General features: G+C 42.5%; 1 protein-coding gene and 1 long non-coding RNA gene across 2 annotated transcripts; one reads left to right on the forward strand and one right to left on the reverse strand.

Moving 5' to 3' along the window:
* Window positions 1-15,942: 15,942 nt before the first annotated feature.
* On the reverse strand, window positions 15,943-22,547 carry LOC144259522 (uncharacterized). The gene is made up of 4 exons (XR_013344850.1): window positions 22,487-22,547; window positions 21,377-21,613; window positions 20,112-20,237; window positions 15,943-16,984 (listed from the first exon to the last, which is right to left on the reverse strand). It is a non-coding gene; the product is annotated as an uncharacterized LOC144259522 (long non-coding RNA).
* Window positions 22,548-22,623: 76 nt separating this feature from the next.
* YAF2 (YY1 associated factor 2) lies at window positions 22,624-75,609 on the forward strand. Its single transcript, XM_077834027.1, has 4 exons — window positions 22,624-22,801; window positions 23,051-23,176; window positions 64,574-64,726; window positions 68,217-75,609. The coding sequence occupies exons 1-4, from the start codon at window positions 22,776-22,778 to the stop codon at window positions 68,452-68,454; spliced, it is 543 nt and encodes a 180-aa protein (XP_077690153.1). The 5' UTR covers window positions 22,624-22,775; the 3' UTR covers window positions 68,455-75,609.
* Window positions 75,610-116,422: the final 40,813 nt, after the last annotated feature.

Consider the following 116,422-nt stretch of genomic DNA (forward strand, 5'->3'; position numbering starts at 1 on the left):
GCAACTTGACAGCAGCAAGGAGCAGTTCAACAACAGGCTGAGCAAGTGCAGAATGACTGTGGAGTGTGCATTTGGCCATTTAAGCCCACTGGCAATGCCTGTATGGGAAGCTGGACATGGCTGATGACAATATTCCTATGCTTATAGCCGTGTGCTGTACGCTTCATAATATTTGTGAAGGGAAGGGTGAAAGCATCACCCAGGGCTGGACCAGAGAGGCTCAACGCCTGGAGGCTGAGTTTGAACAGCTGGAGACCAGGGCTATTAGAGGGGCACAGCGGGAGGCCATAAGGATTAGGGATGCCTTGAGGCAGCAATCTGAAGCTGAAAGCCAGTAATATTTGTTGCTATGTTCAGGATTGCAGTACTTGTAATGCTAGGAGGTGATTGGAGCACATGATCCAAGGAGGGGCCTTAACACAGGGGTTCTCAAACTGGGGATCAGGACCCTTCAGGAGGTCGCAAGGTTATTACATGGGGGATCACGAGCTGTCAGCCTCCACCCCAAACCCTGCTTTGCCTTCAGCATTTATAATAGTGACCCTGGGAAATGTGCAGGTCATAGCGGATGGCTTTGCTGCAATGGGATTCCCTGACTGTGGTGGGGCCATAGACGGAACCCATATCCCTGTCTTGGCACCGGAGCACCAAGCCGGCGAGTACGTAAACCGCAAGGGGTACTTTTCAATAGGGCTGCAAGCACTGGTGGATCACAAGGGACGTTTCACAACATCAGCGTGGGATGGCTGGGAAAGGTACATGACGCTCGCATCTTCAGGAACTCTGGTCTGTTTCAAAAGCTGCAGGAAGGGACTTTATTCCCAGACCAGAAAATAACTGTTGGGGATGTTGAAATACCTATAGTTATCCTTGGGGACCCAGCCTACCCCTTAATGCCATGGCTCATGAAGCCATACACAGGCAGCCTGGACAGTAGTCAGGAGCTGTTCAACTACAGGCTGAGCAAGTGCAGAATGGTGGTAGAATGTGCATTTGGACATTTAAAAGCACGCTGGCGCAGTTTACTGACTCGGTTAGACCTCAGCAAAACCAATATTCCCACTGTTATTACTGCTTGCTGTGCGCTCCACAATATCTGTGAGAGTAAGGGGGAGACGTCTATGGCAGGGTGGGAGGTTGAGGCAAATCGCCTGGCTGCTGGTTACGCACAGCCAGACACCATGGCGGTTAGAAGAGCACAGGAGGGTGCGGTGCGCATCAAAGAAGCTTTGAAAACCAGCTTCATGACTGGACAGGCTATGGTGTGAAAGTTCTGTTTGTTTCTCCTTGATGAAACCCCCCGCCCCTTGGTTCACTCTACTTCCCTGTAAGCTAACCACCCTCTCCTCCTCCCTTCGATCACCATTTGCAGAGGCAATAAAGTCATTGTTGCTTCACATTCATGCATTCTTTATTCATTCATCACACAAATAGGGGGATAACTACCAAGATAGCCCAGGAGGGGTGGTGGAGGAGAGAAGCACCAGGAGGGGTGCTGGAGGAGGGAAGGACAAGGCCACACAGCACTTTAAAAGTTTAAAACTTTAAAACTTACTGAATGCCAGCCTTCTGTTGCTTGGGCAATCCTCTGGGGTGGAGTGGCCGGGTGACCGGAAGCCCGCCCACCGCATTCTTGGGCGTCTGGGTGAGGAGGCTATGGAACTTGGGGAGGAGGGCGGTTGGTTACACAGGAGCTGTAGCGGTGGTCTGTGCTCCTGCTGCCTTTCCTGCAGCTCAACCATACGCTGGAGCGCATTAGTTTGATCCTCCAGCAGCCTCAGCATTGAATCCTGCCTCCTCTCATCACGCTGCCGCCACCTTTCAGATTCAGCCCTCTCTTCAGCCCGCCACTTACTCTCTTCAGCCCGTCACCTCTCCTCCCGGTCATTTTATGCTTTCCTGAACTCTGACATTGTCTGCCTCCATGCATTCGTCTGTGCTCTGTCAGTGTGGGAGGAGAGCATGAGCTCAGAGAACATTTCATTACGAGTGTGTTTTTTTCGCCTTCTAATGTTCACTAGCCTCTTCTTCTAGTTCACTAGAAGGAGAAGATCCTGTGATCCTTGAAACACATGCAGCTTGTGGAGAAAAAAAAAGAGACAGTGGTATTTAAAAAGACACATTTTCTAGAACAATGGCTACAATCTTTCACGGTAAACCTTGCTGTTATCATTACATACACAGCACATGTACTTTCGTTCCAAGGTCGCATTTTGCCTCCCCCAACCACGTGGCTAGCCCCTCACCTCTTCCCGTGGCTAACAGCGGGGAACATTTCTGTTCAGCCATAGGCAAACAGCCCAGCAGGAAAGGGCACCTCTGAATGTTCCCTTAAGAAAAGCACCCTATTTCAACCAGGTGACCATGAATGATATCACTCTCCTGAGGATAACAAAGAGAGATAAAGAACGGATGTTGTTTGAATGCCAGCAAACATACACTGAAATGCTTTGTTCTACAATGATTTCCGAGTACATGCTACTGGCCTGGTGTGGTAAAGTGTCCTACCATGGTGGACGGAATAAGGCTGCCCTCCCCAGAAACCTTTTGCAAAGGCTTTGGGACTACATCCAGGAGAGCCGCAAATGCCAGGGCAAATTAATCATTAAACGTGCTTGCTTTTAAACCATGTATAGTATTTTAAAAGGTACACTCACCAGAGGTCTCTTCTCCACCTGGCGGGTCCAGGAAGCAGCCTTGGGTGGGTTTGGGGGGTACTGGCTCCAGGTCCAGGGTGAGAAACAGTTCCTGGCTGTCGGGAAAACCGGTTTCTCTGCTTCCTTGCTGTGATCTATCTACAACTTCACCATCATCATCTTCCTCGTCCCCAAAACCTGCTTCTGTGTTGCCTCCATCTCCATTGAAGGAGTCAAACAACACGGCTGGGGTAGTGGTGGCTGAACCCCCTAAAATGCCATGCAGCTCATCATAGAAGCGGCATGTTTGGGGCTCTGACCCGGAGCGGCCGTTTGCCTCTCTGGTTTTCTGGTAGGCTTGCCTCAGCTCCTTAAGTTTCATGCGGCATTGCTTCAGGTCCCTGTTATGGCCTCTGTCCTTCATGCCCTGGGAGATTTTGACAAATGTTTTGGCATTTCGAAAACTGGAACGGAGTTCTGATAGCATGGATTCCTCTCCCCATACAGCGATCAGATCCTGAACCTCCCGTTCGACCCATGCTGGAGCTCTTTTGCGATTCTGGGACTCCATCATGGTCACCTCCGCTGATGAGCTCTGGCCAGCGTGGCAAGCTGTAGGTGACCATGCAAACAGGAAATTGAAATTCAAAAGTTTGCTGGCCTTTTCCTGTCTACCTGGGCAGTGCATCTGAGTTGAGAGTGCTGTCCAGAGCGGTCACAATAGAGCACTCTGGGGTAGCTCCCGGAGGCCAATACCGTTTAATTGCGTCCACAGTACCCCAAATTTGACCTGGCAAGGCTGATTTAAGCGCTAATCCCCTTGTCGGGGGTGGAGTAAGGAAATCAATTTTAAGAGCCCTTTAAGTCAAAAAGGAGGGCTTCATCGTGTGGACGGGTGCAGGTTTACATCAATTTAAAGCTGCTAAATTCGACCTCAACTCCTAATGTAGACCAGGGCTTAGATCTCATGTGGGGACAGTGTTGCAGCAAAAGACAACATAAAAACTGCACTGGCAGTGAGGTTCCCTGCTATTGGCTGAAAGCACTAAACGTTGGGTGAGGTGGTGGAACATCAGAATGTGATAGTGCAGAGAGCTGTGGGAGAGCGGCAGTAGCAGGACAGCAGCCAGTTGCAGAGGCAGGAGCAGCAGAGGCATTTCTCAGGGCACCCCCCCTCCCCCCAAGGGAGAGGGGGTGCGGCAGAGGGAGAAAGGAGTGGCATTGTAAGGGATATTTGTTTGTCAGATTTTCACACTGCAACGTGAGGCAGTGAGGCAAAGGATACTGCCCAACAAAACTGTGGGGTGGGTGTTTGCCTATGGTCACATGCTTTTGAATTGTGGTTGTGGCGTTCTCCCAAATTAATGGTGCATCCCCTTTTCCCGCTTAATAAAAGGTTTTGTTGTAGTTTCAGTGCTTGTGAGTGGGGCAGCATTGCCTCTTAGGGGCGCCCAGAGGTAGTCTTTAGTTTTCCCAGATTACTGGAGGAGGGGCTCAAGCCGGTTTTCTTTTGTATAATACTGGCATTTCCTCCTGGCAATTTTGAGTGTTTGATTCTACAAGCTAAAATACCTTTTTTTTTCAATTTAGTTTCTTTGTATCTAAGTTTCTAGTTTATTTTAAAGTAGTAAGGTAAAAGCTAAATGTAATTGAGGAACACAGGTGAGAGAAGGGAGATGGCAATTTTTTACAGCTTGTTTCTGCGAAAGCTGAACAGAACTTCAAGTAAGGAAGAAAAGGCAATTTCCTAGCCTGAGGGCATTCCCCCTGATGCATACCAAAGGCCTGCTGCAAGCAATGGAGGTGTGAGAGCTTCTCAAAGAAAAGATCCTTTATAATAGAAAATATTAGGTAACCTAAATACAGGGTTTGCTCTCAGCTCCCTTTATAGTAATAAAATAGTGAAGCTATCCATCAGAGGAATGAGTAATACTTCATGTAAATAAATTACATTTTGGAGACATGCTTTATTCTGATAAATCAATACAGTATTGTCAAATGGTCTTCCTTTTCATACCCCATCACCTTTGTTATCTCTCCCATTTTTCAGTTTTATTTAATGTAGGCTCCTATCTTGCAAGGAGCTTCAAGGAAGGAGACCTCTGTACCCATACAGAGCTCCTTGCAACATTAGGGCCTTAGAATATAATCTTCCTGTGGCAGGGATCATGTCATATGTCCATACAACACCATTTACATGTGTGGTGTGGAAAAAATAATAATCTACAAAAATCATGTTTACCTGTATACAGAGGCAGATTATGGTTTTTGTACCCATACAGAGCTCCTTGCAACATTAGGGCCTTAGAATATAATCTTCCTGTGGCAGGGATCATGTCATATGTCCATACAACACCATTTACATGTGTGGTGTGGAAAAAATAATAATCTACAAAAATCATGTTTACCTGTATACAGAGGCAGATTATGGTTTTTGTGGGGCCCTGGACCAGAGTAGGGATCCTTCCCCACCCCTTCTGCCTCCAGTCCCCCTCCTCCAACCCCCCCCCCTTTGGCATTCCTGCTGGGGAAATGGGGTCGGGGTCCGGGGGCTTGCCCCACTCTTCCCACCTGGTACTCCTGTTGGGGAGCGGGGCAAGCCCCCGCATTCTGATCCCGCTCCCCAGCAGGTGCACCAAGCATGCAGGCAGAGCGGGGCAAGCCCAAACCCCACTTCCTGGCAGAAGCACTGGGCGGGCAGAGCGGGTCGGGGCAGCCATTTTGTCAGGGCCCTCCAGTTGGCTGGGGCCCTTGGGCATGGGCCCAGTGGCTAATCCACCACTGCCATATTACCTGTGTGAAGATTTTTAATAATTCTTGATCATAGGTTAGACTCATGACTTTTTTGACAATCCAGCAGAAATTACTTTTAAAATGATATATACACCTCAACTTTCAACTTCTGGTAGCCTAGCAGGGCTTCACATCCAACTTCCTTCTGGATGGTCAAGTTATATTTTTATATAATAGATTTGTTATGTACATAATGGAGCTATCAGCTCTTTCTTAGTCTCTTTGAGCTCTTCTGAAAAAAACCCATCCCAAAGAATTTGCCTGAGTGAAAGTACCTGGAAACAAAACACAAGAAATAAAATTTCTTGAATGAAGTTAGAGAATCCACATAGGACACTGTACAATTTATCACTTCCCCCACAAACATAACAAAAAAGACTGATTATTACTGCTGTCATAGAATGTCTATGATGGAAAATACTTTATACTACTAAACCTCCTACTTCATCAGTTATGTACTGCAGAAAAGCAGACTGAAGTACTGTTGTTTTTCTCGTTAGCTTTACATAAAATCAGTGTGAAAGAATAGTGGTATTTTTAAGAAGCTGTCAGTGGTTTATCTTCACAGCTGGCACCTATTAATACTGTGGCTATTTTTTGCAACCCCAAATAGGCTCTACAGTTAACACTAACCCATTAGAAAAGACCACAAAATGCTAAAATTGCATCAGAATGCTTTCTAAGGTAATAAATAATTCTTAATGTTGTATTTCCATCCATTAACACAGGTTTCTAACCAGGAAAGTTTTAAATGTATTTATTTTTAATGCAACTTAATCCATACCTGGTTTAATATTACAGACAAAAATAACAATTTTTCTATTATTCATACACCCGCGAGTTTTTGTGGGAACTAATCAATTTGATATTTGAATTGCTTTCTAGAGATCTTCCGGTATTAGCACAGCATCCTTCCCAGTCTCTTCAGCCTCTACCAATTGACAAAATTACTCTAGATTCAACAGTGCAGCAATAAATTACAAATTGTCCTCTAACTTTTTTTTTACTTTTTTTTTTTTTTTTATTTTTGCACTCCCACAGAAGGTTTCTTCTTTGCAGTAGCTCTCAGAAAAGCTGGGATTCCATCTGTCCCCTTTATTACCCAAGCAAGGAAAGGGGGCGGGGGAACCAACAAACCAAATTTAACAAAAAAATTTAAGTGCTAAAGTCTGCATTCACTTTAACCTCTGCAAATACAGAGTAGCTCCATTGACCTCAATACAGTTACTCTGGATTTATAGTGATGAAACTGCCAGCAGAATTTGGCCAAAAATTGTACTCAAAATAGAAGTTAGACTACAGTATTGTGAACACAATCTGGAAGCAGGTTGAAATGCAGAAGGAATTAGGTCTGGGGGCATATTCACTTCTAGTGTAAGCTGCTGAAGCTCCTGTGGATTGAAGGTTATGAAAGCCGCTCTAATTTACTCCATATGCTAAGGGTCACAAGGGTCTAAGACAGTGGTTCTCAAAGCCGGTCCGCTGCTTGTTCAGGGAAAGCCCCAGCGGGCCGGGCCGGTTTTTTTACCTGCCGTGTCCGCAGGTTCTGCCGATCACACCTCCCACTGGCCACGGTTCGCCACTCCAGGCCAATGGGGGCTGCAGAAAGCGGCGCAGGCTGAGGGATGTGCTGGCCGCCCTTCCCGCAGCCCCCATTGGCCTGGAACGGCGAACTGCGGCCAGTGAGAGCCGCAATTGGCCGAACCTGAGGATGCGGCAGGTAAATAAACCAGCCCGGCCCACCAGGGGCTTTCCCTGAACAAGCAGCAGACTGGCTTTGAGAACCACTGGTCCAAGGCATCTGGGAATTACTGGTGTACATGAAAACCTAGCCACGCTTATTTCCTCCTGGCAGCACTCCGTGTTCCAGCCTTTGGGGGTGAGGGTTACCAGAGAATTTCCTCATGTTGGGGTGATCTTCCCGTGTCTGGCTACTCCAGATTTAGGATTACTTCCCCCGCATAGTGACACTAGCACAGCTGGGAGGCATTGCCTTCAAATAGTTTTACAATCTGATCTCTTTTACAACTGTTTTTTTTCTATCTCCGTAAGAGGACTTATAGGATGTACTCACCATGGCACTAAGATTTCTGTTGCAATTTTCTCCGAGAAACATAAAGGCCCATGGTCATCTTATCAGATCATTTGCACCCATTTTGCAATAGGGTAACTAAACTGCCTTCATTGAAATTAATTGATTTATATCATTGTGAGATCAGAATCAAGCACAGCATTTCAGAGAGGAGAGGCCGGAGTTCATACACAAAAATTTGGGAGCACTCACATTTTCCTGCACAAATTGGTTAATTTAATTTGCAACACTTACCGGTATTTCAAAAAAAAATAAAAATGTATAGGGACAAATACAGCTATGTGTGCATTGTTGCCTTGCCTACATTGTTTCATTGCTACTTAAATGTATTTGCTGAGTGCCACTATGTCCTTTGGCACTTTGTAGATCTCCCAAGACAGACTACGCTAAGCTACTTTATATACAGCCGCTCTTGACTTTTGGAAGGTTCCTGACATCAGAACATGACCTCCTTTCCTTGCCAATTAAAAATAAAATCAAACAGCAAACAATAAGGGAGAATTGCAACCAGCCTACCTATGGAACTGATAGTCTCCTTCTTTTAACTCCCTGGCTTTCCCATTGTACTGGTACTGTTGAAGCATGTTCACGTTATCATAAGGTGTCCTTGCTGTTCCTTTGCTCTTTATATAAGAAACATTAGATTTGTAGCCCTGCCAATCTCTGATAACAGTGGAAAAGAAATTTCAAGGTTACTTCTGAATTTGGGGTTTTTGTGTGGTTGGGCCATTTATCAGCATATCCAAGACACTGATTGGACTGACCAGAAATAGTTCTTCCAAGATCCTCCTTGAGGCTTTTTAATTGAAATGGCTGTGTGCTGTGAGAGATCGTCTTGACCATGCTTAGTACTCCAATCTGTTCTAAAACTGGGAATATAGATAATGCTCTCATTTCATGTGCTTATTGTACCATATTTACAGATTGGGTGTATCGTAAGTAACAAGTGCTTATAGTACTCAGCTGTATGTGGTGTGTGTATCACTATAGATGTATGCAGTGTAGTGGTAGCCGAGTCAGTCACAGGTGTCAGTCACAGACTGATCTGAATTTTACACTTAAAGCAAGGATTCAACCTCTTTGTTATGGATGAAGGATACAGCACATACTCTGAGTACAGAATTTATTTGTGACAATTTACAATTAAATCTTTTAGTAAGTTTATGAGCTAAATTTAAATTTTAAATGGGTCCAACTAGAAATTTATCACTTCTCAGACCTTTTTTGTTCTGAATGATCTCAATAATGGAAAAACACTGACCTTTCAAACTTTCCATAGAGTTAAAACTCTTGAAATCTTGTGTGTAGACTACATATGAAGAAATTAGGTAGTAATTGAGTTAGGTTATTCATGATTATTTTGTAAAATTGTTATGATTTATAGGTAATAAACAGAGCCAGGTCAGTAGTTCAGGTAATTCTTAAGTGCCATTGTGACACAAGATGTAACTTAACTAACCATCATGCTTCCTCTCCAGTTAATTTGCATGCTTTAGTTTTATTGGAAAAAATGAGTCAGTGGCATGAGGGGACTGTACATATGTTAATAATTCTCATTGACAGATTACTTGGCCCATAGTTATCACTGGATTGGTCCCATATGTGTCTGCTCTCAAAAAATTCCAGGGCTGCATGCGACTAAATTAAGGGCCAGATTCATGAGTTCTCTATAGCTGCTTTGTGCTTCTCCAGTGATGCAAAGTGGCTATAAACCTGATCTCACTAGCCAGTGTGCTCTGGCTGCTTTCCACTGTTCTGGAGTGGCACAAAGCAGCCAGAGCGTACTGGTGAATCTATCCTGAAAAGTTAAAATGTAAAAAAATACCATCTAAGGATGATACTACATATCTTCAACTCATGAGCAATATCATGATGGCATTCTCTTTGGGTTTCTTGTGCAATATTCACATATAACATTTTAAATACTTTTTTAAAATAAAAGAAATTCTCAGACAAAAATCTGTGTTAAATTGGAATTAAGATTGAGAGCATGTTTCAGTAATTAAATTAAGCATGAATGATGAATTATCCCCCAAATCAGCATTACAAACCCCAAACATTCAGAGTTCAAGTTAAAATTAAATTAAACCTAAACATGCTAAAGTACGGAAATGTACAATTGAGGCACTCAATCTTAATTGTGCTCAGTAACAACACCATGAAATAACTATACAATTATGTTTAATGCATCTAAGAGTTTGTGGTTCCAGATTACATTAAACTGTTTTTTATGCATAGTTTTCTCTTTTTTTCATTTTCCTCATGGCATTATTATAGGGTTAAGGTTGTCTTTGTGCCTTCACTGTGCATTTCCAAACTTTAACATGTTTGTATTTTTTTAAGTTTAACTTTCACTCTGAATGTCTTGGGTTTATAATGCTTGTTTTGTGGATAATTACATCATTCTAATGTTTTTTACCCTTAAATTACAGAAACCTACTATCAACCTTAACACACATTTTTTTGGGGTCTGGGAATATATGTATTTTACATATATGGGGATGATATAAAAGTGCAAAGTTATTTGAAAATCAGGACAGTTATGTATGTGCCTATATATAGATTTAGACACCTCACTTTTGGCACCAAAGCTTGATAACCTTCACCTCAGACATAGATCCCCAGTCTCAAAGTCCCAGCATCTTTTGAAAGGACGACTTGCATCCAATCTAAGTTAGCACTGCTAGCTGTCTTAAAAACCACATATCACTTTTTTCACATAGTGGATCAAATCTGCCAATGATTAACTGAATGTCCAATGTTAGATGGACAATAGAGTATTCAAGAGACCAAAAAGGGAACAAATATTCAAACATTTAAGTCTGATGTATTTTAACCCTGGCATTTGGAGTCTCAGTTTAGAACTGTATTAATTTATAAGGAGCATTGTCTGGTTTGTTTCTGAAGTCTTCTATACTTTTATCAATGGACAACAAAATATTTTCACCTCTCCTACAGTGATATAAATCTGTTGCAAGGCTAGTCTTAGAGAGAAAACTTCTATTCTGTTTGAGGAGCATTAGCCTTTTTCCTTCGTGTTGATGAAAGCTGGCAATTTACTGCCAATTACAGGCTGTTTAGTTTACAGAACCATATATTCAGATCTGGAATTAGCCGTGCATATGAAGGTAATCTGATGATTGAAGACTGCTATTTGTCCATGGCTTGTCCCAGTCCAGTCAAATAAAAATTCCCATTGATTGGTCCCTTACCAGCATGGTAAATTGTACTTCAAATTATGTCTTGTTACTCTTTGAAGCTTTTTCATCCTTTGATCGCTACAGCATCTAAAATTAACACTGGAAGAATGATAGTTACTGTGGTATACAAAGGATTCTATAGCTTCAAAGATTATAGACTAAGTAGACTTGCTTTTGAAGATTAGTCTATCAATAATCCGAGTAGTAATGAAAATAATACCTTACAACCCTGTACTGGGCTTTCAGGACTAGTCTTTCAGTTGTTTTCATCATATCTGCAAAACAGGCTTCAAACCGCAAGAATTCCAAATGCTGTTTGAATCATTTATTATGGCTGCAATTTTAGATATGGCCTCTCTGCTTGGATTTCTGGAATTGCATATTTACCCTGCCTTGTAAGAAAATGATACGATATCCCTTTTTATACACTTCTGCATTCAAATCTGTTAGAATAATATTTTATCTTGGCAAATGTTCAGCCAGTACATAAACTTAAACAACAGAAAGTATTATGATTTTGAACCCCTTCAATCAAATCTCATCTTTGAAACCCTAGTGTGTATCTGACCATGAATTTATGACTTTCCCATAACACCATTTGAAATTAAGGGATTGTTCGCTTTCAGACACAGGCATACCATCAAATTATCAACTGTGTTCTATCTTAAAAATACTATTTGAATAAATCCCAGTTTGGCAGACCAGAGAGATAATGATTCATGCTTTAATTCTATCTGTTTGGTGCTGTTGCAAAGCTGTTCTGGCTAGTATCGCAGGCAAATTCTTAAGACTTAAATCCAGACAGAAAATAGCTGTTAGAATATGCACCCATTTTAAACTTCTAAACTCTATATCCTCTGTTATATTTGACCTCCTGAGGTTAGCAAATGAATACAAAGTCAATCAATCATTTTCTGCCACTGAAAGCTGCATTTTTAATACATCCACTACATAATTTGTGATCTTCTACTCCCAGTCTCATAGGGCCAGATTCTCAGATGGTTTTAATCTGTGCAGGACAACTGACTTTAGTGGCGGTATGCTGGTTTCACACCAGTTGAGACTCTTGCTCATTTACTGTACATTGATGTCACAGGCTTGACTAAAGGGCTGCTGCCTATTGATCTGAGATATAGCTTTTGTCAACAAATAAATCCATTTATATGATTTTTTTCTTTAAATGTATTACACTAGAGAAATAATCACTGCATTTATTTGGAATCTTTTTACTAGGGTATTATAATAATAGCAGCATATATTTAAAAAGCGAGGAACTGTGCACCCCAAACTGGAGCCCATATAGGGTATCATTAAACAACTACAACCCATACTAGATGTGGAACAGATCCTGAAAGATATCTTTCCTAAACCCCCTCTTTTGGACTTCAAACAACCCCCAAACTCTCCAAGCTCATCATCAGAAACAAGGTCCACACAGACCAGGACCCACCAACTCAAAGCAGCACCACACCCTGCCAGAACAACAGATGAAAACTTGCAGACATATATCTGCTGTTACAATATCAGTACCTCCACTACTCACCTTTCAAGATTCATGAGTCCTACACTTGCCTATCACAATATATATGATGTACCTCATCTGGTGCATTAAATGCCCCAATAACAACTATGTGGGTGAAATGAGACAATCACTACTCTCTCTAACGAACTCACACAGAAAAATGACAAAAGACAAAACCACGCTATCACCTGTGGGTGCATGCTTTTCACAAAATGGTCGCTCCATATATGGCCAAAAGGAAACCTGCACAACACTTTTTCAAAAGATGAGTCTGGAAGCTTAAATTCATAACTTTATTAAACACTAAAAAGCATGGACTGAATAAAGACATTGAATCTATATCTCATTACTACAATCTATAACCCACTAATCCTCCTTCGTCCTATGATTGCAGAGGTGTCAACTGCCCACTTCACCTTGAATGCTCTCTTACAACATGTTATAAACAATCTGTTCCACCTTTTATTTAGCTGTGACACTCTAACACAGTTGTGGGCAACCTGCGGCACGCAGGCGCGGCCCATGAGGGTAATCTGCCCGCGGCAGTTTGTTTACATTGACTGTACACAGGCACAGCTACCCGCAGCTCCCATTGGCCACGGTTCACCATTCCTGGCCAATGGGAGCTGCGGGAAGCAGCGGCCAGCACATCACTGTGGCCCGTGCCGCTTCTTGCAGCTCCCAGAGGCCGGGAACAGCGAACCGTGGCCACTGGGAGCTGCGGGCGGGCGGCCGTGCCTGTGGATGGTCAATGTAAACAAACTATCTCACGGCCGCCAGTGAATTGCCCTGACGGACCACGTGTGGTCGTGGGCCGCAGGTTGCTCACCACTGCTCTAATACCTTTCCACAGACTACAACGTGTACAGTGCTCACTTTATCTTTATTTTTTATTACAAGTATTTGCAATGTAAAAAACAAAATAATTAGTATTTTTCAATTCACCTCATACAAGTACTGTAATACAATCTCTTTATTGTGAAAGTTAAACTTACAACTGTAGAATTATGTACAAAAAATAACTGCATTCAAAAATAAAACAATGTAAAACTTTGGAGTCTACAAGCCCACTCAGTCCTACTTCTTGTTCAGCCAATCACTTGAAAACAACTTTGTTTACATTAGCAGGAGATAATGCTGCCCGCTTCTTGTTTCCAGTGTGACCTGAAAGTGAGACCAGGCATTCTCATGGCACTGTTGTAGCCGGCGTTGCAAGATATTTTTGTGCCAGATGCACTAACGATTCATATGTCCCTTCATGCTCCAACCACCATTCCAAAGGACATATGGCCACGCTGTTGATGGGTTCTGCTCGATAACAATCCAAAGCAGTGCAGACCGATGCATGTTCATTTTCATTATCTGAGACAGATGCCACCAGCAGAAGGTTGGTTTCCTTTTTTGGTGGTTCAGATTCTGTAGTTTCTGCATCAGAGTGTTGCTCTTTTGAGACTTCTAAAAGCATGGTCCACACCTCATCCTGATCAGATTTTGGAAGGCACTTCAGATTCTTAAACCTTGGTTCAAGTCCTGTAGATATCTTTAGAAATCTCACATTGGTACCTTCTTTGCATTTTGTCAAATCTGCAGCGAAAGTGTTCTTAATTGAATAACCTGCTGGGTCATCATCTGAGACTGCTATAACATGAAATATATGCTAGAATGCGGTAAAACAGAGCAGGAGACATACTATTCTCCCCCAAGGAGTTCAGTCACAAATGTAATTAACACATTTTTTTTTTTAACAAGTGTCATCAGCATGGAAACATGTCGTCTAGAATGGTGGCCAAGCATGAAGGGGCATGCAAATGTTTAGTGTATCTGGCACGTAAATACATTGCAACGCTGGCTACAAAAGTGCAATGCGAATGCCTGTTTTTATTTTCAGGTGACATTGTAAATAAGAAGTGGGCAGCATTATCTCCTGTAAATGTAAACAAACTTGTTTGTCTTAGTAATTGGCTGAACAAGTAGGACTGAATGGACTTGTAGGATTTAAAGTTTTACATTGTTTTGTTTTTGAGTGCAGTTAAGTAAAAAAAAAATCTACATTTGTAAAGTGCACTTTCACAATAAAGAGATTGCACTACAGTACTTGTATAAGGTGAATTGAAAAATACTATTTCTTTCGTTTATCATTTTTCCAGTGCAAATATTTGTAATAAAAAATAATATAAAGTGGGCACTGTACATGTTGTATTGTGTTGTAATTGAAATCAATATATTTGAAAATGTAGAAAAAAATCCAAAAATATTTAATAAATTTCAATTGGTATTTTATTGTTTAACAGTGCTATTAAAACTATGATTAATCACGATTAATTTTTTTAATCATGATTCATGTTTTGAGTTAATTGCGTGTGTTAACTGCGATTGACAGCCCTACTTTTAATATTCTAAACCGTTCTCTTCTGCACCAATCCAGTCAAAGAGGAGTACCACACTCTTAAAAGATGCCTTTAAGATGAGTGGATCCTTGGAAATGTGATAAATGTGTTAGGAATTGAGAATTTATTATCATAAGTAAATGTAATAAGAAATCTTGGTAATTTGCATTATTCCTGGATACAACCGCTGAGCCTCAGCTCTAGTCTATGATGATTGCTAGCAAGACTGTATTGTGTGTGTGGTACACACAATTGGTTGTGTCTACATTTGAGTGGTGAACTGTTGATTGTATATTAATGTGGTTCTGGGTGAATTAATAAATTGTTGGATGGTTAAGAATAAGCAGGAGTTCTGACTTGAAAAATACTATTCAAGTTAAAAGTTGACCAGAAAAGAAACCAGAGTCAAAACTAGTAAGCTAACACCTCTTGGGCTCAATAAAATGGGGTTATCCTACCGGATTCTATTATATATTGACAAACCTAGGTTATCAGATTTCAGCACCCTGACAAATTCATAAATTGACCCCTTTCATGCTTATATCCCCCTCCCCTACAACATTAGAGCATTCTGATGGTTGTTCTAATTTACACCAATCTGTAGAAGCTGCAAAAGGTTAAAACTCTAATTCAAGATCGGTGTTGTGTACGTGTGTCTTCATCACTCCTCCTTTTCAGTAACCACATCCCCTTTTCCTGCTCACCAGCAACAAGAAAGAGGTGTTACATATGAGCCCCTGTCAGCTGTATGCCATTGCAGGGTTAAACTTGCATCCTCCAGGGGCCTTTTGCGCAGGTTTTGTAGCCAAAAAAACACGAGCAAGATAGTGCAAAGCCACTACACCATACTGAAGGAGCCAGCTCGCAGTGTTCAACTTGAGAGTTCCAAGAGTGAAAATCTGTAGAGGTCAGTATTATTATTATTTACTATTTTCTGGACACTTCTTGCAATGTGAAAATGGTCTTAAAAATGCATTCTACTGGGTCATCTAGACTTTACTAACTGCTTCTCTTTGAACCATCATCTAACAGAGTGACTCAAACCTGATCTAATATGACTGACAGGCCCGTTGAGAGGTTTCTCCTTCTCACATCTCCAGACCACCTGTCAATGCCATGGGCTCATTGTATACAGTGTACTGTACCTACAGGCAGAGCCTGAGGGTGCACTCCACATTAATTAAAAATCCCCCTTGCTCTCTTTCTTTCATTTTGAAAAAAAAACCATAATAAACAGGTTCTATAAAACAGTCAATTTAAATATTACACTTATCAACAATAAAAGTACAACCAGTGGGAAAGGATATAAGGAAGATAAAAGGTGAGTTTATTACAGATTTTTATAGAAAACACAGCAGTAGTGGTGAGGCATCTAGTAAAGCAGAATCATCCTCTCATTTATTAAAGAGCTTCCAATTGTCTATCTTGACCATCATCATAGATCTCTCCATTGTGTGTGTTATTTATTGGCTATATTAGCGTGTGGTTGTTTTTGCTTGATATTATATTTTATTTTGATTTAATTTAAAAAAGGAAAAGGGAAAGCATAACAATATCCATGGTTATTGACACCTGCTATGTGGGGGATCGGGAAACTTTCAAAGTCCCGACTCAGATCGGGTGACTGGGGCCAAGAAATAAAGAGTGATCTATTAACATCATTCCTGGGTGCCTCACCTTAATTAAACTTTTCCTTCTCTCTCCTCTGGGATGATATGGGGACAGGAGCTCTGTAAAGAGATTCTCATGGAGACTTCCTCCTCCAGAGCACCCTGCCATGGGTTTTATACTGGGAGGGGAAGATCTGATCCTATATACCAGGGGTGGCCAAACTGAGCCTGAGAAGGAGCCAGAATTTATCAATGTACATTGCCAAAGAGCCACAGTTATATGGCAGCAGCCCCCCATCAGCTCTCCCCCTCTCCCGCCCAGGCTCCCAGTGCCTCCCGCCCACTGGTGCCTTCCCCTCCCTCCCCATCAGCTGTTTCATGGCGTGCAGGAGGCTTTGGGAGGACGGGGGAGGAGCGAGGGCACGGTAGGCTCAGGGGAGGGGCAGGAAGGGGTGGAGTGGGGGCAGGGCCTGTGGCAGAGCCAGGGGTTGAGCAGTGAGCACCCCCCGGCACATTGGAAAGTTGGTGCCCGTAGCTCCAACCCCGGAGTCGGTGCCTATCCCAAGAGACATATATTAACTTCTGAAGAGCTGCATGTGGCTCCGGAGCCACAGGTTGGCCACCTGTGCTATATACAATAAATAATTGGTGTGAGATCTTGTGGTACTGTACACATTGGTGCTTGTTTCTTGTAGTCCTCAGAGTGTACTCTTCTAAAGAAGTTATCACTTTCATAAGTCTTTCCTGTAAAAAGGTTGCTTAATTAGTTAATTAATTACATTACATTAATTAAAAAGAACAGTGCAGTTCAAAGATCCTTCTCCCCTCCTGATACATAAGTCCTCCATACTCCCCTGTTTTTCTTGACATTTCCAAGGTAATACACACAGGCCAAATTCTGATCTCATGTACACTGGTGTAAATCTGTAGTAATTTCAATGAAGTCCATTTACACTGACCAAAGAATTTGGTCTACTGCCTATTAAGCCCTGTGCAGGGGCTCAGGGCTGCGGTGAATTTGCAAAGGAAACATGCTGAAGGCGCAACTTGACCAAGAGCGGACCTATAATAAAGAGGCCTATATCTGCGAATTCCAACTGAGGGCCCAAGTGTTGCTTTTGTTACCTACCTCCAAATCCAAGTTGTTGGCCATTGGCAAGGTCCCTTTGAAGTAGTGATTTGGGACAGAACTGTAGATTATGAAGCTCACCAACCGGGAAAGAGAGAGAATACTCAGATGTATCACACTAACCTGCTGAAAGTGTTGAAAGAGCAAGAGAGAGTCCTCATCTCTCTGTTCCCTCCTGACCCTGAGCTTGGCTCCCAGGCTATAACAGTTCCCAATCCAGATACAGTGCTGATCAGAGAAGGGTTATGACTTAAATGGGAGCAGCAGATACACAAGTTTCCTTTCTGTGTTTTTGGCAAACCCAGGTCAGACTCACTTGGTGTTGCACAATATAGAAACTGAACCCAGACAAAAAGTGGGGGAAACCGTGCAACCACTACCCAGGAAAATGTGGGAGACAGTGCAGCAAGAACAGCAGAACTTCTTGACGCTAGCGGTCATCGAAAAGTCACACAAGTGGTGAAGTCTGATCCTACTTGTGCCCAAGCCAGATGGTTCAACACAATTCTGCACTGACTTTCAAAAAGTGAATGCAGTATCCAAGTTGGATACCTATCCCATGCCTCAGATCTGGAGAAGTTGGGGATACCAGGTATATATTTCCACCCTTGATTTGACCAAGTGATACTAGCAGATCCCCCACCCCTGAATCCCAGGAGAAGGCTGCCCCTTCTATATACCCCTGGGCTTATTCCAGTTTAAAACCATGCCCTTTGGTCTGCATGGGGCTGCTGCTACATTCCAGCGGTTATTTGAAAAAGTGTTATGACTACCCAGACAGTATGCAGTCACTTATATTGATGATATTGTCATTTGTAGTGAAACCTGGGACTACCACATGAAACACCTCACACCAGTCCTACAGGTGTTCCAGGAAGCTGGACTGAAAGTGAACCCCGCTAAATGTCAATTGACCAACAAGTGAACTACCTGGGATATACTGTGGGTGGGGAATAGTTATGCCTTTTGGTGGGAAAGATTAAGGCCTTGTCAGAATGCACTATCCCCTCTACAAAGAAACAGGTGTGCCGCTTCCTGGGGCTAGCACAATATTATAGGTGGTTCATCCCCGACTTTGCCATGATCACCAACTCTTTAACATAACTGGTGAAAGATGCCACACCAAGGAAGACCCATTGAACTGAAGCCTTTGGCAAAACCTTCCAGATATTAAAAGAATGACTGATCCAGGAACCCATTTTGTTTCACCCTGACATCTTGAAGCCTTTTATTTTGTAAATGAACATAAGAATGGCCATACTGGGTCAGACCAGTGGTCCATCTAACCCAGTATCCTGTCTTCCGACAGTGGCCAATGCCAGATGCTTCTGAGGGAATGAAGAGAACAGGCAGTCATCGAGTGATCCATCCCCTATCGTCCACTCCCAGCTTCTGGCAAATGGAGCTAGGGATACTCAGCATGGGGTTGCCTCCCTGACCATCTTGGCTAATAGCCATTGATGGACCTATCCTTCATAAACTTATCTAGTTCTTTTTTGAGCCCTGTTATAGTTTTGGCCTTCATAACATCCCCAGGCAATGAGTTCCACAGGTTTACTGTGCACTGTGTGAAGACTTCCTTTTGTTTGTTTTAAATCTGCCGCCTATTAATTTCATTGGGTGACCCCTGGTTCTTGTGCTATGTAAAGGAGTAAATAACACTTCCTTATTCACTTTCTCCACAACAAAGTCATCTCTTTTCCGAGATGAAAAGTCCCAGTCTTTAATCTCTTGTATGGAAGCTGTCCCATACTCTTTTGTTGCCCTTCTCTGTACCTTTTCCAATTCTATTATATCTTTTTTGAGATGGGTGACCAGAATTGCACACAGTATTCCATGGATTTATACAGAGGCATTATGATATTTTCTGTTTTATTATCTATCCCTTTCCTATTGGTTCCAAACATTCTGGGGTTTTTTTTTGGTGACTGCTGCTGCAAACTGAGCAGATATTTTCAGAAAACTATCCACGATAACTCCAAGATCTCTTTCTTGAGAGGTAACAGTTAATTTACACCCCATCATTTTGTAAGTACAGTTGGGATTGTTTTCCAATGTGCATTACTTTGCATTTACAAACATTGAATTTCATCTGTCATTTTATGGCCCATTCACCCAGTTTTGCAAGATCCCTTTGTAACTCTTTGCAGTCTGCTTTGTACTTAACTATGTCAAATAATTTTGTATCATCTGCAAATTTTGCCACCTCACTGTTTACTGCTTTTTCCAAATCATTTATGAATACGTTGAATAGCACTGGTCCCAGTACAGAACTCTGGGGGACACCACTATTTACCTCTTTCCACTGTGAAAACTGATAATTTATTCCTACCCTTTGTTTTCTGTCTTTTAACCAGTTACGGATCCATGAGAAGACCTTCCCTCTTATCCCATGATTGCTTACTTGTCAAAGGCTTTCTGAAGGTCTAAGTACACTATATCCCCTGGATTACCCTTGTCTACATGTTTGCTGACCCCCTCAAAGAATTTGACTAGATTGGTGAGGCATGATTTCCCTTTACAAAAGCCATGCTGACTCTTCCCCAACAAATTGTTTTTATCAACGAGTCTGATAATTCTGTTCTGTACTATAGTTTCAACCAATTTGTCTGGTACTGAAGTTAGGCTTACTGGCCTGTAATTGCCAGGTTCACCTCTGGAGCCTTTTTTTAAAAAATGGTGTCACATTAGCTATCCTCCAGTCATCTGGTACAGAAGCTGATTTAAATGATAGTTACATACCACACTTTATGGATGCATCTGATGTCAGCCTTGGGGCTGTACTGTCACAGGAAGTGGTAGTAGTGGAACCTCTTGTCTTCAACATCAGCAGGAAGTTGTTCCCCCAGGAAGTTGCTTCCTTGGAGACTGAGAAGGAGGCCCTAATCGTAAAATGGTCTATAGATGCCCTATGCTATTACCTATGGGGCCACCCATTCCAGCTGGTGACTGTCCCTTATGATGGCTACAGTTCCTGAAGGACCATAATGCCAGAGTGATGTGGTAGTATTTGTCTCTGCAACCATACCACTAAACAGTGTTTCATCAAGCTGGCACAGAGTATAAAAATGCAGACTTCTTTTCACAAGACTGGTGGAGGCAGGAAGACTCAATACAAGTTCACGCAGTGACTCTGGAGCTGAGGGAGGAGGGTGTGGGATGGGGTTTACAGACTCCCCATTAAACCAGAGCAAGGCATAAGGCAGTACTTAGTGGGTTAGGAAGACCCCCACCCCGTAGCAGCTGTAGGGCATGCTCCAGGTGGAGGGACAGTTAAAAGGGCACTGGTAGCCCAGAGGAAGGGGGAAAAGGAGTTATAGGCTGTACCAGGAAGTGAGATTTAAAGCCTGGAGCTGTGGAAGAGTGACTACAGCACTGATAAGGCCAGTCTGCAAGCAGTGATTCATATTCCTCTCTTCTTGGAGTTGGAAAACCATAAGAGGCCCCAAAGAATGGGATATTGTTCCCCTGGCAGACTAAGCTGATACTACTATGACTGTGACCATGCCCCAAATGAAAGAGCCACGGTCCAGTAGCAATTGACCCAGGGAAAAGTGTAACTTGGGGTGGACCAACGAGTGGTCTGGACCCTGCAATACCACTTTAGAGCCCTTGATTTGGACCCGGTGGAGTGGGTGGCCTGGGTCCCTCTGTATTGCTCCTACTCCCCTTTGCTGTGCCAGAACCCCAGGGGGAGTAGAAAGGACAGAAGGGTCTGAGGCGCATTGAATATGATTTGGCAGTGCCTCCTCCAGAATGAACAAGACTAATGAGAACTGTGGAGCTGCTGCCTGACCACTAGGCCAGCTGGGTATCAGATTGACCGGCTACAGGGATTTTTGGTGTTAAGGATGTCATTTGAAAAAAATCCTGTGAGTGGACAAAGAGCCCCCAGGTGGCTGCATTTTGCAGGGAAGAAGGGAATAAAGTTCACCTAGGAGTCTAGAGATATTCCCTCGCAGTACATTTCTGTAATGTCCTATTACTGTCCCAAACTCAGGACTTACCTGAAGCTTGCTCACTCTGAGCAAGTTTCTCCTTCTTCCTGCCTCCTAGGTTGAGCAATGCTGCTGAGTGCTACTGCATGGAGCATGAATCCATCTTTCAAAAGTCACTCTGTCCTGTGTCACAGACCAACAATATTTTAGATGTGGTTACATCAAAGGTAGGCGCATGTCATTGGTGGTTTCCTGTGCCTCTATCAGTGTACCTTCAAGGTATGCAAGAAATAGTATTTCTTCTCTCTGTAATGTTATTCAAATAGGATGAAATTCACTTAACCGTTTAAAATAGGACAATCTTTTAGTATAATACAGCTCACTATTAGTAGATTCTTCTCGATTTTCTGCCTACATTTTCCTTCTCTTTATTACACCCCACCCATGAAGAGCATGCCCAAGGCCTTGAACTGGCAGTGAAAGTGGACCGAGAGCCAGTGCTGATGTGGCCTAACCCGTGGAGAAAGTGGGCTGTCTCATTCTGTACTACCTGCAACCTTAGTATTGTTCATATTTATATTCAGGGAATTATAGTTATCCAGTCTGGAGCTGATAAATGAGGCCAGGTCTCTGGCTCACAGGAAGAGGTGTTGTTTGAAGAGATGAAAGGGAGAGGTTTTCTGGATCGGTCCTGGCTTTATGAGGACTGGGTGCAATCTTGCATTGTGTGTAATTTGCATATCATCCTAGGTGAGATGACATTGATTTACATGTAATAGGAAAATGGTTCTGTCATGTATTTCAGCCCATGCAGACTGCATCTGTAATACATCAAAACACGCAGGGCCTATATGAAATACATATGTCATCGCTGGAGAGGGGCTCTGTCTCTCAGCCCGCCTGGCAGCTTGCTTGCCATGTGCTGTTAGGCAAGCTGTTACAGGCGCAGGAGACAACACAATGGCCCGGGGGACCCCAACACCGTCACTCCCTGCGGGGCGGGGACCCCCAACCCGCTGGCCCAGCACCCGCACGAGTTCCCATCTCCCTACCGCCTGCCTCCCGGGCGCTGGCCGTGAAAGGGCGACCCCGACAGCCAGCGCCGTGTCGGGTGAGGGACCCGGGCTGCCCTAGTCGCCTCAGCTCTCCGGCCGCTTCCCCTGGCTGCCGCCCGCTCACCGCAGCCGCGTCCCCGCGCCCGGCCGGGCGGCCGGCGCCGCCAGCAGATGCGAACCTGCCGCCTCGCGCGGCCTGGGGCGCGGAGGGCTGCGGGCGGCCGCTGGTTGGCGGCGGGGGGACACGTGAGGGAGGAGGGGGCGGCGGGCGGCAGCGGGAGCCGGAGTTTCCCCGACAGCTGGAGGTTGCGGCGGCGGCTCCTCCTCCCCGCTCGAGCCAGGGCCTCCCCCCCGCGCTCCTCCTTATTTACAAACACACAAAGGGCCGGGCCGGGGTCGCGTCTGCAGCCGGCATGGGAGACAAGAAGAGCCCGACCAGGTAAGGGCGGCGCGGGGGCCTGGCGCCGGCAGCGCCCGCGCCCTGGATTAGCGGCGCCTCCTGGCCGGGCCCGACCCTGCGCCGGGAGCAGCAGCAGCGGAGGCAGCGGCGGCGAGCCGGCTCCGCCGTGCAGCGGCCATGGCGGCCGCGGGAGCCGGGCTGCAGCGGGGGCGGTCGGGCCGGGCTGAGAGCCGGGCCTGACCCACCGCCCTGCCTGTTTTGTCCCTCCCCTCGTTGTGTGTGTTGCAGGCCGAAGCGGCAGCCGAAACCCTCCTCGGACGAGGGCTACTGGGACTGCAGCGTGTGCACCTTCCGGAACAGCGCCGAGGCCTTCAAGTGCATGATGTGCGATGTGAGGAAGGGCACCTCCACCCGGTGAGTGTCCGGCCACCCCGGCCCGGCCGCCGGCGAGCAGCTCGCAGCAGCCCCGGCGTGCCAGGGAGCCGCCTGCTGCAGTAGGAACTAGGTCAGATTGATTGGGGACCCTATCGCCCGTGGTCTGCAGGGACAGGGACCAGAAATGCAGCAGCGTTTGATCCCAGACTCGTTTAACGCTTTGGCTCTGCCCGCTAAGAGGCATTTTCCTTTATAAAATTAACAGAATACCTGTCCAGATGCTAGTTGATTCAGCTCTGAAATCATCTGGAAGGGAAGAGGAGGGGAGCTCCCTTCATTGCAAGGAGCTCCCTGGGCTTGACTAGCATCTTGTGCTTTGATTAATGTGTGGTATCCAAGCAGGTTTCCTTTTGTATGTTGTACTAAAATAGCGTATGCAATGTTACATTTTTTTAAGATGATGCCTATGGGGTTTATTCACCTAATTATGAAAATAATTCTGTGCAGCATAAAGTGAGGTAGTTTTATACATTAAAACTTGAAAATAATTATCCGTACAAAGTACAATGTGTTAAACTTTTTTTTTTTATTGAAAGAAAGACAGGTCTGGGTCACCTTTATGCTATTTTGCCTAAAGTATTTGCCTGTATTACCAGTATTTTTTCTTTATGCCGTAGCCTAATTCTGTTTCCTCAAAAAACCTAAACAAAAATCCCTACATTTTTGTTTGTTTTATCTCTAGCATTAAAGAACTGTCCAGTTTATTTTCAACCCCACCTTAGAGATTCCATCTCTACAGAGGCAATTCCCTGCTACTACTTTTATAAAAGAAATTTAAATTGGCTGAGTTTTGTTATACAGAAAAGTCAGTCTGAAAATCAGTGACTTCCCAGAACAACCTTTTCCTTTAGAACTCCTTCAGAAAGCATGCTGGGAATTATTTGAATCCAGCATGTCTGTATAGTTCTAATATTATAGGTTAGAACAGAGATAGTCAATTATTTTTAGTCAAGGTCCACTTTTCTTAGGGTACAGGCAAGGTCCAGACTCCAGAGGAAATAATAATAACAAAAACCCCCTATAATGATAGTAAGTAAATAAAAAGATTCTGGTGTCTGTTCAAAAGCGTCTGGCGGTCCAGATTTGGCCCCCAGTCTGCCTATTGATTACTCCTGGTTTAGAACATGCAGTAGAGGATGGATAATTCTATAAAACCAACAAGCGTGCAGTTGTACAGTCCTTTGCACATTAGCATAAGAAAATACTTATTTAATGAGCTTTTATTATTATTACTATTATACCTTATCAGTTAATCCTGTTAGCAAAAGAAGTTTAAGTGGCCACAGAAGTCGCAGTCTTATCAGGAGTTAAAGAATTTCATTCAGACATCAACAATAACAATACTGTATATGACTTTTGCAATGAATTTATGGTAAGTCAATGTTAGAATACAAAACTGTGTAGAATTGAGTAAAATAACTTCGGGAATAGAGATGTCTGTTTCGGTTTTTTTCTGGGGGGGGCGGGGGGGGGCAGTTGGACAACCTTGTTGCAGATTTGTAAAAAACCATAATGAATTGTAAAGTATCTTTTCAAAGCTAACTTTAAATTAAAATGAGACTGGTTTTCTGCTTAAGTCACTGTCAGTTTTCAGAGAATTTAATCAACTATACATCTTTAATAGAATTAAAGAATTAGAATGGTGGGTGAGGTAATATCTTTTACTGGACCAACTTCTTTTGGTGAAAGAGACAAGCTTCCCAAACCTGAACAAGAGCTCAGGGTAAGCGCGACAGCCTCTCCTTTTCACCAACAGAAGTTGGTCCTATAAATACTACCTCACCCACCATGTGTCTCTACTATCCTGGGACCAACATGGGTACAACAGCACTGCAGACATACGTCTTAATAGTCAGACAGCATCCATAAAAAGTTACAATGCCCGAAGAGTGCAAGCAAAATTTCCCAAACCAGTTTAATACAAGTGAAGATGACAGCTTCTTCTAAACTTCATTAAGGACTCAAAGCCAATTAAAATAGTATTTTATTACACTAAAAAAATCATTTGGGAGAAAAATATTAGAATGTACAGGTGGCATTGGCTAGAGAGGCAGCTATGGGAAACCAATGCTATCATTGCTTTATTCTACAGTATTTTAAAAAGAAACAAAAACCTAATTTTGTTTTTCCTTGTTCAGTGAAGTTCTGATATGCAGGTTTTCAGTAGATCCATGGATTTTTGTTTCCCCACTTAAAACCTAAACCAAATGTGTAACCGACTAGATGTATGGATTTCTTGCCATAAGACTTAGTCACATTTTCAAAAGCAGCCTTCTAAGTTGTGTTTACAGTACCATGTGTGCAAGGTCCTGAATTTATACATGCCAGTCACATATACAGATAGTTGATTCACATGTTTAATTACATTTGTGTGTACAAATTAAGCCCTAATCCTGCATTTGGATTTGTGCTGGTGGACCCCTGTGCCCATGAAGAACTTCATTGGACTCATTAGGGTCCATTCATAGATCCAGTTATAGGCTAGAGTGAGGACCTTTTGAAAGTGTGTTCCAAGTAGTTCATACAAAAAAAAGTTTTTAATTAGAGGGAAGACTAGTCTTTCCTAAAATAACACTTTTGTTAGAGAGATAGTGGATGAATTCTGTAGTCTTTTGCTTCAGAGTATAATATTTTTATAAGTAAAATTGATGCCTATTCAGAACTATAATGAGGCTATTAGTTCACATCTCAAAAACACTATCCATTTTTTTACTGTGTGGTATGACTGCCTTTTAGGCCATTGTAGACCATTGTTGAGGTGCCTGGGCGATTCAGAACAGAGAAATTTCCTACTTGGTACCTGACCTTTTTAGATTTTTGCATTTTGTGAATGCTAAATTTCGCTAAATTTCACTAGATTAACTCAGAATTGCAGGGAAAAAATGCAGACAACTACAGACCATGAATGTTGTGTTTTGTTTTTTTTTGAAAGCCACTGGAGAACAGGTGAAAATGAGATATTTGAATTTTCATAGTTTCAATATTAATATAATAATAAATATTTTCAGTCTTTTCATGTTTTCACTGTAGAATAATGGAGTTTTTTTACATTTCCACAAAGTTTGACTTTTTTATTTTAATAGATAGGCATTGATTATGATTTTATAAAAAGATAAGTAAAAACAATATAAATGTGGGGGTTTTTTTGCATTATATTTTCCTATATTTTTGAACTATAATAAAAATGAATAATTACAGCAGATTGTATCATGGAGTGAAATTAACTTTGTGGCAGTATCATCTTACATGGTTAAACTGGGCGGTGCTTGGATGGGAGACCTCCCAGAGAAATTCTGGATGCTTGCAGGAAGTGATGTGATTCATTAGGTAGCACTCTTTTCCTTTTGTTAACACTAAACCAGTGCCCTAGCATGGTGCCAGGCTTCAATATACTGCTATTTGGATAAGACATAAAAGAAAGGTCTTGACGGTAAGTTAAAAATTCCATTACTTTGGATAGTAAGGCCGGATTCCATTTTGGGTAACTTCACTCATGACCTAAATTCTTCCTGTAGATATAGTATTTTTATTTACTTTCTAACCTACATTGTTTGTAGTTGCTGGGTGCGAAGTTATTGTGTTCCACTGCGTAGGGAACTGCATTTCAATGCAGAATGAAGTGATTTCTCTATGTCCTTAGTAAAACATTTTGGGAACTTTCTGGATGAAAGATGCTGTATACATGTGTATAAGACCAGATTCATCATGCCTTATGCAGCCGAATCTCTCACTGAAATTCAACAGAGCCCTAAGATATTGCTTTAGAGAAGGAACTGGTAGTGACCTCTATATTTAGGTTGCCTAATACTTTCCATTATAAAAGAGTCTTCTGATCTCTTTTGAGAAACTTTGAAACCTCTGTTGCTTGTACCGAGCCTTTGAAATTTAGCAGGGGGAGAGCCCTACAGTTAGATTAAGTGCCTTTTTTATTTGTCCCATGAAATTTTGCTCACATTTTGCTGAGATGTAAAGAGCTGAAAATCATTACTTTCTGTCACTTGCCATTGCTCAGGAAAGTTGTGGCACCGTGCCAAAATAACAGAACATGAAAATATTCTAAAATACCAGGCCCACATCACTCCCCAAGCACCGGTGGACACTGCAGTGGGATCCCTGGGAGTAGATGCCTGTTCCCCCTCCCTCCTATACCTACCTAATGGTACCACGTGGGGCAGATGTCCTCCCAACTTTGGATGGGGGTAGGAGAGAGGGAAAAAGAACTGAGCTGGCTTACCAGGACCACCCCCTGTGAACCCAGCACATGGTCCCTGTGGCTCATCTTCCTCCACACACATGCACTGTAATAAGTCTTCTGCTGACAGCTAAAGTAGTTAGGCCTGTAGTTCAAGTGGTGGACGTCTATGCTGCAATGCTAAATATTCAGGATTCAAACCCTGCTGAAGATGCTTGATGAAGGGCTTGTTAGAGTTGTACCTAATAGAATTTTTGTTTTCCTTTTGAAAATAACCCCCCTAAGAAATTGTATCAACCAACCAAAGTATGTTAAAGTAATGTTGTTTGGGTTGCAAAGTTAAGTGCTCAAAAGTTAAAAAATGTGAGATTAGTTCTGCTTTTAACTGATCACATGCTACACCCCCCACTGCTGCCCACCTTCCCTTTCGATCCCTGTTTCATTCATTGCACAGGATAAACGCACAAGGGGGCAGAGTTAAGGTTGCATGGGCAACTATAAATCTGGCTTTTCCTAACTTTCAGGTGCTTAACTCTGTAAAGTAAACAACATTCTTTTAACATAGTTTTTAAAATGTAATTAAAGAGGCTTTTCATTTAATAGGTGGCTTTCTGTAGATTTAACAGAATTAAGTGGTATATCAAACTAACTAAATAGGTAGAAATCTAAGCCACACTTTTATTAATGTAATTTCAAATAGTATTCCTTAGGAGTATAAGAACACCAGAATTGCTATATAACAGTGTTTTTTCAAGTTATGGTCTGTGGGCCCCTGGGGATCCGCAGACTATGCCTAAGCTTTTCAAAGGGGTCTGCACCTCCATACGAAATTTTTTAGGGGTCCGCAAATGAAAAAAGGTTGAAAACCACTGATATATAAAGTTAAATAGTTATGGTTTCTTGAAAAATATTTCTGAAGTTATGCTTTAGGGCTTATTACTCCCAAATTGATCTTTAAATTAACTTGTATTGCTTGCTTTGAATTTAGTAAGAATTTCATCTGGCTTCTAAACTGCAAATTGGTGCAAAGCTATACAAACCCAAAGAAAAATTGATTTGGGTTTTTGTGTGGATTCTGACATTTTATAAAATGTAGCACTCTTTAATAAACATGTTGGTCAACCAGCTTTGCACTACAGTAGGACCTCAGAGTTATGAACTGACTAGTCAACTGCTCACCTCAGTTGGAACAGGAAGTACGCAATCAGTCAGCAGAGACCAAAAAAAAAGAAGCAAATACTGTACAGTACTGTGTTAAACATAAACTACTAAAAATAAAAGGAAAGTTTTTTTAAAAAAAAAAACTTGACAAGACAAGGAAACTGTTTCTGTGCGTGTTTCATTTAAATTAAGATGGTTAAAAGCAGCATTTTTCTTCTGCAGTAAAGTTTCAAAGCTGTATTAAGTCAATGTTAAGTTGTAAACTTTTGAAAGAACAACCATAATGTTTTGTTTAGAGTTACGAACATTTCAGAGTTATGAACAACCACTATTGCTGAGGTGTTCATAGCTGAGGTTCTCCTGTACAACGATAATGCAAAAGAGATGTAGACTGGTATTTGAGGATCATCCCAGTTTCAGGGGAGCTTCTAGAGGCATAGAGCTGCAGCCCCATCACATTCCACTGCTGAAATGGGGATATGATGGAAAAAAGGGAGCATGGCTGGAGTATCCTTATGCTCTGCTGATCTCAGTTATAGGATTGCCCCTTCCACCCAGCATGATTTTGAGGAAAGCAAAAGACATCACTGAGTTATACCAGCAGACTGACAATGGTGCACAACTCGGCTAGGAAACGAGGTGCTCCAAGGCCACCTTTGAACCCCCACCCCTCCAGACATTTGTTGTGCATTTCTTGGCTGTAGCAGAGGATCTGTGATTCTAAGATCTGGGTCACTACATTTCTGCATGTATTTTAAAAAGACTGGGCTGTTTCTGGTAAACTTGTAAATGTGAGATAAAGATTTCCATTTGGATCTCTCTTGTGGCTTTATATGCACTGAGAAATTATAAATCAAATGCTTTTTTTTTTTAGTTATCAAGGTCATTTTTCTTCATAAAACATGTGAAATATGTTTGGTCATGTGCCATCTGGGTATTTACAGTTACAAATTAGTTACATTTAACCAAATCTGGTATGTTTATTTCCTTTGAAATGCAGTACCTCTCAGTGCTGATGGCCAGAACATATCTAGCATATCTGAGTTTTAACATGTCTGCGTTACAGCAGCTTATTAAGGACTCTTCTTGTGTCTTCCAGTATTGATTTATATTGCTTTGGGGGGTGGGGTGGGAGGGAGGAGAATTGGTTGCTATGCTGATTTTACAAAATATGTGACTAAATCAAGCTTGGTGTATTGACGAGCCAAAAGGGCTTGTATTTGCATGCACATATGGCAGTTTTTGAAAAAGAAATATTTGCAAGTGTTGAGACTGAAGACAAATTTATAAACGTATTACAAAGACATTGTAATGTATATGACTGCTTATGTCATTGGTCTTCAATATGAAATTATTATGAGGAAGAGCTGAGTATATCATAAGTAAATAGCTTCCTCTCATTCTATATGTAACCATTAGGAGTCAGATTTAGGAGTCAGAAATACTGAACTGGACTCTTTTACGGTTTACATGACCTTTGTTAAATCTGCATCACAGTGCTGATTTTTTTTTAAATTTTTTATCAAAAATGTAATTGAACTTTGAGTTTCAGAAAGCTTTATTTTTGCACAAGTAGTCAAATGAAATGGAGTTCTTGTGTCATGATGGGGTGCCATCTTTATTTTGAACACTGTTAGGAACAGTTTGTGTGGGAAGAAAAGAGGTCCTAATTAGCTGTTCAACAGAAGAACAGACTTGAACTAGTGGGTTTGAAAAATATTTATAGCCTGTTTTTTCAGAATTAGCTCTGTGAGTGTTAAACGTATTTGATATCTTAAACCTAAATAGATAAATTTCAACCCATGTTCTTTTGCAAAACATTGTTTTTCAAAAGTGATGAACTTGATATTTTGACTGTTTTGTGTAACCATCTCCTGATTTCTCCTGTGTGTGTGTGTGTGTGTGTAAAAAAACAAACAAAAACACATTTCATTTGAATTTAAATTCAAAAGTTGTTCCAATACTACATGAGCTATGTCATACAAATATGTCTGGTTGATGCAAACTGGGTTAGAGGTTTCATCTGAGGTCAAGTCACAGAAGATGTTGGTTTTATTGACAACCAGCTTTGTGTTGAGGAGCGTGAAGTGAAGCTTAGGTAACTTTTAGGGCTGTCGATTGGTCACAGTTAACTCATGCGATTAACAAAAGAAAAATTAATCGTGATTAAAAAATGAATGATTAATTGCACGGTTAAACAATAGAATACCAATTGAAATTTATTACATATTTTTGGATGTTTTTCTACATTTTCAAATATATTGATTTCTATTACAACACAGAATACGAAGTGTATCATGCACACTTTATATTATTTATTAATGTTTGCACTGTAAAATGATAAAATAAATAGTATTTTTCAATTCACCGCATACAAGTACTGTAGTGCACTCTTTATTGTGAAAGTGTAACTTACAAATGTAGATTTTTTTTTTTGTTACATAACTGCACTCAAAAACAAAACAATCTAAAAGTTTAGAGCTTATAGGTCCACTCAGTCCTACTTCTTGTTCAGCCAATTGCTAAGACAAACACGTTTGTTTAAGTTTACGAGAGATACTGCTGCCTGCTTCTTATTTACAATGTCACCTGAAAGTGAGAATAAGCGTTTGCATGGCACTTTTGTAGCCAGCATTGCAAGGTATTTACGTGCCATATATGCCACCATTCCAGCAGACATGCTTCCATGCTGATAACTCTCGTTAAAAAAATAATACGTTAATTACATTTTTGATTGAACTGCTTGGGGGAGAATTGTATGTCTCCTGCTCTGTTTTACCTGCATTCTGCCATATATTTCATGTTATAGCAGTCTTGGATGATGACCCAGCACATGTTGTTCATTCTGAGAACACTTTCACAGCAGATTTGACAAAATGCAAAGAAGGTATCAATGTGAGATTCTAAAAATAGCTACGGCACTCAACCCAAGGTTTAAGAATCTGAAGTTCCTTCCAAAATCTGATCGGGACAGGGAGTGGAGCATGCTTTCAGAAGTCTTAAAAGAGCAACACTCAGATGAGGAAGCTACCGAACTTGAACCACCAAAAAAAAAAAAGAAAATCAGCCCACTGGCGGCATCTGACTCAGATGACGAAAATGAACATATGTCAGTACGCTCTGCTTTGGATTATTATCGAGCAAACCCCATCATCAGTATGGACACGTGTCCTCTGGACTGATGGTTGGAGCATGAAGGGGCATATGAATCTTTAGCGCATCTGGCGTATAAATATCTTGTGATGCAGGCTACAAGAGTGCCATGCAAACTCCTGTTCTCACTTTCAGGTGGCATTGTAAACAAGAAGCGGGCAACTTTATCTCCTGCAAATTGTAACCAAACGTATTTGTCTGAGCGATTGGCTCAGGTAGGACTGAGTGGACTTGTACACGCTAAACTTTTACATTGTTTTGTTTTTGAGTGCAGTTATGTAACAAAAAAAAATTTACATTTTGTAGGCTCCTAAGTTTTATACTGTTTTATTTTTGAATGCAGTGGTTTTTGTACATAACTCTACATTTGTAAGTTCAACTTTCATGATAAAGAGATTACACTACAGTACTTAGATGAATTGAAAAATACTATTTATTTTGTTTTTACTGTGAAAATATTTGTAATAAAAAATAAATATAAAGTGAGCACTGTACAGTTTGTATTCTGTGTTGTAATTGAAATCAATTTATTTGAAAATGTAGAAAAACATCCAAAAATATTTAAATAAATGGTATCCTATTGTTTGTTTGCGCGATTAATCGTGATTAATTTTTTTAATCTCTTGACAACCCTAGTAACTTTCTCTGACACCTTGAATTTTTGCGAGAACATGAACTATGATGATAAAGAAATAGGAATCCGATTACTTCACACTCTATCAAGGGAAAGGCCTTTTCTCCCCCTCCCTATTATCACTGGAACTGATGAAGTCAGAGCTACTGGAAAACCTCTATTTATTGCTGTTCTTGGCCTTCTAGATCCAAATACTTCAAATGTTTGTTCAACCCTCCTTTTACTCAGTTGGTAGATGTTTCCGAAAGGGCCCATCTGATGCAAATGTATGCTGGATAACATAGGCATAGTTGAAGGGGTTTGGAGAGGTGAAAGAAAAAGATCTGAGGATCTACTGGATAGGAGGGATTCATAGACTCCAGGGCAAGAAGAGACCATTATGATCATCTAGTGACAGTCTGATCTCCTGTATAAGACAAAACCAGAGAACTTCCCCCAAATAATCCTTTCTGAACTAGAGCATATCTTTAAAAATAAAAAATTAAAAGAAATTCCAATCTTGATTTAAAAATTGACAGTCCATCACGTCTCTTAGTATATTGTTCCAGTGATGAGTTACTCTTTCAGTTAAACATATACGCCTTGTTTCCAGGCTGAATTTATCTAGCCTCATCTTGCAGCCATTGGACATTTGTTTGCAAGATTAAAGAGCCCGTTATCAAATATTTGTTTCCCATGTAAGTACTTATAGATTATAATCAAGTCGCCCCTTAACCTTCTCTTTAATATAAATATATTGAGCTCCTTGAGTCATTACTATAAGACGTGCTGTCTAATTTTTTTAATCATTCTCGTGGCTCTTCTCTGAACACTCTTCGGTTTATCAGCATCCTTCTTGAATTGCGGACACCAGAACTGGCCACGCTATTCCAGCGCTGAGCTCACCAATGCAAAATACAGAGGTGAAATAACCTGTCCATCTCAAGATTCCCCTCTTTTTGCATCCAAGGATCACATTAGCCCTTTTAGCCCCAGCATTGCACTGGGAAATCATATTCAGCTGATTATTCACCATGACCCCCAAATCTTTTTCAGAGTCACTGCTTTCCAGGATAGAATCCCCTGTTTTATAAGTGTGGCTTATGTTCTTTGGTCCTAAATGTATATATTTACATTTAGCTGTATTAAAATGCATGTTGTTTACTTGCAACCAGCTTACCAAGCAATCCACATCACTCTCTATTACTGGCCTGATATTATTTCTCTCCATTATTTACCACCCCCTAATCTTTTGTCATATGCAGACTTTGTCGGTGACTATTTTATGTTTTCTTCCAGGTCAGGGTTGTGCTAAATCCTGTTGATCTATCTTAGCTATTTGTAAGGCATCTGTCACTTTTTTTATTGAAGTGCATTTAAAAAACAAAACAAAAAAAACTTGGGAGTTTACTCCTGGGATGCTTCTAGGAGGACTGCTATAGGTCCTAATGAGCATTCTAATGATTCTGGCTCTTCTGTTATCCTTCACTCTTTCACCTAAATGGTGTGTTTTAATTTTTTTTTTTTAATGTGTGCAAGTGGGATTAATAAACTTGGTGTTAGTGCCACCAATCTCTTCTTCAGGTATCTTGCTGTTGCATGGTCTGAGAGATATAGAGATTTGAATGAATACCTGAGTCAAGATTAATTTAAATAAGACAGAGATGATATTGGTGGGAAGAAAGCTTCTCTACCATCATCTAAGGGGAATGACCAGCTTGCATTATTTGTTTTCTTGAAAGGTTTGGGGAAGGGCCGCCATCAACTAGAATACTCCTCCATCTTTCCAGCTTTCATTTGAAAACAATGACTTGTCCTTAAACTTGGCTATTCCATAGTGCTTGGTTCTGCCATAATTAGAACACAAAAGTTGATTTTTTTCCCCCAGTGGAAAAAGAGCATCTAAATCTATCGTTCATTTAAAAAGTAGAACTACCAACTCTAAAAAATAGATAAAAGGTCAACTTGACTGCCCCCTTATGCTTTCTGAGCAGAAGAACTTGTATCTGCTTGCATGAGGAGAGGGACAGAGAAGTTGAGGAGTGCTGCTTCTGTGGCATCATCTTCTCTTAAACTCCCCGCTGTGAGCTGAAGAAAAAGCAGTATTGTCCACATTTTCTCCTCCTTCCTCTCCAGAAAAGTGATGGATATTTATACCTAATATTAACCCTCTTTGAGCAACAGTAACTGTGCCTCTGAAGATAAACCCTACATGCGTGCGTGTGTGTGTGTGTTGGGAGAGGTCATGTTCCCATAAATCCCACAGATCTGGGGGTCTATATCAGCTGCCTGCTCTGCAGACTCCCAAAGGCTTTCTCCTAAGAGGTTGTTCTGAAGGAAACTGAGATTTCTGACCCTTCTAGCGCCCTTCCATTTCGCCTGTTGTTTTCTAATAAATAGTAGCTGGCTGAGATCCGTACTCCTTTTAGTTATTTTTTTTTTTTTAACAAGTGTATTCCAGTATTTATTATGTGAACCTAAATTTCTTTCTAGTTAGAAAATATATTTGAAATATAAACATCACTTTGCTGCATACCAGTGGACCATACAAAAAATACTTTTTTTGGTGGGGGGGGGGGGGAAATCAGTTGTAATACCAGTATATGAGAAGTTAAAATACTTTCTGTCACACAGCTAAAGAACATTAGGTTGCTGCTTTTTTTTTTTTTTTTTTAAATAGATCCATGAATGTAAATTTGGGTTTTCTAAAGCTGCTGAAATGGATATTTCTTTCTCAGGATGGACTGTTGTGCAGTGTACTAGTCCCCTGCAGGATGCTTGCTGGCCTCATCTGTTAAATGCCATCTGGAAAATAGGGCAGTATGTGTTTTAAGGGAATGATTAAATAGGGACACTGCCTCAAGAGGTAGTTTTCTGCACATTTATACAGTGACTGATTAAACCATATGGGACCTGTACGTCTATTCTAATTGAATCAGCTTTTGTAGAAAGACACAATTGCTAGAAATGTAGTAAATGGATGAATTCCAAGTAAATACTTAACACAACAAAATAGCTAGGAATCGTAAGGTACTGGAATTCAGTCACTGTTGGAAATCTGGGGTGGTTTGGAGGTTAGGGTTTTTTTTTTTTAAGTAGCAAATACAGAGATACAGTACAATTTGTATGTATTCAGCGTATGGGTTTGGTCTACTAAGAGTTCCATAGCACCATTCAGGCCACTAGTTCCATTGTTTGTATTGTTAGGACTGTTGTATAATTTGCATAAGTAATGCAACTTGCCCTAACCAATATGGCATATAATGGCAGTGATGGTAATGAGAATAAAAAGGGAAGAAAATTGTTTGGATTAGTTAAGTAAATTAATAAATGTTGAAGATAGTCTTATCATGCACTGTCCTAATGTAGAACTATGGAAGACTAGTTACTCAGAAGATGGCTGTGTGTTGTCATTAGTAGCAATGCTTATGTAACATTGAAAGGTAAACATAGTTTCGTATATTCGGGGTTCTCAAACATTTGTATTTTGTGGGCTACATCTTTTGTAGAGAGATTGGTCACAGGCCATCACCCCTCCCCTCACAATCTGCAGACCACCTCTTCTCTCATTGGTGATTCAATTACATCCCTGTGGCAATGACAACAATTGCTTATATAGAAAGCAATATTAAGAAGGTATTTAATGTAATTCTAGCTTCTTTCAGTATGACTTAGTGGATAGAAATAAGGGGAGCCATCACCATGTGAGGTCCACTGCAAATGTTCTGTGGACCACAGTTCAAAAGACAATTTTTAAAAGGTTTTGAATACTTCTTAATTTGTATATTACATTGCCAACATTCTGCACTGTGACACTGCTTCAGTCTAGAAGAAATGATAATTTTAAGTAGAAGCTGCAAATTTACTTTCCATAGAGTTGAAGTTGAGGGCAAAACTTCCACTGACTTCAGTGGAGCCAGGATTCACCCAAGGTCTCTAGTGAAGTTGAAAAAAGTAGCTAGTTTTGTAATAATTTTTATTTAATATTGCAGTAGCACCCAGTGAGGATCAGTGTGCTGTTGTGCTAGGTGCTGTACAAAAACCTGCAGAGATACAGCCTCTGCCCCCAAAGAACTTGCAAAATAGGTAGGTAGGTCTGATATAGTCTGTCTTAGTGGGAAAAGAGAATTTTAATTTTTAGTTTTGAGAAACTAAGAGAATATTATTAGAGTATTTGGAAAAATTGAGTGCCTAGTAAAATTGACTGAAAGGGACGCCTTCAACTTAAAAATAATGTTGTCTGGAAATTTTGTATTTACTACGTTTAAGACCATTATAGCTGAAAAGTTGATCTATGAGATTGTGTGTGTGTGCTGACATTTTTTTAAATTTCAGTATGGTTTTGGGCTTGACAGCTCTTTTGAGCTGATCGTAGAATATCAGGGTTGGAAGGGACCTCAGGAGGTCATCCAGTCCAACCCCCTGCTCAAAGCAGAACCAATCCCCAGCTAAATCATCCCAGCCAGGGCTCTGTCAAGCCTGACTTTAAAAACCTCTAAGGAAGGAGATTCCACCACCTCCCTAGGTAACCCATTCCAATGCTTCACCACCCTCCTAGTGAAAAAGTTTTTCCTAATATCCAACCTAAACCTCCCCCACTGCAACTTGAGACCATTACTCCTTGTTCTGTCATCTGCTACCCCCGAGCACAGTCTAGATCCATCCTCTTTGGAACCCCCTTTCAGGTAGTTGAAAGCAGCTATCAAATCCCCCCTCATTCTTGTCTTCCGCAGATTAAATAAGCCCAGTTCCCTCAGTCTCTCCTCGTAAGTCATGTGTTCCAGTCCGCTAATATTTTTTGTTGCCCTCCGCTGATCTCTTTCCACATCCTCCTTGTAGTGTGTGGCCCACAATTGGACATAGTACTCCAATTGAGGCCTCACCAATGCCGAATAGAGGGGAATGATCACATTCCTCGATCTGCTGGCAATGCTCCTACCTGTACAGCCCCAAATGCCATTAGCCTTCTTGGCAACAAGGGTACACTGTTGACTCATATCCAGCTTCTCGTCCACTGTAACCCCTAGGTCCTTTTCTGCAGAACTGCTGCCTAGCCACTCGGTCCCTAGTCTGTAGCGGTGCATGGGATTCTTCCGTCCTAAGTGCAGGACTCTGCACTTGTCCTTGCTGAACCTTGTAGCAAAGCGATAACTTACTGGTGCGGCGCCTCCTGCTGGTCATCTGAGAATTAGCTCTTTTCCAATGTACGGAGCACCCTCTGCAGGCCAGTGTCTCACCTGCCGCTGGCCCCGTGTCCCTCCCAGACCCCGGTGCCTCTTTACCTTGGGGTTCTGCCCCCAGCAGTACCCCCTTACTCTGGGTTCCTCTTCCAGGGAAACCCCCAACCCTCTAAACCCACCTTGCCTCAGTGGCTACTGCAAGTCATCATCTAGCCCCCTTTCACTGGGGCAGACTGCAGTCTATAATGGCCACTCATCATTGGCAAGGGGTTAGGACCTGCTGCCTTTGCCTATCCTTGGGCTGTACCTCTGCAGCCGCAGTACCTTTTGGCCTTAAACAAGGCCTGCAGCCTGGGGGTTTACAAGGCTGAGTTCCCTACCTCTCTTTGCCCTTCCCCAGCACCGCTTTGCTTCAGGTACCTTCCTCTCAGGCAGCTAGCCCTTCCCACTCCAGGGCCAGAGTGAGACTCCTTCAGCTTCTGTCCCATAACCCTCTTATAAGGGTCATCTGGGCTACTTCCCCCAGCTGTTCTAACTCCTCTTATTTCAGGAATAGTGTAACAACCCCGCTACTAACTTCATCATATTTCTTTTGGCCCAATCTTCTAATTTATCTAGGTCCCTCTGTATCCTATCCCTACCCTCCAGCATATCTACCACTCCTCCCAGTTGAGTCTCATCTGCAAACTTGCCGAGGGTGCAATCCACGCTGTCCTCCAGATCATTAATGAAGATATTGAACAAAAGTGGCCCTAGGACTGACCCTTGGGGCACTCTGCTTGATACCGGCTGCCAACTAGACATGGAGCCATTGATCACTACCCATTGAGCCTGATGATCTAGCCAGCTTTCTATCCATTCATCCAGCTCATACTTATTTAACTTGCTGGCAAGAATACGGTGGGAGACCATATCAAAAGCTTTGCTAAAGTCAAGGAATAACACATCCACTGCTTTCCCCTCATCCACAGAGCCAGTTATCTCATCATAGAAGGCAATTAGGTTAGTCAGGCATGACTTACCAGTGCAGTGAATCCATGCTGACTGTTCCTGATCTCTTTCCTCTCCTCTAAGTGCTTCAGAATTGATTCAACTGTATGCTGTCTAGATCACTACATGAGCAAAAGTATTCATTGTTTTACTTTCTAATGTCTTAATCTAAACTTTTTTTTTGCTGAAATCTATTGATTTCTGCCCATATGAAGACTTGCATTTAGTGGCAATTTCTTGGATCTGTGGAAATTCCACATCTGTGCATTTGTAGACTCTGGTCATAAGATAAGGATGATAAATTCACTATTTTCTTATATAAAATGCTAATAGGATTACAGCATAGGTACAAATATGCATCCTGATCCCACAAGATTTTCATTGTAATGGAATTCCCTGGCCCGCAAGGGGTTCTTCTTGAAGTCCGCAGGACTCCTCCATATGGGACCCAGTACAAATAGAGGTCATCCCATACAAGGCTGCTTGTAGGACTAGGGCCACAGTGACACATGCACTTTCTACTAGGACGAAAGATCAGAATATAATAAAAATTAAGAAGTTGTGAAAGCTATTAGTATTTGGTTATGATAAAATACATCAGAAGCTGTTAGTTCTTGTAAGAACAAGACAGTTTTGACTTTATATGCATTTAATTTTTTAATTATCAGTATTTGCTTTTGTACTTTTAAAGGAACAAAAGATAGATGGGAAAGGGACATAGATACAGAAGACGCTTAACCTCTCTGTGCCTTTAAAAAAAAAAAAAAAAATCTTTTCTGTAACAGGATTTTAAAACATACCTGTTTCTACAGTGGTGTTGTATGGATCGATCAATGTTTGTAAAGAAGTTTGTCATCCTTAGGTGAAAAGTACAACGTAAGTGTAAAGTATACTGAAGGTAAAAAGATCTTTTCTTGGTTGTAGCTCCTCTGTTATATAACTTTTTAATGGTATTGCAGTTCACACTGTATGTTTATTTCAGTATATTGTGACTATTGCATCCAAATTGTCACTTGTCATGAAAAATGTGTCTTCTAATGCTGCTCATAGTTGTAACCTATTCTGTAATTTCAGTGCTGAGCAGCTTTGTGTAGTTGGTTTTGGATTTTTTCGTTTTGGTTTAGTTTTAACTGCAATTAAAATTTTGCATAACTACCTTCCTTTTGCAAACTATATTAAATCAGAATGAATATTTACTGTCTGACACCACACCTATAATAAAAACCTAAACGTTGTAAATGATTATTAAGAACATCCATACATATATCGGTTATGTGGAGGTGTGCTTCTTAATACTATGTATTCTGATATTCTGTGTGTAACCTCTTCCCAGAAAGGTATAAGTACATGCTTCCTGTATCATTTTATAAAAAATATACCTGTTTGTGTTTTGTAGTTCTAGCATTTGCTGGAAATAAACAAAGTAGATATCATTCTAGCTGGTAGGTAGGTAGGTAGGTAGGGAGTGTGTGTGTGTGTGTGTGTGTGTGTGTGTGTGTGTGTGTATTTTTATTTATAATATATATATATGAAAAATTCAAATTAAATCTAACCAATAGTTTTTCATTAATCCAAACAAATATATTGAATTAAGATACTTGAGTACCTAAGCAGTTAGTTCTTTTTTGTGGGATTTGGGACAGAGATGATAATGTAGATAGAAAGTTGTAAAGATACACTGTGACAATTTGTGGTTCAATCCAGACCAGTAGATGGTGGTATCACCACCTGCCCTGCGACTGTGGGTGCCTTAAATGCTATTCTGACACCAACACACAGCTGACAAACATGCAGGTCACACCCAGGCTTCCACCACCCATTTAGTTTTTGCAGAGTGATCCCAGCACATTCCCAATCCTGAATTTCCCCCAAATTAATCTGCCAACATGACAATCTGCTTAGGCTCCCTGAATTGTGAGTTACTGTGTTACCCCTCTCAGCCTCAGCAAGTGGGACTTTTGCTCCTCCTCAGCTGTGTGACAACACCCTGACACACCAGCTTCTCTACCCTGCCAGCAGACTCTTCAGGACTCTGCCCATCTGAACCTTGCTCCCACTACTGAGTTCCCCAGAGACCTCTCTTTGCAGTGTCCAGCTCTCTTCTGGAATACTCTCAGAAGTTAAGTTGGTTGCTCCTTTAAAAAGACAATACACTGCAGCTCATTAAATTTAACTGGGATTTGACAGACACTCTTATTTCAATCTCAGCACTGGATTGGTTTATAGTAAACAAGTTTATTAAATAAAAAATCATAGGTTTAAGTCATGCCAAATATAAGGAGTAAAGATAGAAATGGTTACAAACAAACAAAAGTAAATCTACACTTCGAAGACTAAATTTGGGTCTACACTAAGAACTTATGACTGTAACTGAGGGGAGTGGAAAATCCACACCTCTGAGTGACGCAGTTATACCAACCAAACTCCCAGTGTAGACAGTGCAGTGTCGATGGGAGGGCTTCCGCATTAACATAGCTACCAACTCTCAAGGAGGTGGTGTGCCTGTGCCAATGGGAGAAGTTCTCCTGTCAGTGTAGGTAACATCTTCACTAAACCACCCAGTGCAGCTGCACCCCTGTAGCACTATAAGCATAGACAAGCCCTAAAACTTAACATCAGCAAGTTACAATCTTTGCCTAAGCAGGTAATTCACCTATATTCCGTTCCCAGAGACTTAAACCCCCTTGGTTGATGGACCTAGCATTCTATGATTTCAATAGCTCTGGCCCCTTGAATCCCCCAAGTGATGGTCAACTATGGGGTTCTCTCCCCTTCTTTTTGTAGCCCAGTAAACCTCTGAAATGTATTCTTTGAAAATTAAGCCCAGACAAAGTTTCTCTCTCCTGCTGGGGTGTAGATGCCATGCTGTCTTCTCCCCTGCTTGATAGCTTTGTTTACCTTATATGTAAATTTACATTCAGTGTCTCTGCTTGATGCCCAGGCTCAAGACAAGCACATTCAGACAAGCACATTCATTCGTTTGTCTAGTGCAGACTGGGTTTATGCATTGTTTGCCAAACAAGTTTAAGAACAAAATTCTATCACATATTTATAACTGTTTGTACACACCCTGTACATACACCACTGGATGATTTTCGGGACCAGTGTGGCACCAGTTTGTATATGATACCTTACATGACATCTTTTAGATACAGATTATGACAATAGTATGTTAGGTGCAGTGAATGTTTCAGGCCTGATAGCTGCAGACAGAGAGTTGTAAACCCACCACTGGGACCCTGTGTCACATGGTTTTTTTTCCTTAGGATTTCAGTGATGACTGTGCACTGGAAAAATGGAGATGGAGGGTTTGTTTTTTATCTGAAGACCTGTGATTCTATAAGTGGTTTCTTGAGATGATGTTTGGGATTCAACTGGTGTGGTGTGGCTGGTGGTCTTCAAACAAAATCCATAAATTTATATAGGATTCCTTTCACTATTAGAACTGAAGATAGGTGGAACTGGAATTATTCCCTGTCAAACCTCTGCAGGACTCTAGTGCACTTAATGTTTCTCTAGCTGCGCTATGACTTCTGTCATGTTAAGAAAACATTTTTTTTTAAATGCTGTAAATGCGGAAATATTAGCAGAAAGAGAAATTATTGCTTATATGTTTTTAGAACCATTCTTGTGATCTGGTAAAATTCTCTCGTTTTACTTTGTATGCAGCACTGTCGTAGCTGTGTTTTTACTTTGGGGTTTACTAGGGCTGTCAAGCAATTAAAAATTAATTATGTGATTAACTGTGCAATTAATCACATAATTTTTTAAATGATAATAGAATACCATTTATTGTTTTGGAATGTTTTCTACATTTTCACATTGATTTCAATTACAACACAGAACACAAAGTGTAGAGTGCTCACTTTATATTTTTTATGACTCTTTATTTTGTTTTTAATAGCGCAAATATTTGTAGTGTTCAATTCACCTCATACAAGTATTGTAATACAATCTCTTTATCATGAAAGTTAAACTTACAAATGTAGAATTGTGTTTAAAAAAAAAACTGCATTCAAAAACAAAACAATGTAAAACTTTAGAGCTTACAAGTCCACTCAGTCCTACATCTTGTTCAGTCAATCATTCAGACAAACAATTTGGTTTACGTTTGCAAGAGATAATGCTGCCCGCTCCTTGTTTACAACGTCACCTGAAAGTGAGAAGAGTTGTTCACATGGCACTGCTGTAACTGGCGTCACAAGATATTTACGTGCCAGATGGGTTAAAGATTCATATGTCCCTTCATGCTTCAACCACCATTCCAAAGGGCATGCGTCGATGCTAATGAGGGGTTCTGCTCGATAATGATCCAAAGCAGTGCAGACAGACGCATGTTCACTTTCATCATCTGAGTCAGATGCCACCAGCAGAAGGTTGATTTTTTTTTTTTTTTTTTGGTGGATCAGGTTCTGTAGTTTTCATATCGGAGAGTTGCTCTTAAGAAAGCATGCTGCACAACTCATCCCTCTCAGATTTTGGAAGGCACTTCGGATTCTTAAACCTTAGGTAGAATGCTGTAGCCATCTTTAGAAATCTCACATTGGTGGTACCTTCTTTGCATTTTGTCAAATCTGCAGTGAAAGTGTTCTTAAAACAAACATCATCATCATCGGTCATCATGGGTCATCATCCGAGGCTGCTATAACATGAAATATATGGCACAATGCGGATAAAACAGAGCAGGAGACCTACTATTCTCCCCCAAGGAGTTTAGTCCCAAATGTAATTAATGCATTTATTTTTTTAACGAGCATCATCAGCATGGAAGCATGTCCTCTGGAATGGTGGCTGAAGCATGAAGGGGCATGCAAGTGTTTAGCATATTTGGCACGTAATTACCTTGCAACGTCGGCTACAAGTGCCATGCGAATGTCTGTTCTTATTTACAATGTCACCTGAAAGTGAGAAGCCGACAGCATTATCTCCTGTAAATGTAAAAAAACTTATTTGTCTTGGTGATTGGCTGAATAAGAAGTAGGACTGAGTGGACTTGTAGGCTCTAAAGTTTTACATTGTTTTGTTTTTGAGTGCAGTTATGTAATCAAAAAAAAATCTACGTTTGTAGGTTGTACTTTCATGATAAAGAGATTGCATTACAGTATTGTATGAGGTGAATTAAAAATACCATTTCTTTTATAATTTTTACAGTACAAATATTTGTAATAAAATTATAAAGTGAGCACTGTACACTTTGTATTGTGTGTTGTAATTGAAATCAATATATTTGAAAAGAAAAATATCCAAAATATTGAATAAATTTCAATTGGTATTCTATTGTTTAACAGTGCGATTGAAATTGTGATTAATCGCGATTAATTTTTTAGTTAATCGTGCGAGTTAACTGCGATTAATCGACAGCCCTAATGTTTACCCAGACTGTCAGCCACTAGTTGTGTTGTATAATATTCACAATAGTGTATTGCTGTTGAGTTGGCTTATTAACATTTATTCTGCAATTTATCCCATGTTATGGTTCATTTAATTTAAAAGCTGGATTTCTTCATATAAATATTCATGGGAAAAAAGTACTGCTTGTCTGTATTTTGTTTGTTGGCAGGTGCGGTGGTGAGTGCTTAATGTGGGGTCTGTGTTTGTTGCGAGAAGCATGATGCTTCTGATATATTACATCTTTTTTCTTGAAAAGGTGATGTATGAACTAGCTGTGTTTTTGCCACATCCTGCAGTAAGTGCATTTCAAAAACTGTATGGTTAAAACTGGAATGTTCTAAAATATCTGTACAATGTCAATTTTGATGTGTTTTTGAGATGTAATTGTAGTTTAGGATTTTAGCCTTTGTATATTTTAAACGAGTCAAGATCTGTGGCTTTCTACTCGTGTTTAAATGTACCTTTAAAACAAAACAATTTCAGATAATTCAGTGTTAATATTTATGAATTATGTAACTAAGCATGCGGTACTAAGATCTAATACCATGGAGTAGTTCTGGTGAAGAGACAATCCATGAGAGCAATGATAAAGTATTTTGTCATCAGGATCCATTACTAGAGCTTATTTCCCAAATGACAATTGGAAATGTCACTTTTGCTGGCAGCTCAGTCTCCACCCCCATAACTTTTATACAAAGCCTATCTTTTAGCCTCTAGAGATGGCTTATCTCCCACAAATTCCCTCTTCGTTCTCTCCCATATTTTGAGTTGAAGTGTGTTTTTTGTAAACTGTTGTGCTTGTTAAGGTAAACAAGTAGAGGACGTCAGTCTGGCATCTTTCATGTGGACTGGGCTTGTTGTTAAAGGTTAAGAGAAATTAGGGTTGGAAAAATTCATAAAATAGAGATCTTGATAAGATATTTTTAAATCTTATCTCAGTGAGGTTACATGAAAGAATGGGGAAGGGCAATATCAGCAGATGGAATTCCATCATTCCCGTTGAAAGAAATGTAGAATGTTTTGACTTAAAGAGCTTAGTCGGGAACACACACATCTCCTACAACACAGAGGACACAATGCAGATAGGGATCGGAGAGCGTCCAGATCCATTGAGCTCTATGTGAACCTAACAAGAGCTAGAGATAAATTAGTTTACACTTTATATTGTGAAAAGTTGAAATAGCTGCCAAATATTATCCCACTCTTCAGCTGCTGAAAAAAAGTACGTACACTGTTTCTTAGGCCCTGTGGAAGTGGGGATTTTTACTGTACATAATGTACAACGTGCTATATGAACATTAAAAAGGCACAGTGACTGCTGCAAAGAGCTTGCATTCCAAAAAAGGATAAAAAGACAGAGGGGTTGGGGGAAGGGAGGTCAAGAGACAAAGCAATAATTAATAATGTCCTGATAACTATGTTTTAGTAATATGTTTGGATTTTATTTTTGTAAGATACATACTATTTCCAAATACTCTACAATGCTGCCACAATCAGCTGGTTAGATTCTTATAGGCCAGGTCTACACTACAGACCTATATTGGTGAAAAATCCACACCCCTGAGCAACATAGTTATAGTGATCTAAGCCCCTATATAGAGAGCACTACATTGGTGAGAGAGCTTCTCCTGTTGACATAGCTACTGCCTATTGGGGAGGTGGATTAACTATGTCGACAGGAGAAGCTCTCCTGTCAGCTTAGTACGTCTTCACTAAAGTGCCACAGCGGCTGGTGCAACTGTGCCCCTGTAGTGCTGTGCATGAAGACAAGCCCATAGACACTGTAGCAAAAGTGAGCCTTCAGGAGGGGCCTGAATTAGGGGACTTTAGTTGCCTTTTGAATTAGCTTGGGAGGGAGGATATTCCTTGTACAGGGGATGGTGTAAAAGAAAGCAGAGAGAATTCTGAGAGAAGCAAACAAGTGAGATATCAAAACAAACTTTGGTCATGGAACAGGAGGTGGGTGACACACTGAGCCTCTTTCCTTATCCACTGTCTCTCTCATTGGAGTTGGAATGTCTTGGTGTAGTTGTTAGGGTGCTAGCTTGGGATTGAGAGACTCAAGTTTTCTGCTTTACTGCAGACTTCCTGTGATACGTCACTTAGTTTTTCTGTGTCTCAGTTATAAGTAGTAGTAATAAGTACTTTTCTATGTCACCAGCATACTGAAGATTATTGCTAAAGATTGTGTGGTCCTCAGATGCAACAGTAAGGATGGCCATGTAAGTAGATAGAAACTGAGGACAAAAAAATTTAACTTGTGTTGAAAAGAGGAAGCCAGTGAAGGGATTCAAAGTTGTGTGTAAGAGACATGGCTAAATCGATGGACAAGAAATGATCTCAGCAGCTTTATTTTGTGTGGATTTAACGATAATAGTCCTAATAATAATACTTTGGATCCTTACAAGACCGCATCCTGGCTTCTGGATTTTAAGTAGAATTAGGACTGAGGTAATGAAGAAAGTTCTGGATGAATGTAGAAGAGGAGAGGAAGGATGCCTGTCATCACTAGGGGGATTACTCTTCATGACTCTTCAGGCCATTGAATGATTATAATTTAGGCATGGGCTGCAAGAGTGAAGGTGATTGAGTTCACCATTTTGATCTCTGGATAATGTTGATTAGCTGGGACTCCCTTGACTAGATTTGACATGAGGGCTTCTGCTAAATATGGAGATAACTGGACTAAGTACAGCAGGTATGCTCATTTACATATAGTCAGCAGTCTAGGGTTTGTTGCAAAAGTTTCATTAAAATTCTTCTACAAAATGTTGCCATGATACATGAGGACAAGGACTGAAAATGAACTTCGACAGGAAAATCTACATGTGATTGAAGTGATATGACTGCTCCTTCTCCCCCCATCCTCCCTAAACAAATTTTAGTCTCTTCTGAGACTGAAATGCCATAATTTGGCAGGGTTTTGTGTTTGTATTATCCATTCCATTGAAAATAAACTTTCCAGTGTTTGACTAAAGATGATTTATGTGAGTGGATGAATTAGTGCTTGTAAGCTTGGAGATGAAAAGTTCTATTCATTATTATTTATTAGGCTTGGAAAAATTCAATTTTTATTTGTAATTTTGACATCAATTTATTTTTATGCTTTTTTTAATTTTAATTTTTAAATTTTCACAATTGTGGGAAATTATGGGGGGGATTCAGACAATTGGAAGGTCAGACAGCAATTAATGACAGATGTTGAGATTCAAAAAGCTAAATTGTCAACATCATATCAACATATACAAAGTAAATATTGTGAAATCAAACTCTAAGTTCTCAAGCAGCATTTTTCTTACTTTGCCTATCTATAAATTTCAGCTATTATTGACGGAAATTTTTTTTGTGTGTATGGTGAAATCAACATTTACTAATAAAAATCTAATCTTTCCAAGCCTAATTATTAATCATTGGTAAAATCCTGCAGAATGAAATAAATCTACTTTAGAGTACTTTTGGATCAGATGTACATTTATGTGAATATCTTATCTTTAATAATAATAATAAATGGTCACTCAGAGGCTAGCTCCCTGAACACTTGAAAGAGAGATGTGTGTCCGTGAACCAAAAGTAATCTGTCAGTGTTGTAGTTGCCACTGCATAGTTACCTCCTCTATGAATTGCTTTTCACAGGCAGTTACGTGCTAGGCCCTGGCTTCCCAAACTTTATAGTAGGGAGAGCTGCACTAGCAATTTGTCATGAGTCCAGTGGACACGCTGAATTTGAATACCTGAACATTTATGTAATTTTATTGAAAACTAACACCATAGTGCACATATACTTTATCAATAGGTGAATAGAAATTGCTTGTTACAGTGCACAGAAAAAATGAGCCACGTAAAGCAGCTAGGGAAATATAATCGTTAAATTGGGTAAGAGCGGATTAATACAAGAATCGAAAGGTGGGTAAAGAACTGGTTAAATTGGAGACTACAACAGGTCATGCTAAAAGGTGAACTGTCAGGCTGGAGGGAAGTTACTAGTGGAGTTCCTCAAGGATTGGTCTTGGGACCAATCTTATTTAATGTTGTCATTAATGACTTTGACAAAAAAATTGGAAGTACGGTAATAGAATTTTTGGATGACCCAAAATGGGGAGGTATTGCCAATATGTAGAGGACTGGACTATCATACAAGAAGATTTGGACCACGAAAACTGGAGTAATAGAAATCGGATGAAATGTTAATAGTGCAAAGTTCAAGGTCACGTACTTAGGGACTAATAACAAAATTTTTTTGATATAAGATGAGGATGTATCAGTTGGAAGCAAGAGAGGTGGAGAAAGTCTTGGGTGTATTGGTCAATCACAGAATGGCTGAGAGCCCGAGTGTGGTGCAGCTATGAAAAAGAATAATGCAATCCTAGGATGCACAGAGGAGGTGTTTTCAGTAGAGATAAGGAAGTATTATTATCATTATACAGGGAACTGGTGAGAGATCCTGTGGAATAGCATGTGCAATTCCAGTATCCCATCTTCAAATTGGAACAGATACAGAGAAAGACTACTAGAACTAGATCAGAGGAATGGAGAACCTACCTTACCAGAGGAAATTTAAGGAGTGTGGCTTGTTTATCCTAACAATGAAGGCTGAGGGAAGAGATGATTGCTCCCTATAAATACATCAGAGGGAAAAACATCAGGGAAGGGAGAGGAGTTATTTTAAGTTAAGGGCCAATTATGGCACAAGAATAATGGATATAAACTGGTCATCAATAAGTTTAGGCTTGAAATTAGATGAAGATTTCTAGCCATCTGAGGAGTGACATTCTGGAACAACCTTCCAAGGGGAATAGTAGGGGACAAAAAGATTAACTTGTTTTAAGACTGAGCATGATAAGTTTGCCTACAATGTCATGTGGCTCATCCACGACAGCTATAAGCAAATATTTCCAGCTACCAGAGATGGCATGCTAGATGGGGAGTTCTCTGAGTTTACTCCAGAGAAGTCTTTCCAAGGTGTGTAGCTGATGGGTCTCGCTCACATGTTCATAGTCTAACTGATCATTATATTTGGGATCATGAAGGAATTTTCCCCCAGGTCAGATTGACAGAGACTCTGGGGGGTTTCTCCTGCCTCTGCAGCATTGAGACATGGATCACTTGCTGGTTTGAACTAGAATAAATTATGTATTCGCTGTAATTTTAAGTCTTTAAATGAAGATTTGAGGACTTCTGAAACTCAGCCAGAGGTTATAGGCCCACTACAGGAGTGGATGGGTGAGGTTCTGTGACCTGCAATGTGCTTTTCACCCCTGTGTCTTTCCTGTCTAGTAAGAAAATGGCATGTCTGATGAGACATCTAGGAGTAATTTCTGGCAAGTGCTGGGTCACAGAAGCTAAATTCAGATTAGAAAGAAAAGTCTTAGATACAGCTACCATAAAGATCTTTGATTTTAAATAATTCCAGTTTCACATACAGGGCAAACTAGCTTATTTATTTTGATTGCTGTACTGCCTATGAGCCCCAATTGGCCATCAAGGCCCCACTGTGCTAAGCACGATACCAAAAACAATTATTTTAAGTCCCTGTACTACAAAGTTTACAATCTAGGTATTAGTCAAGACATAACAGGTGGCTGAGGTTTGATTATTTTGATCACCTGCAAGAATACTCCTAAATTACGTCACAAAAAACAGAACTAGTTTATGGCTACAATATATATTCTTATAGACAAATTAAAATAGATGAAGTTAGAAAATACTACTGAATTTTAGTATTTGCTCTACTGGTCTTTTTAAACAATTGTGTATTTTATTAACATTGGGGAGGAGAGAGAGCTCAGTGGTTTGATCATTGGCCTACTAAACCCAGGGTTGTGAGTTCAATCCTTGAGGGGGCCATTTAGGGATCTGGGGGAAAAAAATTGGGGATTGGTCCTGCTTTGAGCAGGGGGTTGGACTAGATCTCCTGAGGTCTCTTCCAACTCTGATATTCTATGAGGTATGTTACTTTTATGCCTACATGCAGGTGTAACTGGACTAATTCCCATTTATAGAAAAAGGATACAAGAAGTAACTTTTTCTGGCATTTGTAGAAGTATTTCTGCTTGTAGTACTGGTTTGATCATAGATATGGTCAACCCTAAACAGGGTAAGCTTCAATTTTTTATCCAGAATTCCTGTCCTTTCCCTCAATAGCATTTTTTGAGCTCTGAAAAGAGATCTGATCTGGTTCTAAGATCAGAGATCAGTATTGAAAAGTAAAAATTACCAAGCAATGATTAATGAAGAAAGCCAAAGTATAGATTTATTTAGAAAATGCTCATGCAGAGAAACATTGAAGAAACGTGAAATTAGTGATGAGTGGTACAACAACCAGACACATGCTTTTACACTAGGTCAGTGGTTTTCCTCATATTTACCATTGTGGGCTGCATATGCAGCTCTCTGTGTTATGGTGGGCCGCGTCCACACTATATATATACTACCTGCATGGCCCTGAGAATGTCACATTAGCCGCAGCTGTGTACTGATGGGGCCGCAAGCTGCCTGCAGGCCATGTGTTGAGAATCACTGCATTAGAATAGATAAAGCTACAAGCTCATTGAGACAGAGACCATAGCTGAGACATGGCCCTCTGGGCACTGCTGCAATACCAATAATAATTTATAATTAGTTTGGCAAAGTATTTTTCCAAGAGGACTTATACAATAATTCGCCTCACATCAACATCCTATTCCTTCTCCATCTTTTATTATTCCCTCTCCACTCACTGCCCCCTTTCTTCTAATCTGCCATTATACTTCCACCTAAGTAATTCCCCCCACCCTTTATCCATTAAGAGTTTAATGATCTAGCTGTCACATTGCTTTAAGGATTTAAAGGGCCCGGGACTCCGGCCGCCACTGGTCCTTTTGACTGCCAAAGTCGTGTGTCCCCCCCCCCCCCCGTCAGTAGAGATGTACCTCTTGGCCTAAGTCATCTGCTACAACATTGCTTTCACCCCATCGCTAACAATTTTCCAGGACATTGACCTCCACCTGTCACAGAGAGAGGAAACCTGCATCACCTGCCCTCTCTTGGAGACCTGACCCTCAAGAAGAATCTTTTGAGGAGCGGGAAGCTAGAGCCGATGAAGAGGTCTTGGTTATGGCCAACATTTCATCTTCATCTCCAGATGAAGCTGTCATGCCTCCCTCCTCCTCCATCCTTGATGGATGATTTTAAAAAGTTTGAGGATCTAATCAAGAGAATTGTTGACTCCTTGCAGATCCCTCTCTGGGAGGTTAAAGAACCTCACCATAAGCAGCTTGATATCTTTCATTCACCCTCATCTGCACGCACATTTTTGTCTGTCAGTGAAGCCCTTCTGGACCCAGTGAAGATTGTTTGACTCCAGCTTCTATTCTGCCTACATGCAAGAGAGCAGATAAGAAATATTATGTTCCAGCAAAAGATGCAGAATTTTTTTTTGCATCCTTCACCTAACTCGTTGGTAGTCGATACAGTTAATCTGGAACGTAGAAGGAAACACCCATGCTAAAACCATGCCCCCTGAAAAAGACCATAAGCATCTATACCTACTGGGAAGGAAGTCTGGCTCATGTGCCTCCTTACAATTTAGAATTGCCAATTACCAGGCACTAATGGCAAATTACAATCATATAAACTGTACCAAACTGAACTCTTTTGTTGACCACCTACCGGCAGAGCACAGGAAGGCATTCCAGGCAATTATTGCAGAGGGCCAACTACTCACCAGAACATCTCTACAAGCCTCCCTCGACACTGCTGATGCTGCCACCTATTCGATCGCTACAGCAGTAGTTATGAGAAGGGCTTCCTGGCTCCAGCTCTCTGGATTTCCAAAATATGGTGGAGGACCTTCATTTTGATGGGTCTGAATTATTTGTGGACACCACAGATGAATCTTTGCGAATGTTAAAGGGCTCAAGTGCTACCTTACATTCTCATAGCATTTGTACACCTACCTACAAGAGAGAGCTCAGCAAGTCCCAGACTGCTCGGAGATCACATCCTGCTCAATTCCTAACCTCCCAGAGGCCATACGAACCACATCAAAAGACAGATTTCAGAGATGGAAACCGTCCACTTCTCAGCCTTCCACCTTGCAGTCTTATACCAGCCTGTCAAGATTGCTGCTTGGAGGTAGAAGGCCTGAATTACTATCCTCATCCTTATCAGCTGCAGCAATTCACCTGCCTTCCTCCCTTCGGTGACTGCCTTGACCCCTTCAGGCGGGCTTTAGAGTCAATCGCTACAGAAAAGTGGGTTTTGAGATCATCTCCACAGAGTATGCCATCCATATTACCATGCTTTCACCAACAAACCCCCTTTCCCTGCCCGTTTTCAGGGACCCCTCTCACGGGAACTTGTTTTTTCAAGAAATAGACTCTCTTATGGTTGGGAACTATACAACCAGTCCCCATGCAGCCCAGAGGGAAGGGGTTTTATTCCCGGTATTACCTGGTACCAAAAAAGAGCAAGCTTTGGAATTGGTGCAGATGCAAATCGGTCGTCATCACAGCAGGTATTCAGAACGTGACCGGGGATGTACTCAGCAGATGTTCTTCCAAGACCATGAATGAGACATAGACCTCAGCCTATTACACCACATATTCTGTCAATGGGGCACCCTTAGATAGACCTGTTTGCCACACAGTTAAACAAGAAACGTGCCCAGTTTTGCTTAAGAGGAGGACTGGGTCATTGATCCCTGGGGGATGCATTTCAGTTTCATTGGGCTAGGATCTCTTGTGTGCATTCCCATCTATTCCTTTAATAGCCAAAGTTATGCACAAAATAAAAAAAGAGAAAGCCAGAGTTATGCTAATAGTTCTGACCTGGCCCAGACAAGCATGGTTTACTTAGTACAGTTGGCTGAATGCTCACTAATCATTCTCCACATTGCTCCTCATCTCTCCCAGGAAGGCAAGAAGATCCTTCACTCCAATCTCACAGTGCTTTGTCAATCATTCACAGGATTAGAGACCACCTCAGAGGAAGTAAAAATAGTACTATTGCAGAGCAGGAAACAGTCTACACGCTACATGTACTCTCAAAAATGGACAACATTTGTCTGTCGATATGACCTCAGACATATTCCACTGATGACCTCATTGCTGCCAGATAGTCCCAAACTTTTTGGTGTGTATATATATGAGCTCTAATAGAGTCCACCTGGCAGCCATCACAGCTTTCCACTCCCCAATACAGGGTTATTCTGGTTTTGCCCACCCATTGACAGCGAGGTTCCTCAGGGGACTCAGAAATCTTTATCCACTAGTCAAGTGCCTTACTCCTGTTTGGGACCTCAATCTGGTCCTTAAATGTCTCACAAGGCCACTGTTTGAACCAGTGGCTACCTGCTTACTGCTCCATTTATCAGTGAAGACCACATTCCTCAGAGCCATCACATGATGGGTTGGGGAAATAGGGGCCTTTATAGCATATCCCCCTGTCACAGTATTTTTTTTTAAGGACAAGATCGCTCTGCGACCCCATCAAAATTTTTACCCAGAGTGTCTTCAAGTTCCATATTAACCGAACAGTTCACCTGCCAGTCTTCCACCCTAAACCTCTATAGCATTCCTCAAAAATGTGTCCATTATTGAAATATGTAAGGCTGCCATTTGGGCGTCTTTACATACATTCACCGAACACTGTGCAATAACTCACTACTCTGCTTCTGATACTGTGGTCGGCTCAGCTGTGCTTTCTTCGGTATTGGACTCTATTCCGAAGGCCCCCTTCCTTGTCTTCGAGGGAACTGCTTGATAGTTACCCAGAGTGGAGCATCCACAGGGACACTACTCAAAGAAAAACTGGTTACTCACCCTGTGCAGTAATTCTGGTTCTTTGAGATCTGTGTCCCTTTGATTGCTCCACTACCCACCCTTCTTCCCCTCTGCTTTAGAGTTCTCTATTATGGAGCTTCGCAGAAGAGAAGGAACTGAGGGCGGTTCACCCATGTAGTACTATATAACAGTGGCGCAGAACATGAGGCTGACTAGCATGCATGTGGAGGCTGAACAGACACTGCTATGAATAATCTCCAATGAAGGGCGTAGGGGACGCTAGGACACCTAGAGAGGAGCACCTTTAGGGATGCACATCTTGAAGAACCACAGTTACTGCACAGGGTGAGTAACTTCTCACATTCACCACAGACTTTGATGTCAGTATTTCTTAATGATTGCCTCATGATCATCTGTTTCACTGTATCCCTCTCCTGGAGGGATCTCCTTAATGTATTCACAATGATCAGCCTTCTCTCCATCAGAAGGTGATTCCTACCTAAAGGAGTTTATACACCCATTCCACCTTGTTTCCTCCTATTTTGACACCTGCTACCTCAACTGGAGTGTAGTGGCAGCCAGTTCTGAGGCAGGATCACTGTACAGTATTCCTGTATGCTTTTCTTAACCCCTGTCTATAATGTAGCAGGGTGATGGGGGTTAAGATAGGGGAAGCTGCATTATTGTGGGTGACTTCAGTCTGAATGACACATGCTCGAGATCTCATGCAGCAAGTATTAATATTTCTTTGCAAGTTTTAAATATTACAGCTGACAAGTCCCTAACTCAAAAAGTGTTGCATTCAATATGGAGGAATTCTGTATAAGATCTCATTTTGACAGATTAAGAGGAATTGATTTCAGAAGTAAAAATTAGTGGTTATTTAGGTGCAAGTTATCATGACTTGAATACATTTATGTGAAAACAAATCAGTAATATGTACTTGGTGCTTTAAAAGGGACTGATTTACAAAGTTGAAAATATTTGAGCCGAATCAGCTGGGAGAAAGAACTTAAATAGAAAAATGTGAATGATAATTGGGAATTGTTTAAGAACATTTTAGTATATACCCCAAAATCCACAATCCCAGAGAGAAAAGACTACACCGGTTTAAAAACAAATTTTAAAAAAGCCTGGCTTAAAGGGGAAGTGAAAGCTCTCTTTCTGTGTGTGTGTGTGTGTGTGTGTATATATATATATATATATAAAATAGAAGAATGAAGAAGTTGATAGTATTGAATGTAAATTAGAAGTTAGGAAGTGTAGAAAATTGATAAGGGAAGCAAAAGGACACATGGAGAAATCTGTCAGCAGCATTAAAGACAATAAAAAAGGTGTTTAAGTATATCAGTACAAAACAATTTTAATAATGGTATTCGTCGATTACTAGAGGGACATGGCAGAATTAATAATGATGTAAAAAAGGCAAAAGTTTTAAATAAATATTTTGTTCTGTATTTGACAAGAAGCCAGCATTTGTATCATCTGATGATACTGAAATACTTTTCATGCTCACATACAGTTAACTGAGGGTATGTCTATACAGCAGGTGGGAGGAGTGATTCTCAGTATCAGTAGACTTATCGGTGCTAGCTTTGCTTGTGTTAGCACATTAAAAATAGTAGTGTGGCTATAGAGGCATGGGCAGTAGCTCAGGCGAGCTGCCTGAGTACAATCCTGCTGGACCTCCTGGGTACATACTTGGGTGGGTAGCCTGAGACACCATTTGTCATGCTTCTGTGATCACACTACTGTTCATTGTGTTAGCTTGAGGAGAATTAGTGCATATATGTCTACACCTGCTGGGATTCTCATGTTTTTTTAAATCAGTAGGTTTAGATAACTTGCATCCAATAGGTTGCCGAAGAGGTCTCCAAATGGGTAATGTTGATTTTTCAATCAGTCTTGGGACTTTGGGGACTGTAGAGGACTTGAAGAATGCTAACGTGCCAGTATTTAAAAAGGGTAAAAGCAATGACCCAGCCTGACATTGATCCTGGGCAAAATCGTGGAGTGGCTGAAGGTTCTTATTCTAGCAGACAAAGGTTTTACAAGATCCAATGGCTGTAAGCTGAAGCTAGACAAATTCAGATTAAAAGTAAGGGGCACTTTTTTTTTTTTTTAAACAGTGAGGATAATTAATCATTGGAACAGTTTACCAAGGTTTGTGGTGTTTCCATCATTGGACATTTTTTAAATCAAGATGGGTGGGTTTTTTTCTAAAAGCGTACTCTAGTACAAGCACAGTTATTGGACCTGAAGCAAGGGTATACAAGGAAGTCCTATGGCTTGTGTTCAGCAGGAGGTGAGACTAGACAATCACAATGGTCCCTTGTGACCTTGAAAAATCTATGTATCTATTTCCATATAAATATTTCAGCTACTGTCTGCTATTGTAGTTCAGCAGTTCTGGCCTCAAGATGCTCTGACAGCCATGCACTACCTGTCAGGACCAAGTGCAAATGTACGCCACTTGGCCACAGTGAAAATAGTTCTGTGTTTTGCCTTCTTACATAAACTGTATAGTTCTCACTAATTAATATGTGTTGGTTTTCTACCTCCATTTGTTGTTCTGGTGTTTTTACTCCATGTCTGGGTGTTGGGTGAACCTAGGTTTCAACTTCTGTCCATTGTATCAGTCTCATTGTGTCTCCAGCACTCTGGCCTCTCAGGTTGACAGTGGGACACTATATGTAACCTTAACAATAATGGTAGTTACTGAAAATACTATAACTTGCTGAAGGCAGTCACTTTGGCATTCTGCTTGCTATTTCAATTACTGTTATACCAAAGCAACAAATGCTGAAGAAGTGAACCTGCAGGCTAAAATAAATAAGGCTATATCTCCACTATAGTTTATAAAAAAGAAAAGGGGTACTAGTGGCACCTTAGAGACTAACCAATTTATTTGAGCATAAGCTTTCGTGAGCTACAGCTCACTTCATCGGATGCATTCAGTGGAAAATACAGCGAGGAGATTTATATACATACAGAACATGAAAAAACACCCATTTCTATTTGCAAATACAGACTAACACGGCTGCTACTCTGAAAACTATAGTTTATGTTGGCATAACTTATGTCACTCAGGGTTGTGAATAAGCCACCCTCCGAAGTGACATAAGTTACACTGACATAAGCATCGGTGTGGACAGCGTGATGTTGGCGAGAGAGCTTGCTCCCATCAGTATAGACTCAGGAGTGGCCAAACCTACTGACCCCCCTGAGCTGCCTTCAGTAATCTTCAGAAGTTCAAGAGCCACAAGACCCGCACAAGCTGCCCCGTGGAGCGGAGCCTGCTGGGATATGGGGCTTCTTCCCCAACATCTCCTTGCAGGGCTAAAGCCCCTAGACTACCCTCACTGCAACGCAGAAGTCCCTAGTCCTACTACCCCACCGCACGGCAGAAGCCCCTAGTCCTATCACCCTGCCGCAGGGCAGAAGCTCCGAGCTCCCCTCCACCCAGTCTGGTAGGTGCAGAATGGGAGGGGGTGTGCATGGTGGGCTCCACAAGCCGCACTTTAACTGTAAAAAGAGCTGCATGCAGCTCACGAGCCATAGTTTGGTCACATCTGCTATAGAGCATCTTCACCAGATGCACTGCAGCAAAGCAGCTGTATGTGTAGACAAGCCCTAAGTATGCATTAGAGATTGCAGCATTTCAAGCTTGATTTAATAACTGCTTTGTATTTTCTGAATATTATCAGGGCTGGCCTTACCATGAGGTGAACTGAGGCAGCCGCCTCACATGCCAGACTGCTGGGGGGCGCCACTAGGACCCAGAGTGTAGAAAATGCTTCTCAGGGAGCTTCCTGTTTCTTGCTGCTTCCCTGAATCTACTTGAGGAGAACAGGTAGTCAACTGAAGGAGTAAGAGCCAGATAGGCCCTTAAGATGCTGATATCTTCCCTCACTCAGGCCCTGCTACCAGCCTGCTTATTTGTCCGCTTCAATTGAGTGTTGAGAGCCACTATAGCTGGCACAGAACAACAGTCATGAGTGAAAGAAGAAAACACCCCTCTGGGGGGGCAGCATTCAGAAAAAGAACGCAAGCAAAGGAAGCTTTTCTATCTAAGCATGAAGGAGCTCTCCTGAGATACATAAACACAAATGTTCACAGTGAGCCTTCCGGCCCCAGTGAGGATGTGAGTGGTGAGGAGATGCCTGATCTTCCAGTTAATCAGAGTGCAGGTGACCTGGCAGCTACTGCAGCATCCATATCTCCATCTCAAATGGATGTAACCGTGCACATTCTTGAAGAAAAGTGTAGATCAGAAAAGAAAGTGGTGGAGGCGCAAGAAACAGCTGCTGCTGAGTTTAGTTCCTTAAGTCTAGATGATCCAGGACTGTGGACCCACTTAAGCAGAAGCCTGAGGGATTTCATTGTACTGCATGGGCCACAGCGAATGAAAAATTTCATGTTCCCCAAAGACAATGAAAATAGAAGTTTCCATCCAACACATTACTGGCGTGAAATCCCCAACGGTGACAAAGTGGAGAGGCCATGGCTTATGTACTCAAAAACCCAGAATGCTGCATACTGTTATTGTTGCAAACTCTTCCAGTTTAATGGTCCAGCCACATTGAGTCCTACAGGAACAAAGGACTGGAAAAATCTGGCTAGAAATCTGGCATGCCACGAGAAGGCAGCAAATCACCAGAGAGCATTCAAGGAAAGAGCTTGAGATGAGACTAAGGTTAAAGGCCAGCAGAGATGATCAGCATCAAGAGAAGATTGCATCAGTGTCTCTTTACTGGCAAAATGTTCTGAAAATGCTCATTGCCATTGTGAGAATGCTTGCTACCCAAAACCTGCAGTGCCACGCAGTGCTAGATCAGCTGTATGTGCCAAACAATGGAAACTTCCTTTAAATTGTGGAGCTGATGGCTGAGTTTGATGCTGTACTCCAGGAGCATCTACGAAGAGTCACCACCCAAGAAATGTACACATACCACTACCTTGGAAAAACCATTCAAAATGAGATCATACAGTTACTGGCAACAAAAGTCAAACAGAAGATTGTAGCAGATCTGAAGTCAGCAAGATATTACTCTGTTATTCTGGACTGCACACCTGACATCAACCATACGGAACAAATGTCTTCAATGGTGCATTTTGTAACAACAGAACCAAGTGAAAATGTCCCTGCAATGGTGATTGTCGGAGAGCATTTTCTAGAATTTGACATTGATGATACTACAGGAGCTGGTATGACAAATGTGCTTCTTAAAAGCTGGAAGATACGGGAATTGCGATGGCTGACATGAGAGGTCAGGGCTACAATAATGGTGCCAACATGAGATGTAAGAACAGAGGAGTGCAGACACGGATCCGACCCTCGAGCTTTTTTGTCCCATGCAGTTCTCATTCATTAAACTTGGTGGTCAGTGATGCAGCATCAGCTTCTAGTGAGGCTGCTGAATTTTTTAATGTAATTCAAAGCATCTATGTATTTTTCTCTGCATCAACTCATCGATGGCAAATTTTGAAGCAACATCTAGGAACGTCCTCTCTGACACTGAAACCACTGAGTGCCACATGATGGGAAAGTCGAATGGAGGCGATAAAGCCTAGCTGTGACAGGTTTCAATTGGTCCTCCGAGCCCCTAGGGGGTGATGAAGAGCTACAGTCCCACTGGCAGGCCTTAGTCACCCCTTTCGGGAGCTGGGGAATTAGCGGGAAAGGTGTGCTGGCCGGAGTCTGCAGCGTGCCCCGTGGGCAGGGGAGTGCCGGCACGAGTCTGCAGCGCGCCCCTCTGGCAGGGGAGCGCTGGTATGGGTTTGTAGCACACAGTTCTGCTACCAAGGCAGGTTGGCCAGGGTAGGGGAACACAGGCGAACCCAACTCCACTGCGTTCCAGCCCAGGGCCCTGACAGTGGTGGGAGGCGACGGTCCCGCCGCTCAGTCAGCGGGGCCATCCGCGCCCGCTCACCAAATACACCCATCCCACGGTGCAGTTCTGCCCCTGGGCTACTTCCTACCCGGTCTCTCAAGCGGGTCTCTCTGGTCCCTCCAGTTCGTCTGGGTATTCCGTTGCTAATAGCTCTAGCTCCCCCTCTGTGTCGGGCTCACGATGGCCCGGGCTACAGCCGGGCCCCTCCAGATCCTCCGGGTACTCAGTGGCTGGCAGTCCTGGTTGCCACAGGCCTTCCTCCCGGTCAGGTTCCTCCTGGTCCAGGGCCTCCCCTGGGTCGGCAGCAGGATCACGAGGGAGCAGCCTGTGTCTGTCTCCCTCCCTGGTGCTCTTCACTGGGCAAAGGGCCCCGCCCTTTGTACTTCCTGTCCCACCAATCCCCTTCCGGGGATTGGCGTAAGCTTGGTCTGGCCCCGCCCACTCAGGCTGAGAGGGTGGTTCTTTACCCTCTGGTTCGGAGGGAAGCCACCCTGGCTCCCTACACTATCAAACACCAAATTGGGAAGATAGATGATGCCAGCGTTGCCAATATGGAGGACAGGAACTGTTCATGGGAGAACAGTGGCAGAGGGAAATGGAATCACCAGAAACATACATAACTTCAAATTTCTGTGTGGCTTAATGTTGCGGCATGACATACTGTTTGGAATAAATGTTGTAAGCAAGAGACTCCAAGGTGTTGACCTTGATATATCTGGAGCAATGGAACAACTGGACAAAGCAAAGTCATACCTACAGTCTTACCAGTCAGATGAAGGATTTCAAAACGTTCTGAAGAGTGCACAGAAGTTGGCAGAGGAACTTCACACTGAAGCTATTTTCCCACCCATTCAAGAATACAAGAGTCACCGAAGAAGACATTTTGATTACGAGGCATGGGATAATCCCATAAAAGACCCCAAACAGCAATTCAAAGTTGAATTCTTTAACCAGGTGCTAGATTGTGCAATACAGTCAGTTGAAGAATGTTTCATGCGGCTCAAGGAACACAGCAGTGTATTTGGGATGTTGTATGATATTCCAAAACTCCTCACTACACCTGAAGACCTGCACTAGCAATGCAGGGCACTAGTGACAGTGTTGACACATGATGACATGCGCGATATTGATGCGAGTGATTTAGGTGATGAACTAAAAGCCCTTTCAAGATACATTTCAGCAGGATCAACTCCAAAGGCTGTTCTGGAATATATGTGCACAAATAAGATGACCACCCTCTTTCCAAATGCTTTTGTTGCTCTGCGCATAGTTCTAACACTTCCTGTAACAGTTGCCAGGGGAGAATGCAGCTTTTCCAAGCTGAAGTTAATAAAAACACATCTACGCTCCACAATGACACGAGAGACTGGTCGGCCTTGCAACTATCTCCATAGAGCATGAGCTGGCATGAGCATGAGTCCAGACTGTGGACCTTCAGGAAGCAGTTCAAATCTTTGCAACCAAGAAGGCACGGAAAGCACCACTTTGGTTATTCAAACCGATAAAAATGCCAGTGTTTACTATGCAGACAAGAAAAGTTACATTTGCTGTTCAGGTTTCAGAGTAGCAGCTGTGTTAGTCTGTATCCGCAAAAAGAAAAGGAGTACTTGTGGCACCTTAGAGACTAACAAAATTATTTGAGCATAAGCTTTCGTGAGCTACAGCTCACTTCATCGGATGCATGCAGTGGAAAATACAGTAGGGCGATTTTATATACACAGAGAACATGAAACAATGGGTGTTACTATACACACTGTAACAAGAGTGATCAGGTAAGGTGAGCTATTACCGGTGTTGTACCAATAAAATAAAAACCAGCATGATCTTATTAAAGGGGAAAAGGCAAAATGCCACATTTATTGTGAATACAGAAAGAATCCTAGTAAGCGGTTATAGCTATAACATTCCATTCAATTTCATATTTATTCACACACACGCGCACACACACACAGAGTTTCTGCAAGGTTGTTATCATAGTTACCAGCCTTAGAGTTGCTCATGCCAAGCCACTGGCCAGATGGCCTGGACACAAGGAGGGAGCAGGGCCTTGTCAGATGCTCATCTGATGCTCCTGGAAGTTGGTTTGCAGAATCAGACCCAAAGTTCTCACTTTCTAGAGTCCATTTTTTAATAGGAATTTCTTCCTGTGCCAATCTATGGGAATTGCTTCATCATACTGTTGCTGAATCAATCTGCAAATGGCACATTCCTGACGGCTCCGTGCTGCCAGATGTTGTTTTGATCTTCGGTTCTCCCATCCTTGAGGCTGTTGGGTGGATTCCAGTCTGCTCTCCGGGGGTCCTCTGGTTATTTCCACTTGACGCCTTCTTCAGCCAATGGTCACTGGATTCTTAAGCTGGCACCTCCCTGATCAGTCAGTTATTATCCACACCAAGCATCCATCCACATACATCCTCTATCTCTATTTTTAATCACAATTGTTAACAAAGCTTGATGAATACAACAGAAGGGCGGGGAGTCTCTGGGTGCTGTTTCTGTTGTTAGAGAGTATTGCTTTGAGTCTCTCTCTGTGTGAGTAGTTGTTGTTGTTACAAAGAATTGCTTTGAGAACAGACTCTGTCTTAGAATGTACTAACACAATTAGCAGCTTGCAAGTTTCACACAGAGAGGGAGAGAAACAGTACCAAAAACCAAGAGACCTCTTAATTAGTAATACCCTGGAATTTAAACTATGGGGAATCAAACTCATTTGTGATTTTAATACAGAACTTCTTTAATATGACCCAACACCAGCCGGAGAGAAAAAAAAACCTTTTGTAGTGATAATCAAGGTGGGCCATTTTCAGCAATTGACAAGAACGTCTGAGGAACAGTGGGGGGGGGGAATAAACATGGGGAAATAGTTTTCCGTTGTGTAATGACACATCCAGTCCCAGTCTTTATTCAATCCTAATTTAATTGTGTCCAGTTTGCGAATTAATTCCAATTCAGCAGTCTCTCTTTGGAGTCTGTTTTTGAAGTTGTTTTTTTTTTTTTTTTTTGAAGAATTGCGACTTTTAGGTCTGTAATCGAGTAACCAGAGAGATTGAAGTGTTCTGGTTTTTGAATGTTATAATTCTTGACATCTGATTTGTGTCCATTTATTGTTTTACATAGAGGCTGTCCGATTTGGCCAATGTACATGGCAGAGGGGCATTGCTGGCACATGATGGCATAGATCACCTTGATAGATGTGCAGGTGAACGAGCCTCTGATAGTGGGGCTGATGTGATTAGGCCCTATGATGGTGTCCCCTGAATAGGTATGTGGACACAGTTGGCAACGGGCTTTGTTGCAAGGATAGGTTCGTGGGTTAGTGTTTTTGTTGTGTGGTGTGTGGTTGCTGGTGAGTATTTGTTTCAGATTGGAGGGCTGTCTGTAAGGAAGGACTGGCCTGTCTCCCAAGATCCGTGAGAGCGATGGGTCGTCCTTCAGGATAGGTTGTTCAGGCGTTTGAAAGTTAAGTGTTACTTACAATTTTTGAACAAGGCATTTTAAGTTGTTAGTTCTCCTTTATTGGGGAAGGTAGCAGAGCAGTACCATGAGAGGAGTAGAACAGGAAGAAGGCAGAATTAAGAGCTTTCAAAGTTTTGGCCCAAGCGAGGGGACACGGGGGCGTCATTTGAGCTCTCTGCCTCAGATGCCAAAATGTTGTGGGCCGGCCCTGAATATTATTGTACAGTGCTCATGGTTTCACAACGCTTATTTTTCTAAGGAATATCTAGAGCAACACAGAGGATGGAAATTTTGTTTTCTGAATCCTAATGAAACCTGAACATTTCAAAATTCTGCAAAGGAAAAATCTGAATTTTTTTTTGATCTGGCCAATCAAAGTGCTTCATTTTGATTTCAACTTTTTTATATTTTTTATTACAAAATAGAATACAAATTGCAAAATATATAACACAAAAGTTTCTGTGTGGCATTCGAGAGTATTGGATTTAATCTATAAAGCCCACAATGGCTTGGGATCTAGTGAGCTGAAAGATCAGCTCTTTCCCCATTTGATATTACTGCATTTGCTGTGAGCAAATGTGCTCAAACTGGGGACCTTTAATTTAAACAGGTGGATGCTGCTGACAGGGCATTCTCTGTGAAGGCTCTTCCTATTCAGAGATCACCACCTTTGGTGTGTCTACATATATTAATTTTCTGGGCATACTGTGTCAGTGGGTCAGCTGGGGTCCAAGAAGAGGCCTCTTACTTCAGTAGCCACATCGCCTAGCGGTGAAAGTCCAATAACTGGCCACTTACTTCAGCAGCAGTCTATGGGGCTGCCTCTCTTGGTGGCAGTGTTTGCCCAACGGCAAGTCTAAGGAGCTGCCTTCTCTAGTGGCAATAGTGCGTAAGGGCAATTGTGGGGAAGGTAGGGGAACCTGGGCCCACCCTACTCCACTGAGTTCCAGCCCAGGACCCTATGATAACCAAGTACCCTGGCCTCGGGTTCTGGTCTTAATATGCCCAAACGTGTTCCCTGGGTCACTTCCTACTGTTCATCCCGATTCTGTAGCTCCTTGTGGATAGTGGCTCATCATCCTCTCTGGTCTCCGCAGTCGACTGGGGTCTTGCAGCATAGTCAGGATGCTCTGCCTCAGTGGTTTGGAGCTCTGCAGGCTGCTGCTAAGAAGCCACCAGTGCGTGTCCTCTCTCCTCCTCAGCCAGCCCAGACTGAGCTGAGCTGCTTACTTTTATATGCTCCCTCCATTGGGAGCTTGCCTAGCAATGGCTTGGGGTGTGGCCTCTTGAGCCCAAAGTATTGTGTTAACTCTAACATTGCCAATGCAAGGTTGATACACCTCATCACACACTGCACAAAGCCCTGTCTCTAAATCCTTAAAACGTGTCTCTTTTGGTGGATCAGTAGGCTAATGGGCAGGATACAGTGAGTTTGAATTGGGTATGCTCTTATTATGAGCTGCTGGCAGTTTGATGTGTTTAACAGTCTTGCATTTTGTATTGACTATTGTTTTAATTACTGTGAAATGTAGAGTATAAGACTGATACTATAAAATCTAAATAATAAATATATATGTGCTCACAGGAAACCTCGACCTGTCTCTCAGCTGGTTGCACAACAGGTTACTCAGCAATTTGTGCCCCCAACACAATCAAAGAAAGAGAAAAAAGACAAAGTAGAAAAGGAAAAAAGTGAAAAGGAAACAACTAGCAAAAAGAACAGTCATAAGAAAACCAGGTAAATTAAAAAATTTGGTATTTGTAAAATATTAAATGATGCAAATTTTTCATTACTAGTATAAGTGTTCTCAAGTCATTTTAAAATTAGACTAAATATTTATTGAAGTTTCATTGTTTTATGATGCTGTTGTTTAATGTAAAGCTATCTTGCAGTTTGTAGTTTTGACCAGAAGATGGAGACTAAATGGACTAAATAGGAGAGGGAAAATTAGGTGTTGTCAGTAAAGTAAATTAGGTGTTGTCAGATGAGGCGTTTGCCTCATCTAGCAAAATGATATGTAGACAGAAAAATGGAAGCTATAACGTTCCAGGAGAAGAGGAAAGTGGCTAGTGTTTATACAGAATTGGATGGAAAAAGGGACTATAAGGTTCTGGACAAGTAGGCAACTAGAGTTGTTGGTATTAATGCAGAATTTGGGATAAGGAACAAAGGCTAGAATAGTTACTTTTGGAGACCAAACTGACTTATGAAGCTGAAAACATACACAGTGGATTGAAATACTGAAGGATATCTTGGACTCTTAGACAGTTCAAGCAAGTAGCCGCAAAGTCTTGATCCTGCCATGGATTAGGAACAGCCTGCAGTTTGAAGGAAAAATGTAGGATGTTAGACACAAGTAGAACTGGGTGAAATTTTTCAGCAAAAAAATACAGATTTGGTGATACAGAAAATGTTTCATGAATTTGTGTCCGCTTTGCCAAATTTTGTGTCTGGGGGAAAAAACAGAATCCAAAAATGTCTAAACATTTTGTTCTAATATTTGCAAAATTAAATGTTTTGATTTTTTTTATTCAAATGGACTGTTTCAGTATTTCCTTCGATGTCATTTAAAAAAACTAAAAACACCCAAACATGCATTGTTTCAGGTAAAGAGAAACATTTCATTTAACCTGAAACTAATTGTTCTAGCTTTTCAATTCACTGAAAACCTAGAAAAAGTTCCTTTCTGGGTTGACCCAAATTGATCTTTTTTTGTATTTTATTTTTTGGAACTGCAAGCAAACCAAAATATCAGTTGTTTGCATAGCTCTAGACACAAATAATATTGTCCCAGATTTCCCCAAATTAAGTATAAAGTTACTTGAATCACAAATATGTAACTAAAAAACTAAGAAGACTGAAAGAGATGCAACTTACTTAAGAGAAAGAGGAAAATGTAGGGAAATACTGTCACGGTGTGTTTTGGAAGTGCTGCAGTCTGTGAGGCAGAGTTCAGCCAAAGAAGATTCTATGGAATCACTTCTGCAGAGAAGTAGCAGACATTTTCCATGCATTGGATGAAACAGGACCTTCAGTGTTATTCAAGGACTGCTCCAGAAAGAGTAAAGAGTACTCTCCAAATTTACATCTTGAAGTAGCAAGAATTTAGATTGAAAAGGCTGAGACTGTTTTTTTTTTCAACAGGAAGGAAATGGAACAGAGCTGGGATAAAGGATTTTTGTAATGTTTGTCTTTTATTTTTAATTATACATTTTGGCTGGCTAGAGTGTAACGTATTTATAAGTTAGTATCTTAAGAGATATTTTTCTGAATGGTAACAATTATGTGGGAATGTTGGAGGTTAAATAGTCTTATTACATGAGAAGTGAAAAGGGGTGATATTGCAAGGGCTGGGAACAGGGGTGTGCACAGCAATTTAAATTTTACTGCTTTTGGAAGGGCACATTAAACACACACATTATACACATTAAACCATATCAACACACATGTGCATTACATACATAGAAATAAACACTCACCATTTCAATGAAAATCCATGTGCCGTAGAGCTATCTGAATAAGTGTATCCACAAGGACTTGGCTGTGGTGGGGTCACAGAGCTCCGCCCACCCCAGGGCCATGGCAGGGAGAGTGAGCTGAGCTCTGTGACCTTGCCAATTATTGAGGTGGGCCGATGCCACTGCTTGCCCTCCCATGTGCACGCCTCTGGCTGGGAATATTGTTTTAAAAAAAAAAAATCATCTCAGTAAAAGCTGTACAAAGAATTGTTTGAAAAATTAATAGTGAAGAGAAATCAAACACTCAAGTATTACATACAAATTTATAAAAAAAAGTACTACCTGATTTTGGGTAGACTGTGTTCTGATTAAGAATGCTCACCTTAGTTTCTACGTGGATTACTTAAAAGAACATTTTTTTAAAAAAAGGAGCACATTTAAATGTTTCCAGAAACATGTATAACAAAATCTGCATGCAGTAAACCCTAATTTTTTTCTCTGGCATGCAGCCTATTTCAGGCTGGCAAAAGTGAATCCTTCCCCTCCACCCCCACATCTTCAAGCAACCAGATAGGTTCTTTATTAATGCCAGTTCAGCCTTGGGGCAAGAGTCTCATTGGGCTCCCTGTGTATTATTATGCAGCTTCAACTCTTGGCTGCGTGGGAGTGCAAAAGGTGGGGTGAGGTGACTCAGCATCAGTTCTACTTGAGGCAGGGCGCTAAATCCCTGTGTAGGGCAAGGGGAGGGTTAAGATTTGCTTTTACGAGCACACCTGCCAAATCTTGGTTTCATGTTAATTTCTTTACTTCCAAAGCTTGGCCTGGAGAAAGTTGTGGAATCAAATATAGGTTTTGTAGGTCAGTTTTAAAAGGCTTGCTGGGTGCTGTGCTGCTGTTGTCAGCAGATATTTTCAGCTGCTGTGGTGACATGATTTGTCACCTGGCACACACACAAAACTATCAAATTAAAGCGTTTCATGCCTAGATCACCCATTGCACTAGCACCTGCAAAGACCATGCTGATGGAACATAGTTTAAATGTTCTGTTGTGGTCCTAAAAAATAAAATAGTAGTAATCAAACCAGAGTTTGTGGCCCCATGTCCTATGCAGGATATTAATATTAAATTATGCATCAGGGAACCCAGACTCCAACCCTGTCGTCAGTGTTTTTTGTGTAAATTATTTTAAAATTAAATTCTATTTACGTGATGCCCACTCCAAATTTTAAATTTTCAGTGTGCTGTAGAATTTGTATTTGTTAATACCTGCATAGCAGAAGTTTAGAAACAACTGGTTAGAGGACCTGGGAGCTGGTTTCTGCATATTAAGAACATAAAGGCAACACCCACTGAGATGAATGGAGAAGTTCATACTTCTCAGGGCTGTTGTTTCAGGCTGTCTGCTGACACTGATATAACTGGGGGGGGGGTCACATTTTGAACATTCTTTGCAGCCATGAAGACTAGAGACTTAATTTTTTCCAAGCAAAAATCTTAAAATATGGAGTACAGTTTTGTGACCACCTTAACCACATTATCCAGAGGGCCCTGTTCAAATCAAATTATTTAGAGGTGAAGAAAAATTTAAATATTACAGTATAGAGTTGCTGGCTATGTGGTACATTCTCATTTTATGTATTCATAATATTGCTGTGTGTAGTATTTCACTTATTTATACGTTTTCTACGAAGATCACTAAAAATGGGAGGGGCAAGAGGATTATGGGATGTGGAAGCTTTTAGCTTTTAATTTGATTCTGTTTTATTTAGGCCAAGATTGAAAAATGTGGATCGGAGTAGTGCCCAGCATTTGGAAGTTACCGTTGGAGATCTGACAGTCATTATTACAGACTTTAAGGAGAAAACTAAGTCACCACCTGCTTCCAGTGCCGCATCTGCAGATCAACACAGTCAGAGTGGTTCTAGCTCTGACAATACAGAGAGGGGAATGTCCAGGTCATCTTCGCCCAGAGGAGAAGCCTCATCGTTGAATGGAGAATCTCATTAAAGTTTATTTTCTCCAGTTTCTTTAGTCTCTTCTCTTCAAAACATGCAAATACACAATTTCTGCCAACAGCTACCACATTTTCATGACAGATTATCCATGCACAATTGATATGTTTACTGGAACATAATTTATGCAGTTTTACAAAAGTGAAGTGGAGCAGTAGAAATAATAATTTAAATGCAATCTACAAATGCTTACAAAGCATTTTCAGACTAACTTTTTAATCTTCGCATTTAAAGGTGCCATGAAAATGTGGTTTGAATGTTCATTATGCAGTGTTATTGGTAAGTCCATTTTCACTTTTAGTTTAGTGAATTCTAACACAACTCTTGGAGTCTCTACTATTGGCATGTACTGAATTAAAATTTTTATAACATAGTTCAAGCTGCCTAAATATGTATTATTTGAGAATTGTGAAACATAGTTATATGTATGCAGATCAAAGATCAACTTAATCAACTATTGCTGCAACAGAATTTTCATAATTATTATCTTCTTAAAAACACCTGCTGGTACTTGGTGTGCTTAAATAGGAAAAATGTTATTAAATAAAACATTTGTATGAATTTTTGCCAATGTTTGACATCGTTTACTAAATTACTGTTACTGAATTATGTTGCTGGTTTTACCAATATTTTCCTCACACTTAAAACACTCATTGTAATGTTTATGAACAAAAAGAGTTAACATACTATAAGCATTGGTTATTTAGCTTTATAATTCAGATACAGTACTACACTGTCATTAGACACTGGTAGTCTATGTTCTATAACCAATATCAAATCTCAAATGACTAAGCATTTGGCAAAAAGTAAATTTTTAAAATCTGAAATTCTGGAAAAGCTTTAAAAATAACTTTTTAGTACCGTTTTCATTTCTGCTTAGCATTATTTCCTTGCCCCAAACTTGCCCAGTGTCATAGTTGCATATCAGTTTAGTACAAAAATACTGTGTTGCACAGGAGTAAGGAAATAAGTAATACTATTACATTTTGTTCTTAGATCAGCTTCTTTGATTTTGAATTGGCCCTTTATTAAATACTGTAGCATCAGTCATAAGAAAAAAAATGCAGTACCCTATTTTCTGGCATAAACTGTCAAAATTTATGCATTTAGCAATATACTGATACAGAGCAAAAATATTTACAGTCCCACCCGGTATTATGTAAAATAACCAATAAAATATTTTTATGAATACAGATTTCGCATTTTTGTTTACAACTAGGTGTTGTTTTTTTATGCACAAAAAAATCCATATATAGATTTAAATTATAGGGTCAGATTCAATACAAAAATGCATCTGGCTCCTGTCCAAAGGAAGCCCGTTCACATCCCAGTAATTCTCTTTGTGTCTCATTCAAAATATGTATTTTGGGGCCAATGTGAAAGTGGGATGGACTTCTTTTGGTAGTGAATCCAGCCCTAAAATATTACCTTCGTATGATGCATCCTGATAATAGCTAAAATAATGGATTTTTGTAGACCCTGACAATTGCGGTGGTTGGTGGTTTCTTGTAGTAATGTACCTTTCTGTTTTTTAATGCAGTACTTTTACAGGCACAATGGTACTGTCTATTTTGTAAGATGCGAGTTGTGAAATACAGTTAGTTGCATAAAATGAAAGTCTGATGTGATATCTAAAAACTTACATACCTCATTCCTTGGTGTTACTGTTAAACTTTTAAAAAATCCAATGTTAATTATAGGTTATTTCAAATGGACAACTACTGACCTGGTTAAAATGTATTATGCTTTACCTTACGAAACATTTCTTCATTCCAATTTTCTGATCATATTTTAATACTTTTTAAAACATCGCATTTTAAGTTTCATAAATGTTTTTGGTTGGGGTGGGGCTAGATGTTCAAGTAATGAATGTTAATTCTTACAAAGAAAGATACATTCTTCTGAGTTTTACTTTTTACAATTTGTTAGGTGAAATTATATATAGAGTATACTGAGTTAATGGATTACAAGAGAGCTGAATCTGTTTAAAGTAAGCAATATAGTGATAGTGAATCTCAATGCAAGATCCTTTATGAAATATTTCAACTTTAAAACAAAATGAATGTTAACATATTTCAGTATTCTTTGCAAACATAAAATAGTGATCTAGTACCTATAGTTCACTAAGTCAGAACCTTATTATTAAATTTAGTATTGGTAGACCATTCAGCACCTGCAAAAAGTGGTCTTTTCTATCTCGAGAAGTAGGCAGTCATTGATTTATTTAGTTAGTTAATTTGCATGGAATTGACTACTAAGAGGCATAATCTAATATCAAATGAAAGCAATCCTTAGTATCTACAAGAGCAATTTTAAAGTGTGGTTATTATCAGAAAAGTGATTGTAAAAAGGTCACTGGATTGCTCATTTTTACTCAAGAATTTCTAGATCAAATTACTCTACTTATGTAAAATTGCCAGTACTACATACTCCACCTAGAGTTTGTAATTAAGTAGTAGTAGTGGGGTGATGTAAGAGGTGTAAAGAACAATGATTACGTAACCAAAAGTTAGCTTGCCATTCCTGTTGATGCATGAAACACATCAGAATTTTTGCTCTTCTACAGCAAAAGTGGTGCAACAGTGCTGATGGCAGAGTTTAAAAAAAACAAACAGTGAAGTAAGGTGATCTGACTCTTTACTCATAACATTATAACTATACTTTAAACCAGCCTCACTTCCATAATTTCTGAAGAAGTTTTCAGTTGGTTTAAACCAAGTCCTTTCTCCTACTCTGTGTAAATTCATTAAAAAGGTCTACTCCATCTTTACTCAGTTTGTAGAATGTAAAAACCTAACATTGTAACTCATTGTTAGCTATTTTTCTTTTACTGTTCTCTACATAACGACTGATCATCATCTGTTACATGCTAAGCCTGCACCAACCTTCATCTGCCAAGCATTTTGCGTGGTTACATGAGATGATCCAACAAAGATGAATGTGATGATGATCCATGTAAATAAGTTCCTTTGTGCATTGATTGTCCACTGTTTCAAAAACAAAAAGAGTGAGATGCAGTTAATTCACTGTAAAGGTGTAAAATAATTCAATGTTTTGTCATCCTGTTTTTTGCCACTAATTATAGCTGGCATAAGGAAGTACTGAAATATACAATAGTAAGGTGTGATTTATTTTTTTACTTCTGAATTTCAAAGTCTGCATAGTAGAAGCAATCAAAATCTGTACCAAGTAGTACCATGTCAAAATCTGCAGTGTAAAATGTTGACTCTTAAGATTAGTGATAGGAAAAAGGTTATATTCAAAGGCTTAATTTTAAGTTTTGATGCAGTGACTAGTCTTGAAACAATCAAGATTATGATCTAAAATGTTACCGTACTGTATGTGTTTCTCTAGCTATTTGATGTTGTATGGCATAGAAGATATAGTTCAAGCAATTTAAGATTAAGCAGTATTCTGCACTTTAGATGTGTGTGTGTTTTTTTTAATGTGGTCAGAGGCAGTGCATTTTATCTAGCCATGTGAAATAGAATAGATAGGTGGCTCACGCTTCCCCCCCCAACCCCTGTAGCACCAGGACATGTCTTCCAAGCTGCACGTGGTGGTGTAGTTCTGTCCTGTGGCAGAAGTAGCCTAAGGTTGCTTCACCATGTGGGAATGCTTACAAAGTGCACAAATAGGGAGGCAATTGATTAGGTCTAGGTCATTAACCAGTTAACATGAGGATTAACTTGTCAGCTGGGGACTGTTAAACTGGAGACAGGAAGGGAGAGGGGAAAAGAGAGTGGCTGGAAAGAAGGGCAAAGACACTCGACCTCACAGAGGTGAGACCTCTTCCCCTTCCCTCCCCCCCTTGCCTAAGGGGTCTGCTGAAACTTGGGAAAAGCCTTATGGTGATGGGACATGAAGCTGCATAAAACATTGAAAATAAAGTGCACTGTGGTGAATTTACATAAGAATGTGTGAGGACTGCTTACAAAGGGAAGTCCAGGATGAGGGAGCCCACCCTGTGACATGCCCTTTGTAGTTTTAATTCTTTCTCTCCTCTTCCCAAAAGTGGGAAGACTTCCCAGATCATGCAGCTATCTGTGCTTATGAAATACAGGAGGGAGCTAGTGATAGACCTGTCAAGTGTGTGCCTTCATTAAAATCCACTTTTTTTTCTCTCTCTCTGTATCTAATCTATTTCTCTGTCCCTTACGTGCCTTCTGATACTACTATGGTCTACTAGAGAGAAGGGCTGAAACCAATTTCCTTTGGAGTAGCAGAAGTCATGGCAAGAGGTAGATGAAATTAATTTTTCCCCTGGCAATTGCATGTTACCACATTTGTAGTGGGTTTGATCACTAGGAAAAGCTAGCTCTGGAGATGAGTTCAAAATGTTAGTGCAGTTCTTGGATAGTGGACTAGTCCAATGCTAGGCATGTTTAGCTAGCAACACATTCTCTTAGCAAATTGGTAAGATTTGAGGTTGTTGGAAATGTCACTGGAAGAGTAGAGCTAGAGCTTTGAAAGGTTGGATATCATTTCTTACCTGACTTCAGAAGCATGAGTCTCATTTGAAGGTATATATTGCACCTACTAGTAAGTAGGACAGCTTGACTTTTTTCCCCCCTCCTGCTTCACAAGTATTTCAAGGCAATATTTCTGTAGCAGAAGGAGGCAAAAGAAAACTACTATAAGCAAAAGCCACAAATTTGAGCCTAATTCAACACTAAAACAAAGAAAACCAACAACCCTCTCCTAACACCTTTAATAAAAGGCAATACAATCAATCTAGGATTTAGTTAAAATAAGAAATAATACTTTGCAAGTCTGTTACGAACAAGTACTTTACAAACATTTTAACCTCCCATATCCATCTGTATGCATTAGGTAAATAGTGTTATTCCCATTTTGTAGGTAAGGAAATAGGATTTACAGCTTTAAATGACTTGCCTAACGTCACACAGGGAAAATTGAGGTAGAGTTAACAAATAGTTTGAGTATGCTACTCCATTGAACTAACCAACCTGGTCTTTTGGCTCTAGCAGTAGAGGCTCCCGCTTTTAAATTCAGAGGTTCTGTGTTCAAATCTGGCGGACAATCCACCCAGAGATATAATTATAAATTACCAATTCCATTAGTTCCAAGGTACTAGCAAAGAAAGTGGCTAGTCTAGCCACTAAAGAAAGACAAAGAGCCACTTGGTGTAAGCCTGGGCTACATAAGCAGAGAAGGTAGTGTTAGAATAAATGGGCCAAAGGTGTTAATATAACCCAGTCACTGTCAAACAAACAATTTGAACAAGATCCAGGGATTTGGTGAACAGAGATATCAGCCTGCTTAGTACCATGGCGCAAACATCATTAAAAAGCCATTTAACCTTATATTAAAGATAGAGAAGGGAAGGAAAAACAGTTAAAGCATTTACAATGTGAAGTATTAAATAAGACTTTCATTTTAACATTTCTTGTTCCCTTTCCCTTCATGATGGAGAGAGTTTTAGAAGGAAAAAACCCTTGTTTGACAGTCTCTTTGATGGTATTAATGATGGCAGTAACTATCCTTAGACAAAAAGTTAGTTGAGATGAGCAAGAGCTGGAGCTGTTGCTGCTGTTAAAATCCTTTCATCCCAGGTAGTTATTTGGGATTCAGCTACAGCTGGTAGGCTGGCAATGTCCTCTGGCTCCCTTTCTCTGGCCTGGTGTGGTCATTTTTCCAGATGAGGCTGATGAAGTCAAAGGAGACGGTAGGAGTGGCAGCCGTGATGAAGGAGTTTGGTTCAGTAGTCTCCATCTGTTATTTTAAGTGTGTATTATGTATTTTTGTTCTTTCATATGTTCCCCACAAAATCTTTTGTTTAAGGACCCAGAAAGGGATTGATGAGTAGAATAGCCCCTCCCCTTATTATTTTGTCCATCAGTTAGGCCTAGTATTCGATGTACCAATTTTGGCTCATTAACTTCTGGCTCCACATCTGTTTTTAAATGCATAATTTCAATACAGTCCTTGAATCATATCAACTTAACTAAATTAGGCTAAAGAAGGTAATTCTGTCTCCCTTTTGTACCTTTTCCTGTCAATATTTGTTATAGTTTATTGTAACACTTTATGAACTTTTACATACTTTTTACAGTTGAGCTCACAATTCTTGAAAATTTGTAGGCCCAATTGTCACAACAGTGGCTGTGGGGCCAAAGTTCTGACTACTGAGTACCTATTTTAGAAGATATATTACTGGTTTTCCTGAAAAAGAGAATATCTATCTCATACTGATCCTTTATTGAAGAGAATAAATCAAAACCAAGGTCGACTGAGTGTACAGTTCTCTAGGCAAGAGAATCTACTATCAGGTTGGTCTTCTCTAACACAACAGCCAACAACTGTGAGAGATTCTCTGATACTTTTTAACTAAGTTTTTAGTATTGGTTAAGTATCATATCCCCACTTGTAAAGGGAATAGACTCTGCTCAAACATCTGTTTGAACTCCATGGCCAATTTCACTGCTGGTGTAAGTGCGTGTGATTTGTTTGAAATAATTATACTTGATTATGCTAGTGGTCAATTTGACCCCTCCAGGTTCCTGATCCATTGAATAGTTATTTAGGTATCTCTAAACACTTAAACTGGTGTGTGACAGATGATCTCCTAGCTCTGCTTCAGTTTTTACATAACTCTCTTCCTTTCTAGATAAGTGATATATAGGGAGAATTTTTGCTAAATAATTTTCCTTTATACACTCATGTGAGCTCTCTAGTTGATGAGACTGGCATTCAGAATGCCAATTACCACTTTGGTTCTGAGATTCATGTCGCTGAAAAGAACTGCTTCTATCACTTGAAGGAAGTTTTCACTTCTAGGAAAGTAGGTGGGGTATGTTGTAGATCTTGATGAAGAAGTGTCCCCCAAGTGACACATAGTACCTGAAGGCTTTTGCAAGGTGCAGGAAAGAAGCTTTGGAGAGGCAGCCAAGGGTGGATGGAGAGGGAGATCTTCTGCCAAAAAAGAACACACAGAGTTTTCAACATCTCCTTGTGGAGATCCTGGGGAGATGGCTTCTATCTCCAAGATGTGTCTCAATACTTTTTGTTAGATTGAAGAACAGAGAGGATTATAGCAAGAGAAAAATTCTCTATTTTGTAAATCTCTGAATGATGACTAGAAAGTCTTCCTCCTTCTGTGTTAAAATAAAAAAACTTCATGAGCTAATATGCCCTTCTCTGTGAGAATTTGTTACTGTGCACCACCATCTGCTGTTATAATGTGCAAGTAGGCATTCTCCATTTCTACCTTTACTAATATCCATACTGATAGTTGGCTTTCCTTCTGACATAGATTGGTTCAGTGACTTTTGACCTAAAGATATACAGCAAAATATGACCTGAAGAAGAGCACTATGTAAGCTCAAAAGCATGTCTCTCTCACCAGCGGATGGTCCAATAAAAGATATTACACCTCACCCACGTAGACACTCTAAAAATATCTGTTTGTGAACTTTGGGGTGCTAGACAGTAAATGGCATAGATATCTGTCTTTTAGCTACAAATCCTGGGTGGTAGTTCTATGTATGTCCTTATTTTTTTTCCAGAGGACTGGGGGTCAGGAGGATTGGATTGAAGGGGAAGATAAAGGAAAAACTTTTGTGGACCCTCTTGCACATTTTAGAGACCATCCAATCTGAGATAATCGTATTCTAGACTTCCTGTAAAAAGGATAATCTTCCTATTGAAAGACTGTTCTCTGGGACAGTCAGAGCCCCAGTTAGACCTTGTGGTGTTTCTCAGCTGAGGAAGGTTTTGTAGGCAATAGTTCCAAAACGAATAACTGGTCAAGGTTTGGAATAGCCAATCTTGAAGCCTAGTAGGAATAGCAATAGGTAGCAAAACCTTTAGAAGTAGATGGAGACTGGCTCTGACAAAGTTCTTGGTAGTGAGATGCTCTCTATAACTATGCCATCAAGTGCCTTATCCACTGCATCACTAAGGCAATGACTCCATTGAAAGAAAGAAAATATTTGTTAAAAGATTTACCCCGTGGGTGGAGCCACAAGTTGTTATAACCAAAGGAATCTTAATGAACTGCTGGTAAAGTTACCTTTATAAGAAGCAGTGAGTCCCACAACTTGTTGAATCTTTCTGTTTGTGAAAGTAAGTAACTTTAGAGGTGACCGTTTCTTCTAGTCAACTGCTTTAGCCTACCAGTATACCACAGAATGGATGAAACTTCTTGGAGGGAAATCATTACTAAGGATATCTGAGTGAACCCTCTACCTTCTTGACTGCCATGTCAAAGGGAGTGACCCCTTCAATGGGTATAGGTAGATATTGGATTGATCAATAGGATTTATATTTGTCTAAGGGTAGACTTTAAACTTTAAAGATTTTATTGTCAGAAAAAGTTCTTATGTAATTTTGGAAAATCCCAGAAACCAGGTTGTCTCCTCTAAGTGAATAAATTTATTTTCTGTTCTGACTTCTTGGAAGAGATGACCTTGTCTAGACTGAACTGTAAAATCTTGGATAAATGACTAAAGTAGTAAGCACCTAGCATTAGCTGAAGGCCTGAATTATGATTCCTGCTCACTGCAGGCCCCACTTAGTTTTGTGGCTTCAGCCATGCTACTTTAACATGTGATATCAGATACCAAGTTAATGATAGCTAAGTATGGATTGGAGACCTTCAAGGAAAGCCTGTGTTTTTCAGGAATGGAACTAATATTGATTATTCAATAGTCAATACCCTACTCTGATTCAATGATGCCCCACCATGATGGTAAGGGTCTTGCTATCAGAGGTCCTTTCTATTGATGAAAACTAAAACTGAGGCCCTGAAACTTCTAGTCACTAATGAACCTGTGATATTTATTTGAAAGAATAGGACTGTGAACCTTGAAATCATGCCTGCATTTTAATTAGGTAATTACATTTTTCCCACCTAAATTTCACCAGTTGCCAAACAGGAAGAAATGCATGAAAAGCAATAAGAGGTCCTCCAATGTTATTGGTGTTGCTTCCTATGTGTGGAAAAAATCCCTTCACTCAGGATTGGCACCGCTGAACGTATATTTTTTTCCTTCATGCTTAAGGCTAATTTTTAATGGCGTTTCTCTGAGACACTTTTTATAGTAATATACATATTTCCAACAAATATTGAAGGCAAAAATAAACATCTTCATAAACAAAATATGCATGTGAATGTTTTTCATGAGCATACCATTTTTATTATAAAATCTCAAAGGTACTGCGAGGAAAAGAAGAACAGGGTGAGGATAGAAGACTGCTTTGCGCTACTTACAGAATACAATTTAGAGCAGTTTCAGCAGGAGGGCATATGCTATAAAATCTGTAGGAAAATGTAAAATTATAGGTTCTCCTTCAAGCGCTACTCCCTGTGTGTCTCTTGCTGTGGTTATGCATGTGCTTCATGCTCCCAGAGTCAGAGAATTCCTGAAAGCAGTGTCCACTGGTCCATGCAAGCACCCCTGCTCTTCTCATGCATCCAATCGTGCATCCAAACAAGGAGAAAAAGGGTGTAGCAGACCGACTGCCTTTCCAGTTCGTTCTCACTGCTGCATGGCCTTTGTTGGAGCCTCTAGTGTCCAGAGCTTCATCTTCATTTATTCTTCTATCTGTAAATACATGTGTATATATTTTGTAAATAGGTTTTAGAATTTTATCCAGTAGCTTAAACCAAGTTTTATAGTTACATTCTCCATTCTGCGGAATTCCACCCTCCCTTCCCCTCACCCCCTGCCTATTCCCTGGAATTCAGGCTTCAAAATCTGTGCTCCTCAGTCAGTGATGGTTATCAGCGCTGCCTATACTGTTTTGGGGAAGTTTGTGGCAAGGTGCGGTATTTGAAGCTCTTTCCCCAGCCGCACCCGTGAAGTGCAGGAACTTCACCTTAAGAAGCTTTAATGGAGAAGTCTTTGAAGTTTCAATTGGACCCAGGCTGGGGGCCCACTCCATGCTTCAGCCTGACTCAGCAAAGAGTGACCTTCCTGGTGCACGGTCTCACTTAGGAGCGAGGGAAACTACTGCCCCGAGAATCCCTGTCAGGGTTTTGCTGGGAGGACAGGGAACATTCTCATAAACCCAAGAGAAAACCGTCCTCTAAATCCACTTCAAGGAAGTCAGATACAAGCCTAAGTTGAGCAAATCTTTCCATTCAGCCCAGGAGGACTTAGAACGTCCTAAGTCTTAGGGTCATGACGAGAAAGTCCATAAATCCAGGGCTCTGTCACCACTAGACCGTGCTACAGTGCCAACAGTGCCTCTGGCACCAACCAACCCTAAACTTTGAGAACTGATGGCACCAACAGAAGACAACCATTGAGAGCCTCCACCATCAGCGGTACTGGGTCTGCCTCACCTGACTATGGCACAAACAGTAACTGCTCCAGCCCCTTCAGTTCGGATGGACAGGGTGTCTGGCACTTCAGGGAAAGCAGAGTCTTATGCTCCATATGAGGACATTATTGTTTGCCCAGATCACCAGACTTGATCACCATCAGGTCCTTTGCTTATGAGAGAGGTCCTGAGTCCACCACAAGATGCAACTTAGAATAGGAGAGAGACTCCTCCCATATCATGTAGCCTTAGTTTCCCTCCAGTAGAACTCTCAGTACTGCCAGTATATCCAGAATTCGCATTTATTTTCTCAGGAGACTCTGAAGCACCCGATGAACTGATGTCTCCTCTTCTGAGGCATGCCTTCCCAGCTGGGACCTGGACCAGTCTGGAACCAACCTGCATCCTATTACCTGCCTCAAAACTGTTTGTACCCCATGCTATGGGGACCTCCATAACTACTCTGTAACCCATCTTACTGACCATACTGGCGATCGTGGGACTCGTACCACCTAGGAGAGTTGACACAGTCTGTGACACTCTGTACCTTGGGGGGAGGGGGAAACAGCCTATACCCCCATGTTCATCCTTGTAAAATGATTGTGTGGTATTCAATGCAAAGTTTTTCTTATCGGGTGTCTTTGGAAGGCTCATATATAGGTTATAATTTTATGTATATAGTTATGAGGATGAAAATGATTCCTCATGGCTTAAAGCAAGCCCAGGCAAAAACTCTCCAGAAGCAGAAGGGCAGGTCACACCTCATCAGGGCGTGGATTGGACAAACCCAGCCCAGCCTCACAGGCACTGGCCTAGGCATCACTAAAAGAATCCGTTAGACTCTCAACAGAGTCTTCCCCCTTCCTTTGGTCAGTTGGGAACTGTGATGAGGTAATGCTCATCTGACTCTGAAGGGAGAGGGGGTTAATGCCAAGAGGGAAGAAAGGACATGATAAAAGGGGAGAGCCGAGCTGAAGTGCAACCAGCCAGCCTGTTGTGAGAAGCATCTAAGTTTGTAAGGGCATTGAAAGGGTTAAGATCAGCTTAGAATGCGCTTTGCTTTTATTTCATTTGACCAAATCTGACTTATGTTTTGACTTATCACTTAAAATCTATCTTTATAGTTAATACACCTGTTTGATTATTCTACCTGAAGCAGTGTATTTGGTTTGAAGCATGTCAGAGACTCCCTTTGGGATAACAAGCCTGGTACATATCAATTTTTGTTAAATTGACAAACTCATATAAGCTTGCAGCGTCCAGCGAGCATAACTGCACACTGCAAGACGGAGGTTCCTAGGGTTGTGTCTGGGACTGGAGGTATTCATAGAATATCGGGATTGGAAGGGACCTCAGGAGGTCATCTAGTCCAACCCCCTGCTCAAAGTAGAACCAATCCCCAACTAAATCATCCCAGCCAGGGCTTTGTCAAACCTGACTTTAAAAACCTCTAAGGAAGGAGATTCCATCACCTCCCTAGGTAAACCATTCCAGCACTTCACCACCCTCCTAGTGAAAAAGTTTTTCCTATTATCGAACCTAAACCTCCCCCACTGCAACTTGAGACCATTACTCCTTGTTCTATCATCTGGTACCACTGAGAACAGTCTAGATCCATCCTCTTTGGAACTCCCTTTTAGGTAGTTGAAAGCAGCTATCAAATCTCCCCTTACTCTTCTCTTCTGCAGACTAAATAAGCCCAGTTCCCTCAGCCTCTCCTTGTAAATCATGTGCTCCAGCCCCCTAATCATTTTTGTTGCCCTCCGCTGGACTCTCTCCAATTTTTCCACATCCTTCTTGCAGTGTGGGGCCCAAAACTGAACACAGTATTCTAGATGAGGCCTCACCAATGTCGAATAGAGGGGAATGATCATGTCCCTCGATCTGCTGGCAATGCTCCTACTTATACAGCCCAAAATGCCGTTAGCCTTTTTGGCAACAAGGGCACACTGTTGACTCATATCCAGCTTCTCATCCACTGTAACCCCTAGGTCCTTTTCTGCAGAACTGCTGCCTAGCCAATCAGTCCCTAATCTGTAGCAGTCTTGTATTGGCTAGTGTCATTTGGTTGCAAGTAACTGGGAGCAGCTTACATGTCTGAGGCTGTGCGTGAACAGCCCAGGATTGGGGATTCTCACAGCAGAGCAGGGTAAGGCTGGCTCCCAGAGTGAAGGATTGGAGTGACCTAGCAGATCACTGGTCCAGATAACACCAGAGAGGAATGTCACAGGTGTCCACGAGCAGGTCACGCCACCTTTCCTCTCCAAAAGGACAGCCAGAGCTTCCTCCTGACCCCATGGAAGAGGAAGAGTGTGAGTTGGAACCGTTAATTTCATCAGCACCAATGAGACTGTTCTCGTCAATCTCTGAATGAAGCAATCACTGTAATATCTCTATCTCCCCCTTTCCATCTTGACCATAAGCAGTTCCAGGAACTATTATGAAAGGTTGCAGAGGAGCTACAGATCTCACTTATGGAAGTTCAGAATCCTAAGCACAAACTCCTGGACATGCTCCATGCATTTGGACCCAGCTGGATAGTGCTTCCTGTTAATCATGCCATTCTGGAACCAGCCAGAGCAGTCTAGCATTCTCCTGCCATTTGTGTCCCTACCCCTGAAGTGAGGCGGGAAATGATATTTTGTCACAGACAAGGGGATGGAATTTCTGTTTTCTCACCCTGCTCCTTTATTCTTTGGTTGTCCAGATTGCCATGGAGAGATCTGGACAGCAACACCCTAAATCTGCTCCGGCTGATAAAGAAGGTAAATGGTTTCAGCTCCAATGTTCCCCCTGTAACTAAAGTTCGGAGCCTTGACACAGCCTCCCCCAGCTGAAACTGGGAGTGAATCTGTGGGGAGCCCCAGTGCCCCCTGCAAAGCAGAAGCTGGGCATTGACTGAGGGACTGAAGCCCCGAGCTCCAGCGCTCTCCCCCGGTCTAAAGCCCTGAGCCCTGGTGCTCCTCCAGGGCAGAAGCCCTGAGCTCCCTGCCCAGAGCTCTGACGCACTGACGTCCCTCCCCTGCCCGGAGCCCTGACACCACCACCACCCTGTGACTGCAGCCCCAACTCTCCTGTGGCTGAAGTCTGTAACGTCTTGTTCAGAGTTATGAACAACCTCTATTCCTGAGGTGTCCATAACACTGAGATTCAACTGTAGATCTATCACATAAATCTGCTAACGCTCTGGTGGGACCAGAAAGGCTTCCTCATAGCACCAGCTTCACCTGAACCCAAACTCAGGCCATAATATTAGACTGATATCCATGGAAGAAGTCGTTTAGCCTGAACAAAAACAGTTATGACAGCTGATGGAAGACTTCCCCTCAGTATTTTCAGTGCTCCCAAGATGCATCCACCTGGCCTACCATTACATAGACTGTGAACTGGGAAAAAAGGTCTGAGAGCACCTACAATCTCTGCCACAAAAGATGTGGGACACAGTCTGCCTAGAACTACAGGCTCTGTTAGATTTAGGGGTCGTTGAGGAATCCCCTAGTGAGTGGGGGAGCCCCATCGAAGCCTGATAGGTTAACCTGATTCTGCATCAATTTCAAGAAAGTAAATGCACTATAAAAATTTGTTGCATACCCTATGACTAGAGTAGATGAGTTGCTAGACAGGTGTGAGGTTGCCAGGTATGTATCCACTCTTTTCCTTTATGAAATGTTATTGGCAGATACCTTTGACAACTGAAGAATAAGATAAGACCGCATTCCCTATATCGTTTGGTCTCTACCAAGTTAAGACTGTCCTTCAGGCTTCACAGAGCCATGACACCTTCCAATGTCTCTTGGACTATGTATTTCGACTGCATGGGTGATACATCACAGAATACATCGACAATATTGTCATTTATAGTTATGACTGGAACAATCACCTAAGACACCTCACCGCAATACTGTAATCCCTCAGAGGCAGGACTAACTGCCAATATGGCCAAGTGCAAACTGGCTAGCAAGGAGGTGACTTACCTCAGCTAAAAGGTTGAGGGTGGATGTCTGAAGTTGCTAATTGGTAATATACAAGATGTGGAGCAATGCCACATACCAACCACACAAAAGCCGATGTCACTTCCTGGGCCTCACTGGGTACTACAGGCACTATGTACTGAGTTTCACCACCATTGCAGCCCCCTGATGAACCTGATAAAGGACATGAGTCCTAAGAATATTCAGTGGTCCGAAGCCTGTGACATGGCATTTAAGACTCTGAAAGAACAGCTAAGCTGGTAACCAGTGCTCTCACATCTGGACTTCTCAAGATGATTCACAGTGCAGACAGATGCAGGTCTTGGGGCAATACTTTCACAGGACATTGACTGAGAAGAACACTCCATCCTGTACATCAGCAGCCAAACCATGAGGAGAGAGCATTCTGGGTCAGAGAGAGAGAGAGAGAAAGAGAGAGGCAGCAGGGCATATGAACATGCAACAGAAGGGGGCATTGGACCTGGAGAGAGCTAATCCCTAGAGCAGCCGGGAAGAGGCATCTCAGTGGTGAGTGAACACAGTGACAGGTGTAAACTCTAGAATGTTTTTGTTCTGAAGCTGTGCAAAACATTCTTACTAATAGTAGAAAGGATTCCACTAGAAAATGTAACTTAATGGAGTGGAAGCATTTGTCTATCTGGGCACATCAAAAATGTATATCCTTAGAGGCCACGTGTATTCCCCTTATTCTGGACTGTCTTTTTCCACTTAAAACAGTGGGTCTTTCCATTAACTCTTTATGGGCACACTGGCATCAGTCCGTGAGTACCACCTACCTTCACATGGTTGCTCAGTTTTTGCTCACCCACTAATTAGCAGATTCTGAAGGAGTTTAATCAGAACCTACTCTTCAGTGAGACTTAAACCTCTTTCAAGCCTCCCTTTAAACCATTAGCTACATTTTCCATGTGTCTCCTACCCAAAAAGATTGCATTCCTTGTAGCCATCGCCTCAGACATGAAGATAGGTGAGCTCAGAACACTGATGGTGGCATTCGGTTTACCACATATTCCATAGAGACAAAAATCTCATTGCGTTCACATCCTAAAATCACCCCCAAAGTAGTTTGAGTTGTTTTTTTCTGAAAACACACATATCTGAAGAAGAGAGGAGACTTCGTTCCCTCAGTGTGCAATGAGCCTGCAATGGACAAAACAAATCAGAAAATCTTCCAGATTGCAGATTGGAAAGAGTTTGAAGTCAAGCTATATCCTCTTAGAGATCTCTAAATGAATCTCTGCCTATATCTTACTGTACTCTGCCTATATCTAACCTATCTAATATTCTTTCTCCTTGTGGGATGAGAGCTAATTCCACAAGAGCACAAGCAATGTCAATGGCATTTCTTCAAGAAGTACCTCTACTTGGCTTTCGCAAAGCAGCTACGTGGAGTTCCATCCACACATTTGGAAGACAATATGGCTGTGTGTTAGTTCAGGACTCTTCCACTGATGCATCCTTTGAGAAGGCAGTCCTTAAAATGGCCATGCTGCCAGCATTCTCACACCTTCCTCCTATTTGAGTACTGCTTATCACCCACAAGGACCGGTACTCAAAGTGAAAGTTACTTACCTTGTAGTAACTGGAGGTTCTTTGAGATGTGTGGTCCTGATCTGAATTCCACTTCCCACCCTCCTTCCCCTCTGCTTTGGATTGTTCCGGGATTTGTGGTAGAGAAGGGACTAGAGAGGCAATTGGTCCACTCTGCCCTTTATATCCTCAGTTGGAGGCACAAGGAGGGCGAGGGCACATGCGTGGACAAACAGACGCTGGTTTCAAGAATTCTCTGGCTCTGGATGCATAGATTGCATGTGTGTCCACAGGGGAATACAGACAGGGATCACATATCTCTAAAGAACTCCAGTTACTGTAAGGTAAATAACTTTCTCGCACCAGTTGTCCATGTACTTCGGTAGCCTGTCCTACAATGAAACATCTGGCACTAGCCAGAGGAAAGTGCAAGAAACCCCCCTGAGGACAATTATGGAATAATTTGCTGTAACAGGCTAGCAATATTTGTCCAATACACCCTGCTGTGTTGTCAGTGGCTGATACTGCTGCTGAAGTGCTACATGGATTTTGCTGACTCATTGATGCAGGATTCATAATCCTACCCAGCTATGGGAGAGGTGGAAGTTAATAATCAAAGCAGAGAGTGCCAAAAGTAAGAGCTGGGACAGAAGGTTCTGAGGGAAGGAACCACAGGAGCAGCCAAGCCTTAGGAGAAGGCTTAGGCTAAGGTAAAGCAACCACAGGGGCAGGAAGCTTGAGGAGAAGACCTTAGCTGGGTTTTGTCTTGTATTGTTTGGATTTACCCTAAGATAGGTGAGCTCTTTAACTTTACGGAATGTGTATATTTGTTTGGAGTGGACAGGGAGCCCCACACACTTACACCTGCCCTTAAGGAAAGTTCCTTCTTAACCCTTGTCAATTAATCATTTGTTTATGCCCTGAAACATGAGACTTGAATTTATAAATTGTTTCCAGAAAGCCAATGCCTCGCTGCAGAATGGTCTGGTTTGTTGACGTAGCACATGGCTGAAGTGTTGTCTGTGACCACTTGAACTACTCATCCCTGAATGCGGGAGAGGATTGGAATTGCTATCAGATCCAGAACACTGATATGTAGTCTCATCTCCCAGATGTTTCAGTGGCCACAGATCCTGAGGCCTTGACAGTGAGCGCCCAATGATGGGAGGAAAATGAAACAATGATTGCCAAGGGAACTGGAGAGGTGAATAGCTTTCCCTTGAAAATTCTGTCCAATTTTACCAGTGGAGAGAGTGAAACACTTCTCTGGGCAATGTTAGCAATGGGGACATGTTGTCCATGTTTGGAATATAAAATCTTGGCAACCAATGGTGGAGATGTTTCACTATCAGTCATGCAAATGGAGTCACATAAAGCCATTAAACTCATTAGCCCTGGGAAGAAGATCACTAGTTGACATGAGTGCTTCTTCAGGGTCCTATACTGTGCACATCTGGTGTCACCTGTCCCCTGGCAGGAATGCCTTTCCATACATTGAATCCATGCCTGCCCCAATTAAAGTAATTTGTTTGGCATGAATCGTGTGAGGAGTTTAATGAGGAGACCCAGCTCTTGAACGCAAGTCTTTTGCATAGCTGCTGTGACAGCTACCTAGGATGATTCAATTGTAGCCAGTCACTGAGATAAGAGTAGACATGAAAACCTTGTCTTTGAAGATCAGCAGCCACAGCTCAGAGCCACTTCATGAAAACTCAGGGTGAGGAAGGGAGTGGTCTTTTTCAGTGGTAAACCTCAGAGACTGCATTCTGTCACTACCATGACAACATGCCACCCCAGTGTGATCACCAGTGCTGCGCCAGCTGCCTGACCTTTCAACAGGAATAGCCATGGTAGCAGTAGCACAAGAATGATCATGCTACCATTGAACGGCTACAAAGCAACATCAAAGAGAGAGAATGAGAAACCTTCTCTGTTTATTTTCATAGATGTACAGTATAACATCTGCAAATATGGCAAAAAGAAATTTACAGTATTTTTGGAGCCTAAAAGCTCCCATGTTTTTCTATTAGTGCAACAGAAACATTCAGACTGAGGGATAAACATGAAAAAATGAACATAAAAGCCATGAAATTCAAAAAGTTTCTTTCCTAGTTTATGTAGTGCATTAATGCAAAAGTTCATGAAAAATTACTTATGTTTTTGATGCTTCAAAAAAAGTGTGAGAATCTGTATTTTTTTCCCTACATTTTGGCCACACTTTTCTTCATAAAGAAGCATCTGTTACAATTATGCTGTTTTGTGTGTTAGTGTGAGTTGGTCTGTGCAAAAATAAAAGGGAACACTATATCAGTGCCGGTTTTATCAGGGCAATATCCCACATTCCCAGTCATTTTTGGTTCTGTACAGACAGTAACAGCAGTGCTGTCTATCCAACATAGATTTAGAAACTAGTGTGATACTCACTATGTCATGGGCAGAGGGTCTAGATACTCTGAATATTTACTTTCTCTGTCATTTATCTTATTTATAGTTCAACTCCTATGATAGTTCAATTCCTCCTAAGAGTCCAACTCTTCCAAGAATAGAGTAAGGAGGGGAGCAAGTTCCAAAGTCCTGCCAATAGTCTTCAATCCTTTGACTTCCTCTGTGGACTACTTGACAGGAGGTCTCACAGTTAACTAGGTCTCAAACCATTAAGGCTTTGCGGGTTAAAACCAACATGTTAAATTGTACATAGAAATGTATCAGCAACCAGGGCAGATCCCAGAGCTCTGTATGATACGCTTTCTACCTAATTAATAGCTTAATGTTGTACCCTAATTTTTGTTTTTCCTTTAGACCAAGAAAGGGTTCTTGTTAAAGGATCTTTCTAAAACTACATAACTTAGCTTTCAACAGTGCTTTGTTTTTTGGGGCTACTTTGGACCCCCCCGGCATAAAATGTTACTTTAAAGGTACGTTAGCCCTTCCTCACTCTTGGACAACTTTACCTCTCATTTGCATAAGCCCATATTTTAGACATGGATTCTGCTACAACTCTCAAGAAGGGGCACAGCTTGATATCTATTTAAGGTATTTAGAGTGCCAATCAGCACAGTACCTAGGCACTAAACTAAGAGTGGCATAAGACTATAAAAAGTAAACTGACAGATGCTTCACTGCTGTATACTTCTGTGGATTTTGTGAGACACTACAACAAGGAATTGTGATGAGGTGGAAAGATGTTCTGGTATGTAAGGAATTACAGGGTTCTGGCATTTTACATAGCGGATCTGTGCATGGTTATAAAAGGAAATGGGAAACTGGTCCAAAAGAATCTGCTACAGGGAATGCATACATCCTTTCTCATCCCTACAAGCTGAAACTGAAAGGCCTCGAACAGTTAGTACCCAATAGTTTGAGTTGATATGTCCTGGTTTTTAGTTAATTTTTGGAAATGAAAAAGTCCTGAAGAAAGGGATGCAAACAGATTAGTAATTACAACTTTATTTCTCTGTCTCTGGCTGGTAAATCTTACCTGTAACGCGAAAGCAGCACCTAGATAATAAAAGTAGCAAATTGACTTGGCCAGCAGTTGTCCCCTTACCAAGTTTGATTGGTGCAGATATGTGCCTTCCAACAAACTCTGTTGCTCTAACCCATCTGTCTTTTTTTTTCACTGCAGCATTATCTAGCCCTGAGGTGAGCAAACTACGGCCTGCGGGCCACATCTGGCCTGCGGGACCCTCCAGCCCGGCCCCTGAGCTCCTGTCCCCCTCCCCCACAGCCTCACCTCACCGCCGGCGCAATGCTCTGGGCGGCGGGGTGAGCTCCTGGGGCAGCGCAGCTGCAGAGCCCGGCCTGACGCGGTGCTCTGTGTTGCGTGGCGGCGGCAGCAGTGTGGCAGGGGAGTTTGGGGGGGGGGGGCATGTGGACAGGGGTCGGGGTGGCCAGAGGGTGGGAAATGGGGTTGAATGGGGGTAGGGGTGCCGGGGGGCAGTCAGGAAAGGGGGGGTTGGATGGGGCAGTGGGGGGCAGTCAGGAATAGGGTTTCCAGGGGCAGTCAGGGAACAGGGAGCAGGGGGGGTTTGAATGGGGGCAGAGGTCCTGGGGGGGGCAGTCAGGAAGGAGAGGCGGGGTTGGATGGGGTGGCGGGGGGAAGTCAGGGGCAGGGGTTGCGGGGGCGGTCAGAGAGAAGGGGTGGTTGGATAGGGCAGGGGTTCTGGGGAGGGCGGCAGTCAGGAATGAGAGGAGAGGTTGCATGCGATGGCGGGGATCCAGGGGCGGTCAGGGGACAGGGAGCGGGGGGATGTGGATGGGGCAGCAGTCCCGGGGGGGCCATCAGGGAACAGCGGGGGGTGAATGGGGCAGGAGTCCCAGGGAGGTGGGATGGATAGGAGGTGAGGGCCGGGCCACAACCCCCTCCCCTAATCGGCCCTCCATACAATTTCCGAAACCCAATGCGACCCTCAGGCCAAAAGTTTGCCCGCCCCTGACCTAGCCTTTTCTGAAGCTGGACAGTTAGCTACCTAGTCCCCAGCTCACCTCTTCCAAGGTAGCTGATTTGTTCTAGTGAATGGCTTTTTGGGTTTCCTCTAAGCCTCAGTTGTTCCCTCTGATGACACCAGCTGGCTGGCATCTTCCATTACCTTCCTGGCTAGCTATCTTCTGGTTTTGACCCTCAAAAAGTCATACAGGTTCTTCTTTGAGTGATTGCACATGTCCATTTTACTGTGTGTGTGTGCACACCCAGTGTACAGCTGTCAGATTTTTCCCTCGGTGGTACCCAATGTGGCAGCACATGCACCCTCTGCTGCCTCATTCTGCTGTGTAGTGGTGTAAAGTGTTCTTCGCTCCCTACACAAGGTGACTCCCGGAAACACCTGAGGAATAAAGACTGAACTGGGGGAAGTGCTGGACCTACTCTAAGGGGATTTCTAGCCTGTGTATGAAAGACCTGGGGATTCAAAAGTGTAAAGCAAATGCAGCTTGTCCCTTAAGAGTCTGCAGTCTGTTTGTATCATCAGCCAGGGTGAGAATTTGCTAATTCAGCTCCTTACTACTATCTTAGACTTAGTATGCATTTTTGTTATTTACTAGGTAATCTACTTTGATCTATTTGTTATCACTTATTCAAAGTCTATCTTTTGTAGTTAATAAACTTGGTTTTGCTTTATCTAAACCAGTGAGTTTGGAGTGCAGTGTGTGGGAATCTTAAGCTCAGAGGGGCTGTTGCATATTCCTCTCCACACTGGGACTGGGGGGGAGGAGGGGAACGCGCCTATGATTTTACGCTGTACAGTTCCCAGTGCAGTGCAAGATGGTATAATTTTGGGTTTATGCTCCGGGGTGGGGTGTGTGCCTGCCTGGGGAGCTGAGAGTTACTTTGGCTTTAGCCTTTCTACTGTTGGTTTGTGCAGTAGCTAGTCAGAGAGCCTTCAAGTAACTGTAGCTGGTTGTCTCTCTACCTGTGTGTATGCTGATGGAAGTGTAAGAGCAAGAGCGGGTCTGCAGCTTGTTACAGCAGCACAGTGTGAGAGGGAGCCCAGGCTGGTGGGTCAGATATTTTAGTGGTACCCCAGTTCCAGGTGACACCCCCTGGGGGGAACCTGTCACAGATGGTATCAGAGTACTTCTCACATACCTAATGATTACACAGCCCATCAAGACTTGTTGAGGAGGATGGCCACAGCTCTGGATATCTAGCCAGAAGAGGTCCAAGAAAAGTTGCAGATTTGTGGACATCTTAGCTTCAGCAGGGCCCTCCTGAATAGCTCTCCCAATTAATGAGATTATCCAAGGTACTATGGGAGATCCCATCTTTCCTCCCGCCTGTAGCAAAAAGGACAGAGAGGAAGTACTATGTCCCCTTGCAGAGATTTGAGCATTTGTACACCCATCCCTGTCTAGGATTCCTTGTCGGCTCTATTGCCAATGACAGAGAGAGACAGGAACACCCGGCTTTGATGCCAAAAGAAAAAGAGGAGAAAAACCTAGACCACTTACACAGGAAGCTTTATTCTACAGAAGATATAACTGAGAATTGCAAACCAGCAAGCACTAGCAGGTCATGATGACTTTAGCCTGTGGGACAATATTTTAAAGTTTAAGAACAGAGAATCAGACAAGGAGAGACAAAAATTAACCGCAATAATGGACAAAGGCAAATTAATGGCCAGAATGGCTCTTAAGGCCAATTTAGATGCAGTTGACTCTGCAACTCAGGCCATGGCTTCAGCCATTACTATGGAACAGTGTTCATGGCTGCCACTGTCTGGTCTCTCTCCCAATAGACCATTTAAAGCCTCCCATTAGAGTGTCCTTCATTTTTTTTCCAGAGAAAACCAATGACAGCTGCATAGTCTCAAGGCTTCCAGAGTGACCTTTAAGCCAATGGGTATTTATATCCTGGTGACCAAAATAAAGCTGTTTCACCTGCAGAAGTTCTGCTGCAATGAGTCATATCTGAGACTGATAAGTGCTGACAAGTAACTGTGAGCCTGATTACCTGAGAGTTCAATGTCAATCAACCAGGGTTTAGCCAATTTACAGGCAAAGGTCTAACCAAGTGACCCCAAGGCCCAGGAATATAGGCTCCCAATGAGAGCAGCCACTCCAGTCTGCCCAACCTTGGTGGTTCTGACAGACTGCGACTGCTCCTGTTCCAGCTCCAGCCCATTCCTGCCCCTGCTCTAGGGGTCTCAAACATGTGATGCGGAGTTATTTCCTGCAGCCTGCCATAGGCACCGACTCTGTGGATGCTCCAGGGCTGGAGCACCCAAGGGGAAAATTTAGTGGGTGCTCTGCACCCACCAGCAGCCAAGATCCCCTCACCCCCGCATCCTCCCCTCCCAGCGCACCATGTCCCTGCTCCTCCACCTACCTCCCATCGCTTCCTGCCACCAAACAGCTGTTTGGCGGTGCTTAGGACTTTCTAGGAGGGAGGGGGGAAGAGCAGGGACGTGGTGCACTCAGGGGAGGAGGCAGAGAAGAGGCGGGGCCAGGGTGGGGATTTGAGGAAGGGGTTGGAATAGGGGTGGGGAAGGGGTGGGAAGAGGCAGGGCAGGGGCTCATGGAAGGGGTGGAATGGGGGTTTTGCAGACTGTTACCAACCAATTTTGAAGTTCTCAGCTATTTTGACTTGACAGTTAGTGTACAACTGTAGAAAGATGTGTATCTATGCTGTGCCAAGAGTACTAGACCATTGTGATATCAGAGATAACTTAACCAATCACCACCCTTACTCAATAGCTAATCTGCATGCTACAGTTTCATTGGTTGTATGAGGGAGACTTCACAGACAGTGGATTACTTGGCCTGACTGCTACACCCTAGCTGCCACCTCACATATCAGCACAACCACCTACACAACAACACAACCAGCAAGTCCAAATACAGATAGCCCCTCACCCCAGCACACACCCCTTATTTGCCACCAACACAAATCAACCAAAATCTCCCAGCACAACACAACCCAGGCACAAATTAACACAGCTTCCCAGCACAACATACATTTGCCCACCCTCACTCATACTTACCATAAACTTAAGTGCCTAGATGGCAAGTCCTCTGCCAGTAAGCATATACTGGGCTACTGTGACAATGCAATAAAAGTCAGTAGAAAAATCACTGTAAGATGCTCTACAATTTAAGGGTGTAGAAAAAAGGTATATATTTTACGAGAAACCGTACGTGACCCTGTAATTAAAAGATTACATGGTAACACGTGGTCTCAAAGGGGCAGAGAAAAAGCACGTGTGCTTAACTGTGCAGTGTAAACATTCTCTTGGTGTAGTTTTTTGTATGGAATGTGGTACAATTTGCAAGCAACACTGATATTCGTCTCAGGATATTAACCTAATATTGATGCTCTGGTTGATGCAAAATGCTGCCAGCTAAGTGGCCAAAAATGAAATGACTGTCAAAATTAGCACTGACTTTTTGCATTACAGTTTTTAAAAAGTTAATACATTGTTTTTAATAGCATACTATATTACTCTTAATTTTTTTTCATTTTTGAGTATACTTTTGTATCGTTGTATGAAAAGGTTTGTGATGCGGCCCTCGGGCCAATGTACTAGTCCTCATGTGACCCTCATGGTGATTTGAGTTTGAGATCCCTGTTCTAACCCCACTCTTGATTCCTGCTCTGACCCCTGGCTCCAGTCCCCAACTAGTAGGCATGACTGCCGCTGCTTCAACCCACTAAGCCTGACCATCCACTTCGCAGAGTCGGACACCCACCGGTATCCAGTTTTTATGCCTCATACCCAGGACCTGCCCAGAAAGAATGGCAGAAGTTACAAGAGAAGTCTGCCACCTCCGTTCTCTTCTGCAGCTGCCAGTTCATCTGCACAAGCTGGGTCCTCCAAAGAAGCATTCTGGCATGTTGGTAAAGGATAGACTATCAGTTCCCAGAGTGCCACACTCTCCTACCTCTCTATTTGCTAATCATCTATCCCAGTGTTTCCCAAACCTGGGACGCCGCTTGTTCAGGGAAAGCCTCTGGCGGGCTGGGCTGGTTTGTTTACCTGCCGCGTCCACAGGTTCGGCCGATCACGGCTCCCACTGGCTGCAGTTCGCTGTGCCCGGCCAATGGGGGCTGCGGGAAGTGGTGCGGGCCGAGGGACGTCCCAAGTTTGGGAAACACTGCTCTATCCCATTCCTAAGTGCTTGGTCCCTCATCATCACAGATCAGTGAATCTTAAACACAGTGGAAATGGGAGACATCCTTCAGTTTGTTTCTGGTCCTTCTCCCCCATTTTCCCCATCCCTCTTCAGGAACTACTCTCACAAGGTCATTCTACTGCACAAGGTGCAATCTCTCCTTCACATGGGGGCCATAGAGGAAGTTCTCCTATTAGTCAGAGGAAAGGTGTTTTATTCCCACTATTTCCTAATCATGAAAGCAAAAGGGGGTCTCGGAGACCTAATTTAGATCTAAGGCTGCTCAACAAATTCCTGAAAAAAATAAAGTTCCAGATGGTACCTCCAGCTGCCATTATTCCTTCCCTGGACCCAGCAGTATGCTGCCCTAGATTTAAAAGACACCTATTGTCACATGGCAATTCATCAGAGCCACTGAAAATTCCTCAGGTTTGTGGCAAACTGATCCCGCTACCAATTCAGTGCTACCCTTTCGCATATCAGCAGCTCCTCCTGTATTCATAAAATGCATAGTTGTGGTAGCAGCATTCCTGTGAAGGTCAGGAGTTCATGTGTTCCCTTACTTAGCTGACTGGTTGGTGAGATGCTAGTCCAGATCTCAGGTGCTGTCCAGTATGGTCCTTATCCAGTCCACTTTCAATGTGCTAGGGCAATTAATCAACATGGAGAAATTGATCCTGACGTCTGAACAGAGAATAGAATATATTGGTGCAGTCCTGGTCTCTACGAAGGCCAAGGTCTTCCTTCTACAACTGAGATACCAAACGATGAAGGCCTTTGCTTTAGACTTAAGGCACATCCTGTCACCACAGTATGAGGCTGCCTCAAGCTTCTAGGGCACTTAGCAGCATGCAGTTACGTGGTGCAACATGCCAGATTGCACTTCAGAAAGCTACAAGTACATTTAGGTTTGGTGTATTCACCAGTCTATCATCATCTAAACATGGTGGTTCAGTGCCAATGCAGATCTTGTCCTCCTTGCACTGGTAGACAGACCCCTTGAAAGTTTGGATGGGGTGCTCCACAACTGGTACTCATCTTTTGATGCTCCACAACTGGTACTCATCTTAGTTATAGAATAGATGTTATAGGTTGGGTAGCTCACTTGGGGTTTCAGCAGCCACAAGGTCTTTGGTCTATGCAAGATCTGAAAATACACATAAATGTCAGGAAATTGTGAGCTATTTGGTTATCTTGCTTGGCCTTCCTTCAGTATATTGAGGGGAAGAGTTTTCTGGTGCTAGTGGACAACAGAGTGGCCATGTTCAGTGTGAATAGACAAGAAAAAGCCTGGTCAATGTGATTAAGAACATAAAACAGCCATACTGGGTCAGACCAAAAGTCCATCCAGCCCAGTATCCTGTCTGCCAACATTGGCCAATGCCAGGTGCCCCACAGGGAGTGAACCGAACAGGTAATGATCAAGTAATCTCTCTTCTGCCATCCATCTCCTGCCTCTGACAAACAGAGGCTAGGGATACCATTCCTTACCCAGCCTGGCTAATAGCCATTAATGGACTTAACCTCCATGAATTTATCTAGTTCTCTTTTAAACCCTGTTATAACCCTTCACAACCTCCTCAGACAAGGAGTTCCACAGGTTGACTGTGCGCTGTGTGAAGAAGAACTTCCTTTTATTTGTTTTAAACCTGCTTCCTATTAATTTCATTTGGTGGCCCGTAGTTCTTATATTATGGGAACAAGTAAATAACTTTTCCTTATTCACTTTCTCCACAGCACTCATGATTTTATATACCTCTGTCATATCCCCCCTTAGTCTCCTCTTTTCCAAGCTGAAAAGTCCCAGCCTCTCTAATCTCTCCTCATATGGGACCCATTCCAAACGCCTAGTCATTTTAGTTGCCCTTCTCTGAACCTTTTCTAATGCCAGTATATCTTTTTTGAGATGAGACCACATCTGTACGGAGTATTCAAGATGTGGGCATACCATAGATTTATATAAGGGCAATAAGATATTCTCAGTCTTATTCTCTATCCTTTTTTTAACGATTCCTAACATCCTGTTTGCTTTTTTGTCTGCCGCTGTACACTGCGTGGACGTCTTCAGAGAACTATCCATGATGACTCCAAGATCTCTTTCCTGATTAGTTGTAGCTAAATTAGCCCCCATCATATTGTGTGTATAGTTGGGATTATTTTTTCCAATGTGCATGCCTTTACATTTATCCACATTAAATTTCATTAGCCATTTTGTTGCCCAATCACTTGGTTTTGTGAGATCTTTTTGAAGTTCTTCACAGTCTGCTTTGGTCTTAACTATCTTGAGCAGCTTAGTATCATCTGCAAACTTTGCCACCTCACTGTTTACCTGTTTCTCCGGATCATTTATGAATAAGTTGAATAGGATTGGTCCTAGGACTGACTCTTAGGGAACATGACTAGTTACCCTTCTCCATTCTGAAAATTTACCATTTATTCTTACCCTTTGTTCCCTGTCTTTTAACCCAGTTCTCAATCCACAAAAGGATCTTCCCTCTTATCCCATGACAACTTAATTTACATAAGAGCCTTTGGTGAGGGACCTTGTCAAAGGCTTTTTGGAAATCTAAGTACACTATGTCCACTGGATCCCCCTTGTCCACATGTTTGTTGACCCCTTCAAAGAACTCTAATAGATTAGAAAGACATGATTTCCCTTTACAGAAACCATGTTGACTTTTGCCCAACAATTTATGTTCTTCTATATGTCTGACAATTTTATTCTTTACTATTGTTTCAACTAATTTGCCTGGTACTGACATTAGACTTACCGGTCTGTAATTGCCGGGATCACCTCTAGAGCCTTTTTAAATATTGGTGTTACATTAGCTATCTTCTAGCATTGGGTACAGAAGCTGATTTAAAGGACAGGTTATAAATCATAGTTAATAGTTTTGCAATTCCACATTTTAATTCCTTGAGAACTCTTGAGTGAATGCCATCTGGTCCCAGTGACTTGTTACTGTCAAGTTTATCAATTAATTCCAAAACCATCTCTAATGACACTTCTATATGTGACAATTCCTAGATTTGTCACCTACAAAGGACGGCTCAGGTTTGGGAATCACCCTAACATCCTCAGCCGTGAAGACCGAAGAGATTGTGCCAAGAGGTAATACTGCTTTGGAATTTCTGCATCGCCAACTCCATCCACCTGAGAGCTGCTTACCCCCAGGGTGGTCCTTTCAGCCAAATCTAGCCAGATCCATTTTCTAGCTGTGGGAGACTCCTAAGTGGACCTGTTTGCAACCAGGACCAAAAGAAAATGTCGTCATTTTTTTCCCGAGCAGGTAACAGCCCACTTTCTTTGCCAGATGCCTTCCTGCTACCCTAGATAAACAGCCTGCTCTATGCCTTCCCTCCAGTTCCACTCTTGATCAGAGTCTTGTCCAAAATCAAACAAGACCATGCTCACCTCATACTCAGAGCCCCAGTGTGGCCCTGACAATACTGGTTATTGGCTTTACTAGCCCTACTGGGTGGACCTCCACTGTCACTCCCACTGGATTCAGATGTGATCTCCCAGAAGCACAGCTGCCTCCTCCATGCCAGCCTGCAGGTCCTCCACCTGATGGCCTGGTTGTTTCAGGGAAGGGAGATGTTCTAAGGAGGTACAGGAAGTGCTTCTAAATAGTAGAAAGTCTTTGACTAGGAGTACTTACCTGGCCAAATAGAAAAGATCAATCAGGTCCCAACAGAAAGGTGGTTTCCCCCTCCTGCACTCCCATCCATCATGTATTGGACTATCTCCACTTCCTGAAACAACAAGGGTTGGTGTTAATTCCATCAACATCCACCTAGTAGCTGTCTCGACTTTGCACTCTCCTGTAACAACTCTCTCTCTTTTCCAATCCAATGTCTATCTGATTTTTTGAAGGGTCGGAACAGGTTGTACCTACTAGTAGAGGATCCTATTTCCCCATGGAACTTGAACCTAGTACTAGGAAAGCTGATCGGTCCCCCGTTGAGCTGCCGGTCACCTGTTCGCTGCTACACCTTTCAATGCAAGTGGCCTTTTCAATCGCTATTACCTCTGCTGGGTGAGTGGGGGAACTGTGAGCTCTGGTACCACAACCTCCCTATATGGTCTTCTATGGAGACAAAGTTTACCTTCACCCTCACACAATATTCCTTACTAAAATGTTTTCCAGTTTTCACATAAATCAAGCAATCTATTTACCAACACTCTTTCCAAAACATCATATGAATAAAGATGAGGAAAAGCTCCACTGTCTGGAGGTTAGAAAATCTTTGGCTTTTTATCTAGATCGGACTATGCCATTTAGGTCATCGTCACAGTTGTTCATTGTGATTGCAAACAAAATGAAGGGCCTCCCAGTATCCTCCCAAAGAATCTCTCCTTGGATATCTGCTTACATTCATTTATGCTATTAGTTGGCTAATGCGATGCCCTCCAAGTAGAGTATTGGCCCATTCAACCAGGTTTCAGCTTCTGCAGTTTTTCTGGCTCATGTGCCCATCTTAGACATTTGTAAGGCAGCAACTTGGTCATCCGTCCAGCCTTTTGCCTCTCACTATGCCATTTCTAACAATCCAGAGTCAGTGCCAGATTTGGACATATGGTCCTCCAATCCCTGTTCAAATAGACTCTGAGCCCAACTCCAGTTCAAACTACTTGTGAGTCACCAAGCGAGGAATGGACATGTGCAATCACTTGAAGAAGAAGAAATGGTTATTAACCTTTTCTGTAATTGTAATTTGTTCTTTGAGATGTGTTGCACATGTCTATTGCATGACCCAACCTCCTTCCCTTCTCTATCAGAGTTTATCAGGTAAGAAGGAACTGAGGAAGGTTGGAGTGGCTCTGCTGTTTATACCATTGTGCAGAAGCATAAGGCAACAGAGGGAACATGTACCTACGGGTACTGCTGAGGGAAAAATCTTTGACAACTGTCTCTTTACCGTGCACAGACTTATGGTGGAATGGACATGTGCAACACATCTCAAAGAACAAATTCTTGTTATGGAAAAGGTTAGTAACTTTCTTTTCCTGCACTCTGGAATAACTGCTGTCTAAAGCCCCAATACCACAAGGTGATCCACTTCATTGTTTTTTAATTACATCCTTTAAACCATTATGCAGAGTTTTGACTGTACATAATATACGTATTTAACAATGATAATGATTCTCATATCAGCAATATAAATATATAAATATATATTAATGTAGCAACTACAGGACCTCATCAGGATTAGGGATCCATTGTAATATGTGCTGCACCAAAGAGAGTCATGGTCCCTGCATCAAAGAACTCTAAACTGGATGCAATTTGAGAAACCAAATCAAGCTTTAGTTGTCTTTCTTCCACATTTATGCACACAGAGCACATATTCCCATTACCAGATAAGCATGCTTTGCTCCTTTACAGCACAGCTATTTAAACTCAAATAGCAGTGCCAAATACAGCCCCCAGAAAATTTCCGGCAGGGCAAAAAAGAAAAGATTAAGAATTTCCCTCTACTCATATTTTGGAGCTCTCCTTTCAAAGATCTTTAAAGAAAAATGCCTTAATCCTTGATATAGAAATAAGAAGGGGGGGGAGCAGGAGGGGAGTAAAAAACAAACAGACTTCTCTTTATATTGTTAGAGATCCTTTTCTCTAAATACAAATAAAAAAAGAGCAATCTGCAGAAAGAATTAGAAATTGTACTGGTCTCTAGCAAATCACAGTTGCATTCACATTTGGTTAATGTAAAGAGAGTTGGGCTTTTTGGAGCAATGATAAATGATCTGCTGACTATTTACTGTTTGGGATCTTCCAAAAGTTCTGATAAGACTTATTCAGTAACTATTTGAAGTGAATTAAAATAGACTCTAATGAAATAATATTTATTAAAATTCGAAAGAACACAGCACAAGCTTTCCCCAGCACATAGAGCACATCTTAATTCAGTTCCTTTGAAATTTTTTGCCACATATCTTTATATTGCTGATCCCATGAGTTATTATAAATATTAAATATGTACACAAACAGCCCCTGCTTACAGTCATATACATGAGTAAATAAGAGAAAATGACAGGTAAGGAAGGAAGGAATAAGATGAGATGATATTTTGCAATCTAATCTTAACAGTTTTGTTAAAAATAGAAAAAAACAATTCTGAGATAGGGATGAGGGAAGGAGCAGGTACCCTAGGAATAGAAGTCAGCTGTAGAAAGCAAGCCTCAAGCATTGGGGTTTGAGGAGGAATTTGAAGGAGGAGGGGGAGAATGCTTGACCACAGAAAAAGAGACGCTGCTTTGTAAAGGCTGATGCTATCTTGTGTGTGCAGCACAGGTCAGCAAGCTCTTTCAGTTTCTCCCTGCTTATCCCCTGCCTTCAATCAATCACAGGAAAGTGCTTACATGGTAGGTTGTACTAGAAGGCATATGAACTTCGAAGTATCCCTTCTTTTGAAAAACTCCTAAGTAGTCTGCACACTTGGCAGAAATGACACAAACCTGTCAAAACAAAATGTTGCTACTATGCAGACTCAACTGAATTTCCTTTTGTGATCGTTTAACTTCTTAAAAGAACAAACCTGTACAGAGTGAAGTGACATGAACATACGGGATAAGATTTCAATGAAAATGCTCCATGTGTAGCATTTAAAAAAAAAACAAACCCCGAGAATTAAAAAAAAAAAAGTAGGGTGCCTGCTGTTGATCGTGGAAGTTAGTTTCTCTTTTTCTTCAGTAGGAGCAGAATTATTTTCCTCTTCCACGGTGCATAATGAAATCCCTGGGGCAATAATGCTTCCTGGCAAATCCATCATGCAAACGATGCACACATAATGCTCCCAGCTCTGCGTGGTTTTTCTTATAACCCAGAATGAGATTTATATTCTGGTAAAATACTAACATATTACAAATAGATAGCAATAGGAGTTCAGGTTTCATTATGTATCATACATTAAAAACATTAATGTAGCTATATAACATACTGTAATAATATTTAAAATTTCTCAGTTGCCTTAGATAGATACATAAGATTTGCAGTTGACTAACCTCAGTTTTTTTCCATATTCAAAGTATTTTCTAGAGTGCTGTAGGTAGAAAGGAACCCTAAATATACAGAGATTACTGGATCTATTTATTTTTTGACAAATCAGCACATTTTTGAATGCCACTACTACTCTTTCAATATAGAGATTTAAATTTGGCAACAAATAGAAATAATCCCATATTTGTCTATGCTCCAGCACAATTCACATTTCCCAGAAGGGCAATTATGCAAGGAAATAGCACATCTCCTTGTTCACCATAAAGTATTATAATATCACAAGGCTCAACCCCAAGAATGAAGTTGTGGATGAGGAAGTGGAGCTGGAGGACGATGTGGTGCACACAACAGGGTCATCTGTGGTGCGGTGAGTCAGGACCTCTTTTCAACTCTAGAAGGGTCTAGCCAGTCCCAGCACTCTGGCTCTGGTGCACATGATGCAAGAGAGGGGGGTTCTGGTAAGTGCACATTTTGCTTTGACGCTGCACTGTGAGAGGAGGTTGATCTCTCATGTACTTAGTTATATGGTAGAGGAAGAGTAAGGGACAGAAGTTAACAACAGAGTCTGTGCGTCTATGCAGTGGGGGTCTGGTGGAAAAGTTTGTTAATATACACCAGGGTGTCCCAGGAATCCTCCATTGAAATCTCTAAGAAACTTTCCTGTAGATATTCTGCAATTCTTTGCTGAAGGTTCCTTGGGAGAGCTGCCTTGTTTCTCCCCCGATGTAGGAAACTTTGCCAAACCACCCGGCAGTTATTTCCGCAGAGACCAGAGTGGCACACAGGCAAGCAGCATACGGCGCCAGTCTGAAACCACACACGCACAGGAGATGCACCCTTGCATCCTGGGTTACCCTTAGGAGTGAGATATCAGTTCAATTACCCTACCTTGTGGTAAAGGGTACCAATATTCAGAATAGTCTCCCTAGCCGCTTGTAGTAACCCCCTTCACAAACTATCCTTTGTCCCTTCTTGCCCATTCCCCCTTGTTACCCCTTCTCCCCCGGTGAACTCACCATATTTAGTACTCATGCCCAGCTGTGTGCTAGCCAAGGGACAGTGAGAAAAAGGTATTTACCCCTCTGAAACCTGTAACTTTTGTGATTCACAGCTGTGAGCACACTCACCATACTATCTCTCTTCACTGTTTTTTTGGCTTCTGCAGATGTGCCTGTGTGGACCCAGTCCTCCACACCAGCGGAGCACCTCAGTCAGAGAAAAAACAACAAGGAGTCTTTGTGGTACCTTAGAGACTAACAAATTTATTTGGGCATAAGCTTTCATGGGCTAGAACCCACTTCATCAGATACATGGAGTGGAAAATACAGTAGCAGGTATACATATACATAGTACATGAAAAGATGGGAGTTGCCTTACCAAATGGGGACCTCCATGCATCTCATGAAATGTGTTCTAGCCCACAAAAGCTTATGCCCAAATAAATTTGTTAGTCACTAAGGTGCCACAAGGACTCCTCGTTGTTTTTGCTGATGCAAATTAACACAGTTACCACTCTGAAATCAGTCAGAGAAGACAGTGAACGAGGAAGAGTAAGGAGGATATGTTTCGAGAAGTGCTGCAGTCAACAGATGCAGCACATAGTGAAACAAGAGCATGGAGGGAGACAATTAATGAAAGGAGACAGGTGCAGAAGCGCATGATAGATAGCCAGAAGTGGATGATAAAGCCACTGGAAGGCCAGACAGAGATGCTGAATCCCTTATTATGCTGCAGTTTGAGCAAATCTGTGCATGACTCCCCCTGCAGAACTCTCTTCCATTCCCTCCCAAACTCTCCCACCACATTCCTTGCATGTTCCTGGTCCCTCACAGTACCCCATGCATTCCACGCCTAGGCACTGGTTTCACAATGAAAGCTGGAGATGCACACAGCTGTGAGAATCCTAACCGCGAGACTGTTCCTCATTGCCATGTCCTTCGTTTGACCAAAAAATTGTGTTTTGTCCTTTTATTAAACTTGAGTCTTTGAAATAAAATAAGTATTTGTGTCATACACATGTTGGTCAGTGCTAACATACAAACAGTGGCTATAGGTAGGAATATTTGCCTAGTACAATTAAGGTTCAGGAAGCAAGCATTACAGGGGTAATTCAAAGTGGCAAGTTTCAGAGTAACAGCCGTGTTAGTCTGTATTCGCAAAAAGAAAAGGAGTACTTGTGGCACCTTAGAGACTAACCAATTTATTTGAGCATGAGCTTTCGTGAGCTACAGCTCACTTCATCGGATGCATATGCATCCGATGAAGTGAGCTGTAGCTCACGAAAGCTCATGCTCAAATAAATTGGTTAGTCTCTAAGGTGCCACAAGTACTCCTTTTCTTTTTTCAAAGTGGCAAGTAAACATTGCCTGGCCAAATGCTTCACAGAAAGACACAATACTGGGAACCATTGTCAAAATGCTCTTTCAGAGCCTCTCTGATTTGAATAGCCTCCTGCTGTGCCCCTCTAATTGCCATGATATCTGGCTGCTCAAAATCAGTTGATCAGCCTCAGCAGTCCACCCCTGGGGAAACTTTTCCCCCTTCACTTAGCAAATATTATGCAGAGTATGGCAGACCGCAATGATCATTAGAATATTTTCTCCAGTGAGGTCTAACCAGCCAAAAAGACACCACCAGCAACCTTTTAGTCTCCCACAGGCACATTCAACAGTCATTTGGCACCTCCTCCGCCTGTTGTAGAAGCACTCTTTGCTGCTGTCTAGGTTTATGGTGTAAGGCTTCATGAGCCACAGGAGCAAGGGGTAGGCGGGGTCTCCAAGGATCACTATGGGCATTTGCACATCCTCCATTGAAATCTTGTGGCTTGGAAAGAAAGTCCCAGAGTGCAGCTATTCAGTCCAGTGTTCCAAAAGATGCATGCATCATGCACCTTCCCTGACCACCCCACACTGATGTCAGTGAAATGGCTCCGGTGATCCACCAGCACCTGCATGACCATGGAGAAGTAGCCCTTTTGGTTGATGTACTCCAGTGCAAGATGGTTTGGGGCCAAAATTGGGATATGTGTTCCATGTATCACCCTGCTGCAGTTAGGGAATTCCATTGCCTGAAAGACATCATTTATTTCCTGCACATTACCAAGAGTCACAATCCTTTGTAGCAGGAGGGATTAAGGGCCCTGCACACTTGCATCACAACCCCCAGGGTGGACTTTCCAAACCCAAACTGATTTGTGACTGACCAGTACCAGTCTGGGATTGCCAGCTTCCACACAGCAATCTTCACTCGCTTTTTCACAGTAAGGGCAGCTCTCATTCTGGTGTCCTTGCAGTGCTGGGGTGAGCTCTGCACACAGTTTCACAAAAGTGGATTTGTACATCTGAAAGTTCTGCAGCCACTGCCCATCATCCCATACATGCATCAGGATGCAATCCCACCACTCAGTGCTTGTTTCCCGAGCCCAGTACTTATGGTCCACTATGTGCAGCTGTTCCATGAATGCCAGAAGCAATCTTGAATTATTTGTTTCAATGGCAGACTGCAGGGCAGGCATTACTGATTCACTCTCTGTTTCACAGCTCATGAAACACTTCAGGACCACCTGAGTTGTGTTCATAATGCTCATCACTAGACTGGTCAGTAGTTCAGGATCCATCCATGCTGTCAGGCAGAGATGACGGGTGCTCAGTTTACAAGGGCTGTTGAAAAATGACGGGAAACGAAGTTGGAAGCCTATGGAATGATGGGACAGAAAGAACTGCATCTTGGGATGGCAAGCATGCCTGCATGATGCACCACGATCCGTTCCCCCAGAGCTGTCAATGTCAGAGGGTGACACAGGGTGGCAAGTTGCATAGTGGGATAGCTACCCACAGTGCAACACACTCTCTGTCGATGCAAGAGCACCAACTGTGAATGTGCTATGCCGACACAAGGAGCATTGTGTGGATTTCCACAACTGATGTAATTAAAGCAGCTTTCAACATAGGTCGACTTAACTATGTAGCGTAGATATGGCCTTAGTCTTCACAGTTCCTCATTTCCCCTGAGCCTCCTCCACAATCCCTCAGCTTCTCTATCCAGGTTTCTTACACCTCCTTCTCTTCCCCCAGTTCTCCTCCTATTACTTCTTTCCCAGATCTGTCTATCCTCCAGCTTCTAGTCAGGGACTCTAGCTTTCTAGCCTCACCTCTGATTCCATTTTATGTCAGGATGGGCAGGGCATGTTGCTGAAACTCCCTCATTGCTGCTACCTCCTTGCCTTCGACTCTTCCCCCTCCTTCAATGAGAGTGCCGAAGGGAGTACTGATTAGCAGGGGAAGAGGAAGCAGGTTAAGAAGCAGCAGCAATAACAGAAGCAAAGGGTGAGATCCATGAAAGGACTTAGGCATTGTAATGCTGAGCATCATGGTGGCTAACCTTCAGGGACCTAGAAAATCACAGGACAACATTCCAATCCACAAAGCCTAGGCTCCTCTACAATGAATAGGGAGAGATAGATGCTTTAGATTAGGATCCACAAAACCAGCTGTGATAAATAAAGTGGACACCCAGCCAGCCAGTTAGCTGTAAAATCCTTTTGGTAGCTGTTCTTTACTTGCTTTACCTATAAAGGGTTAATAGGTCCCCCAGGTAAAGAAAAAAAAAGTGGGCACCTGACCAAAAGAGCCAATGGGAAGGCTAGAATTTTTTAAAATGGGGAAAGAAACTTTCTGTTTGTCTGTTGTTCTCTGGGCTGCAGGGATGGAGCCGCAATGCTACAAGCAGGAATGCTGTATATGGTTTGATCCAGGTATGAAGAAAGTATCTTCCATGTCTAGAAGAAATTATTTGGATGGGAATGTTTAGTTAGACACAATCAGGTTTATTCCTTATTTTGGCTTGTGGATCTTCTCTGGGCTAAACCCTGATGCTTTTGTTTGCTTATAACCTTTAAGATGAACCCCCAAGAAAGCTAGTTTAGGTGCTTAATTTTTGGAATTGCTCTTTTAAAATCTAGCAAAAACCTAAGTTCCAGATGTTTTTTTTTTCCTTTTTGTTTTTAATAAAATTTACCTTTTTTAAGAACAGGATTGGATTTTTGGTGTCCTAAGAGGTTTGTGCATGTTGTTTGATTAGCTGGTGTAATTAGCTGGTGTAATTTCCTTTGTTTTCTTTCTCAGCTCTTCCCTGTAGTGTGTGTGTTTGCGGGGGGGAGTAAAAGGGCTTGAGCGTACCCCACAGGGAGGAATTCCCAAGTGCTCCTTCCTGGGTTCAAAGGGGGTTTTGTTGCATTTGGGTGGTGGCAGTGTTTACCAAGCCAAGGTCAGAGAAAAGTTGTAACCTTAGGAGTTAATACAAACGTGGAGTGTCCAGTATTAATTTTTTAAAAAAGGAGTACTTGTGGCACCTTAGAGACTAACCAATTTATTTGAGCATGAGCTTTCGTGAGCTACAATACAGACTAACATGGCTGTTACTCTGAAACCTGTTATTAATTTTTAAAATCCTTGCAGGCCCCTACATTCTGCATTCAAAGTGCCAGAGTGGGGATTTAGCCTTGACAAGCACATTAGGCAGGGAGCTGCCTAAACTAGCCAATGGGTGATGCTTGTTATGTAAAACCTCCGCTCAATCCAGCAGAATGTGATTGTAAGATTTGTAACTTTTCAGTCATTGCTAGTATGATCATTAAGGTTTCCTTGTAATCTTTCTGCAAATGTTGTAAATTTAGTTATTGTTAGCATAGCCTTTTAAGCTTTGTAACTCTTGCAAGCTTTGTAACCTTTTCAGTTACTACTTGTGTAAACCTCCAAGCTTTGCAATACCCCATCACGCAATCAGAGAGAGTGTGAACAAGGGTGTGTGTGTGGGAGATAAGGGAGTGTGAACAAGGGAATGTATATGGGACAGGGCAGAGAGGAACTGCAAGGAGAAAAGAGCCAGGAGCCAGGTGTGTCTGATGTAATTTGCCCTGAGAAGGCAATCATGGGGTGCTGTAAAGAAAAGAAGAACCTGGTATGCATGAAAGGAATGAGGCCTGGGAATGCTTCTCAGTGACCGACACAGAAAAGAAACTGAGTGTACGTGACAGGAGCGCCCAGTTCCAATAAAAGGAAGAAGGCATGCACACAAGCCCCCTGTTTTCTTGACCTGCTCGCCAGCCTGGATCCATGACTGCAGGCGGACACACCAGATCTACTATGCATCGGCTTCTGAGCTTCCTCTGCTGTCTCTGGTAACTCTCCGCCTGTGTGAGCGTGTGGGTGCGTGAGGGTATGAATGCGATGAATGTGTGCGTGCATGAATAAACCCCATCCCTTTTCTGTTTGATCCAACAGCGGCATTTAATAAAACCAATATAAGTGTAACCCTGGGTTGGTTTCTAGGGAAACTGAGGTAACATTAGTGGTGGAGAATGCAGGCAACCACCGATAGGGTACACTACTGGAAAGGGGCCACACGGAGTAGACAGCGCATGAGGCGCCTGCTCCCCCTTCCTGATTTTGGGCATGATGCCGCTGTTTAGAAAGGGACAGAGCCCTCCTTTCCCCTCCCCCCCGAATCCACAATGGAAGGGAAAGTGGTAAAATTTCCCCTCCCCCTTCTCTGGGTACAATCCAAGGGTGTTGGACCAGGGGTTCCAGGGGCGGTTACATCAGGGGATGCCATGGTGGACGTAGAAAATACGTACCAGAAATATTGTGAGTTTTATCATCTGGATTCAAAGACTAAGGATCGGGCGGGGCATGGTTGTTGTGGCAAACTTGTTGTGCTTGGCAAACTGCTGAAGCTGATTATAATTCTGAAACTATGCAAGTGAAGCAGGAGTTGGAGCGAGTAAAGGTGGAAAGGGAAATGTGGAAAGCACAAGCACAAGCAGCAGGGGCAAGGTGTCAGCAGCTAGCAATCTCTGCCGTCAAGGCGATGGAGAGAGCTGAATAGGCCGAGGAAGAGAGGGAACAATCTAAGGAGTTGGAAGTCCAGGTGGAGTGTTTGCGGGGATTGGTGTTAGAGCAGGGGACCCATCTGGGCGGGAGAGCAGCAGGACCCCTGGGATCAGGGACAAAGGTGCCGCTCCGATATGCTCCCCGAGACTGGGACGGGAACATATGGTATGACCCTGACTTGGGATGGCCACCAGATGGGCCAGGAGCTTGGGCAGCCCCGGTGGCAGCTGTGCAATGGTTAACTTTCCAGCACAGCTCCCCCACCCCCGGCCCAGGGGGGGAGCCCTGGATCCGTAACTGGGGTAACTATTCAGGAAATAGCCTTGACCCCTGCGGAGATAACGTCTGTGGCTCAAGGGTTAGGGCCAGCCAAGGCGAGCACATTCTCGGAATGGGCATATCAGTTTCTGATGGCGATAGAGGATCAGGGGTTAAACCCAGAGGAAGTTAGGAAGCTATTGAGGATGGCATCCACAGTACCGGGGTGTGATATGGGAATCGCACTGCAGACACAGACAGCCAGACGGAGGCAGTCCCCGTTCATGCTGGTTCGCAATTTGGCTCAAGGAGAGGCACTGCAGGAGGTCAGCCGCCAGTATGCAGCAGGCTCCCCCGCTCCAGGGGAGGCCCCTGACAAATTTGTGGAGAGAATGGTATTAGCGGGATTAACTGGGCGGTATCTGGTCTGTGCCCAGGGGGGAGCGATCCCCAGGACCCTGTCTGACATTGTGGTTCCAAGGGCCAAATTAAGGCTTATTGCAGCAATGTTGCCCAAAGATGTCCAGATGGCTATGGGAGTGTGGAGGTAGGGAGAGCCCCTAGACATATCACACCTTAAGGAAGTGGCGCACCAGGCCACCAGAGTGGTTGGTCAGCCCAGAGTTGGGGCTCCTGCTCCCATTGCTGCGGCCGCAGCCCCAGCACCTCGATACAGACACCCCCGATTGGACACTGGCTGGCTCCACATACAGTTGTGGATGGCCTTAAAGGACCAGAGGGAATCCATGAGCCAATGGGATGGGAAGCCTTCAGAGTCCCTAACACTCTGCTGTATTCAGCTGGGGTTGAAGCTTCCGGAGCTAGGCAGTGATACTGGGGCCAAAAAAGCAACCTCAGATTAGGGGGCCCCCACTCCCCAAGTCCACTTGGAGAGGAAAGCACCCAGGGATAGACCTGGGTGGGACCTCTCCAGGTGGATTCGGGAGGAAGGTTGCGGGTGTGCCTTCAGGTGGGGGGCCATATGAGCGCCCTGAGACATTGGAATTAGATTTTGTGGTGCTGGTGGACACCAGCGTGGCTGTCTCACTGCTTCCCTGCCCCATGCTGGGAATGCCGATCCAGGGATTTGATGGCACCTTGGCACAGGGACAAGTGCTGGGATGACTGGTCACCTGGGTGGGGAATCTTACCCAGGGAAGATGGCCCTGGATTTATAGCCCCACAACTACAGAACCAATTTTGGGCATAGATTGCTTGCAGGAGGGAGGAATAGTGGTTGATTGTTCTAACAAAGGTTTATGGAGGACCCCAAAGAAAGACTGGACCCCTGAAATGTTGGGAGTGGCAGCAGTGATCGGGGATAGCAAGGAGGAATGGAGGAAGCATTTTCTCCAGATATGGGTGGCCCACAAGCTGGACTGCCGTAAATGGACTGGGGAACCAGTAAAAGTAGAAGGACCAGCGGTCCCCCCACAAAAACAATATCCTATCCCCACTGCAGCAAGCTGGGCTGTAGCGGAGACAGTGAGAGAGCTGGAAGGGCAGGGAATAGTGAAAAGAATGACTTCCCCCTTTAACTCCCCCATATGGCCTGTGAGGGAAGCTGATGGTGTCTCCTGGAGACTGACTGTCGACTATCAGAGAGTCAATGCGATGACCCCGCCACCCCCCAGTGGGCACTAATAGTCGCAGACATGACCCAAATATTAGAGCATCTCCCTCCAGGGGATAAGGGATGGGTGGTCTCATATGTGGATGATATCCTGATAAAAGGAAGTGGATCCATCGGGGACAGCTCAAGCATGTAGGGGGAACGACCCTGACTCCATGCTCCTCTCTACGATAGCCAACAGTTTGCAATGTTTAAGTCTTTTTCACAGCTTCTGTTTTTCAGAGCACCAGAAAGAGCTGCTACCAGCTGAAGGACAATTGAAACATACCATGGTGCATCATCATGACAAACTTCTACGTTGTCTTATATTCTGTGTTTTGTGTTTCATGTTTTGTATTTGTCTTGTAGCGCTTGTCTCATTGCTAGCATTATGGCGTATGGGAAAAGGAAAGATACTGCATTAGGCAGGGAACAGAAACAAACCATACTCTCAGCCCTTTTTAACTCTAACTGGACCCCTCCCTCTCCCTACCCCTCTGCCTCCTGCCAAATTGTCAATCACATATCTATCCCCGTGGTGGCCACCTCCGTCCAAACGCCTGTGATACATCAAGTTTGTAATGACCTCTTTACCGATTGTTTACCTCTCCACCAAATGCTCTGATTTTCATCTACATGTAGTACATGAGAATGGCTGTTTGACAGTCATTGTTACATCCTCTGCTCAACATTTTGATATGTATTGCTGTCATTGTGGACATGCTACGTGTAATGAAAATCCAGAATTGTTCCGGCAATCGAAGTACTGGCATGGATAAGCGAAGGCATGCTGTCCCCCTTTGGACGGTCACCACAATTTGGGTGATCAAGGGGCGGGAAATGTTATGTAAAACCTCCGCTCAATCCAGCAGAATGCGATTGTAAGATTTGTAACTTTTCAGTCATTGCTAGTATGATCATTAAGTTCTGTAACCTTTCTGCAAACTGTGTAACTTTAGGTTTCAGAGTAACAGCCGTGTTAGTCTGTATTCGCAAAAAGAAAAGGAGTACTTGTGGCACCTTAGAGACTAACCAATTTATTTGAGCATGAGCTTTCGTGAGCTACAGCTCACTTCATCAGATGCATACCGTGGAAACTGCAGCAGACTTTATATATACACAGAGAATATGAAACAATACCTCCTCCCACCCCACTGTCCTGCTGGTAATAGCTTATCTAAAGTAATCATCAGGTTAGGCCATTTCCAGCACAAATCCAGGTTTTCTCACCCTCCACCCCCCCACACAAATTCACTCTCCTGCTGGTGATAGCCCATCCAAAGTGACAACTCTTTACACAATGTGCATGATAATGAAGTTAGGCCATTTCCTGCACAAATCCAGGTTCTCTCACTCCCTCACCCCCCTCCAAAAACCCACCCCCATACACACACAGACTCACTCTCCTGCTGGTAATAGCTCATCCAAACTGACCGCTCTCCAAGTTTAAATCCAAGTTAAACCAGAACATCTGGGCGGGGGGGGGTTGGAAAAAACAAGAGGAAATAGGCTACCTTGCATAATGACTTAGCCACTCCCAGTCTCTATTTAAGCCTAAATTAATAGTATCCAATTTGCAAATGAATTCCAATTCAGCAGTTTCTCGCTGGAGTCTGGATTTGAAGTTTTTTTGTTTTAAGATAGCGACCTTCATGTCTGTGATTGCGTGACTAGAGAGATTGAAGTGTTCTCCGACTGGTTTATGAATGTTATAATTCTTGACATCTGATTTGTGTCCATTTATTCTTTTACGTAGAGACTGTCCAGTTTGACCAATGTACATGGCAGAGGGGCATTGCTGGCACATGATGGCATAAATCACATTGGTGGATGTGCAGGTGAATGAGCCTCTGATAGTGTGGCTGATGTTATTAGGCCCTGTGATGGTGTCCCCTGAATAGATATGTGGGCACAATTGGCAATGGGCTTTGTTGCAAGGATAAGTTCCTGGGTTAGTGGTTCTGTTGTGTGGCATGTGGTTGTTGGTGAGTATTTGCTTCAGGTTGCGGGGCTGTCTGTAGGCAAGGACTGGCCTGTCTCCCAAGATTTGTGAGAGTGTTGGGTCATCCTTTAGGATAGGTTGTAGATCCTTAATAATGCGTTGGAGGGGTTTTAGTTGGGGGCTGAAGGTGACGGCTAGTGGCGTTCTGTTATTTTCTTTGTTAGGCCTGTCCTGTAGTAGGTAACTTCTGGGAACTCTTCTAGCTCTATCAATCTGTTTCTTTACTTCCGCAGGTGGGTATTGTAGTTGTAAGAAAGCTTGACAGAGATCTTGTAGGTGTTTGTCTCTGTCTGAGGGGTTGGAGCAAATGCGGTTGTATCGCAGAGCTTGGCTGTAGACAATGGATCGTGTGGTGTGGTCAGGGTGAAAGCTGGAGGCATGCAGGTAGGAATAGCGGTCAGTAGGTTTCCGGTATAGGGTGGTGTTTATGTGACCAAGCTGGAGGCATGCAGGTAGGAATAGCGGTCAGTAGGTTTCCGGTATAGGGTGGTGTTTATGTGACCATTACAATGGCCCACCTTGATTATCATGCACATTGTAGGGAGAGTGGTCACTTTGGATGAGCTATTACCAGCAGGATAGTGAGTTTGTGTGTGTGGTTTTTGGGAGGGGGGTGAGGGGGTGAGAGAACCTGGATTTGTGCAGGAAATGGCCCAACTTGATTATCATGCACATTGTGTAGAGAGTTGTCACTTTGGATGGGCTATCACCAGCAGGAGAGTGAATTTGTGTGGGGGGGTGGAGGGTGAGAAAACCTGGATTTGTGCTGGAAATGGCCCAACTTGATGATCGCTTTAGATAAGCTATTACCAGCAGGACAGTGGGGTGGGAGGAGGTATTGTTTCATATTCTCTGTGTATATATAAAGTCTGCTGCAGTTTCCACGGTATGCATCTGATGAAGTGAGCTGTAGCTCACGAAAGCTCATGCTCAAATAAATTGGTTAGTCTCTAAGGTGCCACAAGTACTCCTTTTCTTTTTGTGTAACTTTAGTTACTGTTAGCATAGCCTTTTAAGTTTTGTAACCTTTTCAGTTACTTGTATAAACCTCCAAGCTGTGCAATACCCCATCACACAATCAGAGAAAGTGTGAACAAGGGAGTGTGTGTGGGAGATAAGGGAGTGTGAACAAGGGAATGTTTGTAGGACAGGGCAGAGAGGATCTTCAAGGAGAAAAGAGCCCAGAGCTAGGAGCCAGGTGTGTCTGATGTAATTTGCCCTGAGAAGGCAATCATGGGGTGCTGTAAAGAAAAGAAGAACCTGGTATGCATGAAAGGAAAGAGGCCTGGGAATGCTTCTCAGTGACCGACACAGAAAAGAAACTGAGTGTACGTGACAGGAGCGCCGAGTTCCAATAAAAGGAAGAAGGCATGCGCACAAGCCCCCTGTTTTCTTGACCTGCTCGCCAGCCTGGATCCATGACTGCAGGCGGACACACCAGATCTACCATGCATCAGCTTCTTGGCTTCCTCTGCTGTCTCTGGTAACTCTCTGCCTGTGTGAACATGTGGGTGCGTGAGGGTATGAATGCGTGCGTGCATGAATAAACCCCATTTCTTTTCTGTTTGATCCAACAGCGGCATTTAATAAAACCAATATAAGTGTAACCCTGGGTTGGTTTCTAGCGAAACTGAGGTAACAATGCTGACAATAAGGGTGTGTCCTAAGCCCTGCCTCTCTCTCTCCTGAATATAGGTGCCTAAATCTCTGCTTGCAATCCACAAACCTGGGGAAATATAGAATCTCTTCAGCCTGACTCACATGTTGGGCCCAATACAAAACAGCAGAGGAAGTCACAGGTGGACATAGCCTTAAGCTGGGGACTCTAGAATTGGAAGGATATATTCATAACTGGAATCTCTAGAAACATGAACATTGCCTAATCAAAACATGGGATAAGGTTGCTGTCTCTTTAAGGACATTACTTTTTTGGAGGATCACTGGGCAACTTGCTTAAATGGATGGAGTGGAGGCAGGTGGATTGAACAGCAAAGTTTCTGAATTGATTACCATAGGTCAGTGAGCTACAACCATCATGGCTCACACACACATATGCACACACTGCTTCCCTGAACCCCACAGTCTACCATTTCCAGTATTGCCAACTGTTATAAATTTATTGCAAATTTTATATTTGGTATCTTTTTTCTTAAATCCCAGTTCCCGGAGTCATGTGATTATATGGGAATCCAAGCTTTAGTTTAAAAAAACTGAGTTTGTAATTGTTGTTGTTGCAGAGGAAAGCTTGTGACCTGAGTGCACCCTAAAGGATCTCAAACCAAAAAGCAGAGAAAAAGAACTAAAAATATTATTTTCAAAAATTTTAAGCCAATATAATTATTTTTGGGGGCCTGTTTTGATTTTTGAATGCTTGAGATTGGCAATATTGCATCAAATGGCTGCATCACAGCCTTTGCTGTTCTGAGCATGAAAGACACCCTGAGCAGACTGAACTAGAGGGAAGAAACCAGTGGATATTACCTTTATTGGATTGTGCTGAACACACTTCCAACGTGCACCTGCCTGGTATCACCCACTTCACTTCTCATTTCTTACCTTTTCTTCTTTCCTCTCTTCCTCTTTTTTGCCTTCTGTCAAATACAGGTCTGTCTGAGCAAGCCACCTTTTGTAACTTACCTGACACACTGTGAAAAGCAAGCTGAAAGTAATCCCTTAGCCCAACATCAATAAAAGGTTGTCAGGTTTCAGTAAGAATAATCACTAGGAAAAACGATGTTTTCTTAACCCAAGTTAGCGAGCACTGGTAAAATCTAGTGAAGCCAAGGCAGTTTGTAGTTTTAACATGGGGTAGCAGGTTGAGTTAAAGAATAGAGGCCTGGGGCACCTAGCCGTGGTCTACACTATGAGTTTAGGTTGAATTTAGCAGCATTAGATCGATTTAACTCTGCAACCGTCCACACGATGAAGCCAATTTCGTTGACTTAAAGGGCTCTTAAAATCGATTTGTGTACTCCTCCCCGCCGAGGGGATTAGCACTGAAATTGACATCGCCGGGTCGAATTTGGGGTAGTGTGGACACAATTCGATGGTATTGGCCTCCAGGAGCTATCCCAAAGTGCTCCATTGAGCGCTCTGGACAGCACTTTCAACTCAGATGCACTAGCCAGGTACACAGGAAAAGCACCGGGAACTTTTGAATTTCATTTCCTGTTTGGCCAGCGTGGCGAGGTCATCAGCAGAGGTGACCATGCAGAGCTCATCAGCACAAGTGACCATGCAGTTCCAGAATCACAAAAGAGCTCCAGCATGGACTGAACAGGAGGTACTGGATCTGACTGCTGTATGAGGAGATGAATCCGTGCTATCAGAACTCCATTCCAAAAGACAAAATGCCAAAATATTTGAAAAAAATCTCCAAGGGCATGATGGACAGAGGCTATAACAGGGACCTGCAGCAGTTCTGCGTGAAAATTAAGGAGCTCAGGCAAACCTACCAAAGAGGCAAACGGCCGCTCCGGGTCAGACCCCCAGACATGCCACTTCTATGATGAGCTGCATACAATTCTAGGTGGTGCCCCTACCACTACCCCACCCCTGTATGTGGACTTCTGCAAGGGGGGAGTCTCACGCAACAGGGATGAGGATTTTGGGGATGAGGAAGATCATGATGATGAGGAGGATGAAACCGTTCTTCCCAACAGCCAGGAACTGTTTATTACCCTGGAGTCAATACCCTCCCAGCCCTCCCAAGGTGTGTTCCCAGACCTTGAAGGCAGAGAAGGCACCTCTGGTGAGGTACCTTTGTAAATATAATACATGGTTTAAAAGCAAGCACGTTTCCTGATTAATTTGCCCTGAAGACTTGGGATACATTCGCAGCCAGTGCAGCTACTGGAAAAGTCTGTTAACGTGTCTGGGGATAGAGTGGAAATCCTCCAGGGACATCTCAATGAAGCTCTCCTGGAGGTACTCCTAAAGACTTTCCAAAAGGTTTCTGGAGACGGCAGCTTTATTCCTTCCTCCATAGTAGGACACTTTACCACGCCAGGCCAGTAGCACATAGTCTGGAATCATTGGATAACAAAGCATGGCAGCGTATGGTCCCGGTGTTTGCTGGCATTCAAGCAACATCCGTTCTTTATCTCTCTGTGTTATCCTCAGGAGAGTGATATCATTCATGGTCACCTGCTTGAAATAGGGGAATTTTATTAAGGGGACATTCAGAGGTGGCCGTTCCTGCTGGGCTGTTTGCCTGTGGCTGAAAAGAAATCATCCCCGCTGTTAGCCATGCGGTGTGGGGAGGGGTGAAGCTATCATCCCACAGAACTGGGGATGGGGAGGGAGGGAGCGACCTTGCACCAAAAGCACATGTACTATGTAATGTTAACAGCTTGGTTCATCATGAAATAGTCTACCCATTGTTCTCTAAAATGTCTTTTTAAATACTACTCTCCCTTTTTTTCCTTCCACAGCTGCAAATGTTTTAACGCTCCCCCTATCATCTCCATCCCAGAGGCTAGCGCAGATAAGAAGGCGAAAAAAACGCACTCGTGATGAAATGTTCTCTGAGTTCATGCAGTCCTCCTGCACTGGAAGAGCTGAGTAGAATGCGTGGAGGAAAGCAGTGTCAGATTCCAGGAAAGCACAAAATGAACGCGAGCACAGGAGGGATGCGCGAGAGGAGAGGTGGCGGGAGCAAGAGGAGACGTGGCGCGATCAAGATGATAGGTGGCGGCAGCATGATGAGGGGAGGCAGGAGGCAATGCTGAGGCTACTGGAGGATCAAACTGATATGCTCTGGCGTATGGTTGAGCTGCAGGAAAGGCAGCAGGAGCACAGACCGCCGCTGCAGCCCCTGTGTAACCAACTGCCCTCCTCCCCAAGTTCTATAGTCTCCTCACACAGATGCCCAAGAATGCGACGGGGCAGGAGGGGCGCTCTAGGCACCCAACCACTCCATCCCACGGGACTGCCCAAGCAACAGAAGGCTGGTATTCAATAAGTTTTGAAGTGAAGTGTGCCTTGTCCTTCCCTCCTCCCTTCCTCCACCACCCCACCCAGTGCTTCCCTCCTCCCCCACCACTCCCAGGCTACCTTGGCAGTTATTCCCCTATTTGTGTGATGAATGAATAAAGAATGCATGATTTTGAAACAACAATGACTTTATTGCCTCTGCAAGCGGTGATCAAAGGGGGGAGGGCAGCTGGCTTACAGGGAAGTAGAGTGAACCAAGGGGGTGGGTTTTCATCAAGGAGAAACAAACATACCTGTCACACCGTAGCCTCGCCAGTCATGAAACTGGTTTTCAAAGCTTCTCTGATGCGCAGCGCACCCTGCTGTGCTCTTCTAATTGCTCTGGTGTCTGGCTGCATGTAACCAGCGGCCAGGCGATTTGCCTTAACCTCCCACCCTGCTAATAAACGTCTCCCCTTTACTCTCACAGATATTGTGTTGCACACAGCAAGCAGCAATAACAAGGGGAATATTGGTTTCACTGAGGTCTAACTGAATCAGTAAACTGCGCCAGCACGCTTTTAAACGTCCAAATGCACATCCTTCCACCATGCTGCACTTGCTCAGCCCATAGTTGAACAGCTCCTGACTACTGTCCAGGGTGCCATGTATGGCTTCATGAGCCATGGCATTAAGGGGTCCCCAAGGATAACTATAGGCATTTCAACATCCCCAACAGTTATTTTCTGGTATGGAAAGTAAGTCCCTTCCTGCAGCTGTTCAAACAGACCAGAGTTCCTGAAGATGTGAGCGTCATGTACCTTTCCCGGCCATCCCACGTTGATGTCGGAGAAACGTCCCTTA

This window comes from Eretmochelys imbricata, chromosome 1 (genome assembly GCF_965152235.1).
Source record: "Eretmochelys imbricata isolate rEreImb1 chromosome 1, rEreImb1.hap1, whole genome shotgun sequence".
NCBI classification, from domain to species: domain Eukaryota; kingdom Metazoa; phylum Chordata; order Testudines; family Cheloniidae; genus Eretmochelys; species Eretmochelys imbricata.

Excerpts from the sequence above, each read along its gene's own strand:
- YAF2 (XM_077834027.1), top strand. The coding sequence starts at position 22,776 with ATGGGAGACAAGAAGAGCCCGACCAG. Across the intron at positions 22,802-23,050 it reads GACAAGAAGAGCCCGACCAG|GCCGAAGCGGCAGCCGAAAC; the intron begins GTAAGGGCGGCG and ends TGTGTGTTGCAG. Across the intron at positions 64,727-68,216 it reads AACAGTCATAAGAAAACCAG|GCCAAGATTGAAAAATGTGG; the intron begins GTAAATTAAAAA and ends TGTTTTATTTAG.